Raw genomic sequence first — 144,179 nt, 5'->3', positions numbered from 1 at the left:
TTGTATGTAGTCATGAGCGTTTCTTTATCTTTTCCCCAGGTACTGCCAGCGAGGGATTTTGTTACGGCTCTGAATTCTCGGAACAATTGCGGCTGCGTGCTCACCAAAATGTAGATCCTGATCAAACGTCACACCCAAGATTTTGGGGTGTAGGACAGTAGGTAGCGTAGTGCCATCGACGTGGATGTTCAAAATGGTCGACATTTGGGACGTCCATGTTGTAAATAAGGTCGCGGAAGATTTAGTCGGTGATAATGCCTAGGAGGTAGCCGTTTATTTTATTGCATAGCGCATCGATCTTTGGGCCTGGGCCTGTGGCCATTATTGTGCAGTCATCGGCGTAGGAAGCGATTGTAACTCCTTCCGGTGGTGAAGGTAGCTTAGATATGTAGAAATTAAACAAAAGTGGGGATAGGACACCACCCTGTGGCACCCCTTGTTTAATTCTCCTTGGTTTTGATGTTTCGTTTCTAAATTGCACCGATGCCTGCCGACCACCCAGATAATTTGCAGTCCACCTTTTAAGACATGGGGGTAGGGTAGACCCTTCCAGGTCTTGCAGTAACGAGCCATGGTGACCGTATCAAAAGCTTTTGATAGGTCTAGCGCTACGAGTACTGTTCTATGGTGGGGTTATTGATTTAAACCGCAATTTATCTGGGTGCTAATGGCATTTAGCGCGGTGGTAGTGCTATGGAGTTTTCTGAAGCCATGCTGATGAGGGGCTAGCTGCAAATTTGCTTGGATATAAGGAAGCAAAATGGCTTCAAGCGTCTTTGCCACTGGCGATAGGAGAGATATCGGACGATCCGACTCACCTATGTTAGCTGGTTTCCCAGGCTTTAGTAGCGGGACCACCTTGGCCATTTTCCATTTCTCGGGTATGACAAAGGTGGAAAGAGACAGGTTTAAGACATGCGCTAAATATTTGAAACCCTCTTTCCCTAGGCTTTTAAGCATCGGCATGGCTATGCCGTCTGGGCCCACTGCTTTGGATGGTTTAGCACGACCAATGGCGTCCTCAACATCTTTAGCGGTGATGGTGATTGGTGACGCGCTGAATTTGTGTTTATGTGCGTGTCTATTGGCTCTCTGTCTATCTTTGTCGACCGTAGGATGCATTATGTATTGTCGGCAGAAAGCGCTCGCGCATTTTTTCGCGTCCGACAGCACTTTGTCGCCAAAGGCGATGGAAACTTTGTCTTTGTGCTTAGTCTGATTCGATAGGGACTTTACGGTGGACCAAAGTTTACCCTCACCGGTAGAGAGGTTACAACTTCTTAGGTGCTCCTCCCATTTCGCCCGCTTGTGTTCATCCACAAGCAATCTGATGCGTTGGTTTATATCCCTTATTTGGGGGTCGCCTGGATCAAGCTGTCTTATAAGGTCACGTTCTCTCTCTAAGTTTGCGGCCTCCGCCGGGAAGTGGGGCCGGATTTCGGGAATTCTCCCGGCGGGAATGAAATGTGCCAAGGCGGATTCAATGACCTTACGGAAGGCACGCTCCCCTTGGCGGGCATCAGTCGGGATAGGGAGGGCAGCAAAGCGGTTGTCTGTAAAGGATTTATATTCTTCCCACTTTCTTTTTTGAAGTTTATGAAAGTGCGTTTTTCAGTGACGATAAAGTCGGCGGTACGCTCGAGCGAAATAAGTATGGGCAGGTGGTCGGATGCCAATGTTACCATCGGCTGCCAGTTGACGCAGTTTACGAGTTCTGCGCTCACGATTGAGATATCTGGCGAGCTGTGACAGCTTCCTACCATACGTGTGGGGGCGTCTCCGTTTATTGTGCAGAACGTCGTTTCTTCTATTTGATCCGCCAACATCTCACCCCTACTGTCCGCCCGCAAGTTTGAACGCCATAGATCATGATGGGCATTGAAATCGCCTAAGATAATGCGATTGTTGCCAGTGAGTAAAGCCCTGATATTAGGGCGGTACCCACTGTGGCAACAGGTGGCAGGAGGGATGTAGATGTTGATGATTTCTAGGTTTGCATCGCCTGACCGGACAGATAGGCCTTGACGTTCTAAGACATTGTCCCTGCGGTCGATGCCAGGATCAAATTTATAATATTGCACAGAGTGGTGTATGATAAACGCGAGACCGCCTCCATTTCCGCTCTCGCGGTCTTTCCTGTGGACATTATACCCAGAGCAGGTCTGCAATGCAGATCTTGCTGTGAGGTTAGTCTCTTGAATCGCAGCAATGCGGATGTTGTGCCGCTTCATGAAATCGACTATCTCCGTAATCTTCCCAGTTAGTCCATTACAGTTTAACTGCGGAATTCGGGGGCAGGGGCTGATGCTCAGCATTGCTACCAACTCTACTACGAAGGTAGTAGTTATGAGTGGTATCAGCTGTTTGAGTTGTTGGCGCCATGGGGCGCGAGCAGCAGTGGGTACTTGTTGTGGCTTGCTGAGCAGCGGGGCTGCTGGAAGGTATTGTGGGGGGCGCTTAGGCGTAGACTACGGGATGCCCTTGGGCGTGAACAGCAAGGAGCCACAAAAGATTTATAAAAGTTACGTGGACGTCGGGTTTTGGGATCAAGCCCAGAACAACCTGTCCGATGCAACCATCCCTTGCACGAGACACACTGAACAGAGTATGACCGTCCTAAAAAGATTCTTTTCCGGCAGATGCAGCAAAACCATTTCTCAGGACCGGGGTCAGGAGACGGACCCGGATTGGATTAGATGCCTTCCCGGAGTAAGAGAATATGGAGCAGTCCTGCTGCAAGGAGCTGCTGGGAGGATGACGATTTGTGGGAGGGACGAAACAAATTAAATGGGGTCACACTGAAATGACAGTCCTTGGTCGGGAAAAATCCCGAGTCGCTCCGGTACATAGAACCGGCTGCCTTGGGAAGCGCTTCTATATCACTACTACTTATATGTGCAGCCTGTCAAACATTACAGTACAGATATACAATGAGAGAAGGAGACAAAATCTCAAGGCTGTCGTTAAATTTTTGTAAAAGAGATACTTAAATATATGTATATTTCAACAAGCCGTCTTCCTTCTATCAATATTGTACATTAAGCTATTTCGTTCTCCAAATGAAAAAGTAAGCTTTTGTTTTCCATTAGTATTATAAAATTTTTATTGTTTTAAGAACTCGGCAGAATAGCATTACCGATTTGTGCTGAGTGCGCGGATCCGAGTATACGTATGTCAATGAGCCCTTAAAACCAAAAAGCGACAAAAAAGCAAATAATGCCAACTGGCAACTACGAATTTCTCATGCACAGTTACAAAATATGCGTACACGCCACGAATGGCATAAATTGAAAAAAAAATATATATATTGTAATATGTATGTATATTTGAATTTTTTTCACTTCAAAAATATGAATTCTTCGCCTTGTTTTTGTTTTTTTACTATTTATGTAAATAATGTACTTTGTATGGCTGCACCCCATGTTTAAATAATAAATGCATCAAGCCTTGTATTGTATTTGTTGTCCTTTTCATTGTTTAATCGACTAAACTGAGATTTTATAACAACTAGTATGCAGAAGTCGGGTAAAGGGGATAGTGACCCGTTGTTTCCCCTTTAATACTTTTTTTGCACACGCTACTACAATTTACTAACACTGACCACGGTTCAATTATATGGTTGGCTCATCTCATCAGCTGATTTTATTCATTTCATTGCATGGCCGAAGGGATTGTCAAAAGGAGATGGCAAACTCAAAATGAAACAAACCCATTGGCAACATTTTCTTACACATACAAAAACTGCTAAGTTTTATGTTTCCATTCCATACCATTCGCACCAACACCAATACACAGATTTTCACAATTTGAACATATTTTGTTGCTTTACAGATGAGCCAACCATATAATTGAACCATGCACTGACAAAGCCCGCGCATGCGCAGAACACACATTTGCACAGTTTCAGCAAATAATTATTGACAGAAAATTTGCACATAGGAAGGTATTGATATAGAAAATATTGTTACAAAACTAAGGAGTGCTGCCAGCTCTAAGCCGATGCTAAGCAGTCACGTGAATGCACATCAATAATTCAATCATCATGTATCTACATAAACGAAACAATAACTGTGTCTACATATATGTACCATGTACGTATACGAGCAGCGGAGAGTCAATGCACAAATACATGCATATATCTGAGATACTCCTATAAGTATGCAATGAGAAAAACTATAAAATTGTGCAATTGTAGTTATAGCTGAGAAGTTTGAGAGCTCATGGACAATGCTAGTAGATTCTAGAAGATGCGAACGAGGAAACCAGAGAGTATAAAAGGCCACAGATGTAGAGGCGCTAGAATTCAGTTTGATTTGAGATTTCGATTAAGACGCTATCTAGCGAGCAAGAGCAGTATTATTTTGAAGAGTAGATTTTCATTTGAGCTATCAATCAGTTTGGTTATTAAGCAAGCTATTCGTTGCACAGTTTGAGCGTTATTGTGAAGTACTTTAATAAAGGCCATTTTGCATTATTACATATTGGAGTTATTTATTCAACAGTTTAGTGATTCGAACTTAGCAGAGAATTTCAAATAAGAGGATTTGCAAGTAAATTCGTTACAATTGGTGTCAGAAGAGGGAATTGTTGAATACATTCCAGAGGACAACAAGGACATGGCAAAGTTCAGTGAATTGAAGATCCAGCAACTGAAAAAGGAGTTGGAGAATTGTGGATTATATACAACCGGCAATAAGATCGAACTTCAAGCATGGCTACCAGAGGTAATGGAGTCGCAAGGAATTGATGTGGATGAGTTTGTCTTTTATCCTGATGGGGACGAGACAACAACAAAAATTGAAGAGAAAAACGAAACATCGCAGACAGTTACGAGCACAGACTTGAACATGATTTTGGCTGCAATATCTACACAAACATCGACAGTAACATCAATGTCGTTGCAAATGTCAAAAATATCGACACAGATTACATCCAAGATGGAAACACAGCTCGAAGAACAGAAGACATATATGGCATCCCAACTGGAATCACAGGAGGCACGCATTTCAGAAATGTCGTCACAAATGTCATCTCAACTGGAATCGCAAGAAACACGCATAACATCTAAGATTGAAGCACAGGAGACGCGTATTTCCGAAATGTCGGCACAAATTTCAGCACAGATACTATCTCAGATCTCCACACAACTAGAAGAGCAGGAAGTCCGTATATCATCGAAACTTGAAGCGCATATGGAAGAAAAACTAACCCAGTTTCATGATGGCTTCAGGGGTCGACAGGATAAAATAGAGGCAGAGATGGATGCTTTGAAAGATAGGATCCAGGAATTACAATTAAATCGCCCAGCTGTTTCAGCGTGTAATCCAAAGATAAAAGCACCATCCTTTGACGGTTCTGTTCCTTTCCAGGTCTTTAAGCTACAGTTTGAGAAGACCGCGGCAGTGAACAACTGGAATGCGGAAGATAAAGTTGCTGCACTCTTCGTAGCATTGAAAGGACCAGCTGCTGAAATCTTACAGACTATTCCAGAGTACGAACGGAACAGTTATGACGCATTGATGGCTGCTGTAGAACGACGTTATGGAAGCGAGCATAGAAAACAGATATTCCAAATTGAGTTACAAAACCGCTACCAAAAAGCAAATGAGACATTGCAGGAGTTTGCTTCAGATATTGAAAGATTGGCTCATCTTGCAAATGCGGACGCACCCGTGGAATACACTGAAAGGGTAAAAATTCCGAGCTTTATAAATGGCATACGAGATGTGGAAACGAAGCGGGCTACATATTCGAATCCAAAACTAACATTTGCTGAAACGGTATCGCATGCTCTGATTCAGGAAACAGCGTCGCTTCTGTGTAAGCCAGTTTTCAAAGCACGCCGTGTGGAAGTAGAAAGGCCAGAGTGGGTAGACACAATTTTGGAAGCACTGAAGGGATCTCAACAGAAGAATGCCGGAGTTATTAAATGTTTCAAGTGCGGCAACCCAGGTCACATTGCACGTCATTGCGGTCTTGGTCCTAATAGTTCCAACAATGTGGGTGGCCGTAAACGCAAAGCTGGCGGAAATGAGCAAGAGCGTGTCGGATGTAAAGAACGAAAACTTGCCCCGGCTATTGAATGTCCTGTGATATCTGTGTCGCAGATTGGAAGGAAATCAAACAGTCCTACCATCAGAGGGAATGTGGATGGTAAAGAGCGTGTACTGACTGTAGATACGGGGCATCTCATTCCTTGATTCGATTTGATTTGGTCTACAGGAGAGTAAAGTCATTACCTGGAGCAAGGTTGCGTATGGTCACAGGCGAGTATAATCAAGTCCAAGGCGAAGTGGTATGTGAGGTATTAATTGGAAAAGTCATGGTTCTACACAAATTCGTTGTGGCCGAGATCGTTGATGAAGTCATATTGGGAGTGGACTTCTTGGTTGACCATGACATCAGGATCGATATGCGGAGAAAAATTATGCGCTATAAGAACCAGGACATACCACTTAGCTTTAGTTTGGATAAAGGGTTCAGCAGTAATCGGTACTGGTGGAAAAGACTCCACAAAGACCACGAAAGTCAAAGGCAAAGGTTGATAGATCGAATGGGCCAAATAAATCAAAATCAAAAGTACCTGCGAGAGAAACACTGGCATTGACAAAACCTAAAAGACGCAGGAAAACGAAGCAACGAATTTCCGAGAAAGAATGCGAGGGTAGTTTCAAGCCAGAGCGCACTACTGTGGGGAAACGTGGGAACGATACTGATTATGCAAAGTGTCACATTTTTCGAAGATTCATTTGGAAAGTTGGAGGAACGAAAAGATGCAGAAGAATCAGATACATTTTGTGTCGGTATACCAATCGAACTAGAAAATAAAGAGGAAAAGGTTGAAGTAGTGGATGTTTCTGGTGAAATGGAAAAACGCGAAAATAAGGCATCAAACGGTGTGTGTAGTGATTGCAAGTTGGATCCAGAGCTTAAAATGGAAGTAGCTGAAATGGAAGCTGGCACGAATAGTCGGCAAACACGAGACAGCAAAAGTTGAGTTTATCATCAGAATTTCCACAATCGGTAGAGGAGGCATTACAATCTGATGCGGCTGACTCTTGGAAAAGAGCAATGAATGCTGAATATAATTCTTTAATTAAAAACCAAACATGGTCGTTGGTTGACAAGCCTGAGGGTGTTAATGTTATTGGCTCTAAGTGGGTATTTACCGTCAAAAAGAAATCTGATGGATCAATCGAAAAATAAAAGGCGAGGCTAGTGGCTCAAGCATGTTCACAAGTTTATAGCGTGGATTACAAAGAAACATTTTCACCCGTAGTGCGTCATTCGACGATCCGGTTGCTGCTGGCATTGGCATCAAAATATAATTTGTTGGTAAATCATGTTGACATAGTGGCAGCGTATTTGAATGGTGATTTGGAAGAGGACGTGTACATGTGTCAGCCACCAGAATTTGAAGATGGTAATAATCGCAACAAAGTGTGTAAGCTTCAGAAAGCCTTATATGGGCTAAAGCAAGCTGGTCGTGAATGGAACAAAAAGGTGACGGAAATTTTGATATCTATGCATTTTAAAAGATGTGAATCAGATAGCTGTGTATACTTTAAACGAAAAAATGGTACGTTGAGTTTTATCGCAATATATGTGGACGATATGATGGTGGCAGCATCAACCGAAGCAGAAATGCAGCTTTTAATCGGGTATTTGAACCGGCATGTTGAAGCTGATATTCGTGGGCCAATATCGTTTTATCTTGGTATGGAAATTGAAAGAAAGGATTGTCGGGGCGATATCAGCATACACCAAGCTAAATATACAATAGAATTACTCAAACGATGGAATATGAGTGATTGCAAAGCGGCGACAACGCCATGGGCAAACGGCGTGGTTTTACAAAAATGCGAAAAGAATGTCAGAAGCTTGTGATCACAGAGTACCAAAGCCTTATTGGTGGTCTTATGTAATTGTCCGTAATATCGCGTCCGGACATTACACACGTAGTTTCGAAGCTTTCACAGTTCAATTCGCATCCGCACCAAGAGCATTTTCAGGCAGCTAAACATGTGCTCAGATATTTGAAAAGAACTTCAAAAGGTATAATCTCTTATTGTCATAATCAGGACGAGTTTCTATGTTTTACAGATTCTGATTGGGGTACGGATTCCACCGATCGAAGATCATACACTGGTTACGTTATTTTTATGGCTGGTGGTTTAGTGGCATGGGAATCCAAAAAATAATCAATGGTCGCATTGAGTTCAATGGAGGCCGAGTATGTGGCGGCAAATCAAGGTGTCAAAGAAATTGTGTTCATCCGTAGTCTACTCAAAGAAATGGGTTTCAATGAATATTTGAATAAACCGACCAAGATTTATTGTGACAACCAAAGCGCCATTTTTATGATCAAAAATAATCGTGTACAAAGTCGAAGCAAACACATTGACATCAGATACCGCTACATTCGAGAAAAACTCAATGATGGGTCTATTGAAGCAGACTACATAGCATCTGAAGATAATGCAGCCAATGTGTTCACTAAAATCCTCCAAGGGAAAAACACGAAAAATCATGTAATTTATTAAATTTAAAATTTATATAAATTTTTGGTGTTTTTTTTTTTATATATATATTGTAAATGCATTTGGATTGAGCTGGAGTATGTTAAATAAATTGGATACGGTAACTCTACAATCCAACTGCATCTTAAATTCCGTTTCTCACTTATTTTCTTTTGACTTCTAATTCTTAACTTCAGTTTTGACATAGCATTTATACATTGTATAGTTGTAAGACATTCGAATAAATTCTGTCAGTGAAATCGGTCGCTCTTTTTATTTAATAACGCACTGGTTATTTACTCGCGCAGGTAAAGTCCACACACATTTTTCTTAACACAAAGCAAATCCGTCCAGCGTAAGCTCTACGAAGTAGTTCATCGGCCAAACAACAGAGTGTGAAGGAACGAACCAGGGTATTGAGTAGTACGATGAAAGACAGGTACCATGAGAACAATAATTCGAAAGGTTTCTTGGCGGGAGATTTGGTACTGTTATACAACCCTCACCGGCGGAAAGGTGTTCCATCCAAATTTCGGTGCAGTTGGGAAGGCCCGTACAAGATTGTGAAGAAGATCAGTGATACCATCTACCGCATACAAAGCATTGAGAAACCACGGAGCAGAAGAGTAGTACATTTGGCGATGCCAGCAGCATTTAGATCGAGAGATTTGTCTGATCGGGACGATCAGACTTAGGTGGAGGGCAGTGTTACAAAACTAAGGAGTGCTGCCTAAGCCGATGCTAAGCAGTGACGTGAATGCACATCAATAATTCAATCATCATGTATCTACATAAACGAAACAATAACTTTGTCTACATATATACGAGCAGCGGAGAATCAATGCACAAATACATGCATATATCTGAGATACTCCTATAAGTATGCAATGAGAAAAACTATAAAATTGTGCAATTGTAGTTATAGCTGAGAAGTTTGAGAGCTCATGGACAATGCTAGTAGATTCTAGAAGATGCGAACGAGGAAACCAGAGAGTATAAAAGGCCACAGATGTAGAGGCGCTGGAATTCAGTTTCATTTGAGATTTCGATTAAGACGCTATCTAGCGAGCAAGAGCAGTATTATTTTGAAGAGTAGATTTTCATTTAAGCTATCAATCAGTGTGGTTATTAAGCAAGATATTCGTTGCACAGTTTGAGCGTTATTGTGAAGTACTTTAATAAAGGCCGTTTTGCATTATTACATATTGGAGTTATTTATTCAACAGTTTCGAACTTAGCAGAGAATTTGGAATAAGAGGATTTGCAAGTAAAATCGTTACAATATTATATATATGGTCTTAGCCAATGTTGTTTCAGTGAGGTACTTTCAGATGTGCTGAACATTGGAACCGTTGCTTTGTCCACAACGGATATCTTGGCCTTTAAAGGAGCAACGTCAAACCGCACACGATTTTTATGCAAAGTTCAGAATACTAGGGGTAAGTTCGAATCACTAAACTGTTGAATAAATAACTCCAATATGTAATAATGCAAAATGGCCTTTATTAAAGTACTTCACAATACTGTGCAACGAATAGCTTGCTTAATAACCAAACTGATTGATAGCTCAAATGAAACTCTACTATTCAAAATAATACTGCTCTTGCTCGCTAGATAGCGTCTTAATCGAAATCTCAAATCAAACTGAATTCCAGCGCCTCTACATCTGTCGCCTTTTACACTCTTTGATTTTAACATTCGCATCTTCTAGGCGCTTCCAGAATCTACTTGTCCATTAGCTCTCAAACATCTCAGCTGTAACTACAATTGCACAATTTTATAGTTTTTCTCATTGCATACTTATAGGAGTATCTCAGATATATACATGTATTTGTGCATTGACTCTCCGCTGCTCGTATACGTACATGGTACATATATGTAGACGCAGTTATTGTTTCATTTATGTAGATACATGATGATTGAATTATTGATGTGCATTCACGTCACTGCTTAGCATCGGCTTAGAGCTGGCAGCACTCCTTAGTTTTGCTAATATTCGTACCACTGCCCTCCACCTAAGTCTGATCGTCCCGATCAGACAAATCTCTCGATCTAAACGCTGCTAGCATCGCCAAATGTACCACTCTTCTACTCCGTGGTTTCTCAATGCTTTGTATGCGGTAGATGGTATCACTGATCTTCTTCACAACCTTGTACGGGCCTTCCCAACTGCACCGAAATTTGGATGGAACACCTTTCCGCCGGTGAGGGTTGTATAACAGTACCAAATCTCCCGCCAAGAAACCTTTCGAATTATTGTTCTCATGGTACGTGTGTTTCATCGTACCACTCAATACCCTGGTTCGTTCCTTCACACTCTGTTGTTTGGCCGATGAACTACTTCGTAGAGCTTGCGCTGGACGGATTTGCTTTGCATAATCAGTATCGTTCCCACGTTTCCCCACAGTAGTGCGCTCTGGCTTGAAACTACCCTCGCATTCTTTCTCGGAAATTCGTTGCTTCGTTTTCCTGCGTCTTTTAGGTTTTGTCAATGCCAGTGTTTCTCTCGCAGGTACTTTTGATTTGATTTTTTTGGCCCATTCGATCTATCAACCTTTGCCTTTGACTTTCGTGGTCTTTGTCGAGTCTTTTCCACCAGTACCCGATTACTCCTGAACCCTTTTTCCAAACTAAAGTTAAGTGGTATGTCCTGGTTCTTATAGCGCATAATTTTTCTCCGCATATCGATCCTGATATCATGGTCAAAAAAGAAGTCGACTCCCAATATGACTTCATCAACGATCTCCGCCACAACGAATTTGTGTAGAACCATGACTTTTCCAATTAATACCTCACATACCACTTCGCCTTGGACTTGATTATACTCGCCTGTGGCCGTACGCAACCTTGCTCCAGGTAATTACTTTACTCTCCTGTAGACCAAATCAGATCGAATCAAGGAATGAGATACCCCCGTATCTACAGTCAGTACACGCTCTTTACCATCCGCATTCCCTCTGATGGCAAGACTGCTTGATTTCGTTCCAATCTGCGACACAGATATCACAGGACATTCAATAGTCGGGGCAAGTTTTCGTTCTTTACATCCGACACGCTCTTGCTCATTTCCGCCAGCTTTGCGTTTACGGCCACCCACATTGTTGGAACTATTAGGACCAAGATCGCAATGACGTGCAATGTGACCTGGGTTGCCGCACTTGAAACATTTAATAACTCCGGCATTCTTCTGTTGAGATCCGTTCAGCGCTTCCAAAATTGTGTCTACCCACTCTGGCCTTTCAATTTCCACACGGCGTGCTTTGAAAACTGGCTTACACAGAAGCGACGCTGTTTCCTGAATCAGAGCATAGGATACCGTTTCCGCGAATGTGGGTTTTGGGTTTGCATATGTCGCTCGCTTCGTTTCTACGTCCCGTATGCTATTTATAAAACTCTGGATTTTTACCCTCTCGGTGTACTCCACGGGTGCGTCCGCATTTGCCAAATGTGCCAACCTTTCAACATCCGAGGCAAACTCCTGCAAAGTCTCATTCGCTCTTTGGTGGCGGTTTTGCAACATTATGTAATAATGCAAAATGGCCTTTATTAAAGTACTTCACAATAACGCTCAAACTGTGCAACGAATAGCTTGCTTAATAACCAAACTGATTGATAGCTCAAATGAAAATCTTTCTTCAAAATAATACTGCTCTTGCTCGCGCGTCTTAATCGAAATCTGAAATCAAACTGAATTCCAGCGCCTCTACATCTTTCGCCTTTTATACTCTTTGATTTTAACATTCGCATCTTCTAGGCGCTTCCAGAATCTACTAGTCCATTAGCTCTCAAACATCTCAGCTGTAACTACAATTGCACAATTTTATAGTTTTACTCATTGCATACTTATAGGAGTATCTCAGATATATGCATGTATTTGTGCATTGACTCTCCGCTGCTCGTATACGTACATGGTACATATATGTAGACGCAGTTATTGTTTCGTTTATGTAGATACATGATGATTGAATTATTGATGTGCATTCGCGTCACTGCTTAGCATCGGCTTAGAGCTGGCAGCACTCCTTAGTTTTGCTAATATTCGTAACAGTATGTATAGAGAAATATTAGTTTCTTTATTCACGCAAATGCTAAATAACATAAGAATATTCGTAGTATAAAATATAAAAGTTGTATTGCCCTTCTTCATTTACTTTCATTTTAAATTAAATTAACTTCGATAATTCTTTCCAACACAATTCCTCTTTAGTACTTTGGCATATGATCATCTGTGGGTGCTCCATGGAGTACTACAGTGAAAGTACTTTGGAAAGTACTCTCACGTATGTACTCTATGGAATACTCACAAACAAAGCGAGAGTGGGATCCCCTACTCCTCTCCTAGGACATCGCAATGTTAATTGGAGCACATTTTTTGTATGAATACAGATTAGATTTGGAGCAGTCCTATACTCCCAAAGAAGTATTCCTTACATTATTTATGGAGTACTCGCGTTTTTTGAAGGGGAGTAGATTGCACGCATTTTTATGGAGAACGGCAGAATGAACGACACTGGCGCCATCTGATATTGAAAAGTAGCCATCTCCCAAATTTTGTTACAAGCAAAGCATAAGAAGAAGAATGTGACATTTGTTTTGGTTAAGGGTGTTGACACACTTTGCAAGTGAAATTATTTTTCCCACTGGTTGGTAAATTTTCTAACATTTTTCGCAGGTAAAAACTGTAATATAACAAATGAATACGACACAAAATATGTTAGCAAGTATCTTTGTTGTAAGGGGATAATGTTTATACCAGTGCTTCGCGAAATTTTGTATGTGAATGGGCAAGATGTAATAAACTTCAATTGCCACGTCTGAAGTTCCTTCATATTTACAAACGCAACATCTTGGTTGATTGTGGCGATGTTATTGGAATGCATAAGCTTGTGTTAAACACATCTATATGAAAAATGTCATTGTGGCACCGCTTTGAGTGGGAGGGAGATTTCCTTGCCATTTCTTAGGAGTTTTTTCACTTGTTAAATTAAAGGGAATGCATCAAAATAATTAAAGTAAATTGGTTCTTTTAAAAAACAACACTTATATGTGCAAATTTGTGATAAAATATGTATGTACATTCTACCACAATATTCTTTATTTTAAGTCGAAAAGTATATCATAAGCAACGGAAGAGCTGTTGGTATGCAGCCATCCAGAAATTGCGCAAGGATTTTTTAAGAAGACTTAAATAGATTTTGGCATATGACGAAAGACGAATTCAACTCGACTTGGCCGCCAGAAGTTTGCTTTGCTGAATGGAAGCAGACAACTCCGGCGGATGTGTTATCCCGCCGTCTTCTTCTTCTTATGCTCCTCTGTTGATGTTGTTGTGGCACCAATTCATTACGCATTTCAGTGAATACCACATGAGATGCAATACTGTGCATTATTTATATTTTATTTATTACTTTCAAATTTGCAACAATAATTAAACTTTTAAATTTTTTAAACAAAATAAGAAATGCGCAACGAAATTTCAATTGACAAAACAGCTGACTTCGAAAATTCGAAATTCCTATTCCCCAATTATTGTTCTCCCTAGGAGAAAGTAATTGGAGGAATTTTTCCGCGGGAATAAAAAAATCCGCGAGAACAAAATTCCGAGGGAATATTTAGAATTGGGCTGATTATGTTTGGTTTCACACGAATTAAGATTTCCTTACTTACTTGTGTGATTTCATTTTTGAGTATTAATACAGATAAGTTGTAATTTTTGGTATAAGTAGTAAGGTAATTCAAATTCAGTTTCGAAGTAATTGACAAGCAGTTTCATTTAAATCAAATTTTAAATACTGTAACAGTCTTCAAGAATATTTCCGAGCATTCGGTGGTTTAAGCAGTAACACATCGCACACTTCAAAGTCGAAAGTCGGCCAAAAATATACTCATGTAAGAAGGCCGTTAGCAATATGATGTGAATGCAGACAAAAACGGGGATTTGAATTGCATCGGGAGTAACAGTCCTTCGCGGGATGTCGATCTGACAAACCTTTTGTCATTCTGTGGGCAACTTCGTCCCACCAAATGCAATTAACCCCTTCCCATTGTGAGACTTTAAATGAGATTACACTGAAATGACAGCCCTAAGAGGAAAACCCCGGCTTACTGTAGCATGTAGAACCTGCTACCATGGGATGTTCTGGAAACGTATGTGAAGGCCTTCGAATTCATATACACGCAGTCGGTAAATTCCTGGTTAAAATTTGAGTAGCCCTTCATAAGCAATGTAAGACACCAACTATTTTTTAAAATGTGGCACGCATAAATCTAATATCCCATGTTGAATTGGCAGGTTTCCTTTGACTACCGTTAAAGGATTTAAATTCGGTTTTTGGTTTCTTCGTTTCGCTATGTGGCTCCCGATTAGAAACCCTAGGGGAGTTCAAATCGGTTTGCACTTGTGAGTTGCAGTTTCCAGGGACATTTAATGGTAACAGTGAATGTTCGCTGACTGTTTGGGCCGAAATCATTCATGGCCGACAAAATGCGAATTCTTGGACCCTTTGTTTGATTACAACAGGTTCTTTGTTTTGGTTTTATGCGCCATATACTTCCGTTTTTCTTTCCGAACATGACACTAGTTTTCATCGAATGAGTGTCATAATGCCGAATGAATCGATCGATCAGCTCTTGCGACCACAGTCGAAAATCGAATTTGTCTCATCATAGGGCCATAGATACGTTTAACACAAGCTTATACATTCCAGTAACATCGCAAAATCAACCAATATGTTGCGTCTATAAACATGAAGGAACTTCAGACTTGGCAATTGCAGTTTATATCGCCTTGTCCATTCACATACAAAATTTCGCGAAGCACTGTTATAAACATTCTCCCTATACAACAAAAATACTTTCTAAAATATTTTGTGTCGTATTCATTTGTCATATTGCAGTTTTTAATTGCGAAAAATATGAGAAAAGTTACCAACGAGTGCAAAGTGTGCAAGTGTTCTCCTTCTTATGTTTTGCTAGCAACAAAAGTTGCAAGTTGGCTACTTTTTCAAGTCAGATGGCGCCAGTGTTACTCAATTTACCGTTCTCCATAAAAATACGTGCAATCTACTCATAATGCATAAGATTGAGTTAAATGCATCTACACTTATGGTAAAAAAAAGCCGACGGAAATTGTTTCACTCTTACAGTATTTCTACGGTCACTACAGTTCCGCATTGAACGTTTTTAGTTCTTGTGGTTAATGTTGGTAATACCTCAGCTCATTTGGTGATATTTTAAGACAAAAAAGTGAGTAATCCCCTAGCAGTTTTCGTAAAAGTAACGATGTTTAACAAAAGTAATAGTGTTATCCCTAAAATAGAAAAGAAGAAACATAAATGTCTACAAACCGCAAATTAACCGAAATATGAATAGCGTAGGCGATGTACATTGCAATGAATGGATCATCCTTTAGAAGATTCTGGATGAAATATATAGAATCGCAGACTTTATCCCGTCATTTTAAAAGCGGATGACCACGAAAGGCCACTGAACGCGATGAAAGGGATATCATCAGGATGGCTCTTCCAAACACATTTAAAACTGCTGCAGAAGTTGCCATTGAACATAAACATGAAATTTTGAATCACAACGGTACAGAGTCTCTTGAGGAAAAATAATTTGATGGCCCATGGCTAAAAAAACCCGCTTTTCACCACAAAAGCCATCACGAACGCTACCTGGTATTACGATAACATAAATTGGACAGGGAACGATTGGCTGTGATTCTTATTCTCTTATGAGTTCAAAATAAATTTTATTGGGTTAAGGTTTGCGATGCGTAGTAAGTCCAAATATCAGGAAGATTGAGTCAAAACTGTGTTAAGACAACAGTGAAGGTTTCTCCGTATATAATATTGTGGTACGCATTAAAAACCTTGAGAGTTGTTTAGATTTTGTTAATGGGGAGTTAGGCTACTTCCGCCGCCTACATGGACTACATGGACAGCATTCAAGACGGTATTTCAACAAGAATTGTGGCCTAATCGAGCACGGTAATCTGAACGCAGCTATTAATCCATATTTTTGTATTTTTCGGGCTAACCATGCATTACAAAACTTAATTGAGTATATTTATTTTGCGCTAATCAGAGAATATGTCTCGTCCCCAATCGCTCTGAGGCCAGTTTCTTTTTTCGCAGAACCAGCTTAGTGGGGAGAAGGGTTTTTATGGCAAAAAGCTGATTTTATTCTAGCCAGGGACCATCTAATTATTTTACCTCAAGTGACGGCGAGTCAACAATGTTGTAGTTTTCATGTTTATACTATCCTTCAATTCCGCGGAAGTTTCTGAAACAGTTTTAAATGTATTCAGAAGAGCTATCGTGATGATTCCTATTAGCGCGTTCAGTGACCTTTCGTGGTCGTCCACTTCGATGATGAGTGGATAAAGTCACCTATTCATATGCATATCGTCCAGAATCTCCTTAGGGATAATTCATTATAATGTTCTCCGCCGACGCTTCCCATATTTTGCGTGATTTGATCTTTTTAGAAAATTAAGTTAATTTTTTCTTCAAGGATAAAACTACTACTTGTATCAAATATAGTTGACTTTACGAATACTGTTAGGGACCAAAGATGACTTAATACGAAACTCTCATTTTTTGCGCTCTCACGAGGGATTGTTCTCAAATTTGTGCTGGCAGCAATCACAGATAAATCCCTCGCGCCACCTGAAACGGGTGCCAGAACAAAAAATGTGCCAGCTAAAACGAAAAACGGGCCAAAAATTTCGGTAAACTTAAGTTTGACCTTCAAAAATTATGGGAAAAAGGATAAAAATACTTGATTTAGTGTAAATATTATTAGTTCGAGGGCGGAGGGTAAATATTATTTCCCATTCAAAAGTTATCACTAAAAACAGGTTTAGTAAATATGAAGTCCCGATGCAACATTTTGATCACAGAACCTGGAGCGTCAGACATGTAGGATAAGCCGTATCCATTAAATGATGTTACCCTACAAGAATACTGACTATCATATGACTATCATCTGATTGTCAGCAATGTCAACCTAACGATCAGCGCCTCATACAAACTTTCTATCACAAACTTAATGGGACTTGCGCAAATGTGATGTAAACAACTGTGTACGTGTGAGTTTTTGTCTCCTTCTTATACACCAACATCGCCTACTGATTAAGTATATAGCCGTACTGCTCACTCTCATTCCTTTTCCTGGATCAGTGCTGACACTCTAACTATCAAAAAGTGTCATAAATGATAGTTTACTGTAGATATCAGGTTTGACTGTTATACTATCATAAATGACAATTGTTATATTCCGCCAAAAATGAAACAATGCTTTTTGCTTTTTATTTACTTTATTTCATTACGTTTTTAATTTTGTACGTGATAAAAGCATACGCGTTTCTTATTTGTTTAAAATAAATAGTTTTATAAGAATTCGACTTCAGAATGTTCAATTTAAATTCAGAAAATAACAAAACAACAGAAGAGCGCTTTCCTCATGCGGAAACACATTTAAAAATGAATCACCACTAACCACTATTATTTTCGCGTATCAATTTTTTGAGTGCGCCCCATACATTCCGACAGCTTTTGGTATTTTTTAATATTATTTTCGATGGAGCTTTGAAAAAGAGAGCATTTTCATTTTTTAAGCTTATTTTTTATATGGTTTTCGTCGGTTGAAAATGGCGGATTTAAAAAATAACAAAACAACCGTGATAATCATTTGATTGTCATATGACAGTCAGTATTGACAACATGATTAAATCGGATAAACTGTTCTCGCATACATAAAATTTCTTTGAGAATTATGTATCTGTCTCACATGCATAATGGTATCTGCTGTATGTTCTTTTGTTCTGTACCAGGTGTCCGAAGCTTTCCCAGTTTGAGTCCTTTTTCATGATTATAGGCTGTCGTTGGGAACATGCGGACATGTGTGAGCGATCAAAGGAACATACATAAATTTGAGTATCAATGTTTACGTCATCGCAGGATCAGCATTGTCAATTACAAGTGTCAGTGTATTAGTAAAACTATCAGCGTTTCTTGTAGGGTTAACTATTATATCATAGGTCAGATTTACTGAAATTTCAAAAGAATATATGGTTGCCACTGCGAGTTAAATGCGTTACAATATTTGACTAATTAATTTAATCAAAATGTAAATTTTACTTAGATTTGTTTATATTTAACTCTAAATAGTCGTGTTATTGTAAAATAAGTTTAATACCTATATGACACTACTTTATTTTCGTGTATTTTTTCTTGTATTTTATCTTCAATTTTTTGTTACACTCCCTCCTAATTCGGCTTCAATACTGGTGTAAGTGTGTAAACTATATTTCAAAAAACTAACGAAATACAAGGAAAATACAATCTAGTTCATTAAAAACAAACGAGCCAGTTTGTATTTCGATAGGTTTTTTTGACACTCGGCCGTTTTTTTTTTATATTTTTCTGACACATGAAAATTTTGTTTTTAGTTTGAAAATTTGGTGCATAAAAACACAATTAAAATCAACTTTCTCGTGAAAGAAGTGAACCATTAGAGACCGAAATATTTTTCGAGTGTTATTTGCATTGTTTTTATTGTTAAAAGTGTTAATGTAAAAATAAAATGTAAAACATAAACAAAAACATGTGCATTATAGAGTCACCCCTGGTCCACCTTTATGGCGATATCTCGAAAAGGCGTCCACCTATAGAACTAAACCCCACGCCCTTTTAAAATACTCATTAACACCTTTCGTTTGATACCCATATTGTACAAACGCATTCTAGAGTCACCCCTGGTCAACCTTTATGGCGATATCTCGAAAAGGCGACCACCTATACAACTACCACCACTCCCTTTTAAAACCTTCATTAATACCTCTAATTTGATACCCATATCGTACAAACACATTCGAGAGTCACCCCTGGTCCACCTTTATGGCGATATCTCGAAAAGGCGTCCACCTGTAGAACTAAACCCCACGCCCTTTTGAAATACTCATTAACACCTTTCGTTTGATACCCATACTGTACAAACGCATTCTAGAGTCACCCCTGGTCCACCTTTATGGCGATATCTCGAAAAGGCGTCCACCTATAGAACTAAGGCCACTCCCTTTTAAAATGTCCATTAATCCCTTTCATTTGATACCCATATCGTACAAACTAATTCTAGGGTCACCCTTGGTCCACCTTTATGGCGATATCTCGAAACGGCGCCCACCTATGGAAATAAGGATCACTCCCTTTTAAATTACTCATTAACATCTTTCATTTGATACCCATATCGTACAAACAAATTCTAGAGTCAACCCTGATCCACCTTTATGGCGATATCCCTAAATGGCGTCCACCTATAGAACTATGGCCCACTCCCTCTTAAAATACTCTTTAATACCTTTCATTTGATACACATGTCATACAAACACATTCCAGGGTAATCATTTTCCTACATGGTTATTTTCCCTTATGTTGCCACCATAGCTCTCAACTGAGTATGTAATGTTCGGTTACACCCGAACTTAACCTTCCTAAAGGCTTCATTACTGATACTTAGCATAGACTTGACTTGACTTGAGAACTGTCACTTACAGTACTGTTAAATGAACATTGCATGTTACTGATTACTCAAAACTTAGCAACACTTAACTTGACTTAGAAGTCTGTTGAATTTTGATTTTCTATGTAAGTTCTAAGTGACGTTTATATTTTGAGATGCCATTTGTTCGTTTCCATTTCATTTTGACATATTGTCATACAAATTTACATTTATTGATTATGATGCCAGATTGTATGCGCTAAGTGGGGTATAATCGTGGCTAAGTTGCCAAGTTTACGCCAAGTCAAGTCAAGTCTATGCTAAGTATCAGTAATGGAGCCTTAACTTGTTAGGTTATGGATATGGCGAGAAACCAAAAACCAATTGGTTGGCTACTATACGGTTACGACCTTAGCGTTACGACAAAGAGGATAAAAACAATAAGAGCCGTCACTCGTTATTTTTTTTGCATTTACTCGATGTAAACTGTGAGATAGTCGCAACTTTTTTTTGGCGAGATGTTTATAAATGTCTTCTATACATTTTCATGGGGTATTTGTGTTTATTTTTCCGACTGTATTTTGTTTGCATAAAGTGACAACACCGCATGGATAAATCGAAGCCAATTCAAAAATGTCCCTCATAAAACAAAAGTAGCGACTACCTCACAGTTTACATCGAGTAAATGTCTAAAAAATAACGAGTGACGGCTCTTATTATATTTATCCTCTTTGGTTACGATATGGTACCAATAATCGATTACATTGATTCCCATAAGGTCCGTCGAATCAGCTGTTATAAGGTTACCGATACGGTTACCTATAACGCACCAATGTCACTTCAGTGGAAAGCAGCGGAGCTTCACAAAATTCTAGTAGGTCACTTTCACCACACCAAAATCTTTAACATAATTTAAGCACACAAAATACACTGGTTGGAGTTTTAGAGAGTAAAAATTTAAATTGTGAACAGATTAGCTGAATAAAAAGTGTATAAATAATTATTAAATAACAAATACAGACAGCGCTAGTTTAACACATTCTGCTTGATGAGTAGTGAATGTGACCTACCGGGGCGGCCACCGTGGTGTGATGGTAGAGTGCTCCGCCTACCACACCGTATGCCCTGGGTTCACACCCCGGACAAAGCAACATCAAAATTTTAAAAATAAGGTTTTTCAATTAGAAGAAAACTTTTCTAAGCGGGGTCGCCCCTCGGCAGTGTTTGGCAAGCTTACTTACTTACTTAATTGGCGCTTAACCGTCTAAACGGTTATGGCCGTCCAACAAGGCGCGCCAGTCGCTCCTTCGCTCCGCCAACCGGCGCCAATTGGTCACACCAAGGGAGTTTAAATCGTTTTCCACCTGGTCCTTCCAACGGAGTGGGGGCCGCCCTTTACCTCTGCTTCCATAGGCGGGTTCCGATAGAAACACTTTCTTGGCCGGAGCATCATCTTTCATTCGCATAACATGGCCTAGCCAGCGCAGCCGCTGCGTTTTAATTCGCTGGACTATGTTGATGTCTGCGTATAGCTCGTACAGCTCATCATTGAATCTTCTTCGGTACTCGCCATCGCCAACGCGTAGAGGTCCATAAATCTTTCGAAGAACTTTTCTCTCGAACACTCCCAAACCCGCTTCATCTGCTGTTGTCATGGTCCATGCTTCTGCCCCATATAGCAGGACGGGTACGATAAGTGACTTGTAGAGTATGATTTTCGTTCGCCGAGAGAGGACTTTACTTTTCAATTGCCTACCTAGTCCAAAGTAGCATTTAGTGGCAAGATTGATTCTTCGCTGGATTTCAGTGCTGATGTTGTTGCTAGTGTTGATGCTGGTTCCCAAATAAAAGAAGTCTTTTACTATTTCGAAATTATGGCTGCCAACAGTAGCGTGGTTGCCAAGGCGCATATGCGCTGACTCTTTGCTCGATGACAGCAGGTACTTCGTTTTGTCCTCATTCACCATCAAACCCATCTTTACCGCTTCTTTTTCCAGTTTGGAGTAAGCAGAACTAACAGCGCGGGTGTTTAGGCCGATGATATCAATGTCATCAGCATATGCCAGTAATTGCACGCTTTTATAGTATATTGTTCCAGTGCGGTTAAGTTCTGCAGCTAGTATAATTTTCTCCAGCATCAAATTAAAGAAATCGGACGATAGGGGGTCACCCTGTCTGAAACCTCGTTTAGTTTCGAACGGCTCGGAGAGGTCCTTCCCAATTCTGACTGAGCTGATGGTGTTGCTCAACGTCATTTTGCACAGCCGTATAAGTTTTGCGGGGAAACCAAATTCAGACATAGTGGCATATAGGCAGCTCCTTTTCGTACTGTCGAAGGCGGCTTTAAGTCGACGAAGAGGTGATGTGTGTCGATTCTCTTTTCACGGGTTTTTTCCAAGATTTGGTGTATTGTGAAAATCTGGTCGATGGTAGATTTACCAGGTCTGAAGCCGCACTGATAAGGTCCAATCAGTCGGTTCACGGTGGGCTTCAATCTTTCGCACAATACACTTGAAAGGGCCTTATATGCGATATTAAGAAGGCTGATTCCACGATAGTTGGTGCATTTTGCAGTATCCCCCTTCTTGTGGACTGGGCAAAGAACACTTAGATTCCAACCGTCGGGCATGCTTTCGTCCGCCCATATTTTGCTAAGAAGCTGCTGCATGCGCCTTACCAACTCCTCGCCGCCGAACTTGAATAGCTCCGCAGGCAATCCATCAGCGCCCACGGCCTTGTTGTTTTTCAATCTGGTTATTGCTATTCTAACTTCGTCATAATCGGGCGGGGGGACATATATTCCATCATCATCGATTGCGGGATCGGGTTCTTCATCTCTGGGCTGTGAATTGCTGCCTCCATTTAGGAGAACAGAGAAGTATTCCCTCCATAATCTAAGCACTCTCTGGACATCAGTTACAAGGTCGCCGTTTTCATTCCTACAGGAGTTTGCCCCGGTCTTAAAACCTTCCGTCTGTCGCCGTATTTTTTGGTAAAATTTTCGGGCGTTATTCCTGGTGGCTAGCAGCTCAAGCTCCTCGCACTCACGCCTTTCTGCTTCTGCTTTTTTCTTCCTGAAAAGGCGTCTCGCTTCCCTTTTCAACTCACGATAGCGTTCACATCTCTTGTCGCGCTCGCTTTTAACGTAGCCCTGTAGGCAGCGTCTTTTCTTTCAGTTGCACCGCGGCATTCTTCATCATACCAGTTGTTTTTTCGTGGCCGCCGGTAACCAATTTTTTCCTCGGCGGCAGTACGAAGAACTTTGGAGATATGCTCCCACTGCTCCTGTATTCCTTCAGGATGAGTTGTGCTCTCAGAGAGCAGGTGTGAGAGTCGAGTTGCGAAATCATTGGCAGTCTGTTGTGATTGAAGCTTTTCGACGTCTATCTTTCCTTGTGGTTTTTGTTCCTTGGTTTTAGCCGCGTTGAGGCGGGTGCGTATTTTGGCTGCAACGAGATAATGGTCCGAGTCGATGTTAGGTCCTCGGATCGTGCGCACATCTAAAACACTGGAGGCATGCCGTCCGTCTATCACAACGTGATCGATCTGATTGCGAGTATTTCGATCAGGAGACAGCCATGTAGCTTGATGTATCTTTTTATGCATGAACCTCGTGCTGGATATGACCATGTTTCGAGCACCGGCAAAGACAATCAGCCTCAGTCCGTTAGGAGAAGTTTCATTGTGTAGGCTGAACTTTCCGACTGTAGGGCCAAAAACACCTTCTTTGCCCACCCTAGCGTTAAAGTCGCCAAGCACGACTTTGATATCATGACGGGGCAGCGCTCGTATGTGCGTTCTAATTGTTCATAAAAAGTGTCTTTCACCTCATCGTCTTTCTCCTCTGTCGGCGCATGGGCGCAGATGAATGATATATTAAAAAATTTTGCTTTTATTCGGATAGCGGCGAGACGCTCGTCCACAGGCGTGAACGCCAGCACTTGGCGACAAAGTCTCTCTCCCACCACGAATCCGACGCCGAAAATGCGCTTATTCGCATGGCCACTCCAATATATGTCACAATTTTTTATCTTCTTTCTTCCTTGCTTCGTCCAACGTACTTCTTGGATGGCGGTGATGTCAGATTTTGCTTTGACGAGGACATCAACCAGCCGGGCATCTGCACCAATCCCATTCAGGGAGCGGACGTTCCAGGCGCCAATTTATTGTCCTTCAAACGTTTGCCATGGTCGTCATCAATAGAGAGTGTATTTATCCGAGGCTTGTTGTTATATTTCATTGGAGTACGTTTTTACGTGGCGGATCCCAAGCCCAGCGCACAACCCGCTCAGCGGGGGTGAAAATATTACTTGGCACGTTTATATAGCGAGCCGCTTGCTCCAAGACAGACGCACGCTTGCAGCCGCACCTAGAGGTGTACAGACGCTGCCGATGAGATCTCCCCCGGCTAGCCCTTAAACCGATTATGTCAGATTGGCCTAGCCAGGTTGTCGCCTTCTCACATTAGCTTACCGCTAAACAGGTGTTTAGCGGCTACACAGAGGATACTTGGCCGCAAGCGACCGGCAGTAGTGAGCTGCTTGAACCGCATGCAAAAGAATCGCTCTGGCCATTCCCAGGTGAATGAAGCTTTCCCCACTTTCGTGGACTTCTACAAACGGCCCACCCTCCGAGCGTTCCGGGTGTATTTCTGCCATGAAAAGCTCCCAGTGAATACTCATCTGCCTTGCAGATGCCGTTCGGAGTCGGCATAAAACATGTAGGTCCCGTCCGGCCAATTTGTTGGGAAAATCAAGGGGAGCACGGCGCAAATTGGAAGAGAAGCTCGGCCTTAGATCTCTTCGGAGGTTATCGCGCCTTACATTTATTTATTTATTTTTTATCTAGTTGCGCTTCTTGGTAAAGGCCAAATTAAACTTCCTTAACCCTAACGCCATAGTCGTAACCAGGCCCGAAGATAGGGGGGAGGGAATGGGGGGATTCCCCCGGGCCCGCGGTTTCTCAGGGGGCCCGGGATTTAGAAGTACTAAGATATTTTTTGTATTTTGTACCCGTCCTGCTATATGGGGCAGAAGCATGGACCATGACAACAGCAGATGAAGCGGCTTTGGGAGTGTTCGAGAGAAAAGTTCTTCGAAAGATTTATGGACCTCTACGCGTTGGCGATGGCGAGTACCGAAGAAGATTTAATGATGAGCTGTACGAGCTATACGCAGACATCAACATATTCCAGCGAATTAAAACGCAACGGCTGCGCTGGCTAGGCCATGTTATGGGAATGAAAGATGATGCTCCGGCCAAGAAAGTGTTTCTATCGGAACCCGCCTATGGAAGCAGAGGTAGAGGGCGGCCCCCACTCCGTTGGAAGGACCAGATGGAAAACGATTTAAACTCCCTTGGTGTGACCAATTGGCGCCGGTTGGCGGAGCGAAGGAGCGACTGGCGCGCCTTGTTGGACGGCCATAACCGTTTAGACGGTTAAGGGCCAATTAAGTAAGTAAGATATTTTTTGTTCCAAGTGCAAATTCTAAGCCGAATTTCAAAAGCAACGAATATTGATAATGATTTTTTGCCTGGGCCTGAGGAGACAATAAAAACATCAAACAAAAATGTGTTTCTCAGGGGGCTCGGGCTTTAGAGGTACTAAGACATTTTTTTTAATTCTAAGGGGTCTTTAGTTGTTCCATGTGCAAATTTTTAGCCGAATTTCAAGAGCAACGAATATTGATAATGATTTTTTGCCTGGGCCTGAGGAGACAATAAAAACATGAAACAAAAATGTATGTTTACATGAATCCGAAATCGTAAAGTTTTCATGGTGACACTGATGAAGGTTCATCTTCAAAAAGTCTTCCAACAATACCACAAACTCTGTATCAAAGTCCAGATTATTTAAACGACTTCGATATCGGTACCGTGAATAGTGAGTTTTTACGATCTGAAGCAGTCAACGAAATAATTGATCGATGTCATCAAAAATGCCCTGTTTTTTCCACGTGATTGTCAGGACGAGGCATTTCCTTCCTCGTTTTTAAACAGAATCTTGCCAAATGGAGAGAAAGTGGAGCGTGACTGGTTAGTGTGGAGTGCCAACAGCAATGCTTTTTATTGCCCACCATGTCATCTATTAAGCACCAATACTTTAAATCGACCTAAAATTTGTTGTGCTGATATTCGAAATTCCAGGTATGGATAAACTGCCAGCACACGAAAATACTTAATTTCTTACTTCTTAAATGTTCTTCTTAAATATTATAAATGTGTTAAAAGTAGCAGGACTAAAATAATATTGACAAATCTGATATGTCAAACTAATTTTATATAATAAAAATGATTTCATAAATTGCATGCATTTTATACATATGCATTATATTTTAAATTTTCTCTAACTATTCGTTTTGTGCTGACTTAATTTTGATTATGCATAACTTTCTTTGGCTATATAAGCTAACAATTCCAGGGGCCATTTTCACCATCTTCGCTAACAAACACTTTATTTGAAAGAAATCGTTCAGTGATTCGTCAAATAAGGGTTACTTTAAAATAACGGACGTTAAAACTTCCCCTGTCACATAAGGAAAAATGAAATACAACTATTTTTATTACATGAAGATAGATAGAAAATTTATTGGGGATTGCACTGCGACCGTTTATCTATTGTGCCCTCATCAGATTGCGTAGCGTTCCAGGAGGATATGTTCTACCATCTCTCCTCATCGATCACGAAATCGACATGAATACAAAATTATGTTTTTTATTTAGTTGAACGGCGATAGAAAATCGGTTTTTTTTCTTCTAAAATGCAAGAAAATTCAAAGAGAACGTAAGTTTTTAATTATTTGTGTGTTGCTTTGACGTTGGCGTTGCGTTGCTTATGGGTTGAAGCAATTAAGAGCCTCCTGCGATTTACAACCAGATTGACTGAATTTTGTGTGTGTTAGTGCAGTCGGGTGGCTTCGTGACACACGTATTTGTTGTCGGCTACACGTTGATGAAAATCAAAAATTTTTGATTTTTTCATTTGACGCTAGCTTATTTTATAGTCGCGGGGTGTGATTGACAAAACAGCAGTGTTGTATTTAGTTTGTGTCGACATTCAAAATGAACAAGTGCGCGGAAGAACAGCAATTCATATTCAGCCCAATTCTAAACAAAAATTCCGTGCGAGTTTTTTCCCTTCTTCCATTCCTCGTATTCTAAATAAAAATTCCTTGTGAGTTTTTTCACTTATCCCTTTCCTCCTATTTTAAACAATGTTCGAAAAAGCGGAAACCGGTTATGGAAGAAAAGTAGGTATTATGAATGTGAGGGAGAGGGAGATTTTTCTGCCATTTCATAGGAGTTTTTTCACTTGTTAAATTAAAGGGAATGCATCGAAATAGTTAAAGGAAATTGGTTCTTTTAAGAAAGAACACTTATTTGTACAAATTTGTGCTAAAATATTTATTTACATTCTACCACAATATTCTCACTGTGAATACAAACACCAAGAACAACCACAATATTTTTTATTTTAAGTCGAAAAGTATATCATAAGCAACGGAAGAGCTGTTCGTATATTTGATGCAGCCATCCAGAAATTGCGCAAGTATTTTTTAAGAAGGCTTAAATAGATTTTGGCATATTAATTTGCTTTGCAGAATGAATGCAGGCAACTCCGGCGGATTTGTGTTATCCCGCCGGTCTTCTTCTTATGCTCCTCTGTTGATGTTGCTGTGGCACCAATTCATTACTCATTTCAGTGAATACCACATAAAATGCAATAATGTGCATTGTTTATACCTTATTTCTTAATTTCAAACAAATTCGCAACAATAATGGAACTTCAATTTTTTAAACAAAATAGACGTGCGCAACGAAATTTCAATTGACAAAACAGCTGACTTCGAAAATTCGAAATTCCTATTCCCCAATTATTCTTCTCCCTAGGAGAAAAGAATTGGAGTAATTTTTCCGCGGGAATAAAAAACTCCGCGAGAACAAAATTCCACGAGAATATCTAGAATTGGTATGATTAAAATTTATTGAAAATTATCAATGTTTACCAGCTTTGTAGAATGTAAAGCTTTTATTATTATTTAATAAAATTTTTATTATTTTTTTTATTATTTAAAAAATCTGCAGCAGTTGCTAGTAAAAAAAGTCATCATCCGATGACATATTCACGACCCAACGCTACGGTTTCTCAATGCAAATGTTGATTGATGGCTTTTTATTTGATAGTCGCGTGGCAACCGTCAAATACCCGACACGCACACATACAAAAATTCAGTCAATCTGGTCGTAAATCGCAGGAGGCTCTAAAGCACGTGTGTTCAAAGTCAGATGTAGACACAACGCAAGTGCCAAAACGACGCAAAAGTGTCCTTAAGCGTATTTGCTTTAGGTGTTATTTATCAATATTAATTAAAAATGTTAGATCTCCTAAAAAGTTGAACTTAGGCAAGATACACAAGAGGCGTAGCATCGTAGACGCCTGCAAAATATGGCATGCAGCTAAGATCTCTCTACACCTCAATATTGCTTATGCTGTGCCTAATACGCCTCGTGTCCATCTTCTCTTAGGTTATATTTCAAAAACATTTTTTTTAGCTTTAAACTTTGTTCATAATATTCATGTAGATGTCTACTACTATGGCAGTCGCTTGCATACTACTATTTCATTATTTAAAGAAAAAATTAAGTTCGGAAAAATGCAACCTTATCACGTGCATTCTCAAACACGGTTGCCACACCTTGTTGTCATTTGGGAACAAAATTTATCGAAAAAAGGACTAGACCTCAAAAAAGAAGAACCAAATTTTAGTTTTATTTTATTGGTATACAAACAATTCGGCAAGTTAATAGAGCATCGTATTTGTTGTAAAAAGCGAAAATTGTAGGATGTTTCAGGGGTGTCCTATATAAAATTTTAATAAAGGAGACACTTGGTTTTAGTTCAAACTGCACAAACAAAAATAAAGTGTACCTTTAGGTATCACATTTTCAAATTTTTAGGATAAGACTATGTCTTTCACCAATATAACGTTGTGAACATAGTTTTGCTTGATTGCAATGAAATAAAATGTATAGCGCAGTTAGGTTTTAGTAAGGAACAGTTAAAAAATTTGCGTTGTGGCAAACTCAATAAGTCGTAAATGAAACTAAGTAATTGTGTTAATGCTATTTTTATAGATGCTTTCATTTTCACTCACAGTTTAAACTTCATACCAGAGCCTAGATTCAATAAGTGTGAGTTTTGAACTCAGACTAAAAATGAAGCGTCTTAAAAGTTTCAACTGTATAATAATTGAATACCGATCGAAATATCTAAACACTAAAACAAGTCTTTTTCTGATAAGTGCGTTGTTTCATCAAAAATTAATGACAATGTGTTTGTCCGAATATTCAACACTTCATTTTTAATGCCTCGCCTAAATTATCTCCCAAGTGAAATGTCATTGTTCTGCTGCATTTTATTGATAGAGCAATTTTCGTGGTAAGAATTCCATTCGAGTAAATTGAAAATTATATGTGGGTAATAGATTTGCTGCAATTTTTTTAGCAGTGTTTTCAATTTTTGTTTCAGTGAAAAAGAAATAAAAGTACCAAAACCGTGCCGAAAAAGACCCAAAATTGAGAAAAAGGGCCCACGGACCATATAGGGGGGAAGGGAATGGACTGAAGTGGCAACCGTGTTCTCAAATGCAAGCTTCCACATCAAATACATATACATATAAGTACTTCGACATTACGAAATACATTGTCGCGTTGTGAGGCTAAATATTTTTGTATAATAGCTTTTTGACCACCACAATACCACAATTAAGTATAAAACTTTAATATTGTTACGAATATTAGCAAAACTAAGGAGTGCTGCCAGCTCTAAGCCGATCTAAGCAGTGACGTGAATGCACATCAATAATTCAATCATTATGTATCTACATAAACGAATAAATAATTGCGTCTACACATATGTACACATTCCGACGAGCAACATTTACATACAAGGCAGCAAGAGATGAGATGTCACACACCGATGAATTTACTTATACGCTTATGTGTGTGCGGGAGACTGTAAACTACAAACACATGCATATACCTTATCTGAGTTGTCACAAGAGAGAGCAATAATTTGTGCACGTAGTTGTGGCTGGCGATTTTGTAGCCAAAACAACTAGTAACTTCTGGAAATCGAAGAGCCTAGAAGTATGCAGCGTAAACTATAAAAGCGGCGCCAGCGAGTAAGAAGTAATTCAGTTTGATTTGAATTGTCAAGCAGTTACGAGTAAGACGATATCTAGCGAGCAATAGCACTATTATTTTGAAAGTCAGTTTCCTTTAAGATATCAGTTTGGTTATTAAGCTATTGGTTGCACAGTTTGAGTGTTATTGGAAGTATTTTAATAAAGGCCATTTTTCCATTATTCAATATTGGAGTTATTTATTCAACAGTTTAGTGATTCGAACTTAGCAGAGGATTGCAAATAAGAGGATTTGCAAGAAAATTCGTTACAATTGGTGTCAGAAGAGGAATTGTTGAATAAATTCCAGAGGACAACAACGACATGGCAAAGTTCAGTGAATTGAAGATCCAGCAACTAAAGAAGGAGTTGGAGAGCCGTGGATTGAATACAAGCGGCGTTAAACTTGAACTTCAGGCACGACTACGAGAGGCAATGGAAGCGGAAGGAATTGATGTGGAAAAGTATGACTTTCATCTTGATGGCGAGGAAGTAACAAAAGTTGAAGAGAAAAACGAAACATCGCAGACAGTTACGAGCACAGACTTGAACATGATTTTGGCTGCAATATCTGCTCAAACATCGACAATGTCATCACAACTAGAATCGCAGGAGACACGCATAACATCCAAGATTGAAGCACAAGAAACGCGTATGTCAGAAATGTCGACACAGATTACATCGAAGATTGAAGCACAAGAAACGCGTATGGCAGAAATGTCGACACAGATTACATCAAAGATGGAGACACAATTGGAAGAACAGAAGACATATTTGGCATCTCAACTGGAAGCACAAGAGGCACGTATATCTGAAATGTCGGCACAAATTTCGGAACAGGTATCAGCGCAGCTCTTTGTGAAACTGGAAGAGCAGGATGCAAAAATTTTACAACTCGAGGACAAAATTGATGCCGAAATAGAAGCGTTAAAAGGTCGTATGGAGCAGTTACAACTAAACCGCCCAGCTGTTTCAGCGAGTAATCCAAAGGTAAAGACACCATCCTTTGACGGTTCTGTTCCTTTTCAGGTCTTTAAGCTACAGTTTGAGAAGACCGCAGCAGTGAACCAATGGAATGCTGAAGATAAAGTTGCAGCTCTGTTCGTGGCACTGAAAGGGCCTGCCGCGGAAATCTTACAGACCATCCCAGAGTACGAGCGGAACCACTACGAAACATTGATGAGCGCTTTAGAGAGACGTTACGGAAGCGAGCATAGGAAACAGATATTCCAAATTGAGTTGCAAAACCGCTACCAAAAAGCAAATGAAACATTGCAGGAGTTTGCTTCAGATATTGAAAGATTGGCTCATCTTGCAAATGCGGACGCACCCGTGGAATACACTGAAAGGGTAAAAATCCAGAGTTTCATAAATGGCATACGGGACGTGGAAACGAAGCGAGCTACATACGCAAACCCAAAGCTGACATTTTCTGAAACGGTATCACATGCATTGACTCAGGAAACGGCGTCATTATTGAGTAAACCAGCATACAAAGCTCATCGTGTGGAAGTAGAAAGGCCGGAGTGGGTAGACACAATTTTGGAAGCACTAAGGGGATCTCAACAGAAGAATGCCGGAGTTATTAAATGTTTCAAGTGCGGCAACCCAGGTCACATTGCACGTCATTGCGATCTTGGTCCTAATAGTTCCAACAATGTGGGTGGCCGTAAACGCAAAGCTGGCGGAAATGAGCAAGAGCGTGTCGAAAGTAAAGAACGAAAACTTGCCCCGGCTGTTGAATGTCCTGTGATATCTGTGTCGCAGATTGGAAGGAAATCAAGCAGTCTTACCATCAGAGGGAATGTGGATGGTAAAGAGCGTGTACTGACTGTAGATACGGGGGCATCTCATTCCTTGATTCGATCTGATTTGGTCTACAGGGGAATAAAGTCATTACCTGGAGCGAGGTTGCGTACGGTCACAGGCGAATATAACCAAGTTCAGGGAGAAGTAATATGTGAAGTCCTAATTGGGAAGGTCATGGTTCTACACAAATTCGTTGTGGCGGAGATCGTTGATGAAGTTATATTGGGAGTGGATTTCTTGGTTGACCATGACATCAAGATCGATATGCAGAGAAGGGTGATGCATTATGAGAACCAAGATGTGCCACTTAACTTCAGTTTGGAAAAAGGGTTCAGCAGTAAGCGAGTGCTGGTCGAGGAGATTCGACAGAGACCACGAAAGTCAAGGAAAGTAGATCGAGCAAAGGTTGATGGATCGAATGTGCCAAATAAAGCGAAATTAAAAGTACCTGCGAGGAAAAGACCGGCATCAACAAACCCTAATGGACGCACTAAATTCACTGAAAGAATTTTTCAGAAAGAATGCAAGGATGATTTCAAGCCAGCGCGCACTTTTGTTGGGAAACGTCGGAACGATACTGAGTATGTGAAGCCAATCCGTCAAGAACAAGCTCTACAAAGTAGTTCTTCATTGGCCAAGCAACAGAGTGCGAGAGAACGATCCAGAATAATGAGTAGTAAGATGGAACACAGGTACGACAGGGAAAATAATTCGGAAGGTTTCCGGAATGGAGATTTGGTACTGTTAAACAACCCTCACCGGCGGAAAGGTGTCCCAGTCCAATTTCGGTGCAGTTGGGAAGGCCCGTACAAGATTGTGAAGAAGCTCAGTGATACCATCTACCGCATACAAAGCATTGAGAAACCACGGAGTAGAAGAGTGGTACATTTGGCGATGCTAGCAGCGTTTAGATCGAGAGATTTGTCTGATCGGGACGATCAGACTTAGGTGGAGGGCAGTGTTACGAATATTAGCAAAACTAAGGAGTGCTGCCAGCTCTAAGGCGATCTAAGCAGTGACGTGAATGCACATCAATAATTCAATCATTATGTATCTACATAAACGAATAAATAATTGCGTCTACACATATGTACACATTCCGACGAGCAACATTTACATACAAGGCAGCAAGAGATGAGATGTCACACACCGATGAATTTACTTATACGCTTATGTGTGTGCGGGAGACTGTAAACTACAAACACATGCATATATCTTATCTGAGTTGTCACAAGAGAGAGCAATAATTTGTGCACGTAGTTGTGGCTGGCGATTTTGTAGCCAAAACAACTAGTAACTTCTGGAAATCGAAGAGCCTAGAAGTATGCAGCGTAAACTATAAAAGCGGCGCCAGCGAGTAAGAAGTAATTCAGTTTGATTTGAATTGTCAAGCAGTTACGAGTAAGACGATATCTAGCGAGCAATAGCACTATTATTTTGAAAGTCAGTTTCCTTTAAGATATCAGTTTGGTTATTAAGCTATTCGTTGCACAGTTTGAGTGTTATTGGAAGTATTTTAATAAAGGCCATTTTTCCATTATTCAATATTGGAGTTATTTATTCAACAGTTTAGTGATTCGAACTTAGCAGAGGATTGCAAATAAGAGGATTTGCAAGAAAATTCGTTACAATATAATTAAAAAGATTCTTTTAATAACAACAAAAACGCCTTATATATTCTATAAATATATCAATTGGTAAGGATTATCTCACTTTAAAATTTAAGCTAAATAATCTAAAGTTTTTTTTTAAACTGAGTCGAGAACTGTGCGTGTGAATGTGCGAATTTCACCGATTAGCTGTTAGTTGCGCTACTTGGTAAAATTTACTATGATTTAAATGCTTGAACGGTGAACACGTGTCACACGCACTCTTTGGTACTCTGTTTTAAGCGCGCGTGCGACACTTCCTCACTGTACGACCATCGAAATCAAACTAAAAGAGCTGTCGTTGATTTTGACGAAGTAGCCATTGTGCTCTCGCTTATCGTATACATATATGGTCGCTTAAGCCCCCATTACGGATACTTAGCATAGACTTGACTTGACTTGGCGTAAACTTGGCAACTTAGCCACGATTATACTCCACTTGGCGCATAAAATCTGGCATCATAATCAGCGTTGAAATTTATTTTTAAATAAATGTCAATTTCTATGACAAAATGTCAAAATGAAATGGAAACAAACAAATGGCATCTCAAAATGTAAACGTCACTTAGAACTTACATACATTGTGAATGATGACAAAGTGTGATCTCTTCTGCATAAACGTCAAAATTTCAAAGTGATTGGATCACCTGATTCGTATTTGACTATCACTGTCTCATTCTGTATCTCTTTCTATCACCCGCTGAAGATAGGCGCCGCCATATTGAACAGCCTCTCAAAACGCTGTTGACAGATAAGAGATCACACTTTGTCACCATTCACAATGCTTACATAGAAAATCAAAATTCAACAGACTTCTAAAGGCTCCATTACTGATACTTAGCATAGACTTGACTTGGCTTGCGAACTGTCACTTACAGTTCTGTTAAATGAACATTGCATGTTACTGATTACTCAAAACTTAACTTGACTTAGAAGTCTGTTGAATTTTGATTTTCTATGTAAGTTCTAAGTGACGTTTACATTTTGAGATGCCATTTGTTTGTTTCCATTTCATTTTGAAATTTTGTCATACAAATTGACATTTATTTAAAAATAAATTTCAACGCTGATTATGATGCCAGATTTTATGCGCCAAGTGGAGTATAATCGTGGATAAGTTGCCAAGTTTACGCCAAGTCAAGTCAAGTCTATGCTAAGTATCAGTAATGGGGGCTTAAGTCAAGTTAAGTTTTGAGCAATCAGTAACATGCAATGTTAATTTAACAGAACTGTAAGTGACAATTCGCAAGCCAAGTCAAGTCTATGCTAAGTATCACTAATGGAGCCTTTAGCAGGTGCTAAGCTCACGCCCACACCGGATCATGAATAATTTTAGCCATGGGACTGGTGGATTGTTTTTCTTGGATGCTCCTGGGGAACAGGCAAGACCTTTTTGATTTCATTGATATTAGTAACAATTCGATCAGATAATAACGTTGCGTTGGCACTCGCATTGCGGCTACATTACTGGAAGGCGGTCGCACAGCACATTCTGCATTAAAGTTGCCTTTGCAGGTAAATGAAATACCAACATGAAATATTTCGAAAACATCTGGAATGGCAAAAGTTCTTAAAGTATTTAAGCTCCAGAGAACTGCAAAAATCACAATTTTCACATTTAATCATGCGAATAAACTCATATTGAATAAACTCATAATTGAATAAACTCGTAATTGAATAAACTCAGCATCTGTCTTTACAAGATTCTGTTACATAGTGTACCTATACAAGTGTGTCAGCTAAGCATTAAACGTCAAAACTACAAACAGCCTCGCTCACCTGATGCAAACCTCAGGTCTAGAGTTGCACTTTTGGTACGTAAGAGTACTTCAAGCGGAGTTGCATTTCATAGTATAATTGAATAAACTCGTAATTGAATAAACTCAACATCTGTCTTTACAAGACTCTGTTACATAGTGTACCTATACAAGTGTGTCAGCTAAGCATTAAACGTCAAAACTACAAACAGCCTCGCTCACCTGATGCAAACCTCAGGTCTAGAGTTGCATTTTTGGTACGTAAGAGTACTTCAAGCGGAGTTGCATTTCATAGTGTAATAAAACTTTGTAGTATTTACAGATGAAACATACGGAAAGCAAAATTTATTTAAATTAGAGCAAAAATATAAAGCGCCACAGATGTAACATGGAAAATTTTCACTTCTAAGGCTGTTTACACAAATGCATAAGGGCAAAATTATACAAACGCTTTGGTCGCTTCAAAGCAAAGATAACGTACGACCTTTCATTGTTTTTCGCCTGGCGGTGTCAAAGCGTAGGCACGCAACCAAAGCATTTATGTAAATATTTGATACTTCTCCCGACAGATGAATTAATGAATGCAACACAACCAGAGCGTCTGTGTAAATCCGCCTTAGTTTTTGTAGCTGTGAAAGTCTCCTGCAAATAAAATGGTGCTGTAAGTGCAAACAAATCAAACTCCTATATGACACTACTTTATTTTCTATGTATTTCTCTTGTATTTTCTCCTATATTGTTTGTCGAGGGAGCCAATAAGGTTTCAGTACTGGTGTAAGTGTGTGAACTATATTTAAAAAAACTAACGAAATGCAAGAAAAATACAACGTAGTTCATTAAAAACAAACAAGCCAGTTTCTATTTCGATAGGGTTTTTGACATTAGGCCGTTTTTTCTTTATTTTTTCTGACAAATGAAAATTTTGTTTTTAGTTTCAAAATTTTGTCCATAAAAACACAACTAAATTCAAATTGTAAATTGCGTGTGCAAATGAGTTTTCAATAAGTGTACATTTTTCAGTTTTTCATAGTTAAGGAATTGACCTCCAGTTTTTCACAATTATTTGTAAAACTCTACGTTTTCTCTGCTTTTTACATTTAAAGGAGTAACCCTCCTTAATAAATTAAACTTTGAATGAAAATCAATAACTCTGAAATGAGCACGTTTCGCCATGATATAAAATTAAAATGCTGTGGAACAGGAGCAACACTTTTGTGACTACATAAACCCTGTTTCAATCTTTTACGTCTCTGCACAGAACCCTAATTGACCGTTTTCAACCGAAACAACAATGGTAACCCAGATTTTCCCGTTATGCTCACTTAAACAAGTGCCTGTAAGAAAGAAGTCAACACACTTGTACTTGTACACTATGCTCTGTTAGCATGATTGTGATCGAACGACCGAACAGGTTTTGCGTACGATTGTACTGATCAAACGAAGGCAAGCGAAGAATAAAATCAAAGCACGAGAATTAGTATCGTTTAGTTCGGCAAACAAACAGATTCGTAAGCAATGTTTATATATATGTTTATATGTATATTTATATGTAGCTTGTCGCCGTGACGTAAGGGCAGAAGAATCATGCAAATATTCAGACGCATGGAGTTTTCATATTTGCCTTTTCATTCCGATGAATGTAATCGCCGTTGAGGCAAACGAGGAAACGCCTGAATTGATTATATTCACGCATGCAATAAGTTGGTTGATTTTAAATCAATGTCGATTATGTTCGTTTAAGCAAGTTGGATCATTGAACACGATCATGTTGCCGAATGTTGTTGTACTCGATTTTTGCAGTTCATTGGTAAGCTGATCGTATGGGACGAGTGTACTATGGCACACAAGAAATCATTGGACGTACTTTATAGAACTTTGAAAGATCTACGAGGAAGCCAAACAATCTTTGGAGGTGCCATGATTTTATTGACTGGAGATTTCAGGCAAACATTACCTGTGATCCCAAAATCCACGGCTGCAGGTGAAATCAATGCATGTTTAAAATCATCGTATTTATGAAGATATATAAACACGCTTACACTTACTACAAACATACGTGTTCAACTACAAAACGATCCGCCAGCAGCTGAATTTTCTCAGCAATTACTGAAAATCGGAAATGGCCAAATGTCTGTCCATTCAACAGGAATGATTACATTGCCTAACAATTTCTGCACTTTTGCACAGTCTAAAGAGGCATTGATACAGAAGGGGGACTCATGAAAGCATATAAACTTATAAGGTGTAAAATTATATCCATTTACACACGCACCTAGTAATACTCTTGATAAACTTGATTGTTTATCAGCTGTATTATTGCCAAACAAAATGTTTTTGATTGTTATATATATTAAAAATGCAAAGATTAAGTGAAAAATCTAAACTAAAACGCCTTTACTTGTTGAGGTTGGAGATTTCTGATGAAAATGCCTGCTGTAATGTCTGCAAGGTTGCATTCCTTTGAGTTTACCGCGTTTACACAATAGGGGGACTCATGATAGCATATAAACTTATAAGGTGTAAAATTATATCCATTTACACACGCGGTTATATGAACGCACCTAGTAATACTCTTGATAAACTTGATTGTTTTACAGCTGTATTATTTCGAAAAAAATTTGTTTGATTGTTATACAAATTAAAAAATACAAAGATTAAGTGAAAAATCAAAACTAAAACGCCTTTACTTGCTGATGTTGGAGATTTTTGATGAAAATGCCGTCCGTAATGTCTGCAAGGTTGCATTCCTTTGAGTTTACCGCGTTTACACAATGAAATGTGCGCGTAAATTTATACAAATTGTGTAAATGATTTTTCATACAAAATTTGACAGCTCGTGCGTAAACTAGATAAATTTATACGTTTACACACTTTATAAGGCATTTATACGGTTACATGAGTCCCCCTAATGAAATGTGCGCGTAAATTTATACAAATTGTGTAAATGATTTTTCATACAAAATTTGACAGCTCGTTTACGCACTAGATAAATTTATACGTTTACACACTTTATAAGGCATTTATACGGTTACATGAGTCCCCCTAGAGTGTATTTCCAAACATAGTTCAACATTACAAAAACTATGATTGGCTCAGCGAAAGAGCAATTTTACCTGGGAAAAATAAGTACGTCAATGATATAAATGCAGCTATTCTGGATCAAATACCTGGTGACATAGTTGCATATAAATCAATGGACACTACTACTGATCAAGATGATGTCGTAAATTATCCAACTGAATTCTTAAACTCACTCGATTTGCCAGGCCTACTCTCATAATTTACGATTAAAAATTGGAGCACCGATTATTATGCTGCGCAACATTAATGTACCATGACTTTGCAACGGTACCAAACTCGCTGTGAAGAAGCTAATGGGTAACGTTATCGAAGCAACAATTTTGAAAGGGAAGTACAAAGGAGAAGACGTTTTGATACCCAAAATTGCACTGATTCCGACGGATTTACCATTCGATTTCAAACGTTTGAAGTTCACTATTCGCTTTGCCTTCGTTATGACAATTAATAAGGCGCAAGGACAGTCTCTACAAATGTGCGGCATTAGTTTAGAATTGTCCCATGGAGAATTGTATCAGAGAATTTATACACAATAAATTAATCTAAATTATTTTAATTAAATTCAAATTCATATTGCAACATAAAACATGCAAATATATTGCTACAAATAATAAAAAGGACGTGTGACACTCGGGGACTGCCACGGTAAAGCTATTGCATATTATCAACTTATGCAATTATAATATTTATGCAACATTTTGTTTTCTTTGATATTAATTCAAGTTTTGTCTTTGATATTAATTCAAGTCAAAATTTTTAAGCGTGGTGACCGATAAGAAAACAAATTTTTTACTTTTATTGAATAAATGATAAGTTAATATTGGTTAAAAAATTTTTATTATTAGCTTACAACATATGTACATTGTACATACATAGGTTATTCAGTAATATTTATAATGGAAATTATAGGTTTATGGTAACTGAAATAGGAAACATACGTTTGAGGACTGATATCCTCTAAATATTTTGAAAATACCGCGTCAATGGTGGTCCCATATTTTGTTGTGGATCCTTTTGGATCATTAATTATTTTCAAATTGAATTCTTTAAAAAGAAAACTTGTCAACCGCTCTGATTTTTTATCAGCGAAATTGATGTTGTAATCGCCGGCCAAGATAAGTGGAAATTTATTATCATGTGTACCAAGTATTTTTGCCCCTTCTTCAGAGTACTCCAGTAAAGTGCGATGAATAAAATGCTCTACCTCGTCCAATTTTGGATTCGGAGAAATGTAAATTGCTACCATGACAAAGTGTAGACCATTTCTAAGTTTGCATAAGCACGCACAAATATCTCCAACAAATGAGCACCTAAAATTAACATCGCTAACGTGTGCAATATTTATTTCAATATTCGGAGTCATAATATTAATAATGTTATTGTTATTTTGGTAAATAGCTACATCACCCTTTGGAGCAGTATCTCGTTTGAATTGAACAATACATTTGAAATTAGGTATTTCAATCGGATTATCACGCGTCATGCAAGTTTCGGTAAGAAGTAAGACATTTATTTGTCTCGTAACTGAATCTTGTAAATCGTATTTGTGACTATTTAGACTTTGGCAATTGAAAGTAATTATTGAAATGCCATTTCTATTACTAATGAAATCTAAGACACTTTTAGCTATCGTCTGAACACTATTTAAAGACAGTCTTTTGAATTCTTGCAACAAAGATGCAGTCGATGAAGCTCGCTTTCGATTATGATAAAACTTAAATCGGCATTATCGTTTTTTGTCGTGATATACAATTTTTCAATATTTGTCACCCGAGAGAGCGCAACATAAACGAGTTCCTGAGAATGTGCTTTAATATACTCATATACTATTTCGTCAAAAGTTCCACCTTGCGACTTATATATAGTTAGAGCAAGAGCTGAAGCTAACGGAAAATGTTTGCGTTGGGCTATACATTTTCTAGCCGATGTCAATGAAATATTTGCTGTTCGTAAGTGGGTGCCATCTACAGCGCAGTAGTGAAGATAAATGTATACCAAAGACAACAACCAATATTCGCGTAAATAGATCCAATTTTATGTAATCAGCCTGTTGCTAAGACCGAAACTTGTGCTGTTATTAACAGATGTTATTCCATGATTTTATGTACATATATCAGTTACGGTTTTTTTTTTGATTCAGTCGCCACGCTCAAAGCCCGCGATAAAATGTATGCAATAGGTTAAAATCAAAGGGAGCAACTATGTACGTAATTACTGTACTAAGTTCAACAGCAACAAAGGCAATTATGTACAGCGCGTGTGTGTTTGTTGGTGTGCATCATCTAGCATGCAGGTAATCTGGCATCTGGCGGTTACCAGTGCCATCTACAGCGCAGTAGTGAAGATAAATGTACACCAAAGACAACAACCAATATTCGCATAAATAGATCCAATTTTATGTAATCAGCCTGGTGCTAACACCGAAACTTTTTCGAACTTTTCGAACCTTTTTTGACAAATATCCGTTACGGGTTTTATTGTTTTATTCGCCAAGCCCGCGATAAAATCTATGCAATAGCTTAAAATCTAATTCTAATATATATTATAAATGGGAAAGTTTGGATGTTAAGATGTTTGGATGTTTGGATGTTTAGATGTTTGGATGTTTGGATGTTTAGATGTTTGTCCAGACGTTTGTCTTTGTGACTCAATAACGCAAGAACGGCTGGACCGATTTGGATGAAATTTTGCACACATATAGCCAATAGTCTAGAAGGATCTACTAGCTATATATTTTTCAAAAGGGGCGTGGTCCCCGCCCCCTAGGAACAGTTATAATTTAATTATTATATTTTTTCGTCTTTGCGACTGAATCACGCCAGAATGGCTACACGGATTTTGATGAAATTTGGGACACAGACAGGAGTCTACTAGCGAAATTTTTTTCGAACATGGAAAGTGGGGTGGGGGTCCCACGACCCTTCGAGAAATTATTTTTCATAATTTTTACACATTATAACTTTACGTATACTGGCCTTCACCAATATCACAGACTCAAGGGGTCAAATAAGTCGAGGGCTTACATAGTAAGCAGTGACACCCTCCGCCCGCCCCCCTTTATCTCCCCCTCTGGTGTAAAATCCATAAATTGTTATAACTCAATCTAAATTTTCTCCTAAATCAATAGTTTTTGGTATCTGGTACATACAGAACGAGATCTAGACAATTTTGGAGGAACGATCAGTGTTCCTCTCCTCTACTCCCGCCATCCGCCCTCCATCAATTGTTTTTATTAGCACGCTTTTATTAGCTTTACCTGTATGTTTCTATCTAACTTTTTATTCGCTCCAATGCGCCTGCTGCCTTATTAACATGGTTTTATAATTAGCTTCACCTTATTTGTAATCCCGTAAGGGTCATATCGAGACCCTTCCGGGATCATTTCTGGATGGTTTTCGGGATCGGTCCGGGATTACGCCGGGGTAATTTCGGGACTTTTTCGGGACTATTTCGGGATCATTTTGGGACCCTTCCGGGATCATTTCTGTATAGTTTACGGGATCCGTCCGGGATCCCGTCGGGGTTATTTTGGAACATTTTCGGGACTATTCCGGAATCATTTCGGGACTATTTCGCGATCATTTGGGGACCCTTCCGGCATCATTTCTGGATGGTTTTCGGGATCCGTGCGGGATCTCGTCGGGGTCATATGGGGACTTTTTCGGGATCATTTGAGGGCTCTTCCGGCATCATTTCTGGATGGTTTTCGGGATCCGTCCGGGATATCGTCGGGGTAATTTGGGGACTTTTTCGGGATCATTTGGGGGCTCTTCCGGAATCATTTCTGGATGGTTTTCGGGATCCGTCCGGGATCACGTCGGGGTCATTTGGGGACTTTTTCGGGATCATTTTGGGGCTCATCCGGCATCATTTCTGGATGGTTTTCGGGATCCGTCCGGGATCCCGTCGGGGTCATTTCGGGACTTTTTCGCGACTAATACGGGATCATTTGGGAACCCTTTCGGCATCATTTCTGGATGGTTTTCGGGATCCGTCCGGGGTCATTTCGGGACTTTTTCGCGACTAATACGGGATCATTTGGGAACCCTTTCGGCATCATTTCTGGATGGTTTTCGGGATCCGTCCGGGATCCCATTAGGGTAATTTCGGGACTATTAGGGGATCATTTGGGAACCTTTCCGGCATCATTTCTGGATAATTTTCGGGATCCGTCCGGGATGCCGACGAGGTCATTTCGGGACTATGTCGGGATCATTTGGGATACCTACCGGCATCATTTCTGGATGGTTTTTGGGATTCGTCCGGGATCCCGTCGTGGTCCTTTCGGGACTTTTTTTCGACTAATAAGGGATCATTTGCGGACCCTTTCGGCATCATTTCTGGATAGTTGTCGGGATCCCGTCACGGCCATTTTGGGACTATTAGGGGATCATTTGAGGACCTTTCCGGCATCATTTCTGTATTGTTTTCGGAATCCTTTCGGGATCCCGTCAGGGTCATTTTGGGACTTTTTTGGGGCTAATACGGGATCATTTGGGGATCCTCTAGGGGTCGTTTCGTGACTTTTTCTGTTTTATTTCGGGATCTTTTGGGGACCCTTCAGGCATAATTTCTTGATGGTTTGCCGGATCCATCAGGGTCATTTCGGGACCATTTTGGGATCATTTGGGGACCCTTCCGAGATCATTTCTGGATCCGTCCGGGATGCCGTAGGAGCCATTTCGGGATTTTTTGTTACTTTTCCGGGATAGTTTTTGGACCCTTCCGGGATCATTTCTGGATCTGTGCGGGATCCCATCTGGGTCATTTCCGGACTATTTCGGGATCATTTTGGGATCCTTCCGGAATCATTTCTGTATGGTTTTCGCGATCCGTCGTTGATTCCCTCGGAGCCATTTCGGAACCTTTTCTGGAGTATGTCGGGGTCATTTGGGGACTTTTTCGGGATCATTTGGGGCTCTTCCGGCATCATTTCTGGATGGTTTTCGGGATCCGTGCGGGATCTCGTCGGGGTCATTTGGGGACTTTTTCGGGATCATTTGGGGGCTCTTCCGGCATCATTTCTGGATGGTTTTCGGGATCCGTCCGGGATATCGTCGGGGTCATTTGGGGACTTTTTCGGGATAATTTGGGGGCTCTTCCGGCATCATTTCTGGATGGTTTTCGGGATCCGTCCGGGATCCCATCAAGGTAATTTCGGGACTATTAGGGGATCATGTGGACCTTTCCGGCATCATTTCTGGATAATTTTCGGTATCCGTCCGGGATGCCGACGAGGTCATTTCGGGATTATTTCGGGATCATTTGGGATACCTACCGGCATCATTTCTGGATGGTTTTTGGGATTCGTCCGGGATCCCGTCGGGGTCATTTCGGGACTTTTTCTCGACTAATACGGGATCATTTGCGGACCCTTTCGGCATAATTTCTGGATAGTTGTCGGGATCCGTTCGGGATCCCGTCACGGTCATTTCGGAACTATTAGGGGATCATTTGAGGACCTTTCCGGCATCATTTCTGGATAGTTTTTGGAATCCTTTCGGGATCCCGTCAGGGTCATTTCGGGGCTTTTTCGGGATCATTTAAGGATGGCTTTCAGGATTCGGCCGGGAACCCGTCAGGGTAATTTCTGGACTTTTCCGAGACTATTTCGGGATCATTTTGGGACCTTCCCAAGATCATTTCTGGATGGATTTCGGGATTTGTCCGGGATGCCCTCAGGGTCATTTTGGGACTATTAGGTAGCATTTGAGGACCGTTCCGGCATCACTTCTGGATGGTTTTCGGTACCCGTTCAGATTCCCGTCGGAATAATTGCGGGACTTTTTCGGGATCATTGGGGTCCCTTCCAAAATCATTTCTGGATGGTTTTTGGGATTCGTCCGGCATCCCGTCGGGGTCATTTCGGGACTTTTTCTCGACTAATACGGGATCATTTGCGGGCCCTTTCGGTATCATTTCTGGATAGTTGTCGGGATCCGTTCGGGATCCCGTCAGGGTCTTTTCGGAACTATTGGGAGATCATTTGAGGACCTTTCCGGCATCATTTCTGGTTAGTTTTCGGGATCCTTTCCGGGTCCCATCAGGGTCATTTCGGGACTTTTTCGGCATCATTTAAGATTGGTTTTCAGGATTCGTCCGGTATCCGTCAGGGTAATTTCTGGACTTTTCCCAGACTATTTCGGGATAATTTTGGGACCCTCCCAAGATCATTTCTGGATGGATTTCGGGATCTGTCCGGGATGCCGTCAGGGTCATTTTGGGACTATTAGGTGATAATTTGAGGACCGTTTCGGCATCACTTCTGGATGGTTTTCGGTATCCGCTCAGGATCCCGTCGGAATTATTGCGGGACTTTTTCGGGATCATTTGGTGTCCCTTCCGGCATCATTTCTGGCTGGTTTTTGGGATTCGTCCGGCATCCCGTCGGGTTCATTTCGGGACTTTTTCTCGACTAATACGGGATCATTTGCGGGCCCTTTCGGCATCATTTCTAGATAGTTGTCGGGATCCGTTCGGAATCCCGTCAGGGTCTTTTCGGAACTATTAGGTCTTCATTTGAGGACATTTCCGGCATCATTTCTGGATAGTTTTCGGGATCCTTTCGGGGTCCAGTCGGGGTCATTTCGGGACTTTTTCGGGATCATTTAGAGATGGCTTTCAGGATTCGTCCGGGAACCCGTCAGGGTAATTTCTGAACTTTTCCGAGACTATTTCGGGATAATTTTGGGACCTTCCCAAGATCATTTCTGGATGGATGTTGGGATCAGTCCGGGATGCCGTCAGGGTCATTTTGGTATTAGGTGATCATTTGAGGACCTTTCTGGCATCACTTCTGGATGGTTATCGGTATCCGATCAGGATCCCCTCGGAATCATTGCGGGACTTTTTCGGGATCATTTGGGGTCCCTCCCAAGATCATTTCTGGATGGATTTCGGGATCTGTCCGGGATCCCGTCAGGGTCATTTAGGGGTGCGTTCGAGATCCCGTCAGGGTCATTTCGGGACTTCTTCGGGAATATATCGGAATCATTTCTAGATGGTTTATGGGATCCGTCCATGACCCCTTAAGGGTCATTTCGGGACTATTAGGTGATCATTTGAGGACCTTTCCGGCATCACTTCTGGATGATTTTCGGTATCCGTTCGGGATCCCGTCGGAATCAATGCGGGACTTTTACGGAATCATTAGGGATTCCTTCCGGCATCATTTCTGGATGGTTTTCGGGATTTGTCCGGGATCCCGTCGGGGTTATTTCGGGACCTTTTCGGGGCTAATACGGGATCATTTGGGGATCCTCTAGGGGTCGCTTCGTGACTTTTTCTGTATTATTTCGGGATCATTTTGGGACCCTTTCGGCATAATTTCTTGATGGTTTGCCGGATCCATCAGGGTCATTTCGGGACCATTTTGGGATCATTTGGGGACCCTTCCGAGATCATTTCTGGATCCGTCCGGGATGCCGTAGGAGCCATTTCGGGATTTTATGTTACTTTTCCGGGATAGTTTTTGCACCCTTCCGGGATCATTTCTGGATCTGTGCGGGATCCCATCTGGGTCAATTCCGGACTATTTCGGGATCATTTTGGAATCCTTCCGAAATCATTTCTGTATGGTTTTCGCGATCCATCGTGGATCCCCTCGGAGCCATTTCGGAACTTTTTCTGGAGTTAGTCGGGATAATTTAAGGACCCTTCCTGGATATTTTCTGGATGGTTTCTGAGATCCGTCCGGGAGCCCGTCAGGGTAATTTCGGAACTTTTTCGGGACTATTTCGGGATCAATTTGGTACCCTTCAGGCATCATTTCTGTGTGGTTATCTGGATAAGTCTAGAATCGTGTCGTTGTCATTTCGGGTTTTTTTGGGACTACTTCGGGAACTTTTGGAAACACTTCCGGGGCGTTTCTGGATGGTTTTCGGGATCCGTCCGCGATAGCGTCGGGGTCATTTCGTGGCTTTTTCTGGATAATTTCGTTATCATTTTGGGATCCTATCGGGTTATCAGCTCATAAAGTTCTTTTTTTTACTCAATTACAAAAATAAAATGCATTAGACAGAAAAAAAATTTTAAACAGATAACTTTATAAGCAGGCTAACGTGAATAGCCCACATATTTCATTTTCTCCTTGCGGACGGGGCCGCGGGTAAAGGCTAGTTTAAATATAATTAATCCTACTAAATACCTATATTCCCACAAAGAAATCATCTTAAGAGAAAATCAAATGATATTAATACCAGCTGAAACTGTTGACAGAGAATTTTCTGCTGTTAGCAGGTTAACATTGAAATTTGATTGTGTGTGGTGAAGTGCAAGACGTGTTCACATGCAAAAAAGTTGGAATCTAGCAAAAACTCCTTCTCATTGTGTATAAATTCTCTGATTGTATGTAGCTTGCTCACGAGTAGGCAAACCATCGTTATTATTCATTTACGCGAAAGATGGAAAAAGTAAAAACGTTGTCTACCAAAAAGTGTTACAATAAAGTTCGAATGAAATTGGATCAAAAGATTTGCTTTGTTTCGTATTAATTTTATTCTGTTTCAGCAATCATTGAATTTATCGCCTAGCGAAGTGGGCGAGGGTACGCTAGTCTATATATATAAAAATGAAATGATTTTCGTTCCTGTCCATGTTTTGAGGCCGATACGGGACCAATTTTATTCGTCCTTATTTCATATTATAGGGATCAAATAGGGGAAGGTTTTTAGCAAAAAAAATTTTTTTAAATTCTAGGGTCTTGAGATATAGGTCAAAACGTGGACCCGGATAACCCTACGATGTGTTTGTATAATATGGGTATCAAATGGAAGCTTCTGGTGAGTACTTTAATATGGGGTACTTTTCGTACTAGGTGGTTAGGATCTCGAGTTATAGGCCAAAGTGTGGACCCGGTACTCCAAAAATGTGTTTATACAATATGGATATCAAATGAAAGCTGTTGATGAGAGCTTTAGTACATGATAATTTTTCGTACCCCTGGGTGACTAGGGTCTCGTGATAAAGGTCAAAACGCGGACCCAGATACCCCTAGAATGTGTTTATACAATATGGATATCAAATTAAAGCTGTTGATGAGTTCTTTAGCAGAGGGTAATAAATATACGTATGTATCGATTTGTGTCGTGCTGCTAAGTTGCACATTTTTTCGAAGGAGTTTAAACATAAACACCGAGGTTTGTACACTGTTTATGAGAGATGCTTCAGCACACATACGCAAACGTATGTCACATTTCGTTGCTGGCTGAACATTTCTATTGCTTTGTATTTGTTATACAAAGGACGCTTATGTTCCGTTAATTTGTATGCAGTTCAACTGTGAGCAGTGTTCGGACTTCTATCACTAAAGTGGTAGATCTACCTTTTTTCCTGAAATATAAGTTCTACCACGCAAGCTTAAAAATTTTTCCACAATTAATTGGGAAGAAAATCAATGCAGTTGAACGGTTTTATAAAACTCAAAATAACGTCTAGCTTGGATCCGATCACCATACTACCTCTTCTCCTTTAGGTTTTTAGTACAAAACTGCAACGTACACCTACCTATATATGTGAAAAAGGTGGTTATTATTCACTATATCAAGATATTTAAAATATAACCGAAATCTACGACTTTTTTTTTAAATCTACCACTATTTTTTGGAAAATCTAACACTAATCAAAATGTTCAATTTCGAACACTGATAACGATACCGATTTCGAAAACATCTAGAATAGCAAAAGTTCTTAAAGCATGTAAGCTCATCGTATGGGACGAATGTACTATGGCACACAAGAAATCATTGCAAGCACTTGATAGAACTTTGAAAGATCTACGAGGAAGCCAAACATTCTTTGGAGGTGCCATGATTTTATTGGCTGGAGATTTCAGGTAAATATTACCTGTGATCCCAAAATCCACGGCTTCAGATGAAATCAATGCACGTTTAAAATCATCGTATTTATGGAGACATGTAAACACGCTTACACTTGCTACAAACGTACGTGCTCAACTAGAAAACGAACCGTCAGCAGCTGAATTTTCACAGCCATTACTGAAAATCGGAAATGGCCAAATGTCTGTCGATCCAACCGGAATGAATACATTGCCTAAAAATTTCTGCACTTTTGCACAGTCTAAAGAGGCATTGATACAGAGTGTATTTCCAAACATATTTCAACATTACAAAAACTATGATTGGCTCAGCGAAAGAGCAATTTTAGCTGGGAAAAATAAGGATGTCAATGATATAAATGCAGCTATTCTGGATCAAATACCTGGTGACATAGTTGCATATAAATCAATGGACACTATTACTGATTAAGATGATGTCGTAAATTATCCAACTGAATTCTTAAACTCACTCGATTTGCCAGGCCTACTCTCATAATTTACAATTAAAAACTGGAGCACCGCAACATTAATGTGCTCCGACTTTGCAACGGTACCAGACTCGCTGTGAAGAAGCTAATGGGTAACGTTATCGAAGTAACAATTTTGAAAGGGAAGTACAAAGGAGAAGACGTTTTGATATCCAGAATTCCACTGATTCCGACGGTTTTACCTTTCGATTTCAAACGTTTGCAGTTCGCTATTCGCCTTGCCTTCGCTATTAATAAGGCGCAAGGACAGTCTCTACAAATATGCGGTATTAATTTAGAATACCCAATTTTTTCTCATGGACAATTGTATGTAGCTTGCTCACGAGTAGGCAAACCATCGTGATTATTCATTTACGCGAAAGACGGAAAACCCAAAAACGTTGTCTACCAAAAAGTGTTACAATAAAGTTCGAATGAAACTGTATCAAAGAATTTGCTTTGTTTCGTATTAATTTTATTCTCTTTCAGCAAATCAATGAATTTATCGCCTAGCGAAGCGGGCGAGGGTACGCTAGTAATGGTATAAACCCAGAGCTGTAAAGACTGAATCAATTGAGTGTGCATTCTCTCAGCATTCTTTTAAAAAATTGTAATTTTTTTTGTTGCATATTTTAAATCTCCATTCCTGAATGGCTCAAAATACTTTAACTCAAAGCTAAAGTGTGTGTATTATTGAATGGTAAAATATAATTCAATATAGAGTGGGAATGTAGGAACCATCCCAATCTTTAATGAATGTAGATTTCAAATGAATGCACACTTTTTTTCCATTCAGTACTAAATACTTTTTCCCCAAGATTATTTTTTGGTATACTTTCATTGCCATCAGATATGTTAAATCAATTTAGGAGTTGGGTGCAAAAAAAAACGTAAAATTTATCAATAGAAATAATAGACCCTTCTAATTATTCAAGTAGTTTAATATTTAAGAATTCATGAGCTTAACACCGGCTTATAATAATTGAATATTCAATCATTATTTTTGAAAAGAAAGAAACATTTACTGGCATACTGCGATTTTAACATTTCGAAAACCGCCACATAATCATCATCAGTCAATTTCGAATGTTGTCAAAGGTTTCACCGAGATTCGAACCGCGAAACACACGGTGAAACTGCATTTGCCTTAAACGTGAGTCACCTTCCCAGTTTTCCTTCATATGTGCCACAAAAAAAATTTTTCATTGGGAGAAACTCTTCAGAGGTGATTAATTTCCCTCCCCACAAAGAGATTGACTGGCGCCATCGGATTTCAGTTTTTACAACTGATGTTTTGACAGTGTTTGACGGAATATAAATATAGGACCCGAGTGATTGAGGACCATTGATTTCTCTGCCTAATTGCATGGCATTTGTAAGTTGAATTCTATCTTACTTGAGCAGATTTGTATGCAAAGTTAATTTTCTTTGCTATAAAAAAAGCTACAACTACCTATAGAGCCTACTTTAAATGACTGTAATTACAAACTATTGTGTTTAGAAGAATATTTTTCTAAGAAAATAGAGAAAAATAGTATATTGCTATTGCAATTTGGAAACTCACAAACCAGTATAGATACAGTATTTGACCATAAGCTGCTAGGAATAATATATGAAGGAATTAGCAGCTTTTATAATATATAAATTTCAATTGTTTAATCAACAATTGAGGACGTTGAAATCTTTTTTTTATTATTATTATATTTATATATATATATTACGGTCTTTACGACCTAGTTGATGTTAAATAATCATTTGTTTCATTAAATATTAAGTGTTTTACAATATACAAATAATTTTACTTTAAACTTATTAATATTTTCACGATCTTTTATCTCAGTAGGTAGTTCATTGTACATTATGTAGCCAGTGTATTCTAAAGTCTTCTTTGCGAACTCTGTTCTTACTCTAGGCAGTCTTATATTATTGCAGTATCTAGTTCCATAACTATGGATCTCGTGATTATATAATATTTTATTGCTCAGGTAACTCGGTAGCATTCCTAATCTTACATGATGTATAAATTTCAAAGTGAAGTAACTTATTGACTGTTTTATACTAAGCCAGTTTAACCGATTCAGCATTTATAGTTCTTGGGGGACATTTTAATATAAATCGCATTGCCTTGTTTTGTTGTATTTGTAGTCTTTTAATTTGCATATCACTCGCTATCAGCAGAATTGTAGGACAGTATACAAAGCGCGGCTCAATAATTGAACGATACACCATTATTTTATGATGTTGACTAATATGTTTGCATGTTCTGTACATGATCCTATTTTCTGCGCAATTTTTTTTTTTTTTTTCAAGATAATTTATATGTTCTTCAAAATTCAAGTTTTCATCAATTAAAACTCCTAGTTACTTCATTTCATTTACTCTTTGAATTAAATTGTTTTTTATCTTCAGGGTTATATTGTTTATATCGCTATTACGTATGTTGTTCTGGTTTTTGCAAAATACCATGAACTTAGCCCCTATTATGAGACAAATTCTATCTTCGACTGTGATCGAAAGAGTTGATCGAACGAATTTTCATTCGGTATTATGACACTCATTCGATCAAGACTAGTGTCATTGTTCGATAATTCGGTAAATTCATCCGTTCGGAAAAGCACATCATCTGTCAAATAAAATAAAAGCAAAATTATTTATTATGAAGAAAAAAGCTTAAGTACTGCAACTAGCCAGAAGTATAATACGCTGAAATGAATTTCAACGCGTAATTGTAGCTTTCTAAACATTGTAACTTTCTAAACATATTGTTACATGTGTAAAAAACTTACAGCCTCATTCTGTTTGGCGAACGATACGCTCAACGAACGATACCTGCTTGGACGATATCGTGTGCTTATGGTATTCTGAATCTTACGTTGCCGTTTATCGTGTAGCTTTACGTCGTTCGTCAACTACACGATAATCAAGTGTCAAACTTGCAACTCTGTGCACATATGCTTTGTTTTTGCGCACATCCATAAGCTTAACAAAATAAGTGAAATAAAAATAAAGTTGCTAGTGAAATAAATACAGTGATATAATGTTACGGTCTGCTGTTAGGGCCTACGGTTACAGTCCACTTGGGAGCGTTTTCACACCTAGTGACTGGTGATGGGGCGAAGGTTGCGATACAAAAGTATCGAAAAACAAGAAAGAAAGACCGGCGATCACTAGCGAAAAAATTTTAGAAAAGAAAAGCGAAAAATTGCCACGAGTTTCCGGCCAAAAAAAAAAAAACAAGAAGACGTGAAAAATTTTAGAAACTAAGAAAAGATATAACCATGAGTTTCCGGTCGTTCGAAAAACTGCAATTTTTCATCTATAAAACTTTATCGTAACAATAAAAACTAGAAAAAAAAACGAAACACCCAAAAAAAAAATTTGCACTAAAAAAATTTACAAAAAAAAATAATCAAAAACTTGCAAAACAACTTTGCAATATAAAAGGCTACATGGTTATGTACATAAAATATACATAAATGTGACAACTACAAATCCTGGGAGTCGAACAATTTCATAGCAGAGGATATGAACTGCTATTCAACCACACAAAAACGTTTTACATACTAAATACATTTAACTTCGAAAACAAGACTTTTCGCCATAAGTAGTGAAATTAAGTCGACTAAGCTTGTCCAGACTGTTTTAATAAATCATCACAGACCAGAACAAAGAAGATTTTACTTTGCATCCAAAGAAACAAATATATATATACACATCTATGTGCGCAAATATATATATTAACTTGTATTTACGTTAATAAATAAACCGAGAAGACGCAGCAACGGCAAAGGAAGCGGTCTTTCAAAGATTCTCCTATGTTCCTTCAAACGGGAGGGGGTGGGAAGGGAATACGCCCAAATCGACAACAACAACAGCCACCACCAGTACGGCTAGACAGAGCGCAACAACCACCAACAGTACCAACGCAGCGCGCCCAGGACCGCGCGCCACGACCACCAACCGCGACACCTTCACCAGCAACAACAACATCACCAGTAACCACGCCGGCAGAGACCCATGGTACGTACTCTGGCGACTATGTAAGTACCAGCAAAGTATAAACTTAGATGTAATTAGTTAAAAGAAACTTCTAAGCAGTACCTAGAGAGTTTTATACAGCCCGGTTAAACCATTTAACAAGGGTCGATTTTTTTTTTCGTCAAATTTTATTATTGAATACTTGAAATTGTTAGCTTTACAACAAAGGGCATACATTTTTTATATCATTTTAATAATATATTTTGTTGCTTTAAAATGATTGAAGTTAGCTCTATAAATTTTATTCATAATAAGCCGTCTTCATCACGTGAAACGTTTTAGCGATCCATTTTTGGAGCTCAACCATAAATTGTTAGAAAAAAAATTTGCGACCGCAGCCATTGGTCGATTATGCACGAATTGGCTAAAAGATTAAAACTTTTTTTTCTTATATCATACAAATACAATATATATATATATATATATATATATATGTATATACATATGAATCAATATAGCTAGCAATATCGTTCGAACAACCAGAAGAAAATAATATACGTGCATATAATACATAGTACTATCACAATTTCATCTTTATTGCTTTTATAACAAATTTTCTTAGTACATATTACATATTATTATCATTATACTATGCGCATTATACCAATTTGATATTTTGTTACACACAAAAATAAGTTCTACTACAACAACATAATACTTTTGTAACTGCAAAAAAAAAAAAACAAATAATAAGTGACTATTGTAACGATGTACTTTAAGGGCAAAATGAATAAGGGGCTAAACTTTATAACACTATAATTGTATGTGTATAGAACAAGTATGTATGTAATTATATACACTCGCAACCAACAACACCAACACAACCACCAACCCCATACGATAATCACCAAAACTAGCCAGAACTTTATATATATTTTTTGTTAACAAAATATAAGCAAATTAATTAGAATACCTTTGTTGTTAGAGAGTATAGTTTATATTAGAAATTTAGCTAATAATCCAATAATTTTTCAAAGAAATGTTTTAAAATATTAATAATGAGTATTGAATAAAATTTGTATTCAAAATGGGAATGCTGGTGTTCTGGCTCATTTAGAAGGCACGTAGGGTTACAATAATGTGCTAATCTTATTTCGATAAAAAGACTTACTCATTTTTGGCAATTTTTTTTCTAACGGACCTTCGAATTTTTTTCCATACAAATTTTAGAAGGGATTTTTTTTTTATACTAAACTTTTAAGCTCCAACTTATATTCGTCTAATTATATATTGACCTATATTTTTATAAAAAAAATTGCAAAAATATTTTAACTGAAGCGAAACTTGCTGAAATTTGATAAAAATTGACACTGGTATTTTTGTGTTCGCAACTGTATAGTAAATATGTACTATAAAAGATGGATCTCACAACATATTTATTTTATATAAAGCATAGATATAAAGATTTAGATATAAGTAATACTACAAACATGGATTTAATAGCTTATGCAAATGAAACAATAAAACAATGAAATTTGTAGAAATTCATTATCAATCATAACTATTCAGTCACATACTCAGACCATATTTCCACCTAGGCTTTATTCGAGATTTAGGCCTCTGAAAAGATTTAACGTTAAATCTTGCAAGTTTTATCATCAACGTCGATATAAATTCTCTTGTTTTTATGAAATGAATTTTATGAATTGATACAAGCTATCAACATTATATTTGAGTTCTGCCACCACATTGTCTTTGACGTCCCAATCTTTAAACTTTTTATGAATGTAATCATTATATATGGATTTAAGAAAAAAACAAAACTAACCTAACGCGCTCAAGTATTTCTTCTTCATAGCTCAAGCGATTTAAATCCATAATCTGAAGATTGGATGGTTTCTAAGCACTTTCGTATTAGACATTTTATAGAAACGGCAAACAAAATCGTTAAGCTGTTGCAACCATTTTGGGCGTGTTGCAGGTACTTTTGCTGAGCGATAAGTAATTAGTTTGAGTACGGATGAATCAGAACGACTCTCTGCAACACGTTCAATTAAGCTTATACCAGTTTAAACAAAACACATATCTATACCACTGTTCTGTTGTACAATATTGAACCTGTACCGATGCTGTACCCAAAAGCGCTGGATCTATAACGCCCGCATCACCAGTTAATGTAAATGAATACGCATGGGATCTTACTTGTGAGCACCTAACTGACAACATTCCAGCGCCCATACACACACAAATAACATATTGTTCATTGGCAATTTGTCGCGTACCTGTACCACCAATTGAATTTTGTAACGAATTGACTGCTGAATAATAGTCAAAACTCGATAATGTGCCACTTGTATCCATGTAGTATTGCAGCATCCAGTGGGAGCTTGTGTAGCTTGGTACATTCACTGAATGTGGTATATCCTTCATCACAAATTCCTGTAATAGTTATAGTTTTTTATTATTTCTGTTGTCGAATTTCTGCCGACTTGGCAGGTCTTAACTTAGAAATCATCATAACCATAGGCACGCGCCATCAATGAATTGGTCAAGTCCGCCAATTTTTGTAGAATAGTTTAAGTTTTCTTGGCATAATCTTCCAAACTGTTTGACTGCTGCTTTAAACACACGAAAACACGCGGAATCTCTTTTAAATGAGGTTTTCAGCTATTTGCATTTTTACATTCAAAGCTGCATTCGACGCTTCCTCATCGGGTAGGAGATCGTGATGTACTTCCGATAGATTGCCGCTGTTCAAACTCAGAGGCAGTTCATGCTTAAACGAAATGCAAATATTGTAGATTGCGCAGCAAACATTCATTATTTTTATTGCTTTTTCAACCGAATAATGAAGTCTCCTCGACCCTATGATAGAGCGAAATCGGATTTTCACCACTCCAAAGCAGCGTTCGGTAAGGTTTTGAGCTTTAAAATGTACCTCATTGTATCGAGTTTGAACCGCTTCTGAAGGGCTCCTAAATGGCGTCATTAAATAAGGTTGCAGAGGATATCCGGAATCGCCTGTCACAAAATTTTTGTTTGTTTTTGTTGAATCATAGAGAAATTAACACTATAATTACCTAGTAGCCAAAAATTCCTTTTTCCATTTTGATATTGTGTTCTCATGTGCCGTTCTGCTTCACTATGCTTCCATATAAATGAGTCGTGGTTTGCCCATAGATGCCTTGAATCCACAAACGTTATGACCATATTGTGGTCACATATCTATAGAAGGAAACAAAAAAAAGCTATCACCATAGTGAACGTAGCCTATCAGTATACATACTTACAACCAGCACATTTAAGCTATAAAAGCCTTTCCGGTTGTAATATAGGTGCTTCATATCTGCAGGAGGTGACTTGATCCGCACGTGAGTGCCATCCACGCAGCCAACAACACCCGGTATGCCGAATTTGGTAAAGAAGTGCTCTTTTACTGCACGTTCTTCTTCCTCACTCCTCTCAAAATTTACCCACTTTTGGCTGAAATGATTCTCAAAAATGGATAAGCATTCAACAATGACTTTCGCTACCGTAGGCTGGGCCATAGATGAAATGCTTTCATTTCCAACTGATTTCTGATAACTGCTTGTTGCCAAAAAACGCAGGAACGTGGATAATTTTAGTTGGAGTGGTAAATGCGTGCTATGAAATGTATCATTGAAATATATTTGTATTTCGTCAAAGATATGTTGAAATATTTCTTTGTTAACGTGAAAATTTTGAACAATTCCACAAATAAAATTATTTTGTAAACAATGTCAACACAGGCGCAATTTGTTATTTTACTCAGCGTCCGGTAAGTGAAGAACGTTCGAGCGGTCTCTCCATATCCGCCTTTGGATTTTTAATTCTTCTTCTTGGGACACTAATAGAGCAATAGCTTGATACATTTTTATTATATTTATTGTTATGGAATCGCATCTACGATGGAAGCAGTAAGGAAGGCGGTCGGCATGATGTGGTGGTGCACAGTGGCTAGTCATTATCGGCTGGGGCGGGTCCTTGTCAACCTTACTGTTCCTGCGCCATAATCAGAAAAAAGTCATATCATGCCTATCAAACTAGCGGCTGTCAAATTCAAAAAAACCGACAGAAGCGCAGAGACCGACTCAAAACGCTTATAAATTCAAACTAAAACAACATCCGGCCCAACCGGATGTCGTGGACAAACCGTTAAACATACAAAATTTAAATTCAAAAAAATAACCGCAAAAAAACAAAATTACCGAATCGGACATGGTCGGTTACTAACGATGAAATGCAAAAAAACGCTGAAAATTAAAATAAGAAAAACAAAAAGGGCCGAATATAACTTGGGGCGCCACGGGTGTTGTTGCGATGCCCGGTGCATATACCCACCCTCAAAAACCATGGCCACCGACGCACCTATATTTCGGTGGCCCCTTACCTGATAACCCTACGTGCCTTCTAAATGAGCCAGAACACCAGCATTCCCATTTTGAATAAAAATTTTATTCAATACTCATTATTAATATTTTAAACCTTTTCTTTGAAAAATTATTGGATTATTAGCTAAATTTCTAATATAAACTATACTCTCTAACAACAAAGGTATTCTAATTAATTTGCTTATATTTTGTTAACAAGAAATATATATAAAGTTCTGGCTAGTTTTGGTGATTATCGTAGGGGGTTGGTGGTTGTGTTGGGTGTTGGTGTTGTTGGTTGCGAGTGTATATAATTACATACATACATACTTGTTCTATACACATACTATTATAGTGTTATAAAGTTTAGCCCCTTATTCATTTTGCCCTTAAAGTACATCGTTACAATAGTCACTTATTATTTGCTTTGTTTTTTTTTTTTTGCACTTACAAAATTATTATGTTTTTGTAGTAGAACTTATTTTTGTGCGTAACAAAATATCAAATTGGTATAATGCGCATAGTATAATGATAATAATATGTAATATGTACTAAGAAAATTTGTTATAAAAGCAATAAAGATGAAATTGTGATAGTACTATGTATTATATGCACGTATATTATTTTCTTCTGGTTGTTCGAACGATATTGCTAGCAATATTGATTCATATGTATATATATATATATATATATATTGTATTTGTATGATATAAGAAAAAAGTTTAATTTTAGCCAATTCGTGCATAATCGACCAATGGCTGCGGTCGCAAATTTTTTTTTCTAACAATTTATGGTTGAGCTCCAAAAATGAATCGCTAAAACGTTTCACGTGATGAAGACGGCTTATTATGAATAAAATTTATAGAGCTAACTTCAATCATTTTAAAGCAACAAAATATATTATTAAAATGATATAAAAAATGTGTGCCCTTTGCTGCAAAGGTAACAATTTCAAGTATTCAATAATAAATTTGACGAACAAAAAATCGACCCTTGTTAAATGGTTTAACCGGGCTGTATAAAACTCTCTAGGTACTGCTTAGAAGTTTCTTTTAACTAATTACATCTAAGTTTATACTTTGCTGGTACATACATAGCCGCCAGAGTACGTACCGTGGGTCTCTGCCGGCGTGGTTACTGGTGATGTTGTTGGTGCTGGTGAAGGTGTCGCGGTTGGTGGTCGTGGCGCGCTGCGTTGGTACTGTTGGTGGTTGTTGCGCCCTATCTAGCCGTACTAGTGGTGGCTGTTGTTGATGCTGTGGATTTGGGCGTATTCCCTTCCCACCCCCTCCCGTTTGAAGGAACATAGGAGGATCTTTGAAAGACCGCTTCCTTTGCTGTTGCTGCGTCTTCTCGGTTTATTTATTAACGTAAATACAAGTTAATATATACATTTGCGCACATAGATGTGTATCTGGCTAGCTTTGGATGCAAAGTAAAATCTTCTTTGTTCTGGTCTGTGATGATTTATTAAAACAGTCTGGACAAGCTTAGTCGACTTAATTTCACTACTTATGGCGAAAAGTCTTGTTTTCGAAGTTAAATGTATTTAGTATGTAAAACGTTTTTGTGTGGTTGAATAGCAGTTCATATCCTCTGCTATGAAATTGTTCGACTCCCAGGATTTGTAGTTGTGTCACATTTATGTATATTTTATGTACATAACCATGTGGCCTTCTATATTGCAAAGTTGTTTTGCAAGTTTTTGATTATTTTTTTTTTTTTTGTAAATTTTTTTAGTGAAAATTTTTTTTTTTGTGTTTCGTTTTTTTTCTAGTTTTTATTGTTACGATAAAGTTTTATAGATGAAAAATTGCAGTTTTTCGAACGACCGGAAACTCATGGTTATATCTTTTCTTAGTTTCTAAAATTTTTCACGTCTTCTTGTTCTTTTTTTTTGGCCGGAAACTCGTGGCAATTTTTCGCTTTTCTTTTCTAAAATTTTTTCGCTAGTGATCGCCGGTCTTTCTTTCCTGTTTTTCGTTACTTTTGTATCGCAACTTTCGCCCCATCACCAGTCACTAGGTGTGAAAACGCTCCCAAGTGGACCGTAACCGTAGACCATAACAGCAGACCGTAACATTATATCACTGTATTTATTTCACTAGCAACTATATTTTTATTTCACTTATTTTGTTAAGCTTATGGATGTGCGCAAAAACAAAGCATATGTGCACAGAGTTGCAAGTTTGACACTTGATTATCGTGTAGTTGACGAACGACGTAAAACTACACGATACACGGCAACGTAAGGTTCAGAATACCATAAGCACACGATATCGTCCAAGCAGGTCTCGTTCGTTGAGCGTATCGTTCGCCAAACAGAATGAGGATGTAAGTTTTTAACACATGTAACAATATGTTTAGAAAGTTACAATGTTTAGAAAGCTACAATTACGCGTTGAAATTCATTTCTGCGTTTTATACTTCTGGCTAGTTGCAGTACTTAAGCTTTTTTCTTCATAATAAATAATTTTGCTTTTATTTTATTTGACAGATGATGGGAATGTGCTTTTCCGAACGGATGAATTTACCGAATTATCGAACAATGACACTAGTCTTGATCGAATGAGTGTCATAATACCGAATGAAAATTCGTTCGATCAACTCTTTCGATCACAGTCGAAGATCGAATTTGTCTCATAATAGGGGCCATTGATTTAATAATGCTTGCTCTTCATTCATTCTTTCCTTAGCTGTGTTTTTTTTCACGTCTATATACGTTTACGCTTAAACTTTATATGGACTGCTAAGCGACAAACTTTAAATACACCTCTGAAATTGCGTCGCATAAAATTAGTACTACTAAATTTCAATACGCATTATACTCAGATGTAACTGAAATATGTGTCCAGGTTTCACCCTCTGCACTAATTCCATGTATTCTATGCGCGTCCACTATCTATCGCAACTGATTCAGCTATATGTTATACACAGAAATACAACAGAGGGTTGTGTCTAGCTAGTTGTTTAACCACTGCCGCTAGATGGGTCTGCTAAGCGTTATCTAAGCGAGTATAGGCGTTTTTTTTTACGCTCAAACGAAACGTATACGCGTGTAAAAAAAAAACACGGCTCTTGTTAAGGAATGTGGCTTAAAAGTTAACCCATTCTTCATTCAGTAGTGGAAAAAAAGAATGCACTCCTGAACTCATTCGAAGTAAGAATGAAGTAATTGAATGAAACACAAAAATTTTTCAACACAGAATAAGCATTCAAATGAATGCAGCCTTTGCTGAGTGTTCACACACTTTTCTAGTACCAGTCAGTTATGTAAACCCGCTCAAATATCACATGGTTGCATTTAATTAAAGCCTCCTCAAAATATCTACACAAAAATTTAATTATTGTCCGTAATGACCAGTTTTTTTCGATATTTAAATGGTAATAAAGCACAAAGAAGCTAACTGGAAAAGTATTCTTATTGAAATATTCCTAAAAATTTAATAATAAAAAAAGCAAATCACAAAGATGAATAATCAATTGGTGGCATACCTAGAAAAGCACAAAGTTATTATACCAGAACAGTCTGGATTCAGGAAGAGCCATTCTTCTGAAACAGCACTCAACATGGTTAGTGCAGAATGTGCAAAGTTGTGGTGTCTGTCTTCTTAGACTTGAAACGGGCCTTTGAAACAGTTGATAGACGGGAATTGTTGAATGTTTTGTTCAAAACTGGTGTCAGAGGAAAGACTTTGGAATGGTTCCGAAGTTATCTCAGTGACAGAAAGCAAAGGACGGTAATTGGAAACGCAGTCTCATCGGTTGTGGATGTAGATATCGGATTGCCATAAAGTTCAGTACTTGCCCGATACTATTTACATTGTACATAAATGATATAAAAAAAGGCTTAAAATATTGCAATATACATCTATTTGCGGATGATGCACTGCTCATCATCAGTGAGAAATATGCCGGCTGTGCAATGCAGAAAGCACAAGAAGATCTTGACTCTCTATACAACTGGTTGTGCCTTAAAAAATTTAAGTTAAATATAGATAAGACTAAGGCCCCTATTATGAACATTTTTCGATCTTCGATCTTGGCTGGCTATCGAACATCGAAAATCGAATTTGAAATTGGTATTATGACATCTAATCTCTGTCGAAATTTTCGTTGTGTATCGAATTTTCAAGCGAATAGAAATTTGTTGTCGACGCTGTATCGAATAAGAAGAAAATTGTTTAAAACTTAAGTTTTTTTGTTTATCTTCTACTTTTATGCTACCTAATAGTAAATTATTGTATTAATCGTATATATTGTAGGATGCTTTATTTTTATTAAAATTAATATCCACACAAAAATTATTTAAAAGAAAATGTTAATTTTCATGATGCAAAATTTAATAATAATGAAAATTTTTGAAAATAGAAAAATCAATATTGAAAATTTTAATATTTTAAAACATATTAAAATTACAAAGTTCAAAGTAACATAATAACAAAGTTAAATAAAAATAATTGAGTCAATATAATTTAAGAACGCTACATATAGGTCCGAGGTCGTGAAAACAAAATAACTGCTTGGAAGATTGTTTTCAAAAATTCGAAAAAATTCCGAGTGCATTCTCGTACCCGTTGCTCAATTGAGACAATCCCTTGCGCGAAATCTGAGAATTGTTGCCAATTTCAAAAAGGTTGGAATAGATTTGGCTCTTGTGCATTTTTGCAGCCATTCATCTTTACTAGATAGCAAGTCCATGAACGCTTCTATGGTCATTATGAAGTTTAGTTTTTAACAAATGTAACATGTTTAGAAAGTCACAGTGTTTTGAAATCTACAATTACGCGTTGAAATTCATTTCAGCGTTTATACTTCTGGCTATGGTCATTATGAAGTTTAGTTTTTAACACATGTAACACATTTAGAAAGTTACAATGTTTTGAAAGCTACAATTACGCGTTGAAATTCATTTCAGCGTTTTATACTTCTGGCTAGTTGCAGTACTTAAGCTTTTTTCTTCATAATAAATAATTTTGCTTTTATTTTATTTGACACATGGTTCAACTATATACAGGTTGGCTCATCTGTAAGCAACAAAATGTCTGTTCAAATTGTCAAAATCTGTGTATTAATGTTGGTGCGAATGGTATGGAATGGAAACATAAAACTTAGCTGTTTTTGTATGTGTAAGAAAATGTTGCTAATGTGTTGGTTTCATTTTGAGTGTGCCATCTCCTTTTGGCAATCCCTTCGACCATGCAATGACATAAATAAAATCAGCTGATGAGATGAGCCAACCTGTACATAATTGAACCATGATTTGACAGATGACGGGAATGTGCTTTTCTGAACGGTTGAATTTATCGAATTATCGAACGATGACACTAGTCTTGATCGAATGAGTGTCATAATACCGAATGAAAGTTCGTTCGATAAACTCTTTCGACCACAGTCGAAGATCGAACTTGTCTCATAATAGGGGCTATAAATGAATTCGATAAGTGTGGCAGCCCTCGCCAAAAAAATCAGCTGTTTAATTGCTTCATAATCAAAAAAAAATAAACAGGGACATAGATACACGCGAATTCTAAAAAAATTCGTTTCCTCTCTGAAAATTAATATATTTTTATTTGAAAGGAAATAAAAAGAGCTAAAGCACTTAAACTTTAAAACACAGCTTAGAAATGGTGGAGGCGGGGCATAATGCATCTATAGAAAATTTGGATAAGGATCAAATGAAAACTGTAAATATATGGGATATTGTACACTTTAAGTATTAACAATAGCAATTTGTTTATAGTTCTCTGATTTCCTAATGTCATACAATAAATTATCAGAGATGTGCTTCATGGATTGTGTACGAGATTTTACCTCCCGAATAACCAAAGACAATGAGGTGAGTTGCCGTTCGTGACTGATTGCAATTGATTATTATGCAGTTTTATTATTTCCCTTTAGGAACGCTGTGCGTTAAATTGTATGGAAAAGTACCTGAAAATGAATCAACGCATTTCCCAACGTTTCCAAGAGTTTCAGATGATTGCCAATGAGAATGCTTTGGCGATGGCCCAGAAGACTGGCAAACTTTAACATGCAAAACCTTCCATCATACATGAATGCATTTGCATTAGTGGCGATAGAACAGCGAACTTGTAGATGAAAGTTCGCTGTATCAAAAGCATTTCATCAGCCTAATTACAATTACATAAGGAACCTCATAGATAACTTGTTGAAAAGTTTATTTCGGAGCCAAGACCCGAATTTTATGACCTGTTAAATAAAAAAACATTTACAATATGGTAGAATATATACACAATTCGAGTGTCCTCTGAGGACTCCACAGTCATTGGATAGCTCTGGATTGAACGAAGGGAAGCTTTGAAATATTACGTCCAAGCGGGTGTACTAGTAAATTCTTGTCTTTGTTCAAATAAATTTTATTGTTTTAGCAGTGCTTTCAAATATATTACACGAAGGAAACAAGAATATTGATAGCGGGGTGAAACGCGTCATATTAGAAAATAAGGCTGCTGCGGGTGATTTTGATCTGGAAAAACTTGCCAGACTAGTGTTATGTTTTATTTATTTTTTAATTTTGCAAATAGATGTTTACAATAAACACTGTTATTTTCTATACGCGAAAGAATGTCAGGATATTGATACCGATAAGTGGAAGTTTCACCTTTACGTTTCGTTTCAATACTTCTGGTGGTAACCACGCATTTGCGCTTTCTTTTCGTTATGTAAGATTGTGCTGAAATTCCTTGCAGCTCAACCATATGAATTCATTTCGGACTTGTCACATGTGGGCAAGTAAAAATCCAGGCAGCAGGGAATTTCAGTCTTCTCGGCAAAAAACGCGTTCGTTGTTTTAATAAAGTTAAAGAAAATAATTAAAACGAATTCAACCAATAAAGATACTCAGCTTACGGGAAGTGTTCAATTAATATAAAACCTTAGTTTTATACTCATATTCCTTTTCAAAAATATATACATAAGTGCTACCGGGAAAAAGTAATGAGGTCACAAGCAGATTTTATTTATCAACTGAAACATTCCCCAACCTTCGTAAAAAAAAAACTTCAATTCAAAAAAGAATTACTTTATGACAATGCGCGGCAAGTTCAATCCCCTGATAAGCAGGCACATGATTTCAAATTGCATATTTGGCATATATTTTTATAGCACAGACCATTTCAATGCTCTATTTGATACCTTTACCTCAGTAATTTCTAGACGGGAAGATTTTTCCTCGAAATCTCGCCATAATTGGGCAAAGTAAGTTTTCTTCCAACGAAAAATACTGTTGGTCCATTTCTTCAGCTCAGAGCCGAGCATTTTTAAAGCGGAAGCATTCGCCATAAGCCAGTGCGCTGACCTGAACCTCCAGCGCGGATACTCCAATGAAACAACCGCCATACTCAGTGACAGTCAGACCGCACTCTAGGCAATCGAAATAAAGTCAGCACTGGTCCTCGAGTGCGTAGAAAAGCTGAGCCAACTAGGAGCACGCAACGTAGTACTCTTGGACTGTGTCCCTGGCCACAGGGGAGTTGAGGGTAATGAGCAGGCGGACAGCCTGGTCAGAGAGGCAGCAATCGAGCGGGTCAGGGAAACAGACTCTTAGTCCCTACCTCCGTTTGCACCGTCTACCAGCACAGAATATATAGGTTTGCGACATCCGCCCAATGCAGCTCCTGCCTTGGGTGGTGCCACTTTCCTAGATGTTCTGGTCTCCGCGACGGCAACCCCCCGACGGGTTTCATCGCGCCATGTTGCCAGGTCGCAAACCCAAATCATCCAGGTACCCCAATGCTTGCCCAAGGACGCCCAGTCCCAGGGCCACAACAGCAATTTCGTCCTGGCCTTCCACAACCCAGGCGTAGTCACCCGTCACTTACCCCCAGAGTGGCGACGTCTCCTCTTATTCACTTCCGATTCCTGCAGTTAAACTGTAATGGACTAACTGGGAAGATTACGGAGATAGTCGATTTCATGAAGCGGCACAACATCCGCATTGCTGCGATTCAAGAGACTAAACTCACAGCAGGATCTGCATTGCAGACCTGCTCTGGGTATAACTTCCACAGGAAAGACCGCGAGAGCGGAAATGGAGGCGGTCTCGCGTTTATCATACACCACTCTGTGCAATATTATATATTTGATCCTGGCATCGACCGCAGGGACAATGTCTTAGAACGTCAAGGCCTATCTGTCCGGTCAGGCGATGCAAACCTAGAAATCATCAACATCTACATCCCTTCTGCCACTTGTCGCCCCAGTGCATACCGCCCTAATATCAGGGCCTTACTCACTGGCAACAATCGCATTATCTTAGGTGATTTCAATGCCCATCATGATCTATGGCATTCAAACTTGCGGGCGGACAGTAGGGGTGAGATGTTGGCGGATCAAATAGAAGAAACGACGTTCTGCACAATAAACGGAGACGCCCCCACACGTATGGTAGGAAGCTGTCACAGCTCGCCAGATATCTCAATCGTGAGCGCAGAACTCGTAAACTGCGTCAACTGGCAGCCGATGGTAACATTGGCATCGGACCACCTGCCCATACTTATTTCGCTTGAGCGTACCGCCGACTTCATCGTCACTGAAAAACGCACTTTCATAAACTTCAAAAAAGGAAAGTGGGAAGAATATAAATCATTTACAGACAGCCGCTTTGCTGCCCTCCCTATCCCGACTGATGTCCGCCAAGGGGAGCGTGCCTTCCGTAAGGTCATTAAATCCACCTCGGCACATTTCATTCCCGCCGTGAGAGTTCTCGAAATCCTGTCCCACTTCCCGGCGGAGGCCGCAAACTTAGCGAGAGAACGTGACCTTATAAGACAGCTTGATCCAGGCGACCTCCAAATAAGGGATATAAACCAACGCATCAGATTGCTTGTGGATGAACACAAGCGGGCGAAATGGGAGGAGTTGTAACCTCTCTACCGGTGTGGGTAAACTTTGGTCCACCGTAAAGTCCCTATCGAATCCGACTAAGCACAAAGACAAAGTTTCCATCGCCTTTGGCGACAAAGTGCTGTCGGACGCGAAAAAATGCGCGAGCGCTTTCTGCCGACAATATATAATGCATCCTACGGTCGACAAAGATAGACGGAGAGCCAATAGACACGCACATAAACACTAATTCAGCGCGTCACCAATCACCATCACCGCTAAAGAGGTTGAGGACGCCATTGGTCGTGCTAAACCATCCAAAGCAGTGGGCCCAGACGGCATAGCCATGCCGATGCTTAAAAGCCTAGGGAAAGAGGGTTTCAAATATTTAGCGCATGTCTTCAATCTGTCTCTTTCCACCTTTGTCATACCTGAGAAATGGAAAATGGCCAAGGTGGTCCCGCTACTAAAGCCTGGGAAACCAGCTAACATAGGTGAGTCGTATCGTCCGATATCTCTCCTATCGCCAGTGGCAAAGACGCTTGAAGCCATTTTGCTCCCTTATTTCCAAGCAAATTTGCAGCTAGCCCCTCATCAGCATGGCTTCAGAAAACTCCATAGCACTACCACCGCGCTAAATGCCATTAGCACCCAGATAAATTGCGGTTTAAATCAATACCCCCACCATAGAACAGTACTCGTAGCGCTAGACCTATCAAAAGCTTTCGATACGGTCAACCATGGCTCGTTACTGCAGGACCTGGAAGGGTCTACCCTTCCCCCATGTCTTAAAAGGTGGACCGCAAATTATCTGGGTGGTCGGCAGGCATCGGTGCAATTTAGAAACGAAACATCAAAACCAAGGAGAATTAAACAAGGGTTGCCACAGGGTGGTGTCCTATCCCCACTTTTGTTTAATTTCTACATATCTAAGCTACCTTCACCACCGGAAGGAGTCATAATCGTTTCCTACGCCGATGACTGCACAATAATGGCCACAGGCCCAGGCCCAAAGATCGATGCGCTATGCAATAAAATAAACGGCTACCTCCCTGATCTCTCCAGTTTTTTCGCCTCGCGAAACCTGGCATTATCACCGACTAAATCTTCCGCGACCTTATTTACAACATGGACGCCCCAAATGTCGACCATTTTGAACATCCACGTCGATGGCACTACGCTACCGACTGTCCTACACCCCAAAATCTTGGGTGTGACGTTTGATCAGGATCTACATTTTGGTGAGCACGCAGCCGCAATTGTTCCGAGAATTCAGAGCCGTAACAAAATCCTCAAATCCGTCGCTGGCAGTACTTGGGGAAAAGATAAAGAAACGCTCATGACTACATACAAAGCAATAAGCCAGCCGATTACGTGCTACGCGTCACCCATATGGTCGCCAAGCCTAAAAATCACCCACTGGAAGAAACTACAGGCCTGCCAAAATACTGCTCTCAGAATCGCCACGGGCTGTCTTCTTATGTCCCCAGAACACCATCTGCATAATGAGGCGAGAATACTCCCCATCAGGGAGAGAAATGAGATGCTGACCAAACAGTTCCTGTTGAATACCCAGAAACCTGGGCATCCCAACAGACATCTGATTGATGAACCAGCACCGCCTAGGGGCTTAAGGAGTCATCCCCGTAGTCATTTTGAGGAAATACCGCACCTGAGAACCCAGCCGTATGAAGTGAAAAAACACAAGCAGGTCCTTGGTGAACTCCATAAACAGGTATCGGACCTTTATGCCGGGAATTGCCCGGTGAATCCAGTGCTTAACGAAAATTATCCAAAACTTGCGGAAGAGGGACGCATACTCCCCAGGGAAACGCGTGTCACTCTTGCTCAACTTCGTTCTGGATACTGTAACAGGTTAAACTCTTACCTATCCAGAATCAACCCCGACATACAAAATGTATGCCCCGCTTGCAACGTGTCCCCACATGACACCAACCATCTCTTCAATTGTAATGTGGAACCAACGCCTCTAAAACCCCTTTCCTTATGGTTCACCCCTGTTGAAACGGCAAGTTTCCTTGGACTCCCGTTAGAGGATAATGATGACAATTTGTGATCGGTCGCGGCTATTAGGTGGGGCGAGCATTGCTACAACAACAACAGAGGCCCGACCCATCGGTCCCGAGCCGTTCCTGTCAGTAGGCCCTTAGGAAATTAGGGGCATTTATTAGTAGAAGAGAAGGAAAAGAAAGAAGAACACTGGCGCAATATACCAGGCTTGAGAAAATCTTAAGTTACTGTTAGGAGGCTATAGCACAACTCGCTCTAGGGCAATAATAGGCCTCCCGTAAGATAACATAAGAATCGTAACAGTTATTCTTACAGGATATTGTATATTGGACAGCTACATGCAGAAACTAGGTATATTATCGAATAACACATGCCGATTTTGTGGATAGACGGAAACGGCGGACCATATCCTTCTCGAATGTGACGCAATCTCAAGACGTAGGGCTAAGTTTATGAGCTCACCATGGCTAGAGCATTCCCACATTAAATCTCTTAAGCGAAATGAACAGCTAGGGTTCATCAAGGAAGTCGGCTTGGATGAGGTGCTGTGAAGGAGGTGAGGGCACAATAGACCAATGGTCGCAGGGCAATCCTCAATTAAATTATCTATTTATCTATCTGGTATCTGTTTGCATATTTCTCTGACCTTGACGCCGAACATTCCAAATAATACCGTGAGACGGATCAAAAATAGATCTTGGTTATCGACTTGTTGTATGTCGCAAGTGGAATAAATATTCCACGACTGACCATCAACGTTATCTCGTCAATTGCTCTACTTATGCAGGTTCTTCTTAACCTTCGTTTAAAAAATGCTCACATTAAAAAAATGACGACGCGCGCCAAGTTCAATGTCCTGATAAGCAGGCACATGATTTTAAATTGCATATTTGGCATTTATTTTTATAGTACTTTCAAACATAGACTATAGTTATATGAGTGATTTAAAATGCGATTCGTAAGCTTAAATGGTGATTGATTGAAGAGATCTTAAAAATTATGAAAATTTTGTTATCAGTACACAAAAATAAAGCAGACAACTTATCTTGTATTAATGAACAGTTCATTGTCGCACTTTAGAATACCAACTTATTCAGTGTTATTACTAGATACAATGGACATTTTTCGAATTTTTTGTTCAGTTCTAACATTCTATGTATAATGACCAAATTGCCGATTACAATTCTAATTTAATGCAAATGCAAAGTTCGTTAACTCTCGAATACTAAAAAGATTAATAACTAGAATATGATTAATTCTAATTGCTTTGGGATGAAGACGATATAGATAAATAAAAAAATTTAATTAATAATTTTGTTTTCAATGAGCTGTACCGCTTTCGCCTTGGAAACCTTCGGTTTCATTTATTAGTGCGTACTCTAAGATAACACGCCCTTCCTTGTACCTAAGGAAGATAGGAAAGCGTATAATTATACTTGTTGTCAACAAACCGTTTTATATTTACTTTTGTGCATCCTCGGTGGCATATTCATACATCCAACCCAATTTAGCTTCACAGCTTTTGCACATTACATCGCGAACCATGTGCCGGCCAGTGAGCATAACACGTTCTTGTACGCTGCTGAAGGTTAGGTTTACTACACGTTTGAATAGATAAGCTCGACCTGGTAAGAAGGAAACAAACAAAATACAATAAAAACGAACATATATATAAAGGATATGAGCATATTAAATCTCAGTGAATTCGAAAAACATAATTGCAATTATTTTTTATATTCATCTAATAAACTTTTTCGGTAACACCTTACAAGACGGTGCTTACCAAAAAATTATCAAAGGTGGTATCAAACGACGCGTTTCGACCTCCGTTTTTAGAATCCGAAAGCGAAAATTTCTGTCAAAAGATATATGCAAAAAATCGGTTAAAATTTTGTGCTTGCTATTAACAATTTTTGTTGTACACACACTAATGCAGAAAGGTGTTCTACGCGCATTTAATTTTGATCCGGATAACCGGTGTTGGACCCACCCAGGGTTATTTTTTTAAATCGCGGCCGAAGGCCGCCAACAGAAAGACGGTCTGTACAAAAAAAACTATGAATCGGGCCCAGATTTCGAACCCTCTCGGGGTCTGTTTATGGTTTTTTGTAAATATCTTTAGACAAAATTAATTTCCGCTTTCGGATTCTAAAAACGGAGGTCGAAACACGCCTTTGATAGAAATTAGATGAGACACCGTCTTGTAAAACGTTGCCACTTTTTCTTACCCGTAGCACCTGTAAATCGTGTACTAATCAATTGACTACGATTGGTTAAATTAGTTTGACACTGTGCACAGTTGAACAGTTTTGAGCCGCCACAATGCTCCAGGAAAATGCGGCCCATATTTAGCAAAAATAATTATATATGAGACAAGTACTTGTTTTTCGTTAAGTAGTTTCTTGATTCGTTATGGTAGTTGCGCTAAATTCTGTAATTGGAAAAGTATAAATTTCTTCGAGTTACAAACGGTGCAATGCTCCTTTCAGCTTATTGCTTTTAAAAGCTATAGAAATATACTGCCATAAAAGGAAAAATACATATATACATTAACCATAATTTGCATGTCTTTTGTTTTCAATTCACCCACCTTAATTTACTCGATATTTTACCCAACATACTTTGTTGAATGTGTGCTTTGTTCTATGTCAATGGGAATTAATTGCGTTCTAATTATGTCAAAGAGTATATATTTGTCAAGAGGCGTCACTCGATACTTTTGTTGTTGCCAAAGCAAATTACTCGATGTTTTCTCAAGGTAGTCGTTGGTTTTTTTTATCAGATGTATTTATAAAAACGCCTTCTCTTTCCAAAAATCGTAATTATGCAAAGTCACTTTACCGCATAACTATATAGGATTCAATTAAAAAAACTAAACAAAACTTCCTTGAGAATCACATTCGACATGACAGGGTTGCTTTGGCAACAACAAAGTATCGAGTGACGCCTCTTAACAAATATATACTCTTTGATTATGTTTCAACTTTTGCAATCTTTTGCCGTTCTTTTTCTCCCAATTTTCAAGTGCAATTATATATGTTTTGACTTTTCTTTCTTGTTCAACTGCATAGTGTACAAGTACAAGTGTGTTGACTTATCTGTCAAGCATTCTGACAGGCACTCGCTGGATTCGGAATGACAGCGAATTCAAAATGGATACCATTACCGAATGCGCCGAATGATTGAAAAATTGAAAAAGTCGATACGATTGGTAGTCAAAAATGTTGTCGTTGAGACCAAAAATGCGACTCTAGACCTGAGATTTCCATCAGGTGAGCGAGGCTGTTTGTAGTTTTGACGTTTATCGCTTAGTGAACACACTTGTATAGGTACACTATGTTCAACTGTAGATATAAGCTAAGTTGGCTGTGATTAATTTTCTACTATCGAATGTGACGGTCGCCAACATTGTAAATTTTACCAAGTAGCGCAACTAACAGCTGATCGGTGAAAATTCGCACATTCACACGCACAGTTCTCGACTCACTTTCAAAAACAAACTTTAGATTATTTAACTCAAATTTTAACGTGAGACAATCCTTACGAATTTATGTATATAGAATATATAAGGCGTTTTTGTTGTTATTAAAACGATAGTTTTATTTTTATTAAAGCTTTTTATGATTTTTTTTTTAACTTTGAAAAGACTCCGAATACCATTCTTTCATTATATGACATTCGACTGCCTAGTCCACTGCCTTCCACTCTATTCGCAACAAAACGTCTATTTAAGTTGCCAAACTATATAGTAAACAATGGTCGCCAATAAAATAATTTAGTTTTTAGTTTTCATACATTTAAAAAAGCAATATGGGAAATCCCCGATTATTAAAATCATACAAACAGACAAAATTGGTTAATTCGTTGTAGTTCTATAAATAGAACAAAAACAGCAACAAAACCAAAGTTTCTTTGAAAACCGCCGTACCAAGCATAGCTTTAACACATAATTGCATACGAAGTATGCAATGTGTAAAAGATTAAAATATGCAAAAAGAAGGCAATTGGGAAAAACTTTACAACAACTAAGGCATGACGTAGCTGAATGCGTTTATAACCATTTCAACTATCGTAGGAGTGCGAGTTCGACTCCCACTCCCGGAAGAAAAGGCTTTGAAGAGATTTACAAGGTATAATCGAAACAGCTGTCGCCTTGTCCGTCCTGATGTCACGTTGTTTAAATTTTTCCCAAATTATTAAATAAATTATAAAAAAAAATAATTTAAGGTACACTTACATTAAGCTCGAACCGTATTAGCAAAAAGGATAAATATATAAAATACGTCAGTCTGCTAATCGGTGAAAATAGCTGCTCTCTTAATCGCCTAAAGCCAAATTTGGTAAAAGTCTAGTTGAGGGGTCGACTGCTAATACGCTACCAAAAATGTCGAGAGAGCTGTCAGACGACGCGTCTTGATATCAGTATTAATAATCCGAAGGCGGAAAATAAAAATTTTAACTCGTTCAAAAGAAAAATTTTGCACATGAAAATCGATGGTAATAGTCTAGTCAAGGGGTCGACTGCTAATACGCTACCAAAAATATCGACTCGTTCAAAAGATATTAACGAAAAACCGAAAAAAGACCAGAGGGTACCTCCGAAACCGGGGGTCGGATCCATAGTATTTTTGTGCAGAATACCTTTCTGAGTTGGCGGCCTTCGGCCGCGCTTATAAAAAATAACCCTGGGCTACGCCATGCCAAGTCCGGGTGTGTGGTATAACCGTGGCTACCGCCACGGTGATGCACAATTTTTTTTGTGGGTACAAACACAACAACAACCACATAAAAATCGCCAACTTCAACTGCAAATATCTCCGGACATAGATAAAATGTTTCTTTTCCGCCATCGGATTATTGTTCTCGAGATTAATACGCGTCTTTTGACACCTCTCTCGATATTTTTGGTAGCGTATTAGCAGTCGACCCCTCAACTAGACTATTACCAAATCGATAAATTCAACTGCAAATATATCCGAACAGAGATAAAAGTTTTCTTTTCCGCCTTCGGATTATTGTTCTCGAGGTTAATACGCAACTTTTGATACCTCTCTCGATATCTTTGGACGCGTATTAGCAGTCGATCCATCAACTAGACTTTTACAATTTAGCGCCGCCCAACGCCGCCAATGCAGAAAGGTGTTATGCGCAAAAATACTATGGATCCCACCCCCGGTTTAGGTGGGATCCGCAGGTCATTTTTCGGTTTTTTGGAAATATCTTTTCACAGAAATAAAATTCTTAATTTCCGCTCGGATTCGTTATCCTGGGTCCATAGCGCGTCTTTTGACACCTCTCCCGATATTTTTGGACGAGTTTTAGCAGTTGTACCCTAAAGAAAACAACTACCGCGCGGCCGGTGTGGGTAAACTTTGGTCCTCTCCCGATATTTTTGGACGAGTTTTAGCAGTTGTACCATAAAGAAAACAACTACCGCGCGGCCGGTGTGGGTAACCTTTGGTCACAATGACAAAGTTTCCATCGCCTTTGGCGATAAAGTGCTGTCGTATTCGAAAAAATGCGCGAGCACTTTCTGCCGTCAATATGGAATGCATTCTACGTTCGACAAAGATAGACGGAGGGCCAACAGACACGCACATTAACATAGATTCAGCGCGTCACCAATTACCATCACCGCCAGAGAGGTTGAAGATGCCATTGGTCACACTAAACCATCCAAAGCAGGGAGCCCAGACGGCATAGCCATGCCGATGCTTAAAAGCCTAGGGAAAGAGGGTTTCAAATACTTAGCATATGTCTTCAACCTGTCTCTTTCCACCTTTGTCATACCCGAAAAATGGAAAATGGCCAAGGTGGTCCCGCTACTAAAGCCTGGGAAACCAGTTAAAATAGGAGAGTCGTATCGTCCGATATCTCTCCTATCGCCCAGTAGCACAGACGCTTGAAGCCATTTTGCTCTCCTACTTTCAAGCAAATTTGCAGCTAGCCTCCATCAGCATGGCTTCAGAAAACTCCATAGCACCACCACCGCGATAAATGCCATCAGCACCCAAATAAATTGCGGTTTAAATCAAAACCCCCACCATAGAACAGTATTCGTAACGCTAGACCTATCAAAAGCTTTTAATACGGTCAACCATGGCACGTTACTGCAAGACTTGGAAGGGTCTACCCTTCCCCCATGTCTTAAAAGGTGGACCGCAAATTATCTGGGTGGTCGGCAGGCATCGGTGCAATTTAGAAACGAAACATCAAAACCAAGAAGAATTAAACAAGGGGTGCCACAGGGTGGTGTCCTATCCCCTCTTTTGTTTAATTTCTACATATCTAAGCTACCTTCACCACCAGAAGGAGCCACTATCGTTTCATACGCCGATGACTGCACAATAATGGCCACAGGCCCAGGCCCACAGATCGATGAGCTCTCAAACAGAATAAACGGCTACCTCCCTGATCTCTCCAGTTGTTTCGCCTCGCGAAACCTGGCATTATCACCGACTAAATCTTCCGCGGCTTTATTTACAACATGGACGTCCCAAATGTCGACCATTTTGAACATCCACGTCGATGGCTTTACGCTACCGACTGTCCTACACCCCAAAATCTTGGGTGTGACGTTTGATCAGGATCTACATTTTTGTGAGCACGAAGCCAAAATTGTCCCGAAAATCCAGAGCCGTAATAAAATCCTCAAATCCCTTGCTGAAAGTACCTGGGGAAAAGATAAAGAAACGCTCATTATTACATACAAAGCAATTGGTCAGCCGTTTACGTGCTACGCGTCACCCATATGGTCGCCAAGCCTAAAAATTACCCACTGGAAGAAGCTACAGACCTGCCAAAATACTGCTCCCAGAATCGGCACGGGCTACCTTCTTATATCCCCAGAACACCATATACATAATGAGGCGAGAATACTCCCCATCAGGGAGAGAAATGAGATGCTAACCAAACAGTTCCTGTTGATTAGCCAGAAACCTGGGCATCCAAACAGACATCTGATTGATGAGCCAACACCGCCTAGGGGCTCAAGGAGTCATCTCCGTGAGCATTTTGAGGAAATACGGCACCTGAGAACCCAGCCGTATGAAGCAAAAAAAAAAAACACAAGCAGGTCCTTGGTGAACTCCACAAACAGGCGCCGGACCTTTATGTCAGGAATTGCCCGGTGAATCCAGTACTCAAAGAAAAGTATCCAAAACTTATGGAAGAGGCACGCATACTCCCAAGGGAAACGCGTGTCACTCTTGCTCAACTTCGTTCTGGATACTGTAACAGGTTAAACTCTTACTTATCCAGAATCAACCCCGACATACAAAATGTATGCCCCGCTTGCAATGTGTCTCCACATGACACCAACCATCTCCTTAATTGTAATGTGGAACCAACGCCTCTAAAACCCCTTTCATTATGGTCAACCCCTATAGAAAGAGCAAGTTTCCTTGGACTCCCGTCAGAGGATATTGATGACAATTTGTGATCGGTCGCGGCTGTTAGGTGGGGCGAAGTACTGCTACAACAACAACAACAACCGCGCGGCCGAAGGCCGCCAATTCAGAAAGGTGTTCTACGCAAAAATACTATGGATCCCACCCTCGGTTTCGGAAGGACCCACGGGTTATTTTTCGGTTTTTCGTTAATATCTTCTGAACGAGTTAAAATTTTTATTTTCCGCCTTCGAAATATTAATACTGATGTCAAGACGCGTCTTTTGGCACCTCTCTCGATATTATTGGACGCGTATTAGCAGTCGAGCCCTCAACTAGACTTTTACCCCAAATTTTTTAGATTGGGTAGACGATATTGAAATAAGATGAGTGACAATTGAGTCCATTGTAAATTTTACCAAGTAGCGCAACTAACAGCTGATCGGTGAAAATTCGCACATTCACACACACAGTTCTCGACTCAGTTTCAAAACAAAATTTTAGATTATTTAATTCAAATTTTAAAGTGAGATAATCCTTACAAATTTATGTATACAGAATATATATGGCGTTTTTGTTGTTATTAAAACAATAGTTTTATTTATATTAAAGCTTTTATCATTTTTTTTTTAACTTTGAAAAATCTCCGAACACCATTCCTTCATTATATGACATTCGACTGCCTAGTCCACTGCCTTCCACTCTATTCGCAACATAACCTCTACTTAAGCTGCCAAACTATATAGTAAACAATGATTGAGTCACTCAAATTCTGCAACGAATTCAGCAAGGCGAATTCATTACAGGTGGTGTTATCCAATCAGCTGATTGCTTCTTCTTGATAATTTTCCATACAGCGCCTTGTACTACAACATGTCAGTTAATCGAAATCAATGAAAATTTTCTTATGACTTGACATTCTTCCGCACAGCGAATTGGTTGAATTCGCTTTGCCACCACCTAGTATAGATTCGCCTTGGAATTCAGCTCGACCAATTGGCGCGGGGCGAATTCCCATAAAAACTAGCGGCAAAATATAAAAATTTGGGAGAAAAGAAGTCAGCGATGCCCCGGCGAAAAACCGTCGTCTCTTATATATTTATCCTCTTTGATTTGGTATTAGAATTTCCGATTGTGGGTAAAATAAATTTATTTTTTTATTTATTCAATAGATAAAATTGCAATATAAAAAATAATGAATAATAATAATAATAATACGGAATAATACCCTCTAAAGCCCGCCCGACCGGCGCGAGGGGCGCATCCGCATGACGCACGGATTTGTTTTTGCCGAGTTGTTGATAGGCGGAGGTTTTTGTTAAGCGTCGAGATCTAAAAATGCTCAGCTACAGAATAAAAATCATCAGCTGAGTACTATATATAACAGTTAGAAATTATATAGCTATACAGCCATAGCAGCAAAGGCCTTAGGCTAACCGGGGAAAATAAATATATGCATCTATCAAAAGATATTCACAAAAACCAAAAGAATGACCCTTAAATATTCGGAAACCCGTGGGTGGGCAGGATGTTAATGAGAATTTTAAGCACAGTAATAGGTAATTCATAGCTGGAGGTCAAAAAATCGAAGTATCTGAAAGAAAACGCTGTGGAAGAAACCGCTATTGCTGGTCAGACATTTTCGGCAATAATCAGTATTCTTAAAGGGCGAATTAATGGTGACTTATAACCATATAACCATAACCAGATAAAACAGCTGATCTAACCTACCTTATGGAAATCAATGTAATCGATTAATGGTGCCATACCATAACGCTAACGCCATAACCATACCATAAGTGTGAATTAAACTTCCTTAAGGGCGAATTAATGGTGATTTATAACCATAAAGCCATAACCAGATAAATCAGCTGATCGAACCTACCTTATGAAAAGGAATGTAATCGATTAAAGCCGGAGTCATTGGTGCCGTATGTCGTATCGCTGTATCCGTATCCCTAACGTAATCAGCTGTTTATCGTTACGACGGAAACCAAACCCCAATTGGTTGGCTACGATACGGTTACGACTTTAGCGGCACCAATAATCGATTGCATTGATTCTCATAAGGTTGGCCGAATCAGCTGTTATAAGGTTACCGATACGGTTACCGATAAAGCACCAATGTCTCCAGCTTAATAGTGCCATACCATAACGCTAACGCCATAGCCAATCAATTGTTCTTGGTTTCTCGCCATATCCATAACCTAAAAATATTTGAGTTGGTGAATTTAATAAATTTTTTTAGATTTTCTTCATTGTTTTGGATACGTTATGGCTAAAATACTTATTTTTTGTGGAATATGTTTGTAATTTTTTGCGTTTTCATCATTTTTATGAAATTTTCACGATTTTTAGGTTAAGGCACCATTAATCGATCACATTGAGATGGTTATGGATATGGGTATGGTTACGACTATGGCGTTAGGGTTAAGGAAGTTTAATTTGGCTTTTATTAACTCTAACGCCATAGTCGTAACCATACCGATATCCATAACCATCTCCAATGTGATCGATTAATGGTGCCTTAACCTAAAAGTCGTGAAAATTTCTTAAAAATTACGAAAACGCAAAAAATTAAAAACATATTCCACAAAAAATAAGTCTCTTAGTCATAACGTATCCAAAACAATAAATAAAATCTACAAAAAGTTATTAAATTCACCAACTCAAATATTTTTAGGTTATGGATATGGCGAGAAACCAAAAACCAATTGGTTGGCTATGGTATGGTTATGGCGTTCGCGTTATGGTATGGCACCATAAATCGATTACATTCATTTCCCTAAGGTAGGTTCGATCAGCTGTTTTATCTGTTAATGGCTTTATGGTTATAAGTCACCATTAATTTTCCCTATAGCCAACCAATTGGTTTCTTGCCATATACATAACCTAAAAATATTTGAGTTGGTGCATTAAATAACTTTTTATAGATTTTATTCATTGTTTTGGATACGTTATGAATAAGAGACTAATTTTTTGTGGAATATGTTTGTAATTTTTTGCGTTTTCTTCTTTTTATGAAATTTTCACGATTTTTAGGTTAATGCACCATTGGAGATTGTTATGGGTATGAATATGGTTACGACTATGGCGTTAGTGTTAAAGGGCCAATTAAGTTTCCTTAACCCTAACGCCATAGTCGTAACCATACCCATATCCATAACCATCTGCAATGTGATCGATTAATGGTGCCTTAACCTAAAAGTCATAAAAATGTCATAAAATTGAAGAAAACGCAAAAAATTTCAAACATATACCACAAAAAATAAGTATCTTAGTCAAAACGTATCCAAAACAATAAATAAATAAACAAAAATTAATAAATTCACCAACACAAATATTTTTAGGTTATAGATATGGCGAAAAACCAAAAACCAATTGGTTGGCTATGGTATGGTTATGGCGTTCGCGTTATGGTATGGCACCATAAATCGATTACATTCATTTCCCTAAGGTAGGTTCGATCAGCTGTTTTATCTGTTAATGGCTTTATGGTTATAAGTCACCATTAATTTTCCCTATAGCCAACCAATTGGTTTCTTGCCATATACATAACCTAAAAATATTTGAGTTGGTGCATTTAATAACTTTTTATAGATTTTATTCATTGTTTTGGATACGTTATGACTAAGAGACTTATTTTTTGTGGAATATGTTTGTAATTTTTTGCGTTTTCTTCTTTTTATAAAATTTTCACGATTTTTAGGTTAATGCACCATTGGAGATCGTTATGGGTATGAATATGGTTACGACTATGGCGTTAGTGTTAAAGGGCCAATTAAGTTTCCTTAACCCTAACGCCATAGTCGTAACCATACCCATATCCATAACCATCTGCAATGTGATCGATTAATGGTGCCTTAACCTAAAAGTCATAAAAATGTCATAAAATTGAAGAAAACGCAAAAAATTACAAACATATACCACAAAAAATAAGTATCTTAGTCAAAACGTATCCAAAACAATAAATAAATAAACAAAAATTAATAAATTCACCAACACAAATATTTTTAGGTTATAGATATGGCGAAAAACCAAAAACCAATTGGTTGGCTATGATATGGTTATGGCTTTAACGTTATGGTATGGCACCATTAATCGATTACATTTATTTGCATAAGGTAGGTTCGATCAGCTGTTTTATCTGGGTATGACTTTATGGTTATAAGTCACTATTAATTCGCCCTTTATGGTATTGCCCCATTAATCAATTACATTGATTTCCATAAGGTAGGTTCGATCAGCTGTTCCTGGTTTTATGGTTATAAGACACCATTAATTGGCCCTTTAGCTTAAAGACGCAGTTTTTGCAGCTCTACACATCTGAACCACACTAAACTTCGCTCCACTTTTTCTTTCCGGTGTAGTATTTGTCAAGTGTGCTTGTTCTCGATTTTGAGCTAAAGCCAAATTTTTAATAAATATCATTTTTTGGCGACTTGCACTAATTTTAATTATTTAAATACTTAACCATGTCTACAAAAGCTGAACTCGCTTGCGTGTATGCTGCTCTCATCCTGGTTGATGATGATGTTTCCATTACTGTAAGTGACAGCCGGCTATAGTGATCAGAAATTTTGTGAAAAATAAATCTGTAAATATTTCCACAATCAAGCAGATTTGTTTTCCCAATTACTTGCTGTACACTTTGGTATTTAAGTTTTATTTTATTTCTTATACTTATGTTTGTGTTTTATTGCAGGGCGAAAAACTTTCCACCATTCTGAAGGCCGCGAATGTTGAAGTCGAACCTTACTGGCCGGGTTTGTTCGCCAAAGCATTGGAAGGTATCAATGTTAAGGATTTGATAACTAATATTGGATCCGGTGTAGGTGCTGCTGCCCCAGCTGGTGGTGCTGCCCCTGCCGGCGGAGACGCTGCTCCCGCTGAGGCTAAGAAGGAAGAAAAGAAGAAAGAAGAGGAACCAGAGGAGTCTGATGATGACATGGGCTTCGGTCTGTTCGATTAAGTCTTAAAGGTTTTTTTTTAGTATTTATTAAAACTTTTGATGTGTCCTTTTGATGAAGTTGAAGTAAAAGTACTTGTATACTACGTATACAAAACAAAACTGCTTTTTCAATGTTTGTTTATTATTATATTCTACATATTTCTTTCCTTGCAAAAGTAATTGTTTGTGTGATAACATCCGTTGGAATTGCCGTTAATCTCATTAAAAAGTCAGAGGTGTCAAAAGACGCGTATTGACTTCGACAACAATCCGAAGGCGGAAAGGAAACATTGTATCTGTCCAGAGGCAGTTGAAGTTGACAATTTGCATATGGTTGTAGTGTTGTGCCACTGAAAAAAATATTGTTAAAAGGATTTTGCACGGATTTAATTTTGATTGATTCACCCCATTGGACCAGTAATTTTTATAAGCGTGGCCGAAGGCCACCAACCCGAAGAGTTCTGCGCAAAAATACTATGAATCCCACCTTCAGTTTCGGAGGAACCACGGGTAATTTTTCGCTTTTTCGTTAATATCTTTCGAACTAGCAAACATTTTTATTTATTAATATTGATGTCAAGACGCGTCGTTTGGCACCTCTCCCAATATATTTGGACGCGTATTAGCATTTGACTCTTGTTCTAGATTGCAGCATTTTCCAGTATGTGTTTTTAGGATCAGGCGACCAAACTGGTGATGCGTATCTCATGAGCGGCCGGCCATTTGCTTTGTACGCGTTTATCAACGTTTCTTAAAATTTTTCCTACGTGATGTCTGCTTGAGATTTTGTTGCGGCTTTGTACTGTAACGAAATTTGAGGGATTCTGATTATTATACACTTGCTAGTGTTCGGATCGCTGAACTGTCGAATAAATAACTGCAATGTTCAGTATTGCAAAATGGTCTTTATTTAGACAACTTTGGGAGTAGTAGTTCACAATTATACTCGCAGCTATTAGTGTGTTTAAATAAAACCGATTAGTTAGTCCTCAGCTTGCGCTGCTTTTATACTCTGTTGCCTCGTTCGCATATTTCTGCTAAGGTCTAGACGTTTCACCTTCTAGAACAGTTGTATCTCATACCTGGGGGTCAATTCACGTTCTATGAAGGGATGATGTGAAAAAAAATCATGCTCGCTGAGAGATACATTTTTTCATTTTATGACATCATTTTTTCATATTAGGCGATTCGTGTTCTTTTCAATACTCGTTGTGAAAATATAATCAGACCAATTCTAAATATTCTCGCGGATTTTTTTATTCCCACGGAAAAATTCTTCAACATTGTAAATTTTACCAAGTAGCGCAACTAACAGCTGATCGGTGAAAATTCGCACATTCACACGCACAGTTCTCGACTCAGTTTCAAAACAAAACTTTAGATTATTTAATTCTAATTTTCAAGTAAGATAATACTTACAAATTTATGTATACAGAATATATATGGCATTTTTGTTGTTATTAAAACAATATTTTTATTTATATTAAAGCTTTTATCATTTTTTTTTTTAACTTTGAAAAATCTCCGAACACCATTCCTTCATTATATGACATTCGACTGCCTAGTCCACTGCCTTCCACTCTATTCGCAACATAACCTCTACTTAAGCTGCCAAACTATATAGTAAACAATGATTGAGTCACTCAAATTCTGCAACGAATTCAGCAAGGCGAATTCATTACAGGTGGTGTTATCCAATCAGCTGATTGCTTCTTCTTGATAATTTTCCATACAGCGCCTTGTACTACAACATGTCAGTTAATCGAAATCAATGAAAATTTTCTTATGACTTGACATTCTTCCGCACAGCGAATTGGTTGAATTCGCTTTGCCACCACCTAGTATAGATTCGCCTTGGAATTCAGCTCGACCAATTGGCGCGGGGCGAATTCCCATAAAAACTAGCGGCAAAATATAAAAATTTGGGAGAAAAGAAGTCAGCGATGCCCCGGCGAAAAACCGTCGTCTCTTATATATTTATCCTCTTTGATTTGGTATTAGAATTTCCGATTGTGGGTAAAATAAATTTATTTTTTTATTTATTCAATAGATAAAATTGCAATATAAAAAATAATGAATAATAATAATAATAATACGGAATAATACCCTCTAAAGCCCGCCCGACCGGCGCGAGGGGCGCATCCGCATGACGCACGGATTTGTTTTTGCCGAGTTGTTGATAGGCGGAGGTTTTTGTTAAGCGTCGAGATCTAAAAATGCTCAGCTACAGAATAAAAATCATCAGCTGAGTACTATATATAACAGTTAGAAATTATATAGCTATACAGCCATAGCAGCAAAGGCCTTAGGCTAACCGGGGAAAATAAATATATGCATCTATCAAAAGATATTCACAAAAACCAAAAGAATGACCCTTAAATATTCGGAAACCCGTGGGTGGGCAGGATGTTAATGAGAATTTTAAGCACAGTAATAGGTAATTCATAGCTGGAGGTCAAAAAATCGAAGTATCTGAAAGAAAACGCTGTGGAAGAAACCGCTATTGCTGGTCAGACATTTTCGGCAATAATCAGTATTCTTAAAGGGCGAATTAATGGTGACTTATAACCATATAACCATAACCAGATAAAACAGCTGATCTAACCTACCTTATGGAAATCAATGTAATCGATTAATGGTGCCATACCATAACGCTAACGCCATAACCATACCATAAGTGTGAATTAAACTTCCTTAAGGGCGAATTAATGGTGATTTATAACCATAAAGCCATAACCAGATAAATCAGCTGATCGAACCTACCTTATGAAAAGGAATGTAATCGATTAAAGCCGGAGTCATTGGTGCCGTATGTCGTATCGCTGTATCCGTATCCCTAACGTAATCAGCTGTTTATCGTTACGACGGAAACCAAACCCCAATTGGTTGGCTACGATACGGTTACGACTTTAGCGGCACCAATAATCGATTGCATTGATTCTCATAAGGTTGGCCGAATCAGCTGTTATAAGGTTACCGATACGGTTACCGATAAAGCACCAATGTCTCCAGCTTAATAGTGCCATACCATAACGCTAACGCCATAGCCAATCAATTGTTCTTGGTTTCTCGCCATATCCATAACCTAAAAATATTTGAGTTGGTGAATTTAATAAATTTTTTTAGATTTTCTTCATTGTTTTGGATACGTTATGGCTAAAATACTTATTTTTTGTGGAATATGTTTGTAATTTTTTGCGTTTTCATCATTTTTATGAAATTTTCACGATTTTTAGGTTAAGGCACCATTAATCGATCACATTGAGATGGTTATGGATATGGGTATGGTTACGACTATGGCGTTAGGGTTAAGGAAGTTTAATTTGGCTTTTATTAACTCTAACGCCATAGTCGTAACCATACCGATATCCATAACCATCTCCAATGTGATCGATTAATGGTGCCTTAACCTAAAAGTCGTGAAAATTTCTTAAAAATTACGAAAACGCAAAAAATTAAAAACATATTCCACAAAAAATAAGTCTCTTAGTCATAACGTATCCAAAACAATAAATAAAATCTACAAAAAGTTATTAAATTCACCAACTCAAATATTTTTAGGTTATGGATATGGCGAGAAACCAAAAACCAATTGGTTGGCTATGGTATGGTTATGGCGTTCGCGTTATGGTATGGCACCATAAATCGATTACATTCATTTCCCTAAGGTAGGTTCGATCAGCTGTTTTATCTGTTAATGGCTTTATGGTTATAAGTCACCATTAATTTTCCCTATAGCCAACCAATTGGTTTCTTGCCATATACATAACCTAAAAATATTTGAGTTGGTGCATTAAATAACTTTTTATAGATTTTATTCATTGTTTTGGATACGTTATGAATAAGAGACTAATTTTTTGTGGAATATGTTTGTAATTTTTTGCGTTTTCTTCTTTTTATGAAATTTTCACGATTTTTAGGTTAATGCACCATTGGAGATTGTTATGGGTATGAATATGGTTACGACTATGGCGTTAGTGTTAAAGGGCCAATTAAGTTTCCTTAACCCTAACGCCATAGTCGTAACCATACCCATATCCATAACCATCTGCAATGTGATCGATTAATGGTGCCTTAACCTAAAAGTCATAAAAATGTCATAAAATTGAAGAAAACGCAAAAAATTTCAAACATATACCACAAAAAATAAGTATCTTAGTCAAAACGTATCCAAAACAATAAATAAATAAACAAAAATTAATAAATTCACCAACACAAATATTTTTAGGTTATAGATATGGCGAAAAACCAAAAACCAATTGGTTGGCTATGGTATGGTTATGGCGTTCGCGTTATGGTATGGCACCATAAATCGATTACATTCATTTCCCTAAGGTAGGTTCGATCAGCTGTTTTATCTGTTAATGGCTTTATGGTTATAAGTCACCATTAATTTTCCCTATAGCCAACCAATTGGTTTCTTGCCATATACATAACCTAAAAATATTTGAGTTGGTGCATTTAATAACTTTTTATAGATTTTATTCATTGTTTTGGATACGTTATGACTAAGAGACTTATTTTTTGTGGAATATGTTTGTAATTTTTTGCGTTTTCTTCTTTTTATAAAATTTTCACGATTTTTAGGTTAATGCACCATTGGAGATCGTTATGGGTATGAATATGGTTACGACTATGGCGTTAGTGTTAAAGGGCCAATTAAGTTTCCTTAACCCTAACGCCATAGTCGTAACCATACCCATATCCATAACCATCTGCAATGTGATCGATTAATGGTGCCTTAACCTAAAAGTCATAAAAATGTCATAAAATTGAAGAAAACGCAAAAAATTACAAACATATACCACAAAAAATAAGTATCTTAGTCAAAACGTATCCAAAACAATAAATAAATAAACAAAAATTAATAAATTCACCAACACAAATATTTTTAGGTTATAGATATGGCGAAAAACCAAAAACCAATTGGTTGGCTATGATATGGTTATGGCTTTAACGTTATGGTATGGCACCATTAATCGATTACATTTATTTGCATAAGGTAGGTTCGATCAGCTGTTTTATCTGGGTATGACTTTATGGTTATAAGTCACTATTAATTCGCCCTTTATGGTATTGCCCCATTAATCAATTACATTGATTTCCATAAGGTAGGTTCGATCAGCTGTTCCTGGTTTTATGGTTATAAGACACCATTAATTGGCCCTTTAGCTTAAAGACGCAGTTTTTGCAGCTCTACACATCTGAACCACACTAAACTTCGCTCCACTTTTTCTTTCCGGTGTAGTATTTGTCAAGTGTGCTTGTTCTCGATTTTGAGCTAAAGCCAAATTTTTAATAAATATCATTTTTTGGCGACTTGCACTAATTTTAATTATTTAAATACTTAACCATGTCTACAAAAGCTGAACTCGCTTGCGTGTATGCTGCTCTCATCCTGGTTGATGATGATGTTTCCATTACTGTAAGTGACAGCCGGCTATAGTGATCAGAAATTTTGTGAAAAATAAATCTGTAAATATTTCCACAATCAAGCAGATTTGTTTTCCCAATTACTTGCTGTACACTTTGGTATTTAAGTTTTATTTTATTTCTTATACTTATGTTTGTGTTTTATTGCAGGGCGAAAAACTTTCCACCATTCTGAAGGCCGCGAATGTTGAAGTCGAACCTTACTGGCCGGGTTTGTTCGCCAAAGCATTGGAAGGTATCAATGTTAAGGATTTGATAACTAATATTGGATCCGGTGTAGGTGCTGCTGCCCCAGCTGGTGGTGCTGCCCCTGCCGGCGGAGACGCTGCTCCCGCTGAGGCTAAGAAGGAAGAAAAGAAGAAAGAAGAGGAACCAGAGGAGTCTGATGATGACATGGGCTTCGGTCTGTTCGATTAAGTCTTAAAGGTTTTTTTTTAGTATTTATTAAAACTTTTGATGTGTCCTTTTGATGAAGTTGAAGTAAAAGTACTTGTATACTACGTATACAAAACAAAACTGCTTTTTCAATGTTTGTTTATTATTATATTCTACATATTTCTTTCCTTGCAAAAGTAATTGTTTGTGTGATAACATCCGTTGGAATTGCCGTTAATCTCATTAAAAAGTCAGAGGTGTCAAAAGACGCGTATTGACTTCGACAACAATCCGAAGGCGGAAAGGAAACATTGTATCTGTCCAGAGGCAGTTGAAGTTGACAATTTGCATATGGTTGTAGTGTTGTGCCACTGAAAAAAATATTGTTAAAAGGATTTTGCACGGATTTAATTTTGATTGATTCACCCCATTGGACCAGTAATTTTTATAAGCGTGGCCGAAGGCCACCAACCCGAAGAGTTCTGCGCAAAAATACTATGAATCCCACCTTCAGTTTCGGAGGAACCACGGGTAATTTTTCGCTTTTTCGTTAATATCTTTCGAACTAGCAAACATTTTTATTTATTAATATTGATGTCAAGACGCGTCGTTTGGCACCTCTCCCAATATATTTGGACGCGTATTAGCATTTGACTCTTGTTCTAGATTGCAGCATTTTCCAGTATGTGTTTTTAGGATCAGGCGACCAAACTGGTGATGCGTATCTCATGAGCGGCCGGCCATTTGCTTTGTACGCGTTTATCAACGTTTCTTAAAATTTTTCCTACGTGATGTCTGCTTGAGATTTTGTTGCGGCTTTGTACTGTAACGAAATTTGAGGGATTCTGATTATTATACACTTGCTAGTGTTCGGATCGCTGAACTGTCGAATAAATAACTGCAATGTTCAGTATTGCAAAATGGTCTTTATTTAGACAACTTTGGGAGTAGTAGTTCACAATTATACTCGCAGCTATTAGTGTGTTTAAATAAAACCGATTAGTTAGTCCTCAGCTTGCGCTGCTTTTATACTCTGTTGCCTCGTTCGCATATTTCTGCTAAGGTCTAGACGTTTCACCTTCTAGAACAGTTGTATCTCATACCTGGGGGTCAATTCACGTTCTATGAAGGGATGATGTGAAAAAAAATCATGCTCGCTGAGAGATACATTTTTTCATTTTATGACATCATTTTTTCATATTAGGCGATTCGTGTTCTTTTCAATACTCGTTGTGAAAATATAATCAGACCAATTCTAAATATTCTCGCGGATTTTTTTATTCCCACGGAAAAATTCTTCAACATTGTAAATTTTACCAAGTAGCGCAACTAACAGCTGATCGGTGAAAATTCGCACATTCACACGCACAGTTCTCGACTCAGTTTCAAAACAAAACTTTAGATTATTTAATTCTAATTTTCAAGTAAGATAATACTTACAAATTTATGTATACAGAATATATATGGCATTTTTGTTGTTATTAAAACAATATTTTTATTTATATTAAAGCTTTTATCATTTTTTTTTTTAACTTTGAAAAATCTCCGAACACCATTCCTTCATTATATGACATTCGACTGCCTAGTCCACTGCCTTCCACTCTATTCGCAACATAACCTCTACTTAAGCTGCCAAACTATATAGTAAACAATGATTGAGTCACTCAAATTCTGCAACGAATTCAGCAAGGCGAATTCATTACAGGTGGTGTTATCCAATCAGCTGATTGCTTCTTCTTGATAATTTTCCATACAGCGCCTTGTACTACAACATGTCAGTTAATCGAAATCAATGAAAATTTTCTTATGACTTGACATTCTTCCGCACAGCGAATTGGTTGAATTCGCTTTGCCACCACCTAGTATAGATTCGCCTTGGAATTCAGCTCGACCAATTGGCGCGGGGCGAATTCCCATAAAAACTAGCGGCAAAATATAAAAATTTGGGAGAAAAGAAGTCAGCGATGCCCCGGCGAAAAACCGTCGTCTCTTATATATTTATCCTCTTTGATTTGGTATTAGAATTTCCGATTGTGGGTAAAATAAATTTATTTTTTTATTTATTCAATAGATAAAATTGCAATATAAAAAATAATGAATAATAATAATAATAATACGGAATAATACCCTCTAAAGCCCGCCCGACCGGCGCGAGGGGCGCATCCGCATGACGCACGGATTTGTTTTTGCCGAGTTGTTGATAGGCGGAGGTTTTTGTTAAGCGTCGAGATCTAAAAATGCTCAGCTACAGAATAAAAATCATCAGCTGAGTACTATATATAACAGTTAGAAATTATATAGCTATACAGCCATAGCAGCAAAGGCCTTAGGCTAACCGGGGAAAATAAATATATGCATCTATCAAAAGATATTCACAAAAACCAAAAGAATGACCCTTAAATATTCGGAAACCCGTGGGTGGGCAGGATGTTAATGAGAATTTTAAGCACAGTAATAGGTAATTCATAGCTGGAGGTCAAAAAATCGAAGTATCTGAAAGAAAACGCTGTGGAAGAAACCGCTATTGCTGGTCAGACATTTTCGGCAATAATCAGTATTCTTAAAGGGCGAATTAATGGTGACTTATAACCATATAACCATAACCAGATAAAACAGCTGATCTAACCTACCTTATGGAAATCAATGTAATCGATTAATGGTGCCATACCATAACGCTAACGCCATAACCATACCATAAGTGTGAATTAAACTTCCTTAAGGGCGAATTAATGGTGATTTATAACCATAAAGCCATAACCAGATAAATCAGCTGATCGAACCTACCTTATGAAAAGGAATGTAATCGATTAAAGCCGGAGTCATTGGTGCCGTATGTCGTATCGCTGTATCCGTATCCCTAACGTAATCAGCTGTTTATCGTTACGACGGAAACCAAACCCCAATTGGTTGGCTACGATACGGTTACGACTTTAGCGGCACCAATAATCGATTGCATTGATTCTCATAAGGTTGGCCGAATCAGCTGTTATAAGGTTACCGATACGGTTACCGATAAAGCACCAATGTCTCCAGCTTAATAGTGCCATACCATAACGCTAACGCCATAGCCAATCAATTGTTCTTGGTTTCTCGCCATATCCATAACCTAAAAATATTTGAGTTGGTGAATTTAATAAATTTTTTTAGATTTTCTTCATTGTTTTGGATACGTTATGGCTAAAATACTTATTTTTTGTGGAATATGTTTGTAATTTTTTGCGTTTTCATCATTTTTATGAAATTTTCACGATTTTTAGGTTAAGGCACCATTAATCGATCACATTGAGATGGTTATGGATATGGGTATGGTTACGACTATGGCGTTAGGGTTAAGGAAGTTTAATTTGGCTTTTATTAACTCTAACGCCATAGTCGTAACCATACCGATATCCATAACCATCTCCAATGTGATCGATTAATGGTGCCTTAACCTAAAAGTCGTGAAAATTTCTTAAAAATTACGAAAACGCAAAAAATTAAAAACATATTCCACAAAAAATAAGTCTCTTAGTCATAACGTATCCAAAACAATAAATAAAATCTACAAAAAGTTATTAAATTCACCAACTCAAATATTTTTAGGTTATGGATATGGCGAGAAACCAAAAACCAATTGGTTGGCTATGGTATGGTTATGGCGTTCGCGTTATGGTATGGCACCATAAATCGATTACATTCATTTCCCTAAGGTAGGTTCGATCAGCTGTTTTATCTGTTAATGGCTTTATGGTTATAAGTCACCATTAATTTTCCCTATAGCCAACCAATTGGTTTCTTGCCATATACATAACCTAAAAATATTTGAGTTGGTGCATTAAATAACTTTTTATAGATTTTATTCATTGTTTTGGATACGTTATGAATAAGAGACTAATTTTTTGTGGAATATGTTTGTAATTTTTTGCGTTTTCTTCTTTTTATGAAATTTTCACGATTTTTAGGTTAATGCACCATTGGAGATTGTTATGGGTATGAATATGGTTACGACTATGGCGTTAGTGTTAAAGGGCCAATTAAGTTTCCTTAACCCTAACGCCATAGTCGTAACCATACCCATATCCATAACCATCTGCAATGTGATCGATTAATGGTGCCTTAACCTAAAAGTCATAAAAATGTCATAAAATTGAAGAAAACGCAAAAAATTTCAAACATATACCACAAAAAATAAGTATCTTAGTCAAAACGTATCCAAAACAATAAATAAATAAACAAAAATTAATAAATTCACCAACACAAATATTTTTAGGTTATAGATATGGCGAAAAACCAAAAACCAATTGGTTGGCTATGGTATGGTTATGGCGTTCGCGTTATGGTATGGCACCATAAATCGATTACATTCATTTCCCTAAGGTAGGTTCGATCAGCTGTTTTATCTGTTAATGGCTTTATGGTTATAAGTCACCATTAATTTTCCCTATAGCCAACCAATTGGTTTCTTGCCATATACATAACCTAAAAATATTTGAGTTGGTGCATTTAATAACTTTTTATAGATTTTATTCATTGTTTTGGATACGTTATGACTAAGAGACTTATTTTTTGTGGAATATGTTTGTAATTTTTTGCGTTTTCTTCTTTTTATAAAATTTTCACGATTTTTAGGTTAATGCACCATTGGAGATCGTTATGGGTATGAATATGGTTACGACTATGGCGTTAGTGTTAAAGGGCCAATTAAGTTTCCTTAACCCTAACGCCATAGTCGTAACCATACCCATATCCATAACCATCTGCAATGTGATCGATTAATGGTGCCTTAACCTAAAAGTCATAAAAATGTCATAAAATTGAAGAAAACGCAAAAAATTACAAACATATACCACAAAAAATAAGTATCTTAGTCAAAACGTATCCAAAACAATAAATAAATAAACAAAAATTAATAAATTCACCAACACAAATATTTTTAGGTTATAGATATGGCGAAAAACCAAAAACCAATTGGTTGGCTATGATATGGTTATGGCTTTAACGTTATGGTATGGCACCATTAATCGATTACATTTATTTGCATAAGGTAGGTTCGATCAGCTGTTTTATCTGGGTATGACTTTATGGTTATAAGTCACTATTAATTCGCCCTTTATGGTATTGCCCCATTAATCAATTACATTGATTTCCATAAGGTAGGTTCGATCAGCTGTTCCTGGTTTTATGGTTATAAGACACCATTAATTGGCCCTTTAGCTTAAAGACGCAGTTTTTGCAGCTCTACACATCTGAACCACACTAAACTTCGCTCCACTTTTTCTTTCCGGTGTAGTATTTGTCAAGTGTGCTTGTTCTCGATTTTGAGCTAAAGCCAAATTTTTAATAAATATCATTTTTTGGCGACTTGCACTAATTTTAATTATTTAAATACTTAACCATGTCTACAAAAGCTGAACTCGCTTGCGTGTATGCTGCTCTCATCCTGGTTGATGATGATGTTTCCATTACTGTAAGTGACAGCCGGCTATAGTGATCAGAAATTTTGTGAAAAATAAATCTGTAAATATTTCCACAATCAAGCAGATTTGTTTTCCCAATTACTTGCTGTACACTTTGGTATTTAAGTTTTATTTTATTTCTTATACTTATGTTTGTGTTTTATTGCAGGGCGAAAAACTTTCCACCATTCTGAAGGCCGCGAATGTTGAAGTCGAACCTTACTGGCCGGGTTTGTTCGCCAAAGCATTGGAAGGTATCAATGTTAAGGATTTGATAACTAATATTGGATCCGGTGTAGGTGCTGCTGCCCCAGCTGGTGGTGCTGCCCCTGCCGGCGGAGACGCTGCTCCCGCTGAGGCTAAGAAGGAAGAAAAGAAGAAAGAAGAGGAACCAGAGGAGTCTGATGATGACATGGGCTTCGGTCTGTTCGATTAAGTCTTAAAGGTTTTTTTTTAGTATTTATTAAAACTTTTGATGTGTCCTTTTGATGAAGTTGAAGTAAAAGTACTTGTATACTACGTATACAAAACAAAACTGCTTTTTCAATGTTTGTTTATTATTATATTCTACATATTTCTTTCCTTGCAAAAGTAATTGTTTGTGTGATAACATCCGTTGGAATTGCCGTTAATCTCATTAAAAAGTCAGAGGTGTCAAAAGACGCGTATTGACTTCGACAACAATCCGAAGGCGGAAAGGAAACATTGTATCTGTCCAGAGGCAGTTGAAGTTGACAATTTGCATATGGTTGTAGTGTTGTGCCACTGAAAAAAATATTGTTAAAAGGATTTTGCACGGATTTAATTTTGATTGATTCACCCCATTGGACCAGTAATTTTTATAAGCGTGGCCGAAGGCCACCAACCCGAAGAGTTCTGCGCAAAAATACTATGAATCCCACCTTCAGTTTCGGAGGAACCACGGGTAATTTTTCGCTTTTTCGTTAATATCTTTCGAACTAGCAAACATTTTTATTTATTAATATTGATGTCAAGACGCGTCGTTTGGCACCTCTCCCAATATATTTGGACGCGTATTAGCATTTGACTCTTGTTCTAGATTGCAGCATTTTCCAGTATGTGTTTTTAGGATCAGGCGACCAAACTGGTGATGCGTATCTCATGAGCGGCCGGCCATTTGCTTTGTACGCGTTTATCAACGTTTCTTAAAATTTTTCCTACGTGATGTCTGCTTGAGATTTTGTTGCGGCTTTGTACTGTAACGAAATTTGAGGGATTCTGATTATTATACACTTGCTAGTGTTCGGATCGCTGAACTGTCGAATAAATAACTGCAATGTTCAGTATTGCAAAATGGTCTTTATTTAGACAACTTTGGGAGTAGTAGTTCACAATTATACTCGCAGCTATTAGTGTGTTTAAATAAAACCGATTAGTTAGTCCTCAGCTTGCGCTGCTTTTATACTCTGTTGCCTCGTTCGCATATTTCTGCTAAGGTCTAGACGTTTCACCTTCTAGAACAGTTGTATCTCATACCTGGGGGTCAATTCACGTTCTATGAAGGGATGATGTGAAAAAAAATCATGCTCGCTGAGAGATACATTTTTTCATTTTATGACATCATTTTTTCATATTAGGCGATTCGTGTTCTTTTCAATACTCGTTGTGAAAATATAATCAGACCAATTCTAAATATTCTCGCGGATTTTTTTATTCCCACGGAAAAATTCTTCAACATTGTAAATTTTACCAAGTAGCGCAACTAACAGCTGATCGGTGAAAATTCGCACATTCACACGCACAGTTCTCGACTCAGTTTCAAAACAAAACTTTAGATTATTTAATTCTAATTTTCAAGTAAGATAATACTTACAAATTTATGTATACAGAATATATATGGCATTTTTGTTGTTATTAAAACAATATTTTTATTTATATTAAAGCTTTTATCATTTTTTTTTTTAACTTTGAAAAATCTCCGAACACCATTCCTTCATTATATGACATTCGACTGCCTAGTCCACTGCCTTCCACTCTATTCGCAACATAACCTCTACTTAAGCTGCCAAACTATATAGTAAACAATGTTCTTCAAATTCTTTTCTCCTAGGGAGAAGAATAATTGGGGAATAGGAATTACGAATTTTCGAAGTAAGCTGTTTTGTCAATGGAAATTTCGTTGCACATTTCTTATTTCGTTTAAAAAATTTTAAAGAGTAATTATTGTTGCCAATTTGTTTGAAATTAAGAAATAAGGTATAAACAATGTACATTATTGCATTTCGTGTGGTATTCACTGAAATGAGTAATGAATTGGAAGGAGAAAACTTAACTAGTGTCTTTCATCACCTCTGTTCAACTCTAAGATTGCAACCAATTCCTATAATGAGCATTTTTCGGCTACGGAAACTAGACAACAGCGTGACAGATCCGGCCGTAATAATCAAATTTCAGTCGCCGACAGACAGAAACAAATTGCTAAAAAGTATAGGCACCTTTAGGCGCCGAAACAATCCAAACATCAAGGGTCTGCAATTAGTTCATGTGGGCATAAATTTAAATGCTCTGATTTATGTAAATGCTTCGCTGTCCAGGCAAAACTATGCGATCTTCAAGGCAGCGATCCGTCTAAAGAAGAAAAGGAAGGTAGTAGCGGTTTTTTCTAAGAAGGGTCTGGTACATATCAGACGAACAGCAAACGCCAGCCCTGAAGCAATACATAGCTTGGATTTTCTAGAGCGTCTTGAGAATACCGGCGAAGAAAGCGCGAGTTCCTTTCGAGTTGAAGATGCGCCAAGGAATAATGATCAATAAATTAATTTCTATGTATGGTATATTACTTAAGTTCTTGAGTCTCTTCGTTTCCGTCTTTATCTCTCCCTATCATACTTGTAAACAATCATTTATGTTGTCTTTATTGTTACGCATCGCAGAGCATTCTTTACATCCCATAGATAGTGATGGTCCTAGACTATAGGTTGTCTAGTTCCAAAGACTGCTTACATACACTGTTGCGCGTATTCAGAAAACGTACTAAAGGGCTCAAAGTCATCCATCTCAATGCGCAAAGCCTATATAAAAAGCTGGATGAATTGAGATTCATATCTGACGGTTCTGATATAGATGTTATATGTGTTTCCGAAACCTGGTTTTCTTCATGTCACAAAAATGATTTGGTGCAACTAAATGGATATCAACTTTTCAGGGCTGATAGACGTGGTCATGGTGGTGGTGTTGCTATATATGTCAAAAGTAGTTTATCCTGTAAACTTTGCTGCAGTGCTAGTCCAAGTGATTCTGTCGAATATGTGTTCGTAGACGTGTTCTCTGTAAATAATGAAAGGCTTCTTATCGGCTGTGCATACAGACCTAATCGTGGAGTTGACTTCTCTGGCTTTATTGAATTTCTTGAGCCTCTACTTATAAGCTATGATAATATACTCATTGCTGGGGATTTCAACTCCAACCTTCTTGTCGACTCAACTCTAAAGCTAAGTATGGAGTCTCTTGGACTTTTTCCCACCAATTTAACTTCACCTACACACTTTACTGACTCAAATTCTTCTTTGCTGGATTTATTTTTTGTGAATGTGAAATTTTGTGAAATTGCTCCACTACGATCAATTGTCGGCATCTTGCTTTTCAAAACACGATCTGATATTTCTTAGTTACAACTTTCAAACGTCACACATCCAATGTTCCTTTACGTATCGTGATTTTAGAAGCATAGATTACAGTTCCCTTAATGCCGCGCTGGAGTCGGTCGAATGGAGCTTGATTCGTACGCTGACATCGGTCGATGATCAGGCATCATTCCTACAGAACCATATTATTAGGCTTTTCGACAACCATGTGCCAGTGTACTCAAGGCTGCTGCACACAATAATACCCCTTGGTTTAGTGCCAATCTAAAACGCTTAATTCACCAGCGTAACCTTGCTTACTCACGATGGAAAAGATACAAAACCCTGGAGGCTCACAACTGCTTCAAAGCAGCTAGGATCGCTGCAAACAAAGCCATTAGGTCAGCAAAGCAGAAATTTTATAATAACAAGTTTAGTGCGGCTTTGAGTTCGAAGCAATGATGACGTTCGCAGGAAACCTGGAAGTCGATTAAACATATTGGTATCGGAAAATCCAAATGCGATATTTCTGTCCTCCCTGATGTAGACATTAACGAGATAAATATAAATTTTTTAAATCTGCCAATCTCAACTGACAATATATGTGCTGACAATTATTGTATTCGCGCTAATGTTGATTGTGGTCCTCTTGAGTTTGCTAGTGTCGATGATTGTGATGTCGTTCAAGCCATTCTTTCAGTAAAGTCTAATGCTATGGGGTTCGATGGTATATGTCCGAAATTTTTAAAAATAATTCTTCCTAAAATCCTTCCTCACTTAACCTACTTGGTTAACTCTGTGCTGACGTCCCTGTGTATTTCCCAAATGTTGGAAAGTTGCTAAGGTAATCCTAATCCCCAAGCAAAACAAGGAGTATAGACTTATAGCTATTTTGCCTTTCCTTTCCAAGGTCGTCGAACGAATTTTGCACTGCCAGATAAATACTTATGTGCAGGATAATAACCTTCTCACAGATTCCCAGTCTGTTTTCTCTGCTTTTTACAATTAAAGCAGTAACCCTCCGTAATAAATTAAACTTTTAATGAAAATCAATAACTCTGAACTGAACACTTTTCGCCTTGATATAAAATAAAAATGCTGTGGAACAGGAGCAACACTTTTGTGACTACATAAACCCTGTTTCAATCTTTTACGTCTCTGCACAGAACCCTAATTGACCTTTTTCAACCGAAACAACAATGGCAACCATTGTAAATTTTACCAAGTAGCGCAACTAACAGGTGATCGGTGAAAATTCGCACATTCACACGCACAGTTCTCGACTCAGTTTCAAAAAAAAATTTAGATTATTTAATTCAAATTTTAAAGTGAGATAATCCTTACAAATTTATGTATACAGAATATATATGGCGTTTTCGTTGTTATTGAAACAATAGTTTTATTTATATTAAAGCTTTTATCATCTTTTTTTTTAACTTTGAAAAATCTCCGAACACCATTCCTTCATTATATGACATTCGACTGCCTAGTCCACTGCCTTCCACTCTATTCGCAACATAACCTCTACTTAAGCTGCCAAACTATATAGTAAACGATGATGGCAACACAGATTTTTCCGTTATGCCCACTTAAGCGAGTGCCTGTCAGAAAGTCAACACACTTGTACTTGTACCAGGGATGCACCTTAACGTTAAGCTAATCGTTTATCAAAAAATTTCCACCGTTTCTGTTGAAACACTTTGAAATATTATCGATAGAGAAATTATCAAGATAAATTGTATTTCGTTTTTAACCGAAACGAAAAGCTTTCGTTAACGTTAAAAACGTTAACAAAAACGTGATACTTTATGTTTGAATTGTGCTGGCAATGCTATAGCCATGGTGAAGCCGTAAGGTGGTAACAGCGAGCGGACATACACACACAAACTCCATGTAATTTGTTTGTGTAATTCGTTGGTGGTAATGTCAAAAATACTCTGAGAAATGTTCGTACTGTCAAAATTCATTAGAAAAGTTGCAATCAGCTTGGCTAATGCTTTCACCTTTAATGACACCGCCATCAATCAGCTTTGCCAGCATAGTTTGAAATTAATAATCAACATAAACGATTTGATTTCGTTTTGATAGGGCAGAAAACGAAACAAAATCATTTCGTTAATTTGACGATCTTAACGTTAATAAACGAAACGAAATGACTTCGTTTCGTTTATTAACGTTGATTATCGTAACGAAATGATATCGTTTCGTTGGTTAAGCATGCCTGACTTGTACACTATGCATCAAATATGCGAACCATAGATGATATGTATGAGAAGGAGGCAATTCCTTCCTCTTTCTAACACATTGCAGTTTGTCACTTCGGTCAGTGTCAAATTATTGTGGAACTCAGTGGAACCTGCGTGGAACATGCTTTTGACACTGAACGAAGTGTCAAAATTACCGGGGTTTCTGTCGTTGGAAGCGACGCAGGGAAACAAAAAAAGGAGCGGAATATCAGATATGGGTTGCTGTGATGGTAAATTTTTGAACGAATTTAGTATGAAAATGTACTGCACCTATATGGGTCCTACAGAAAATTATAAAAAAGTCTTGAATTGGGGTATCTGAGGACGCGTAGTTATTCCAGTATTAAGAATACAAACACGGGTGCTAAGTTTTTCTACCCATTCAAAAGTTCTCCGCGAAAAACAGCTTGAAACCGAGGTCGACTGCAATAACTCGACCAAAATTGTGGAAAGAGAAATAAAAAGACGCGTTTTGTTCTGTTATCAATAGTCCAAAGGCGAAAAAGTATTCGAATTATTGGAAGCGAGGCACACGGTTTTGGTCGTGTTTTAGCAAGTGTCCCGGCAATAAAGTATCAAAATTTTTAATTAAAATTGTCCAAAACATATGGATTTTAAAGAGAGGTGAAATTAAGCGCTCGTTTGAAAGTAAATAAGGATATTTCTTTGCAATTTTACGATAAAAATTTTACGCAGTTTTCGTTAGCAGCTACTACACTTTTCTTGGACCTAAGAAGTTCAACAGTGCCAAATAGCATTCACAAAAAAAAACGAACAAGAACAAGCATTTTATCAGTTGAGCGTGGCTGTGTATGTGCGTGCTGCGACATATCCTACTTGTAGACCTGTACTATGATGCGAACAGCTCTTCCGTTGCTTATGATATATTTTTCCATTGTGAATGATGACAAAGTGTGATCTCTTCTGCATAAACGTCAAAATTCCAAAGTGATTGGATCACCTGATTCGTATTTGACTATCGCTGTCTCATTCTGTATCTCTTTCTATCACCCGCTGAAGATAGGCGCCGCCATATTGAACAGCCTGTCAGGCAGTTGACAGATAAGAGATCACACTTTGTCATCATTCACAATGTATTTTTCGACTAACGCCCCGATTCTAGTGTGGTAACAACATTCTTCACCACGGTAACGAAATCATGTGGCAACTTTTACACCCTTTTGGTATTGTCACGGATATTAACATCACTAAGTTATACCATCACTAAGGCGATGCCAAGGCAGTATTTACGTCAATAATCAAATCATGTATACACATATATAAGGCAGCCGAAAGATGTCACACACAGATGCATTTACTTATACGCCTATGTATGCGCGAGAGACTGTAAACTACAAACATTCACATAAATAATTCAATCATTATGTATCTACATAAACGAATAAATAACTGCGTCTACACATATGTACGTATACGAGCAGCGGAGCGGCAATGCACAAACACATGCATATATCTTATCTGAGTTGTCACAAGAGAGAGCAATAATTTGTGCACGTAGTTGTGGCTGGCGATTTTGTAGCCGAACTAACTAGTAACTTCTGGAAATCGAAGAGCCTAGAAGTATGCAGCGTAAACTATAAAAGCGGGGCAGGCGAGTAAGAAGTAATTCAGTTTGAGTTGAGCAATCAATCAGTTATTGATTAAGCACGCGATCTGGCGGCCAATAGTAGAGTTCAATTTGAATTATCAATCAGTTTGGTTATTAAGCCTGCGAGTAGCAAAGTATAAGTGTCATTGTGAAGTACTTTAATAAAGGCCATTTTTCCATTATTCAATATTGGAGTTATTTATTCAACAGTTTAGTGATTCGAACTTAGCAGAGGATTGCAAATAAGAGGATTTGCAAGTAAATTCGTTACAATTGGTGTCAGAAGTGGGATTGTTGAATAAATTCCAAAGGACAACAAGGACATGGCAAAGTTCAGTGAATTGAAGATCCAGCAACTAAAGAAGGAGTTGGAGACCCGTGGATTGAATACAAGCGGCGTTAAACTTGAACTTCAGGCACGGCTACGAGAGGCAATGGAAGCAGAAAGAATTGATGTGGAAGAGTATGTCTTTCATCTTGATGGCGAAGAGACAACAAAAATTGAAGAGAAAAACGAAACATCGCAAACGGTTACCAGCACAGACTTGAACGTGATATTGGCTGCAATATCTGCACAAACATCGACAGTAGCATCAATGTCGTCACAAATGTCATCACAACTGGAAGAGCAGAAGACATATATGACATCACAACTGGAAGAACAGAAGACATATATGGCATCCAAGATGGAAACTCAACTGGAAGAATAGAAAACGTATATGTCATCTCAACTGGAAGAACAGAAAACGTATATGTCATCTCAACTGGAATCGCAGGAGAACCGTATAACATCGAAGATTGAAGCACAAGAGGCACGAATATCCGAAATGTCGGCACAAATATCAGCGCAGATCTCTGCTCAACTGGAAGAGCAAGAAGGACGTATTTCCTCGAAGTTGGAGGCGCAAGATACAAAAATTTTACAGTTTGAAGAAAAAATCGAGGCCGAGGTGGATGCTTTGAGAGGACGTATCGAGCAGTTGCAACTAAATCGCCCAGCAGTTTCAACGAGTAATCCAAAAGTAAAAACACCATCCTTTGACGGTTCTGTCCCTTTTCAGGTCTTTAAGCTACAGTTTGAGAAGACCGCAGCAGTGAACCAATGGAATGCTGAAGATAAAGTTGCAGCTCTGTTCGTGGCACTGAAAGGGCCTGCCGCGGAAATCTTACAGACCATCCCAGAGTATGAGCGGAACCACTACGAAACATTGATGAGGGCTTTAGAGAGACGTTACGGAAGCGAGCATAGGAAACAGATATTCCAAATTGAGTTGCAAAACCGCTACCAAAAAGCAAATGAGACATTGCAGGAGTTTGCTTCAGATATTGAAAGATTGGCTCATCTTGCAAATGCAGACGAATCCGTGGAATACACTGAAAGGGTAAAAATCCAGAGCTTCATAAATGGCATACGAGATGTGGAAACGAAGCGGGCTACATATGCGAATCCAAAACTAACGTTTGCTGAAACGGTATCGCATGCACTGACTCAGGAAACAGCCTCACTTTTGAGTAAGCCAGCGTACAAAGCTCATCGCGTGGAAGTGGAAAAGCCAGACTGAGTAGACGCAATTTTGGAAGCATTGAAGGGTACGCAGCAGAAGAATAATGATGCAGTCAAATGCTTTAAGTGTGGAAAGCCAGGGCATATTGCGCGTTATTGCAACACCAACCCTAACAGTTCCAACAATGTGGGTGGTCGTAAACGCAGAGCAGAAGGAGATGAGCAAATATCCAAGACAAATCAATCGTTAAACTAAAGCGAGTCAGCAGCAAGGGGCGACAGCTGACTCCCTCAATTGAATGCCCCATAATCTCTATCTCACAAATTGGAAGAAGGTCGAGCAATCTTACTGTCGGAGGACATGTGGATGGAAAGGAACGTTTACTGACTGTAGATACGGGTGCATCTCATTCCATCATTCGAGCGGATTTAGTGAACAAGGAGATAAAACCATTGCATGGAGCAATATTGCGTACAGCCACTGGAGAAGACACCCAGGTAATTGGAGAAGTAGAATGTGAAGTAGCAATTGGGAACGTCACGGTACTTCACAATTTTATAGTGGCAGGTATTGTTGGTGAAATCATAATTGGAGTGGACTTCTTAATCAACCAAGGCATCAAAATCGATATGCAAAGCAAGACGATGCGATATAAGAACATGGATGTGCCACTTAATTTCGGCTACGAGAGAGGCTACAGTAGTAAACGAGTGCTGGTGGAAGAGAGTCAGCAAATACCACCAAAATCAGAAGCAGTCATCTGGGCAAAGGTTGGTGGAGATTGTGGGACAAACAAATTGTGGGTTGTCGAAGCAGCAAACAAATCAGCACTAAACATACTTAAAGGAAAAACCCTGGCTATGACAAAACAAGATGGACGTATTCCGGTAAGAGTACTCAATGAGTTCAAGTCACCACTCAAACTGACTAAAGGAGCTATTTTGGGAAGATGCCAAGAGGCTGAAGTAGTTATTAACTGTGAACAACTCCAGGAACACGTTTCAGCTAGTAATACTGATCTTTCAAATGACATCACGGCATGGATGCAGGGGCTAGAGGAAGCATATCAGAGTAAGGCAAAACAACTGCTCCTAAAGTACGCGAATATATTTGACCAGGATGATTCTAAGCCAGGCCGCACCAACGTTGTGAAACATCAAATTGACACTGGAGATGCGAGGCCGATCCGTCAAGCTCCACGTAGTGTTCCACTGGCGAAGCGGGAAGTTGTGAGTCAAATCATTCAAGAAATGAGCGACAGCGGCGTCATCGAACCATCAGCTAGTCCATGGAGCTCACCGGTAGTACTTGTAAAAAAGAAGGATGGAAAAATGAGGTTTTGCGTGGACTACCGGAAGTTGAATGACGTAACGAAAAAGGATAGCTATCCATTGCCAAGAATTGACGACACTCTGGACTCGCTATCTGGTACGAAATGGTTTTCCATGCTGGACTTGAAAAGCGGTTACTGGCAAGTGGAGGTGAAGGAGGAAGATAAAGAGAAAACAGCCTTCAGTGTCGGTGATGGTCTTTGGCAATTTACAGTGATGCCTTTTGGACTTTGTAATGCACCAGCTACTTTTGAGAGACTCATGGACCAGGTACTGAAAGGACTACATTGGAAAACATGCTTGGTGTACCTGGACGACATCATCGTATTGGGCAAGAACTTTGATGAACATCTTAAGAACTTGGAGGAAGTTTTCCAGAGAATAGCTGGCGCTGGTCTGAAGTTAAGTCCCAAAAAGTGTGCGCTGTTTAAAAAGGAAGTCAATTATTTGGGTCACAAGGTAACGACAGAGGGCATCTGCACTGCGAACGAAAAAATAGAGGCTGTAAAGGATTGGCCAAGACCACAGAACCTACATGAATTGAGAAGTTTTCTTGGGCTGTGCACATATTACCGCCGATTTGTACCAAATTTTTCCAGCGTAGCCCATAGCCTCCATGAGCTTACAAGAAAAAACAAAGCTTTTGAATGGAAGAAGGAGCAAGAAGTGGCTTTCCAAACATTGAAGGAGCGTTTGTGCACTGCCCCAATGTTAGCATATCCGATTCCAGGTGCAACATTTATTTTAGATACAGATGCGAGTGGATATGCTATAGGAGGCGTTTTATCACAACTGGTCGATGGACAGGAGAAGGTAGTTGCATATTACAGCCGTTCGATTGGAAAACCAGAGAGGAACTATTGTGTTACGCGGAGAGAGCTGTTGGCATTGGTAGAGTGCATTAAACATTTTCACAAATACCTCTACGGCCAGCGATTCCGTGTCAGGACAGATCACGCAGCGTTGAAATGGCTTCTGCAGTTCCGTAATCCGGAAGGACAATTGGCACGGTGGATCGAGCGACTACAAAGCTACGACTTTTCCATTGAGCATCGAAAAGGTAGTACCCATGGAAATGCTGATGCAATGTCACGAAGACCATGTAGTCTGGAATGCAAGCACTGCTCAAAGGCCGAGGCTAAAGAAGACATTATAGATGTCCGGCTAATGACTATAACGTGTACGGATGAATGGGACAAGGAACAACTAAGAAAGTGTCAGCTAGAAGATACAGATCTGTCACATGTTATGCAAGGGCTCGAACGAAACGAAAGACCAAGTAGAGAGGAGATGTCAGCAGAGAGTCCCATTGCGAAGTCATATTGGGCACAGTGGAACAGTTTAGAGTTGATATCCGGTTGCTTGCATCGAGTATGGGAGAGTGAGGATGGTCAATGCAAAAAGAAACTGATAGTTGTTCCCAGGAAGAGGATTCCTAACGTGCTCAGTGAGCTGCACAATGGACCAAGTGGAGGTCATCTTGGAATCACGAAGACACTCGAAAAAATTAAGCAGATTCTATTGGGTTGGTTGCCGTCAGTCGGTCACCGAGTGGATTGCCAACTGCGAGGTATGCAACAGAGCGAAAGGGCCCAAAACCCGAAGTCATGGCCAGATGAAGCAGTATATTTCAGGTGCACCATTTGAAAGGATCGCCATGGATGTCGCGGGTCCATTTCCTACTAGCAACCGCGGAAACAAATACGTACTGGTGGTTATGGATTATTTCAGTAAATGGCCAGAGGTATACCCAATCCCAAACCAAGAAGCAGAAACAGTAGCAGAAGTGGTAAAAAACGAATGGGTTGCAAGGTATGGTGTACCAATGGAGTTACATTCTGACCAAGGCAGGAATTTTGAATCAGCTGTGTTCCAAGAAATGTGCAAGAAGTTGGGCATTCGAAAAACACGGACAACTGCATTGCATCCTCAGTCCGATGGTATGGTGGAACGCTTCAATAGAACATTGGAGGAGCATTTAAGGAAAGTTGCAGACAAGTACCATAAGGACTGGGATACACACATATCATTATTCTTGATGGCCTACCGATCGGCAGTACATGACACAACGGGCCAAACTCCCGCAAAGGTAATTTTTGGCAATGACCTTCGACTGCCAGCTGATTTGAAGTATGGGATAGATGCCGATGCGGAGAGGAATGTCAAGAAATTCACTGGTGTCTTGGAAGAAGAGCTGAGAGAGATACACGATCTGGTAAGGCAACGAGCAAAGATTATGAGTGACAAGATGAAAGCGACGTACGATAAAGCAATTAATTCGGAAGGGTTTCAGGAAGGAGATTTGGTGCTGCTATACAACCCACAACGAAAAAAAGGTTTGTCCCCGAAATTGCAGTGTAACTGGGAAGGCCCATACAAAGTTGTAAAACGGATCAACGATGTAGTGTACCGCATACAAACCACTACCAAACCACGAACCAAAATGAAAGTGGTTCATTTGGAGAGATTAGCAGCGTTTAGATCGAGAGATTTGTCTGACCGGGACGATCAGACTTAGGTGGAGGGCAGTGTCACGGATATTAACATCACTAAGTTATACCATCACTAAGGCGATGCCAAGGCCACGATAAGCAGTATTTACGTCAATAATCAAATCATGTATACACATATATAAGGCAGCCGAAAGATGTCACACACAGATGCATTTACTTATACGCCTATGTATGCGCGAGAGACTGTAAACTACAAACATTCACATAAATAATTCAATCATTATGTATCTACATAAACGAATAAATAACTGCGTCTACACATATGTACGTATACGAGCAGCGGAGCGGCAATGCACAAACACATGCATATATCTTATCTGAGTTGTCACAAGAGAGAGCAATAATTTGTGCACGTAGTTGTGGCTGGCGATTTTGTAGCCGAACTAACTAGTAACTTCTGGAAATCGAAGAGCCTAGAAGTATGCAGCGTAAACTATAAAAGCGGGGCAGGCGAGTAAGAAGTAATTCAGTTTGAGTTGAGCAATCAATCAGTTATTGATTAAGCACGCGATCTGGCGGCCAATAGTAGAGTTCAATTTGAATTATCAATCAGTTTGGTTATTAAGCCTGCGAGTAGCAAAGTATAAGTGTCATTGTGAAGTACTTTAATAAAGGCCATTTTTCCATTATTCAATATTGGAGTTATTTATTCAACAGTTTAGTGATTCGAACTTAGCAGAGGATTGCAAACAGTATTCTACCTGCGAAAGTAGCTGGATAATTTTTTACCCACAAAAGTAGGTGGTTACATCGAAATAACCACACAACAGCTGTTGTTCAGAAAAGGGCAAAACTGAAAAATAAAGAATTGTAAGCGCAAGTAAGTAAAGATAATAAGTAAAGATAATAATAAAAAAGTATTGCCTCATATTTGTTTACATTATGTACTTTCACAGAATAAATTACAATATACCTATGTAGAAACCTAACATACATAATATGCATATACACATCGTCCCGTTTATTCGTTAACCTCGTATCTACAAGTGAAACATTTTCGGTAAAGCGAACACGGTTGCCACACCATGTTTTCATTTGGGACCAAAATTCATCGAAAAAAAGAACCAATTTTTTGTTTTATTTTATTAGTATAAAATACAAAATTTTGGGATATTTCTATATAAAATTTGACTAAACATAGTGAAGACTTTCGTTTAATTCAAGCTGAACAAACAAATATATGGGCATGCAACCAAAAATGGTACTATATTTTGACATAGGATAAGTCTATGGATTTCACCAACCAAACGTTGTGAACCTAGTTTTGGTCAAAAAAAGTGTTGCCGAACTATGTATGTGGAAAACTCAGTAAATCATAAATGAAACTAGGCAATTTTGTTAGTGCTATTTTTATAGATGCTTACCTTTTCTCTTAGCGTTTAAACTTAATATCAGATCCTAGATTCAGTAAGTGTGAGTTTTGATCCCAGGACTCAGGGATTATGCTAACACCTACGGGAATAATTTTATACAAAACATTTCGGAAGGAAATCAATCAAATCTCTTTTGCATTTGCTTCCTTCTGTCTTCGAGTTAAAGTATTTCTTGTGTGAAGATACTTAGTTTTCAATTACCTTGTGTGGCTTAACACCACACTAGTCCTGGAATTCCTTGAACTCATTGAGCTGGGTGAAAAAGATTTAAATATCAAATTTCCAAACGAGAAGTAATGCATCGAATTTCTTTGTATAAGTTTTGAAAGTATACTAGGCGAGAAGAAATTTTTATTTTCATATATTTTACATAGTGTTGTATAACCGATCGAAATATCTAGCCGTTATTAATATTATTATAAAACAAGAGTTTTTTTTTTTGATTAGTCGGTTATTTCATCAACAAGTAACGACAATGTGTTTGCCAACACTTTTCTTTTTAATGCCTGGCTTAATTATATCCTAGGTGAAATGTTATTGTACATTTTACTGACTGAGCAATTTTTATGGTGAGAGTTCCATTGAAGTAAATTCAAAATTATATGGGGGCTAACGAAAGTGTGGCGAATTTTAGGGCAATACTGTGAATTTTTACCTGAGTGAAAAAGAAAGAAAAGTACCAATCGTGGCTACTGCCTAAAAAGGACCAAAATTGAAGAAAAGGGACCAGCGGACCAAATGGGGTTGGAAGGGACCATTTTTGGTCCAAATGGACCTAAGTGGCAACCGTGAAAGCGAAAAAAACTACCATTCAAATTTCTCCACAGACACTGGTGAGTTTCTTGGTGATGACAGCGTTACCACTTGGGCCAGAATCGCGAATAAAAGAACTGGTAACGATATTCGGTTACATAATGCTCTGGGACCTATTTTACCGGTAACGCTCAGAATCGAGGCGTAAATGAAAAACATTTGACAATAATAACAGCCTGATTCTAATGTGGTAACAACTTTCTTCACCACGGCAACTTTCTTCATGTGGTAACTTTTGTACCCTTTTGGTATTCTGCCCACGAAAGTAGTCGGATAATTGTTTACCCACTAAAATAGGTGGTAACATTGATGAAACCACACAAAAGCTGTTGTTTAGAAAAAGGCAATACTGAAAAATAAAGAATTGTGAGCGCAAATAAGTAAACATAATGTTATGGTTACGCATCTTTGGTGGAAGCAGTAAGGAAGGCGGTCGGCATGATGTGTTGGTGCACAGTGGCTAGTCATTGTCCGCTGGGGCGGGTCCTTGCCAACCTTACTGCCATAAACAGAAAAAAGTTCCTATCATGCCTATCAAAACTGAAAGCTGTCAAAATCAAAAAACCTTGACAGAAGCGCAGAGACCGACTCAAAACGCTTATAAATTCAAACTAAAACAACATCCGGTCGAAACGGATGTCACGGACAGACCGTCAAACATTCAAAAATTCAAATTCAAAAAAAACTAAACGCAAAAAAAAATTACCGAACCGGACACGGCCGGTTACTAACGCTGAAAATCAAAATCAAAAAAAACTGCTGAAAAATTAAAATAAAGAAGAAGGGCCGAATATATAGAGAGGCGCCGCGGGTGGTGTTTCGACGCCCGGTGCTATGCCCACCCTCAAAATCCATGGCCACCGACGCACCTAAATTCCGGTGGCCCCTTACCTGTTTTACCTAAGTGCCTTCTAAAAGAATGTAGACGCCAGCATTCCCATTCTAATTACAAGTTTAATTAACGAAATCATTTACATGTTCAAGTAAAACGTGAACTTTTAAATTCATAGAAAAATTAACGAAATCATTTACCTGTTCAGGTAGAACGTGAACTTTTAAATTTATGGTAAAATTAACGAAATCGTTTTACATGTTCAGGTAAAACATGAACTTTTAAATTTATAGTAAAACTAACGACATCGTTTTACCTGTTCAGGCAAAAAGTGAACTTTTAAATTTATAGTGAAATTAATGAAATCGTTTTACTTGTTCAGGTGAAACGTAAACTGTTTTGCATGTACCAGTCAGTGCTGGTATTGTTTTGTGTTTAGTTCAACTCAGTCAAAAAAAATAAAATTAAAATAATAAAATGAAAGAACAAAGAAAAAAATTCAGATTTGAAAGGCTTCATGTATGTATATAATAATATTACTTTAATATGTATAAATTTATTTTTGACATATATTCATGTAGAATGAAGCAATTTAAGTTCCACTGCAAATTTTATGATTTGTAAGTTAAACTCGACAATGCATTCACTTCTTGAGTTGAGGTTGATAATGAAAAAAACAATAAAGTAGATGCCATATTAATTATTCACAATTTACACGGGCATGCTGCAGTAAGTAAGATGGCAGTAAGCAATAAAAATTTGCATGAACTGTAACTTACATTATCACTAAATTTAACAGTTTACTGATAAAGATTACAGAAATAGTATATATATTTTTTTTGTTGATAATGTAAGTTATTTTGCATTACTCGTTAATTGCATCTCTTAATATAAATTTAATGCGTTTTAACTGATAATGCAATTGAACTTGAATTACCAATAAAACTTTATTCCTTACAGAAACAATATCAATACCTTTTGCTCATTCCAAAAACATATCCGCAATAATTGTATTAATTAAAAAGTAATAGTAAAATTTTACTGTAACGCAAAGCAACTTTTAATACCTGAAACTTTTTTTTTTTTGTTTCACGGGCAGTACAAATTGCCTACCTATGACCATTAAGATATGTTTTGTTTTTTTCCTTTTTTTTTTTGCTTCTAAGTTAATTAAATTAAATATTGTAAAGCAAATAGAGGGGTCCCTAGAACACAAAGAGTATGCTCTGGGTGCCTTTTTAGACATCGAGGGAGCTTTTAACAATGTCTTACCGGGGGCAATCGAAAGAGCTCTGGTGGGTTTAGGAGTCGAGGCGGCTCTGGTTGAATTTATTAGCAAACTTCTATGCGGCAGAATTGTCGCAGCGGAGTGGGGTGGGGCCATAATTAAGAGGAAGGTGTGCAGGGGCACGCCACAGGGGGGTGTCCTATCTCCTCTCCTCTGGGTTGTGGTAGTCAACGAGCTTCTTGTGGAGCTGGAAGCCAATGGTTGTCGGGTGGTTGCCTATGCAGATGACCTCGCTATCCTAGTCAGAGGCAAATTTCTGGGCACCCTGCGCGATGTTCTGCAGGGCTACCTGGATACTGTGGCTAGGTGGGCTGAGTCATGTGGGTTGGCGGTCAACCCGGGAAAAACGGAATTGGTCCTTTTCACAAGGAGATATAAGATGCCCGATTTCAGAACGCCCTCGATTGGAGGGGTACCGTTGGTACTTTCTGATAGGGTTAAATATTTGGGGATTGTTTTGGACAAGAAACTGTCCTGGAGACCCAATGTGGAAGATCGGGCCAGGAAGGCCGCCATTGCCTTGTACTGCTGCAGAGGAGCTATCGGAAAGAGATGGGGACTCTCGCCAAGAATAGTACACTGGCTTTATGAGATGGTGGTCAAACCGATTCTGCTATATGGGGTGCTGGTCTGGTGGAAAGCACTGGACACGGCGAGCATCTCCAAAATGTTAGTGTCAGTGCTACGGACGGCGCTGATCGGTATCAGTGGCGCTCTCAGAACAACACCTACCTTGGCACTGAACGTCATGCTGAACATATACTCAGTAGATATTGCGGGAAAGGCGGCCGCGGCAAGGTCGTTGGTCAGGCTTCGTGATATGGGATATAGACTTTCTGACCGCGGACACTCTAGCCTTCTTACCAGTTTCGACTTCATCCCGGACAGAACGGACTACTGTATGCCGATAACTGCTCCCTATACAACCTTCACCCCAGTTATTCCAGAGAGAGAGGATTGGGGAAGTGGAATTATCTGGGGCATGGGACCGGTTAACTTGTTCACGGATGGGTCAAAGCTGGATGGAAAGGTTGGTGGGGGGGTCTTTTGTCAAGAGCTAAATTTAAGCCGCAAGTTTAAGTTGGCTGATCACTGCAGTGTATTCCAAGCGGAAATTGCTGCGATTAAGGATGCGGTGGATGGAATGCTATCCAGTGCTACCACGGTTAGGGAATTTAACATCTACTCTGATAGCCAAGCGGCTATCAAGGCCTTGAGCTCAGCTACAGTGCGATCGAGGGTGGTCTGGGAGTGCCTGACCTCGCTTGCGATTACATCGAATTATTTTACAATTAAGATTATCTGGGTCCCGGGCCATAGTGATATCCCGGGTAACTGTCAAGCGGATCTCTTAGCTTGGTACAACTGAACCGGATGAAGATGGCTGTAGGGATTTCGGGATCCCGCTGGCCACCTGTGGATTGCTCCTCCATAGCTGGGGCCTCGAATCAGCTCAGCAAACGTTGGGCGGATACCACGTCTTGCAGGGTAGCAAGATCTTTCTGGCCAAAAGTGGATGGCAGGAGGTCTGCTGAAATAATTGGGTTCACTAAGGCTCACCTATCAATGGTCATTGGGGTTTGACGGGGCACTGTCCCATGGGTATCCATGCGGTACGTCTCAATATACTGGAAACTCCATCATTCTGCAGCTGTATGGAGGATGATGAGGTGGAATCACCAAATCACTTTATGCTTGATTGGCCAGCTTTTGCCAGAACTAGGCGAAAGTACTTCGGTCGCGACTCACTTGGATCTCCCGAGGATATATCCAAAGTTGAGATCGGTATCATTCGGAGCTTTATCGTTGCTACCCAACGATTCTCTAAGTAGCTAGATCTAAGTCACCGTTATTTTTGGTGTATGTGGTATCACAACGGACCTTCGTGTTGTCCAAGTGAGCTATCCTTATCAGGGCAGCTACCACCTAACCTATCCTATCCTATCCTAAGTTAATTAAACCTCCTTACTTCACTTTACGTTACATCTACTTTTTTTTTGCATGGCATAATAAGTTAACTCTACTACAAGTGGATGCAGCTTGCTAAAGAACAAGGTTGAGGCTACACATACGTATACTTAGTTCAGTATTGCAACGAACTCACCGATTTAACCGCTGATATTCGTTGTCGCAATTGGCCTGGCCGCAGGCCTATGTTCGCTGCCCTGTGGTTGTCATTGTAGCTGGTATATTGTAGCCCGTATGGTCGTAGTTGATAAAGATGCGGCTAGTATTGTTGTAGCCGTTATAGTCGTAGCGGATAGGGTTGCGCTAGTATTGTTATAGCCGGTATGGACGTAGCTGATAAAGATGCGGCTAGTATTGTTGTAGCCGTTATGGTCGTAGCGGATAGGGTTGCGCTAGTATTGTTATAGCCGGTATGGACGTAGCTGATAAAGATGCGGCTAGTATTGTTGTAGCCGTTATGGACGTAGCTGATAAAGATGCGGCTAGTATTGTTGTCGGTGGTACCGCCTGTTGTAGGTGTTAACATTAGTGGCCGCAGGCCTATGTTCGCGGCCCCGCTGTGTGCTTTGCAGTGGTGGTGACGGTACGTCTGGTGGTTGTTGCGCTCGTGGTTGGCGCTAATGGAAGGGTTGGGGGAGGTACTACTGATGGTGATGCCCGTGATAATAGTAGGCGCCTTTGGTGGTGGTGGGCGCTTTGGGTCGAGGTAACCGAGTGAACCGGGTGGCGATAAAGCTTCGCGCTACCCTGTACGAGCCGGATGACTTGGCTCTTTGACGTTGATTGTATTACGCGGCAGCGTACTGCTGGCCCTGGAGGCGGAGGTGGTGTCAGGCGCTTTTCCGCAGGTGCTAGTGTTCTTGGTAAACGTAGAGGAAGAGGTTTATCTCACTAAGTGTGACTGCGAACGCCGACCTACTTCAACTGGACCTTGTGTCCACACAACACAACCGGTGCAGAGTTTATTACCACCCAAAATAGACGCGTAGAAACAAGATTTGCCGGAAAGAACGGTTTCGGTGCTTTGCGCTATCGACTTTTTCCTAGTTTCTGGACAATTACCTGCGTATGTGCACAGCCGGCGAGGATGTTTTGTGATCGCCAAATTTTTCCACCCTTCCACTTCCCGTCTGTCTTTTTCCTTGTTTTTCGATACTTTTTATCGCAACTTTCGCCACATCACTAGGTGTGTTCGCGCGAATACGCTCCCAAGTGGATCGTAGCCGTAGACCGTAGCAGCAGACCGTAACAATAATAGTAAAAAAGTGTTGCCTCTTGCTATACATATTTGTTTCCATGTACTTTCACAGTATATATTACAATATAGCTATGTAAAAACGTATGCATGTATGCACATATGTATATATACACATCTTCCCGTTTACGCCCCGATTCTAGTGTGGTAACAACATTCTTCACCACGGTAACGAAATCATGTGGCAACTTTTACACCCTTTTGGTATTCTACCTTCGAAAGTAGCCGGATAATTTTTTACCCTCAAAAGTAGGTGGTTACATCAAAATAACCACACAACAGCTGTTGTTCAGAAAAGGGCAAAACTGAAAAATAAAGAATTGTAAGCGCAAATAAGTAAAGATAATAGTAAAAAGTGTTGCCTCTTGCTATATATATTTGTTTACATTATGTACTTTCACAGAATAAATTACAATATACCTATGTAGAAACTTATCATGCATAATATGCATATACACATCGTCCCATTTATTCGTTAACCTCGTATCTACAAGTGAGACATTTTCGGTAAAGCGAACACGGTTGCACACCATGTTTTCATTTGGGACCAAAAAAAAACCAAATTTTTGTTTTATTTTATTAGTATAAAATACAAAATTTTAGGATGTTTCTATATAAAATTTGACTAAACATAGTGAAAACTTTCCTTTAATTCAAGCTGAACAAACAAATATATGTGCATGCAACCAAAAATGATACTATATTTTGACATAGGATAAGTCTATGTCTTCCACCAATCAAACGTTGTAAACCTAGTTTTGGTCACAAAGCTCTTGGTTCCAGCATTATGTTGTTGATTGCAATGAAATAAAATGTATGGTGCAGTTAGGTTTTAATAAGCAACGGTTCAAAATTTGCTTTCTGGTGTTGCCGAACAATGTATGTGGAAAACTCAGTAAATCATAAATGAAACTAGGCAATTTTGTTAGTGCTATTTTTATAGATACTTACATTTTCTCTTAGCGTTTAAACTTAATATCAGAGCCTAGATTCAGTAAGTGTGAGTTTTGATCCCAGGACTCAGGGATTCTGCTAGCACCTACGGGAATAATTTTATACAAAACATTTCTTCCGAAATCAAATCTTTTTTGCATTTGCTTCCTTCTGTTTTCGAGGTAAAATATTTCTTGTGTGAAGATACTTAGTTTTCAATTACCTTGCGTGGCTTAAAACCACAATAGTCCTGGAATTCCTTGAACTCATTGAGCTGGGTGAGAAAGATTTAAATATCAAATTTCCAACCGAGAAGTAATGAATCGAATTTCTTTGTATAAGTTTTGAAAGTGTTAGGCTCACGACAGAGTGCTCGCTATAAGCTATGCTAGGCGAGAAGAAATTTTTATTTTCATATATTTTATATAGTGTTGTATAACCGATCGAAATACCTATCCGTTATTAATATTATTATAAAACAAGAGTTTTTTTTTTTTTTTTTTGATTAGTCGGTTATTTCATCAACAATTAACGACAATGTGTTTGCAAACACTTTTCTTTTTAATGCCTGGCTTAATTATATCCTAGATGAAATGTTATTGTTCTTGGTACATTGTACTGACTAAGCAATTTTTTATGGTGAGAGTTCCATTGAAATAAATTCAAAATTATATAGGGGCTAATGAAAATGTGGCGAATTTTTGGGCAATATTGTGAATGTTTACCTGAGTGAAAAAGAAAGAAAAGTACCAACCGTGACTACTGCCTAAAAAGGACCAAAATTGAAGAAAAGGGACCAGCGGACCAAATGGCAACCGTGAAAGCGAAGAAAACTACCATTCAAATTTCTCCACAGACACTGGTGAGTTTCTTGGTGATGACAGCGTTACCACTTGGGCCAGAATCGGCAATAAAAGAACTGGTAACGATATTCGGTTACATAATGTTCTGGGAACTATTTTACCGGTAACGCTCAGAATCGAGGCGTTATTCGTTAACATCGTATCTACGAGTGACACATCGTCGGTAAAGCCATGGCGGAACTATACACGGTGGCAGCATGGTGACATACCTACATGGTTCAACTATATACAGGTTGGCTCATCTGTAAAGCAACAAAATATGTCTGTTCAAATTGTCAAAATCTGTGTATTGGTGTTGGTGCGAATGGTATGGAATGGAAACATAAAACTTAGCAGTTTTTGTATGTGTAAGTAAAATGTTGCCAATGTGTTGGTTTCATTTTGAGTTTGCCATCTCCTTTTGACAATCCCTTCGATCATGCAATGACATAAATAAAATCAGCTGATGAGATGACCCAACCTGTACATAATTGAACCATGCATACCTACAAACATAAATAAAAATTCCATGTACTTCGTTTTTGTAAATTCGATGGGCAAATGTCAAAATCGTACTGCGCCGAAAGTTGGTGTATCAAGTTAAATAAAAAAAGTTTTTATTCAGCTGTCCCACGCTGCCACCTTGTATCGTTCCGCCATGGGTAAAACGAAGAAAACCAACTTTTAAATTTCACCACAGACACTGGTGAGTTTTTCGGTGATGACAGCGTTACTACTTTGGCCAGAATCGCGAATAAAACAACTGGTAACGATTTTCGGTTACATAATGTTCTGGGTACTATTTTACCGGTAACGCTAAGAATCGGGCCGTAAATATCACTTTTTTTCTCAAACTGAATCGCATATCAGATGAAGTGGTGAAAAATGCTTTCACTTCACAACTTCATAGAACGTGAATTGACCCCCCTGGTTACTTAGATGTATATGTACGTGTGAGTACCCTGCTAACCATGAGTGGATAAAAATTCGGGTAATCGTATACTGACGATATCCAAAAAATTGGATAAAAAGTTGGATAATTTTGTTCGGCGAGGCGCCGATATTATCCATGGTGAAATGGGATATTTCGTGTACGTGCGATCTTCCATCTCTGTCGCACTCATTCAGAACCACCATATCAAAAGTGAATAGCTGAACTGCTCTCACAATGTAATTTTAAAAAGGTTGCATACTTTTAGGCACTCCAGAGTTACCAGCCCAATGATAAATTAATCCATAATGCGAATTGAAAATACCTAAAAAATTGCAAAAACCCCACAAAATAACCAAAAACCGCCCAAAAAATGTCCAAAATTTTTCATTCTGTGTTTTTATTAAGAAATTACGTTTTTCAACTTAAAAATACAGCAAATTCATTTTAAGTAAGTATGAATAATTTAGATAAATGCATATTTTGCATATCTACATTAAAAATATTTACAAAAATTCGTTTCAGTTCATTCATTATGTTAAAATACATTTATATATTAATACATTTCATATTTCTATTGACTAGTGTTACGTTTTGCTTTTGAATTAAAATTCAAATAAATATTTTTCTTATTTAAAATTTAGTTCAACTTAAAAATACAACAAATTCATTTTAGTATGAATAATTTAGATATATGCATATTTTAGATATTTAAATTAAAAAATATTTACAAAAATTCGTTTTAGTTCATTCATTATGTTAAAATACATTTATATATTAATACATTTCATTTTTCTATTGACTAGTGTTACGTTTTGCTTTTGATTTAAAATTCAAATAAATATGTTTCTTATTTAAAATATAGATTAGTTATCATTCTTTCAATTAAATTTAATAATATAAAATTTAATAAAATAAAAAAAAATAAAAAATAAATACTTTTACTTTCAAAATTTAGTTTTAATAATTTAAGAACAGTTGCAAGTTTTTAAAAAATAAATATATAAAACTATAAACATAGTTAAGTTCGAAAAAAACTTATGAAATTTGTTCAAATATATTATCCACTGACTTTGTACTGGGTATTTATAAGTAAGAAAAGTGTTTAACATAGGAAAGAAGCATGATTCAATCAGAAGAGGTTTGCTCGACAGACAAATTTTTGGACAATTGCAGCCATTTTGCTCCCAAATCGAATTGACATCCGTTAACTGTGTTGTTTCTTTGCGATTTTTCGAAAATTATTAGTAGTAGAAATAGAAAGCAATCAGTTTACAAATACCCGAAAGGTACTGAACTGCATAATTCCTTAGAACATTTATTTTAATTTTATGATTAATTTATTGACTATGCCATGATCTATTAGTGTGGCTGAACATAGGTTTTATGAAAAGTACGGACACCAAGGAGTCGTGCACTTTCATAAACCTATGAACATACGAAACCTAAACCACTTCAAAATGCATCGTTCTACGTCAAAAACTGGACTAGTAAATCGATTCGAGTAAAAATGTTAGTAAATAATGGAGATGCCATAACGAAATATTGGTACATTGAGCATGTTAACTTATTAATTCCGTGTGTTCGGAACATTCGTCTCCATTTAAGAATTTGGAGAATCGGTTCGTGCGGTAGTATCAAACGAACGTGTTCCGAATATTCTAAATTAACGTTTTATCCGGAACACTTCCATAAATAGTAACGTAAAGCTTTCCGAAATGTCAGAATTAAATACTCCCTGTGTAGCAGGACCGCATAAAAGCTGAACTCTTCTGTCAAAGTCAAGACCGGAATATAAAGTTCTAAGACAATAAGCCATTTTCTTTTATTTTTTTTGTCAGACTATGTCGGCTGCGTTTTCAATATCGTCCTATCTCAAAATATTTTTCAAAAACTTCCCATTATTAGAATTAGATTGAAGAACGCCTCACAATGCTTTTCATTAACTCCCTCTTATATCAAAATGCATTGAACTTATGCTCATATAGGGAGTTTTTGAAACAAATTTTGATATAGTGTATTTTTGAATAAAATTCTAAAGCAACATAGCTCTTTATCAATTCACGAAATATTTAGTAGAAAATGAATTATTTCCTCCAAAACCTGTTGGCATTTACAAATTTATTATCAGTACTAATATACTACATATAAGTACTTTTCTACTACAATTTTCGCTAAAAGGGATTTAATTATTACCCGTTGTCAAAGCTGTGCCGTCATCGAAGAACAAACCTCTAGTAATTGAATCATGGGAAAGAAGTTCTGATGAGAATTCAAATAGAACGCTTTGTCGCATGCTTCGCTTGGACTTGGCATAAGTTGATCATAATTCAATATTCAACGAACTTTGTACAGCAAAATTTATATCGAAGAAAGCGAGGGATGCTACAAAACGTTCTATGTAAATCGGTATTGGGAATTGGAGGTTATTAACAAAAGAACTGTTTAGGCCCAATGCCCAACTTTTATCTGACTGACGGCGCCCCTCCCTAACGTTTTAATAATATTTCCAGCCACCCACACTCACGCCGCATTTGTGTGCATGCATGCACATGCATGCGTTTCATACGCATGCACGTGTGTGTGCGGGTTGTCAGCACCATGCACGTATATGTGGGGGTTGTTGTGTGTGTGGCTTTTTTTCCCCTCCTTAATACCAGAGGACTTTTTCGCGGCTTAGCGGTTGTCCTCAACGGGATAACCGGCATCTTTCTCGATTAACCACCAAGCAGTTCACATCGCCCAGGATCATCACCGCCAGCATTTTGTACGTTAAGGTAACATTATACCTATTGTATATTTTTCTTTTCACTTTGGAATTAAACATTATTTTATAACGAGGAATTCCTCTTTTGCGTTCTTCTTTATTTATTCCGAGTGACCCATCCATTCCGAGATCGACCCGTGTGCGGCTACCCACTGCCGGTTTCAGACGCACCCAGGCCGAACATTGGTCCTCCTCACCAGGAACTAAAAGCGCCTTTTGTTATACAGTCCACAACACAGCACATTTGCGTACTATCAAATTTGCCAATTTTGCCTACAAAAAAAATTTATTTGCCGAAGCATATCCCAGCAGAACATAACAAAGAAGTTTGGAAGTTACATATTATACAACACGATATTAGCAGCCGAAAATTGACAAGGAAAAAGTTGGAGTTTATTGTACATAGGTGACCAGAGCCACAGCATATTCGCCAACCACAGCACAGCACAATCAAATTTTCCGGCACAAAAACCAATAAGAAGTAAGTGTTATATTTCTTGCCACTTTTTTTTGAGTGTTATTTTTTTTGCAAAATAAATAAAAAAAAAAAAGACCCGTGTAGTGCGCGAAAAAATTAAAATCAAAAAAGAAGTGAAAAAGTGAAGTTATTTAGTGAGCACCAATTTTTTCTTTCCAATTTAAAAAATTAAATCACTTGGTTTATTAATTTTATTTCGATCCTTGTGATTATCTGGTCTATCCCCCCACCAGTGGTAAGGTTTTCCAGACACAACACAAGGAAGAGGTTAACCTAACCTCACTTTCCGCACAATACCGAATAAGTTTGTTGTTGTTTTTTTTTGGCACATCACAAACACATTAATTCCAATTAAATTAATTCAGGCGCTCACTTCTTGTAAAAAATTTATTTCTTTCTTCACTTTTTTCTGGTTATTTTTCGATTTTCATTAGCAATATCGCACGCACTTTGTCATTTGTTCACAATACACTCATTTATCTGTGGACGTGGCGAGTGGTCCCCCCTTTTGTTGTTGCCGCTGAGACAAAGAGTTTGTACATAATATAGTTTGCTATTTTTCACTGCTGTGACAAAAAGTCCAAAAAATAAACCTTTTTCCGTTGTCGCTACACTGACAAAGTCTGAAATAAAAGTAATAAATATAAAACGTCGAAATTCAAAGTTTTTTAATTCACTGCTAGGCCAGGTATCTTAATTCAGGAGACTCACATTATTTCTAATCGGCAATTTTCTCTTTAATAAACGTAACCAAGACCATGGAAACCTACATCAGACTGGTAGAATTAATCGCAGAGTTTGATACAGATTACAGCCTTATTCCGGAAAGCGACCATAGCAAACACACCCTTGCGATACAGCAGGAAGAGTTGCGGTCCTTGTGGAAGAAGGTAAAGTCTGCGTTTGATTCGCTACTAGGATCTGAGGAGGTGTCAGGGGATGACGTTATGGCGGTAAGAAAAAAGCAAAAAGCAGCATACGCAATCTACATGCGATGCCTAGCGTCTATATCTGCTGAGGCAGAAAAATACAAGAAAGCGGACAAGAACGTCTACCCTGAGCAGAACCTCATGCGCATAAAATTCGCCTCCCTGCTTGCGACACGGAAGTTTTTAAAGGGGATTATCTGTCTTGGCCAACTTTTCGCGACCTTTTCACGGCAATTTATATAAACAATTCCAGCTTGAAAGGGGTGGAAAAGTTATTCCATCTCAACAACAAAACGCAGGGCGAAGCAAAAGATATCGTTAAAAAATGCCCTCTCACAAATGAAGGTTTCGAGATGGCCTGGAAAAACTTGTGTGAAAGATACGAAAACAAACGTATCTTAGTTAATACACAACTACAAATTTTATTTAACTTAAAAAAGGTAGAGAGTGAGTGTGGCAGTTCAATAAAAAAGCTGCAAAATGATATAAATAATTGTATTTCGTCCCTCAAATGCCACAAAATTGACACTTCCAATTGGGATGCAATCCTGACCTATCTATGCTCAACCAAGTTACCAGAGAGCACGCTGGCTCTTTGGGAGCAAAGTATATACCATAAAATGGACATATCCAAGTGGGAGGATATGGATAAATTCCTGTCTAATCGGTTTCAGACACTTGAAACAGTGTCTGGTTTTACAGGGCATGCCACTTCGAAAGTGCAAAAACAAAACGCGTCGCGACAATCGTCAGAAACCCCTACGAAAAGACTTGGTGCTTTTCAAACGAAAGTATCCAAACAAACAATAAAATCAATTTGTAAAATGTGTAAATCCCCTGAACACAGATTACGCAACTGTTCACGCTTTTGCGAGTTAACCCCTCCAGAAAGGATTAAATTCATAAAATCTACAAGTGGTTGTCTGAATTGTCTATCCCCAGGACACACAGTGACCAGATGCACCAGTTCCTACAACTGCAATACGTGCCACTCTCGTCACCATACGCTCCTGCATGCGGATACCCTACAGAAAAACACCACCTACAACCCGCCCCAACACTCCTACGATAATAGGCCCTCTACTTCTAGACAGGCATTAGCGATACAGGAATCAGAAAAACCAGGTTCAAACGGGAACAAAAATGTGACATCCTGTCATACGAATTCCAGCACAGGTGTGCTATTAGGAACTGCTCGCGTACACATTCGCCATAATGGTACCGACTTCTCCGCACGGGCATTAATTGATTCAGGGTCTGAATGTTCCTTTATAACTGAAAGACTGAAACGCAGAATCAATTTGCCAGCGAGAAAAATGCATGCCCAAGTTTCAGGCATCACAAATGCGGTGTCAGCTCAGGTGAAATAGGCATCCAAAATTGAATTACGTTCACCAGTGGATGCCTGCTTCAGCCTGACTACACCCGTTCTAGTCCTAGCCAAACTCACTGGGAATCTTCCATCCTGCCATATCAACGCCATGACTATGCAGGCATTCCCAGGCTTGGTTTTGGCAGATAAAAGGTTCTACATCAACGAAGACGTAGACCTCATACTTGGAGGAGACATATATCCCCAAATTATACTGAGCGGTCTGAAAAAGAATGTACTAAATACACTTTTGGCCCAAGAGACAGTGTTCGGTTGGATACTAACCGGTCGCATCGAAGCACCGAGTCCAACGAAGAGCATCATGTCATTCTACAACGAGGTTGCGTTAGACAATCAATTAAAAGCTTTCTGGGAGGTAGAAAATGTGCCCAAAAATAAAATGCTTAATGAAGAAGAAAGGTATTGTGAACAATTATTTAAGGACACAACAAAACGTGATGAAAGTGGAAGATATACCGTTTCGCTACCATTCAGGCAGGATTACCCTGAGAATATTAAATTAGGACCGTCCCTAAAGCGCGCATGTTCACAATTCTTCAGAAATGAGGGGCGATTACTGAAAAACCAAGAGTTAGGGAAAGAATATGTTCGGGTGTTATCCGAATACGAAACGCTTGGACATATGAGAAAAATCAAAAACAACATTCCATCCGACGATTCCGATAGTTATTTCCTGCCCCACCACGCCGTGGTAAAAGCGGAAAGTACCACTACCAAAGTGCGCGTAGTCTTCAACGCGTCAAGTCCGACAGCAAATGGCATTAGTCTAAACGACATACTCCACCCAGGTCCAGTACTCCAAGCAGACTTGCCTATTTTAATTCTACGTTGGAGACTGTACCGCTTTGTCTTTAATAGTGACATAGAAAAGATGTATAGGCAAATTTGGGTGACCGATAATCACGCCAAGTTTCAAAGAATTGTCCATCGAACATCCCCCAACGAACCCATCAGTCTTTACGAACTAAAGACTGTCACCTTTGGTGTAAACTGCGCCCCCTACCTCGCGAAACGGTCACTTCTACAATTGGCTGATGATGTAGAAAATACCCACCCAATAGCATCGGGTATATTACGCGAAAGTATGTATGTCGACGACGTTTTATCTGGAGGGCATACAATAGCGTCAACCATCAGAGCAAGAAACGAGATTCGCGAAGCATTACACTCAGCTGGCTTTCCATTGCGCAAGTGGACATCAAATTGTGAGGAAATCCTTCAGGACATCCCCAAAAGGGATTTGCTCAGCGAGGACTTCCTAGCGTTTGAAGAGGCTAGCTCGGTGAAGGCACTCGGAATAAGATGGAACGCGCACTCAGACATGTATTACTTTACAGCAGCTTTAGGGAATGGCGAGAATACCACCAAACGCGCAATCCTATCCGCTATAGCCAAACTTTTCGACCCTTTAGGCTGGCTTGCACCAATGGTAATAGTAGCAAAAATACTAATGCAGAACATCTGGTTAGAGGGCACCGGGTGGGATGAACCTGTCTCCCCAACTACCTTAGAACGGTGGGAAAATTTCACCCAACACTATAGCGAAATAGATAACATTAGGATACCGCGGTGGGTAAATTTTTCACCGGAAGATGACATAGAAATCCACGGCTTCTGTGACGCTTCCGAGAAAGCATATGCGGCAGCGATATACATGCGCGTGAAAAGAAACGATCAGGTTTTCATACACTTACTTTTAGCGAAAACCAGAGTAGCTCCAGTGAAAACCATCTCGCTACCACGTTTAGAACTATGCGGCTCCGTGCTGCTTGCAGAGATCATGGAATCAATATTCAGAAACATTCATCTGGGACCAGCAAAAGTTCACCTCTGGACGGATTCAACCATCATACTCGCATGGATAAGAAAGGCGCCCTGTTCCTGGTCAACCTTCGTCGCACACAGAATCACTAAGATCATCGATATGGTCGGTAGCAAGGACTGGCTTCACGTGGACTCGGAATCTAATCCAGCGGATCTAGGAAGCAGAGGACTACTTGCATCAGAGTTGGTCAACAATTCGTTGTGGTGGCAGGGACCTTCTTGGCTGCAAGAAAACAATTCCCACTGGCCAGCACAAGAGACCGAATACAAAACGTCCGTTGAGGAGAAGAGGGCACAAACATATGCCACGACAAGGGTAGATCAGGTAGATATTCTCGACCGTTTTTCAAATTTACCCAGGGCTTTAAAGGTTCTTTCCTATGTTAGGAGATTTTATAAACGAACTCACCCAAAAACTAAAGCAATGTTCCACGAAATGTCGTGTATAATCTCAGCCGATGAGATTAAGGCAACGACTCAAGCATTAATACGAGTCTGCCAGAAACAATTTTTCGGGACAGAATATTTAAAATTGAAAAATAGGGAACCTATCGATCGAAAGAGTGAAATACTGTCACTCAACCCATATATCGACAAAGATGATATTATTAGAACAGGGGGGCGTCTAGGGGCTTCAAAAGACATGTCATATAATGAGCGCCATCCGATCATCTTGCCTTACAATTGTAGACTGTCTCGCCTTACAGTTATGATGGCTCATCATGACTCCCTTCATGGCGAGAACCAGCTCATGCTCCGTCTTATCCGAACCCAATACTGGATACCGAATGTCAAGACCATGATCAGAGCCATCATCCACAATTGCAAAACCTGCATTATTCACCGAAAGCAGGCACAGTCCCAACTTATGGGGACCCTTCCATGCGAACGGACTACTTTTACCCGCGCGTTCACCAATACCGGGGTAGACTTTGCGGGGCCTTTCGACATCAAAAGCTACCGCGGGAGGGGATGTCGACTGTCAAAAGGCTACGTATGCCTTTTCGTCTGTTTTTCCACTAAGGCCATCCACTTAGAAGCCACTAGTGACCTTAGTACCCCAGGCTTCCTCGCGGCTTTTTCGCGTTTTATCGCGAGAAGAGGATGTCCGAAGAACATCTACTCCGACAATGGTACGAACTTTGTCGGAGCTTCCAGATCTCTACAATCGGAATTCAAAGCCTTCCTGGCAGAAAGCCGAGACAAAACAGTCTCCAAGTATAGCCATCAAGCATTAACTTGGCATTTTATTCCCGCTGGCGCTCCACATATGGGCGGCTTGTGGGAGGCGGGAGTGAAGAGCTTCAAAAGCCACTTCAAAAAGATCGCATCTCCCCATAAGTACACCATGCAGGAGTTCCAAACCATTTTGTGCAGGATTGAGGCGTGCCTCAACTCGCGCCCACTCAGTCCAGGGTCGAATGACCCAACGGATCTGGAACCACTAACCCCAGGACATTTCCTAACGGGCAGCCACCTACTGGCTCCGCCAGAACCAAATGCTAGTGAGAGCTCTGCCTCGATGATAAATCGGTGGCAGAAACTCAAAGCCCTCCATCATACTTTCTGCAAGCGATGGAAGGTGGAATATCTATCCGAACTTCAAAAACGAGTGAAGTGGAAGCATCCCAAAGAAAACATACAAGTGGGAGATCTCGCCGTCCTCAAAGAGGACAACTTATCTCCCAACGAATGGAGGTTAGGTAGAGTCGTCAACGTACACCCCGGCGAAGATAACCGAGTACGTGTAGTCGACCTCATAACCGAGAAGGGTCAAGTCAGACGACCTTTGGTCAAACTGATCCTTCTCCCTACGGAGATCGAGTGTGGGAGGACCACGAGTTCCTCCTAACAATCCGTCCGTTCCTCCACATACCTCCTGTCAGAAAATTCAACCCCAGCTCTCGTTCACCCGGAACGAGGCCAACCAACAACCCTAATGCAGATCCGCATCTGCCACAAAATACTTATTTTCAATTTCCAAAATCAAACCCCAATTCACTCACTCCCCAGAGCGAGGACACCAGAATCCTAACGCAGATCCATGATCTGCCACATAATGCATATACACTCGTTCAAAGGCACTCGGCCAACAGAATTTATGAAAATCCATACCATCACCCAAAACCTTTTGTTAAAAAAAAAAACAAAAAAAAAAACAGAATTTCTTCTCATAAATTTTGAGTTTTCCAATGAAAAAAATCGAAAAATTTGCAAAAACAAAAACTTTTGTGAAAGGACTGGCAACAAATTGTAAAACAAGTTAAAATGCAAACCTAGATGCTTATACATATCATCTACATTAGTAGCAAGTCAAGTTCTAAACTCACCCTCTTTTTGTTCGTTGATTGATAGTTGCGTGCTGTGACTGGATGTGTAACTCGTTCCACCACCAGATAAGTTCGGTACTTCCTGATCCATAATTTCATCAGGTTTCACTGGTTTCATAACGTCAGCAATGAATTGTGGATGCATATAAGCGTCACGTCTTTTATTGTGAAGCACACGACAGCTAAATTTATGGAAAAGGAAATATGAGATTTTCCATCACACATATTCATTGATATAAATACGGTTCATATCGTCTATGAAAGCTCAAACCACATATAAAAGTTTTCTACCATAGATGGGCCTTAATAACAAAAAAGTGGAAATAATCCCATAGCCCGGTAGTAAGCCGACAGTCTTGGAGGCGATTTGATATAATCACTTCAAAAACTCAAAGAATACAACAACAAGAACAGTTGGTCGGAACTTTCACCGACGATATATATTTTAGATTACAAATTCTACTAACCGTAAGCTATTGTACTCTCGGTCAGGTCTACACTCAAGTTCTCTGTACGCTCAAGTTCAAAATCTTGTAATATTAAATAAACTAATAGGCAATAATTTATGTTGTGCTAGGTTTACTATTATTTAAGCGGCCGTTTCTATTAAAGGAATATCCAATACAACTTAATATAAGGCTATGAAAAAAAAAAAAAAATCATTTCTTTGCCGTCAAAGGAAATGTATAGAAAACTTTACCAATCGATTATTTTATCTTGTAAAATGGAATACAAAAGCCTTTGCCAAATAAATCTCATCGCAGGCGTCGGTATTGAGGACATAAATAATATGAATATTGCATTCCCAAATTGGTCATAGTGTGCATAACACTTATGATATTCCAAACGTTTATGTTTGCCACAATCATAGCCAGAACACATTGGTCAATTTCAAAATGCTCTGGTAAATTCCGAGCCATGCACCGTTCCACATTCTGTAGTTGAGTTGCAATTAAATAAAATTAAAGAAAAAAAAACTTTTTTAAAAATAAGCTTTTATTATTGGTTAATAAAATTAACTAAAAAGTAAACAATAAATTGACTCTAAAGAAATATAACACTTTATAAGTTCATTGTAAGCTTTAACGATAATTAGGCTTTTTCGTCTGCGACAAAAGAATTCTATATTGTACATAATTATATATCTTTAACATTAAAACTTTACACCTAAATTATTAAACCGTACAGTTTATATCACAGTTCTAATTGTTCTAATAAAAAACGTGTTGAATTTTGATGGTATAATTAAGAACATTTAGGATCTCCTTTTCTTGCTATCGCAATGTAACACGCTTTTATTAGAACAATTAGGACTGCGATATAAACTGTAAGTTTTAATAATTTAGGTGTAAAGTTTTAATGTTAAAAATATATATGTAATTATGTACAATATAGAATTCTTTTGTCGCAGACGAAAAAGCCTAATTATCGTTAAAGCTTACAATGAACTTATAAAGAGTTATATTTCTTTAGAGTCAATTTATTGTTTACTTTTTAGTTAATTTTATTAACCAATAATAAAAGCTTATTTTTAAAAAAGTTTTTTTTCTTTAATTTTATTTTTTACTTTTTAGTTCGTTTTATTAACAAGTAATAGAAGCTTGTTCTTAGAAAAGCCTTTTTCTTAAATTTAATTTAAATATGCATTTTTTTTAATTTTCAGTAGGGTAAAATTTTGTTTAAATTAGTTATGTAACCTTTACTTAGTTATTTGTAACGTTTCTCATCCTATCCATTTGTTTTAATGCATCAACTTACTTTTTAGTTAATTTTATTAACCAATAATAAAAGCTTATTTTTAAAAAATTTTTTTTTCTTTAATTTTATTTCTTTCTTTAATTTTATTATATCATAATCCGAATATATTGGGGCATATTCATAATCGAAATAAAATGTGACTAAGTTAGTTGAAGCATTTTTGACAGAGAGCACATATAAAATTGTGTCAAACAGTGTTAAATAACTTAACTTTGCCTATGCCGCGTTCTGTTTACAACTACTTATTGCAGATCTCTCATCTGTGGGTTAAATCTGTTTTAAAATAAAATTCCTACTTTCGCTTAGCTAAAATTCCATCGCCAAAAATCTGTAAAACAAAATCAAGTGCGCAGAAAAGTATGCAACACTTACCGATAACAGCCTAACGGCGTTAGCGTTCGTTGTATCACAGAATTTTTACACTTTGAAAATGACGGCTGTTGTTTGCAAGGTTGCATTCCTTTGAGTCTTCGTTTTCACCATCTGGATTAACAAAGTCATGAGCCTGGACATTCGTGCAATTTTAGTGATGTAAATTGCATGGCGCCAGCGCCAATGCGGTGCCAGCTCAATGGTAGCTCATTGGCGAAATGACTCCAATCGAATTTTTGACGCTACTTAGTAGTGAGTGCGTAGTACATTTCACTTCCACTATTGAGTGAAACGAATTTTGTTTGTCAGGCACGAGTTTGGTGTTATTGGCTCTACTGACAATGATGACACTGAGCTGATGGCGGTAGCGCTGGTAGTTCAGCTTTTGAATCAGAGAAAGAATTGATGACCCGTGCAAATTATTATGGCTTTGGCCGTGTAAATTATTATGTTGTATTTGCACCAAATAAATGCTGCGGACATAACAACCGGAGTCATTTTTGAGTTGTATATTTTAAATTTAATGCAAATTAATATGGGTGTGTTTGAGCGGCCAAATAATAACAGTAGTATTGCTAAAGTGCTGCTAAGTTGATGGAATGTCGCTAATTTCCTAGCGATGATCAATAGATTTTCAATATTTCGTTCAACGGACACGCGAAATTGCCACATCTGCTCAAATTTTCCAAGTTTTTCCATTCTTGATTTAACTTAAGCTGTTATGCCAATATTTTTCAGCCAGCTTTTTTCAAATAGGTAATTTTTCCAAAAGCAAAATAAATTACAGAAAAGATTACAGAGTTAAACAGCCTTAAAATTTAAGCTATGTTGGTTATACACAGAAATACAACAGAGGGTTGTGTCTCCGCTTTTCACAAGCGTTGAGATTCACCACGCGTGATTCACCACGTCCAAATACCACAATCCACGGATAGGTACCGGCGGGTTTGTATGGGACTTAGGCTGTTATGCCAAAGTAAATACAAATCTTTACCGATAACTGTGTTATCGATTAATTTATCGAATTCTAACAAAGTAATATTGCATTGTCATCGGAGTTATACATGTGTGCAAAATTTCAGCTCAATCGGACACCGGGAAGTGTATCAAATTTAACTTCCAAGATTCCATTACAGACAACAAAAGTGAAACTAAATAAAAGCTTATAAAAATACGCTATGTGCCATAGCACGCAACTCATGAAGACTTGGAACTGCTCCACATGTTACAAATATCACATTTGTTGGAGCCAATGGAATTGGTACAAATCTATATGCTAGCATTGCATCTCGTTTCGGCAAATAAACTGGAACATCATTTTGTAATGTAAGTGACGAATTCAATGGTAACAGAAGTAATTCCCGGTCTATGGGATCCAAATCCCACCAACCTTCGGTACCAACCGCAACACTATTACCAACAACGAAACGAACAAAAAGCAAAAGGTGGAAACTACGTGTCTTCGGGAAAAAAAATTCTATTAAAACTTAACATTTTCCATCAAAATTAATATATTTTTGGAGTCAATCAGCCTGTTGGCTGTGCGTGCTACCAACAACGGCGAAATGCAACTGTTACTTTCATCAATATGTCTGGCGTTGACGAGCGTCGTGATTGGAATAGCTCAACTTATTTCAAATAACTTCTAGTTTTCTTCTTATATAAAAGATTTAACAATCCTAGGACGGAAGGGAATTTTGGTACTTGAGTTAACTGACACTGTACAATTTAACATTTGCTTAAAATAATTGTGCGTCCTTTACGTGAGCTACATTTAGTTTATGATCGTAAAACGACCATGTCGCGACGTAGAAATCTTGATTTTCATTGCATTTTATATTGCGGCACCAATCTGCACCATAGCAAATACCTTTATGTGCAAAATATTCGCCAACAATGGTGGGAACAATCAATTCCTCGTTGGAAAGTTGCACGATACTAAAATTATGATACATGCAAGCTGCTAAAATGCGATCACCCTGGAAAGGATCGGCCTTCAAACGCCAAATACCACCGCCAAGATTCAATTGTTCTAGTGGTGCTTTCATTGAGCGCGTATCGAATATGCGTAGATGTTCATCATAAGATCCAGTTAGTAATAAATGTTCTCGCATTGAATGACTAAGCAATGAAGTAACGCCGGCATTATGCGATTTGTTTGTGAAAATTCGGGAGGATGATCGTAGATCGTATGCTTGCAGGAGGATATCATCGCCACCGCTGTAAATGCGGTTAATATCCCATTTATAAAAGGCACATGTCCATGCTTCGAAGCCATGTGCTGAGAATGTGTCAACTTTTTTGAGACCCAGCTCTGGTTTGTAATCGATTAGGTTTAAGCCACCTTTCGAATCTGAGATTAGTATTTGAAATTGCTGACTTGTTGAACATCCCAAACGTCGCCAATCCAATGATAATGCTAATATATCATCATAAATAGGATTTAATTCCAAGTTACTTATCATTCTTAATATATCATCTTTCATTTCATATAATTCGACTTGACCAAATGAATTGACAGCTGCCAATAAAGGATTATCCTCAGATTGAGTATGTAACCACTTCATATCGAAAATATGCTTACTTAGCTATCAAAGTGTGTCTACATGTATACATACAAATATGTATATTCAATATCTACCTACCTACTACAAATTTAAATTTGATTTTTTTTTTTGAATTCTCAACGCTTTTAAATAGCCAAGCGTGTATGTGATTTGTTTATATTGGAGGCTGGAACTTCCGTCGGTCGCGCATATCAAATCAACAAATTAAATAAAAAGCCTATAACAAAATAGCGACTTTGAAAGAATTTACCAAAACACTACAAAATAAAAAAAAAATTCTTTGAATTAAGATATAAGCAGCTGGATATAGCAACAGGAATTTTGAATCAACAACAATCCGTGCGCACAACAGCACCACATTTTGGATCGCTTACATTTTTTGCAACAACATTTTCATATACAACAACAACAACATTTGCTTCTAGAACAACAATACCTCAATCAGTTACATCAGTTGCAACATTTACGCCAACAACACTACGATTATTATCAACAACAACGCTATCGCTTGTCCGCGCCGTCAGCAACGTTGCTGCCAGTGTTGCCGCGTCTACAGTTGCAAGTGCCACACGAACCACAAAAACAACAGCTAGTACAACCTGTGCAGGCGTTACAGCAGCAACAACAACAAACAGCAACAACATCTATAACGCTGGTGCCGTCACAGCAGCAACAACATCGTCAACATCAACACCAACATCAGCAGCCTCTGACGGCATCAACGACAACCCCAACGCCGCCGCTGCCGCCATCAACCACAACATCCTTAACATTGTTGTGCCAGGAAAACGACAACAACATTGCTGCTGCTTCCAACAACAGCCTCACAAGCCAAATATGATTGGTACCACAAGCCAAATATGATTGGAAATGTGGATGTGGGCACCATTCCACCGAATCGGCAGAATATTCCGTATCGACTGACTTCAAAGTGATGAAGTTAAGCTTTTGCATTGCGTATCCTTTATTTTAATTTACGGTGGGAAATATATATTTTGTTTATTCGAAAGAAGGCTACACATTAATAGAATATACCGGTACTGAACACTTCACTTAAGTTCTCTAGAAATTAACACGCTTTTTCTACCCACCGAACAAGAAAATTGTATTCGTGGAACTTGTGGCAAACGGTATAGTTGCCAGCATATTTCCTCTATACTTACGCGTTTAACTCAATCTTATGTTATGATATTTTCATCGATTTTGTAATTATTTTCAATAGCGACAATATTTGTCCAGCGAGTCGCTACCAGCCGAATCGTCATTATTGGCGTCCATTCTAACCGGCGCCGTTGCGTTTTACCCAAATACACTTGTTGTTTGGGACAAATACAAATATTACACTGTACAGCTATGTGGTGGATTGTGAAACGATTCCTGTTACCAATCTGCAGGATACCCTGCTTTGTCGAGTCTACGGCCGTGTGAATGGTCGGTCGCCGCACGTAGTACCTCAATATTTGCTAATGTTCTTTCGCCAATGCGCGGCTCTTTGAACTCTACAAACAAGCACACTAGTAGCGATATTTCGTTGAACTTTCATGTAGTTTTACACGTAGTTAGCGTTTTTGGCCGAATTTTTTTTCTTTTATTCATGCAAAAGGTGAAATTTTATTTAAAAATGGTTTTTGACGTCTAAGAGCAAATTCGCAAATGATTGTACTACGGCCACGCGCCGTAGTAAAAAAAATGAAACAACGGAAAAAATCTTTCGATTAGTCCCGTTTGTTTCAATTCTGAGAAATTTGCATTCTATAGACGGGCGTGTATGAATGTTCGCAATTCTTTTTTGTCTTTGCTGCCGGTAAATATCTACCAGTACGCGGACTTTTTAAGACGAAAATGTTGGAAGACAAAAAAATGAAAATAGCAGTAGTTGGTAGATTTTGTTACCAAGAAAACAACAGCTATAGTTCTTATTTGTCCCAAACACTTAATAATTTATTGTAAAACAAATAACGCGCATTTCAGAAAATGACACTTTAAAACTCGTAAACAAGACAAAATTACATGTACATTTGTATATACCTATGTACATTGCTTATGCCTATACGACACTCACTTTTTTCCTGTATCGTGAGTGTGAAATACCGACAAACATGCACCAAAACGTCTAATCACAACAACAATATTCCAAAGTACCAAAGGTACTGCCACAAAATAACCGATCTCGGCAGGTAATCGTTTCCGTGGAACCTTTTATTTTCGTTCAAATCATTCAAAATTTCCCTACTCAAAAATTTATTTCCTGTTTAAGTTCTTCAGAAATTTTTCAAAATTGACTAATTTGGTCAGTATCGCCTCCTAATGTTAGTTGGGTGGGCTCGGCAATTCAATACTTTAAAATTATCGCAGCATCCGTTTACAGTGCGATGGTACTGAAATATTGGTAGATTTTGGGCCTCGGTGGTAGTAGTAGTAAAAAATGAAAATGGGCCAGAAAAGTTAGTAAACCTACCAATGCGGTAAAGTCCGTGCACTGACTGTCCATATACTTCTCCAACGTATGTACACATATATGCCGAGTTTTAAATGCACATTATATTAGGGATGCATAAAAAGATGCAAACGGGTACCCAAAAACCCGTTTCCGGAAAAAATCGGTACCGGAGCCAAAGACCCTTCGGGAACCGTGGCGTTTGCTAAAGGCCATCAATAAAACAGGACTACAAGCGTACTTGGGGAAAAGTTGAAGAAATAAGTGAAGGGCAATACAAACAAATAAAAAATTATACAGTTTATAAATCTCTCCCCTCTTCCAAAACGAACATTTCCTTTTATTTTTTTTTCTTTATATAGCATACGATTTTGCTGTCCAAACATTTTTTTTGGCGGCGGGAAGGAAATTTGTTGGTTTTTAGCACCAACAACACAAATAACAGCGACTCAAAAGAACCCACGCTATACACTTTCTACCCGGTTCGGTACCAGAATGTGCGAACCGAAAATCGTAAATGCTAGTTTTCTGCAGCACTAGTGTGCCCGTGGCCAACTAAAACGCTACCGGGTGACACGAAATAAACAAAATAAGGTACTAACGACCCAGGCACATAACGTGCGGGGAAAGAGGCCATGTTCATAATGCGCGCCACATATGCATTTTTTTTTTGTTTTTTATGCAGCGACAGATGTTTCCCCTTATGCGCGCGCTAATAAAATTTCCCAAATCCCCAACAATACAATTAGGGACCACTCGCCCCCGCACTTTCGAGAATGACTCGACCCAGTCAAACATAGTGCATTTCTTTCAGAAAAATGGGTCGCTTTGCCGCTATGCAACGAAACGCTGCCAAGAACGTCATGCGTTATACGTCGGAATGCCGCGCTTGTTTTAAGCAACATCCCATACGCCTGTGCCCAATCTTTCGGGCCAAAAAACCCGAGGAGCGTCTTTACTTAGCGATCCGCGGGAGCTGCTGTGGAAATTGCTTGGCTCTAGACCACCGCTCTAACGCATGCCCAAGCCAAGGCCGATGTAAAAAATGCGGCGAAAAACATCACACGATGCTTCACATCTCCTCGATTGATGAAGAGGAACAGCTACTCCACGAAGCCCGCTCCAAGCCATGGAGTGTACAAGTTGAGGAGGAGGTGGAATCACCCCGTGAGCGGATTGACGACTCCATATCGTTATATGCGTCAGATGCTGGAACGGAGACTGGGCCTCTTCGTCCAGCTCGAATCCACCGAACCGGAGCGGAGACTCGGTCTCTTCGCCCGAACACAACACCAGCAGCCAAATCGTTTAGACCGCTTTTGCAGCATGAAAGGAAGCGGCTCCAGAACAACACATCTACAGCCCAGCGCCATGTTCGTGACGGCCGAGCGGAGACTCGGTCTCTTCGCCGGCAAACTAAGGACCCTCAACGAAGACAACCACCGCGCGATCGCAGAGCGGAGACAAGGCCTCTTCGCCTGCAACAAAGATATCACACCCATCATCAACCACGAGATCGCAGTCATGGATCCAACTCGCTGCAGCTCACTACCGTGTCCGCCTTCCGGGCAGGGCTCCTAGCCCGCATTCAGCTGCCACCGCCACCATGATACCGACGGTAGCGATAACCCCCACCGCGGTCGTGAAAATAGAAGCAGGGGGGGGGCTACACCTCGTTGGCGCCTTAATCGACGGATGCTCCCCCACCACAGTGATTGCGGATGAGCTCGCCCAGGAGCTCCAACTTCCTACCAGCCACATTGGCGGGCAAGCAGGATGTCTGCTGCGTATCCGAGGAAGACACGGACAGAACAGAAGGATTGCGACCCATGCTGCGGTCGTAGCCAATTTTCGGCGCACGACACCCACAACCAGCATCGACAGTGCCATCGCAGCCCCGTACGCACATCTTCGTCTGGCGGATCCGCAGTTCTACTCATCCGCCCCGATCCGCCTTGTCCTAGGCGTTTGGCCCTTTGTTAGCTCAGAGTACCATCTTCGGTTGGGTACTCTCGGGCACAGCGAAGGCCTAACAGCAAAATGTTCGGTAACGACCGAAATACATGAATTTTACACTTTTTATCCTTTTTATTTTATTGAATTTCTGTTGTACACAGTCGCAAGAGGTGTGCATTGTGAGTTCGTACAAGTGAAAAATCTTTCTATCCCTCCATTGCCATGCCTACGTGTCAAGTCATAGCTGACAGGGAGAACGGCTGTCGCGAAGGGCCAGAGAATGGAAGAAAGGTTTCTTTTTCTTGTGCTCGCTAAATTGAAGTGCCATGAATTGCACATTTGCTTCAAATCAGCTTTTCTTTTAAATTTGTATACAGAAAATCAGACTACATATTAATACTCACTCGCTGTTCACTATTGTGAACGTTTTATCGAAAATTCGCCACTTGTATGAATTCACAATGGTGGTGTGCGTTTTAAAAGCTTGTATCATTACAATAAGTTATTTTTTATTGAATTTTCTTCATACAAAATTCACAAGCATAGAATTTCCAATGAATTTGTAATAAACGGCAAGAAATATGAACACGTATATCTTCTTACTTCTTTTCGCAATCCCTAGCTCTAGGCAAACCTGGCTCACGCCTTACACCATAACGGGAAAATTGGTGAATGACCGAGGCAGCAGCAACCAAGCTCCCACACTGCGCAAACCATTTTGCGTGCCGCCAAGCCGGCGGACTGGCCGGCATTATGTTAAGTTAGATATAATTAATTATAAGTTTTTTATTTTTTTCTCTTCTTCACGGTCGGTGATCCTTGGCGGACTGTGATGTTGCGTACCGCAAGGGGGGCGGCATGTTTAGGCCCAATGCCTTACTTTTATCTGATTGACGGCGCCCCTCCCTAACGTTTTAATAATATTTCCAGCCACCCACACTCACGCCGCATTTGTGTGCATGCATGCACATGCATGCGTTTCATACGCATGCACGTGTGTGTGCGGGTTGTCAGCACCATGCACGTATATGTGGGGGTTGTTGTGTGTGTGGCTTTTTTTCCCCTCCTTAATACCAGAGGACTTTTTCGCGGCTTAGCGGTTGTCCTCAACGGGATAACCGGCCTCTTTCTCGATTAACCGCCAAGCAGTTCACATCGCCTAGGATCATCACCGCCAGCATTTTGTACGTTAAGGTAACATTATACCTATTGTATATTTTTCTTTTCACTTTGGAATTAAACATTATTTTATAACGAGGAATTCCTCTTTTGCGTTCTTCTTTATTTATTCCGAGTGACCCATCCATTCCGAGATCGACCCGTGTGCGGCTACCCACTGCCGGTTTCAGACGCACCCAGGCCGAACAAGAACAACATAATCATAAATGGTGGACTTGACTATTTATTATATTATAAATAATTTAACGTAATGTTCGGAATCGGAAGTTTGAAAAAAACAAAACAAAGTATAAAAAGAAAAAGTGGATTTCACAACTTATTGTTAGTTAACTATACTAATCTTAAAGTAAATAATATAAAGTAAAGAAATATTAGGAAGTTATTTACACAGTTAAAGAATAAAAAAAGTTTAACTATTACTATTGTAACTATACTAATCCTAAAGTAAGTAATATAAAGTAATATTAGGACGAAGTTATGTACAGTTAAAGGATAAAAAATATTTTTGTCTAATAACAGTAACTATCGCCACTTTTATTCATTTGTCGTCAGTTCAGCAGGTGATTTCATTTAATACTTTGTATATTTTACTCTCATTTACGCCATAGTGAATGCGATAGTCGCTGTTATTACACAAAAAATTGCTATGCATTCAAAATTAAATAGTAGTCAGCAATTTAACCCCAGCTTTTTTTTTTCGTATGACATGCTTAAATCTATTGTGACTTAAAAGTACATAATGCCTAATAGCTAAAATTTTATCACTATGTATACTTGCGAATGCCCTTATTATTATTAAAAAAGCAAATATTAATAGTTAGCGACAAAAAATTACTAATTTCAAATATGTTGATACCTACCCAGAACCATATCTACGACCTTTAGCCATGTAAAGGATTTCTTCCTTAATCCGCCGTAGCAGTTATACTCCCACGCCAACTCGTCAGTAAAGAGTGACTGCATGACACTCTCGATTAAGCCTTTTGTGCCTTTTAGCCGAAAAATGATGGCCGACAATAAAATTATAAGATTATATATATATATTCAATTGTAGAGTGCCTTATTTATATATTAGATCTAGTAAAAATAGGGGCATACCATAGCATCAGCGTGAGCCTTATTGGTAAGGCACTCTTCCACCTTCAGCAAAGTTTCTTCCGATGACATAGGGAGCAAAATTTGTAAAAAGGTTTGTTCCTCGCTGCACACGTCTCCGGAGATACGGCCGATGCTTCTTTGCGTTTTGGCGGAAAGCACCTTAATCTCACGCAGAACTTGGCCTTGAGTCTACACCTCTGCACGTTCGGGCATCTAAAATTTAAGTTGAGTTTCATTAAGGTAAAATTTGACATATGGACAAATCAGGATAGCGGTAGACCAAAGCATTAAATCAAAGACCGAAGATTTATCAATTGGTTGTGAATTAATGCCAGCACTACCACTCTATGGACTGAATTTATTAAAAAAAACCCACCTTGTCGGCAAACACTTTTTCTAAGGCGGCTAATCGTTTCAACATTTCTTCTTGCCGGGCCTCTATCCTTGAAACTGCAGCCAAAAGGCGTTCCATTTGAGTGACCTCTTCAAAGTCACTCTTTTCAGCCAGTGGTTGGGTGGCAGCACGTTGGTAAAATGTTTGCGAAATTTTAAAGCGTCGTGATACTAAAAAACAAGAAGCATACAATTATAAAGAACTTAATGAGAATAATCATTGTGATAGGCAGAACTAAGAATAAAAAAATTGCATAACCATTTGCCTGACTGGTTCCCGGCTCCTCTTCCTCGACAGAATTTGAACCATATTTGACCTATGAAAAATTATAAAATAGATTATGTAATAATGGAACTAAAATTAATTTATTACCTACTGGGATTGCAAAATACTTAAAGTCTAGGTCTTCTTTACTTATGCTATAAATGCTCTCATCTATAATCTGACCTACTAAAATACCTAATCCAGATGAGGAAACAATGGGCTCTCTAAAAACGTCTGCAACTTGTGTCAAAATTACAACATTAAAAGTGTTTCCTTCGCTCTTTTGGTTGACTATTTTTAGGGAACCCATTTTACTGCTATAAAAAAACTATCCCTGTCTTTGGTAGAACTTATAACAAATTTATCCATACTTGAAATTTTGCTGAAATCCGTAAAATTGAGCCTTTCTTCAATTCTTAAAAATAATTGCTGCAGTATATTATTTGGACTATTAACCATTTTCTTAATATGTTGCATATAATTTTCGAATTTATATGCTGAAAAGTTATCTAGTGGACCGAACTGTTTAACGCAATCAGCTAAATGTAAAAGCCCGTGAACATTAAAACTAACAAAATCCGCGCCGTATAATTCAGCAAACACTCTAACAAATTCTTCTAACATTTCATTCGCGACATTGGATTCTACTCTACAAGACTTCTCACAAGAGAGAAGTCTAATACCGCAATGTAAAAGCAAAAAGTGAGAATACAGGTTGTCTGGAATGCAGTCTTTTAAAACGAACAAGCCTGAATACAATAAAAATTAGCGGTATTCTGTTGACTTCCAGTTTTTTACTTGATCTAAATCTCGGTTGCGTCTAGGGAAATCAGAGGGAACGTAACTGTTGAGAAACTTCAATTTTGCATTCATTCTTGTTACGTTCCCTCTTGTTACAAGTTTTTCAAGTAGTTTCTTCATTACTCCTAAGTCCACTAAATGCATAGGTTCTAAAGGGAACTGAGAAACCATGTCAATATTTACGGATTCTAACTCATTTTCATTATCCCTAAATTGATCTAAATGATGTTGCATATCTACTCTATTCTTAAAAGAAATATCTGTTCTGGGTTCTGCTACAACTTGAGAAAAGCTCATCCTAGCTGACCTACTTGTTCACATTTAGGGCAGCTTCTTTCCCCCGTGTGCGACTTGACACCAGTTACAAAAGATCGTGCTGGTGAATCGCAAGTGAAAAGCCTTATATCAAATTCTTTTAAAACTTCAGCGGATCCTACCTTTACTCCGTTCTGACGTAAATTATTTACTTCTGCGCAAAATTGCAATAAAAAACTATTTACGTCTGGCGGCTTACTCATTCCTGAGTAGCAAGCCATGAAAAAGGGCTTTGATTTGGGAAACTCTACTACGTGACCTAAAATTGGCCATAATGCCCTATTAGAACTTTTGAAAATTTTCAGTCCGTCTATGCCTACATCTATGGAAATCCGTTCCAAGTCTTGTAAAAAATTAAATTCTTCAAATGCGAAATTGTACTGTATTCCCAAGTACAATAGCTCCCCCTCGGGAAAGGGTCTAATATAAACTGCTTCCCTACTTGTTCCCATAACTGTTCGAGCATCTAACGGTAGTCCTTTGAGTCCGGCGCCCTCCAAGGAACGTAAAAGGTCGGTAAGGCTGATTTGAGTTGTTTTTTGCCGGATCGCCCAACCTTTCAACGCTGATCGTATTCTGTCTGTGAGGCTTAATGTCTCCTCCAAACTTTCTACCAACTCATCGTCGTCAAATAAAAACCTCTCACTGTCGCTATCGCTATCGATATATTCTTCGTCAATATTTAAGTCAAAAGTAGTGGGCTCCGCATTGGGAAGTGGCTCATCATCGCTGCTACTCTGAGAATAAAAGTATCCCTGCTAGTAGTTGGTATATCATCACTGCCTACTTTGGAAGATTCGTTAAGACCTATATGTGCTTCCCTGCTAGTTGATGGTATATCATCACTAACTACTCTAGAAGAGTCGTTGAGCCTACGAAACTTGTTTACAGTTTCATCATAAACTGCCTTCTCCTTCCTCAAAAGTTTGTTAAATGTTTTCCTATTCATGTTTGTTTTAATGATAAATAGCTAATAGTTATATAAAAAAGATAAAAATAACTATGATTATAATAATGAAAATAAAACTAGCAATATTATTAATAATAATGATAAGAATAATAATAACAAATATAATAATGGCTAATCTAATATATATTATAAATGGGAAAGTTTGGATGTTAAGATGTTTGGATGTTTAGATGTTTGGATGTTTGGATGTTTGGATGTTTGGATGTTTGGATGTTTGGATGTTTGTCCAGACTTTTGTCTTTGTGACTCAATAACGCAAGAACGGCTGGACCGATTTGGATGAAATTTTGCACACATATAGCCAATAGTCTAGAAGGATCTACTAGCTATATATTTTTCAAAAGGGGCGTGGTCCCCGCCCCCTAGGAACAGTTATAATTTAATTATTATATTTTTTCGTCTTTGCGACTGAATCACGCCAGAATGGCTACACGGATTTTGATGAAATTTGGGACACAGACAGTAGTCTACTAGCGAAATTTTTTTCGAACATGGAAAGAGGGGTGGGGGTCCAACGACCCTTCGAGAAATTATTTTTCATAATTTTTACACATTATAACTTTACGTATACTGGCCTTCACCAATATCACAGACTCAAGGGGTCAAATAAGTCGAGGGCTTACAAAGTAAGCAGTGACACCCTCCGCCCGCCCCCCTTTATCTCCCCCTCTGGTGTAAAATCCATAAATTGTTATAACTCAATCTAAATTTTCTCCTAAATCAATAGTTTTTGGTATCTGGTACATACAGAACGAGATCTAGACAATTTTGGAGGAACGATCAGGGGTCCTCTCCTCTACTCCCGCCATCCGCCCTCCATCAATTGTTTTTATTAGCACGCTTTTATTAGCTTTACCTGTATGTTTCTATCTAACTTTTTATTCGCTCCAATGCGCCTGCTGCCTTATTAACATGGTTTTATAATTAGCTTCACCTTATTTGTAATCCCGTAAGGGTCATATCGAGACCCTTCCGGGATCATTTCTGGATGGTTTTCGGGATCGGTCCGGGATTACGCCGGGGTAATTTCGGGACTTTTTCGGGACTATTTCGGGATCATTTTGGGACCCTTCCGGGATCATTTCTGTATAGTTTACGGGATCCGTCCGGGATCCCGTCGGGGTTATTTTGGAACATTTTCGGGACTATTCCGGAATCATTTCGGGACTATTTCGCGATCATTTGGGGACCCTTCCGGCATCATTTCTGGATGGTTTTCGGGATCCGTGCGGGATCTCGTCGGGGTCATATGGGGACTTTTTCGGGATCATTTGAGGGCTCTTCCGGCATCATTTCTGGATGTTTTTCGGGATCCGTCCGGGATATCGTCGGGGTCATTTGGGGACTTTTTCGGGATCATTTGGGGGCTCTTCCGGCATCATTTCTGGATGGTTTTCGGGATCCGTCCGGGATCTCGTCGGAGTCATTTGGGGACTTTTTCGGGATCATTTTGGGGCTCATCCGGCATCATTTCTGGATGGTTTTCGGGATCCGTCCGGGATCCCGTCGGGGTCATTTCGGGACTTTTTCGCGACTAATACGGGATCATTTGGGAACCCTTTCGGCATCATTTCTGGATGGTTTTCGGGATCCGTCCGGGATCCCGTCGGGGTCATTTCGGGACTTTTTCGCGACTAATACGGGATCATTTGGGAACCCTTTCGGCATCATTTCTGGATGGTTTTCGGGATCCGTCCGGGATCCCATTAGGGTAATTTCGGGACTATTAGGGGATCATTTGGGAATCTTTCCGGCATCATTTCTGGATAATTTTCGGGATCCGTCCGGGATGCCGACGAGGTCATTTCGGGACTATTTCGGGATCATTTGGGATACCTACCGGCATCATTTCTGGATGGTTTTTGGGATTCGTCCGGGATCCCGTCGTGGTCCTTTCGGGACTTTTTTTCGACTAATACGGGATCATTTGCGGACCCTTTCGGCATCATTTCTGGATAGTTGTCGGGATCCCGTCACGGTCATTTCGGGACTATTAGGGGATCATTTGAGGACCTTTCCGGCATCATTTCTGTATTGTTTTCGGAATCCTTTCGGGATCCCGTCAGGGTCATTTTGGGACTTTTTTGGGGCTAATGCGGGATCATTTGGGGATCCTCTAGGGGTCGTTTCGTGACTTTTTCTGTTTTATTTCGGGATCATTTGGGGACCCTTCCGGCATAATTTCTTGATGGTTTGCCGGATCCATCAGGGTCATTTCGGGACCATTTTGGGATCATTTGGGGACCCTTCCGAGATCATTTCTGGATCCGTCCGGGATGCCGTAGGAGCTATTTCGGGATTTTTTGTTACTTTTCCGGGATAGGGAAGGGTCCAAACTTCCGGGATCATTTCTGGATCTGTGCGGGATCCCATCTGGGTCATTTCCGGACTATTTCGGGATCATTTTGGGATCCTTCCGGAATCATTTCTGTATGGTTTTCGCGATCCGTCGTTGATTCCCTCGGAGCCATTTCGGAACCTTTTCTGGAGTATGTCGGGGTCATTTGAGGACTTTTTCGGGATCATTTGGGGCTCTTCCGGCATCATTTCTGGATGGTTTTCGGGATCCGTGCGGGATCTCGTCGGGGTCATTTGGGGACTTTTTCGGGATTATTCGGGGGCTCTTCCGGCATCATTTCTGGATGGTTTTCGGGATCCGTCCGGGATATCGTCGGGGTCATTTGGGGACTTTTTCGGGATCATTTGGGGGCTCTTCCGGCATCCTTTCTGGATGGTTTTCGGGATCCGTCCGGGATCCCATCAGGGTAATTTCGGGACTATTAGGGGATCATTTGTGGACCTTTCCGGCATCATTTCTGGATAATTTTCGGTATCCGTCCGGGATATCGACGAGGTCATTTCGGGATTATTTCGGGATCATTTGGGATACCTACCGGCATCATTTCTGAATGGTTTTTGGGATTCGTCCGGGATCCCGTCGGGGTCATTTCGGGACTTTTTCTCGGCTAATACGGGATCATTTGCGGACCCTTTCGGCATAATTTCTGGATAGTTGTCGGGATCCGTTCGGGATCCCGTCACGGTCATTTCGGAACTATTAGTGGATCATTTGAGGATCTTTCCGGCATCATTTCTGGATAGTTTTTGGAATCCTTTCGGGATCCCGTCAGGGTCATTTCGGGGCTTTTTCGGGATCATTTAAGGATGGCTTTCAGGATTCGCCCGGGAACCCGTCAGGGTAATTTCTGGACTTTTCCGAGACTATTTCGGGATCATTTTGGGACCTTCCCAAGATCATTTCTGGATGGATTTCGGGATTTGTCCGGGATGCCCTCAGGGTCATTTTGGGACTATTAGGTGAGCATTTGAGGACCGTTCCGGCATCACTTCTGGATGGTTTTCGGTATCCGTTCAGATTCCCGTCGGAATAATTGCGGGACTTTTTCGGGATCATTGGGGTCCCTTCCAAAATCATTTCTGGATGGTTTTTGGGATTCGTCCGGCATCCCGTCGGGGTCATTTCGGGACTTTTTCTCGACTAATACGGGATCATTTGCGGGCCCTTTCGGTATTATTTCTGGATAGTTGTCGGGATCCATTCGGGATCCCGTCAGGGTCTTTTCGGAACTATTGGGAGATCATTTGAGGACCTTTCCGGCATCATTTCTGGTTAGTTTTCGGGATCCTTTCCGGGTCCCATCAGGGTTATTTCGGGACTTTTTCGGCATCATTTAAGATTGGTTTTCAGGATTCGTCCGGTATCCGTCAGGGTAATTTCTGGACTTTTCCCAGACTATTTCGGGATAATTTTGGGACCCTCCCAAGATCATTTCTGGATGGATTTCGGGATCTGTCCGGGATGCCGTCAGGGTCATTTTGGGACTTTTAGGTGATCATTTGAGGACCTTTTCGGCATCACTTCTGGATGGTTTTCGGTATCCGCTCAGGATCCCGTCGGAATTATTGCGGGACTTTTTCGGGATCATTTGGTGTCCCTTCCGGCATCATTTCTGGCTGGTTTTTGGGATTCGTCCGGCATCCCGTCGGGTTCATTTCGGGACCTTTTCTCGACTAATACGGGATCATTTGCGGGCCCTTTCGGCATCATTTCTAGATAGTTGTCGGGATCCGTTCGGGATCCCGTCAGGGTCTTTTCGGAACTATTAGGTGATCATTTGAGGACATTTCCGGCATCATTTCTGGATAGTTTTCGGGATCCTTTCGGGGTCCAGTCAGGGTTATTTCGGGACTTTTTCGAGATCATTTAGAGATGGCTTTCAGGATTCGTCCGGGAACCCGTCAGGGTAATTTCTGAACTTTTCCGAGACTATTTCGGGATAATTTTGGGACCTTCCCAAGATCATTTCTGGATGGATTTTGGGATCAGTCCGGGATGCCGTCAGGGTCATTTTGGTATTAGGTGATCATTTGAGGACCTTTCCGGCATCACTTCTGGATGGTTATCGGTATCCGATCAGGATCCCCTCGGAATCATTGCGGGACTTTTTCGGGATCATTTGGGGTCCCTCCCAAGATCATTTCTGGATGGAATTCGGGATCTGTCCGGGATCCCGTCAGGGTCATTTAGGGGTGCGTTCGAGATCCCGTCAGGGTCATTTCGGGACTTCTTCGGGAGTATATCGGGATCATTTCTGGATGGTTTATGGGATCCGTCCATGACCCCTTAAGGGTCATTTCGGGACTATTAGGTCATCATTTGAGGACCTTTCCGGCGTCACTTCTGGATGATTTTCGGTATCCGTTCGGGATCCCGTCGGAATCAATGCTGGACTTTTACGGAATCATTTGGGATTCCTTCCGGCATCATTTCTGGATGGTTTTCGGGATTTGTCCGGGATCCCGTCGGGGTTATTTCGGGACCTTTTCGGGGCTAATACGGGATCATTTGGGGATCCTCTAGGGGTCGTTTCGTGACTTTTTCTGTATTATTTCTGGATCATTTTGGGACCCTTTCGGCATAATTTCTTGATGGTTTGCCGGATCCATCAGGGTCATTTCGGGACCATTTTGGGATCATTTGGGGACCCTTCCGAGATCATTTCTGGATCCGTCCGGGATGCCGTAGGAGCCATTTCGGGATTTTTTGTTACTTTTCCGGGATAGTTTTTGCACCCTTCCGGGATCATTTCTGGATCTGTGCGGGATCCCATCTGGGTGAATTCCGGACTATTTCGGGATCATTTTGGAATCCTTCCGGAATCATTTCTGTATGGTTTTCGCGATCCATCGTGGATCCCCTCGGAGCCATTTCGGAACTTTTTCTGGAGTTAGTCGGGATAATTTAGGGACCCTTCCTGGATATTTTCTGGATGGTTTCTGAGATCCGTCCGGGAGCCCGTCAGGGTAATTTCGGAACTTTTTCGGGACTATTTCGGGATCAATTTGGTACCCTTCAGGCATCATTTCTGTGTGGTTATCTGGATAAGTCTAGAATCGTGTCGTTGTCATTTCGGGTTTTTTTGGGACTACTTCGGGAACTTTTGGAAACACTTCCGGGGCGTTTCTGGATGGTTTTCGGGATCCGTCCGCGATAGCGTCGGGGTCATTTCGTGGCTTTTTCTGGATAATTTCGTTATCATTTTGGGATCCTATTAGGTTATCAGCTCATAAAGTTCTTTTTTTTACTCAATTACAAAAATAAAATGCATTAGACAGAAAAAAAATTTTAAACAGATAACTTTATAAGCAGGCTAACGTGAATAGCCCACAT

At 39.1% G+C, this 144,179-nt stretch overlaps 6 protein-coding genes and 3 long non-coding RNA genes across 13 annotated transcripts; 4 read left to right on the top strand and 5 right to left on the bottom strand.

Moving 5' to 3' along the window:
• Positions 1-62,599: 62,599 nt before the first annotated feature.
• Tim9a (translocase of inner membrane 9) lies at positions 62,600-63,601 on the top strand. Its single transcript, XM_067779046.1, has 3 exons — positions 62,600-62,859; positions 62,916-63,011; positions 63,074-63,601. Exons 1-3 carry the CDS (start codon positions 62,800-62,802, stop codon positions 63,203-63,205), a joined length of 288 nt encoding a protein of 95 aa, XP_067635147.1. The 5' UTR covers positions 62,600-62,799; the 3' UTR covers positions 63,206-63,601.
• A 5,324-nt stretch (positions 63,602-68,925) lies between these two features.
• On the bottom strand, positions 68,926-70,734 carry Ype (yippee zinc finger protein). 3 transcript variants are annotated; one of them, XM_067779043.1, is made up of 4 exons: positions 70,641-70,734; positions 70,279-70,569; positions 69,516-69,675; positions 68,926-69,455 (listed from the first exon to the last, which is right to left on the bottom strand). In XM_067779043.1, the coding sequence occupies exons 2-4, from the start codon at positions 70,394-70,396 to the stop codon at positions 69,371-69,373; spliced, it is 363 nt and encodes a 120-aa protein (XP_067635144.1). In that variant the 5' UTR covers positions 70,397-70,569; positions 70,641-70,734; the 3' UTR covers positions 68,926-69,370. The 3 variants fall into 3 exon arrangements, with proteins under 3 accessions (XP_067635144.1, XP_067635145.1, XP_067635146.1); XM_067779044.1 differs by having other exon boundaries at positions 70,279-70,481; XM_067779045.1 differs by having other exon boundaries at positions 70,279-70,481; positions 70,672-70,729.
• A 9,054-nt stretch (positions 70,735-79,788) lies between these two features.
• On the top strand, positions 79,789-80,509 carry LOC137250303 (large ribosomal subunit protein P1). Its single transcript, XM_067782864.1, has 2 exons — positions 79,789-79,985; positions 80,144-80,509. The coding sequence occupies exons 1-2, from the start codon at positions 79,914-79,916 to the stop codon at positions 80,408-80,410; spliced, it is 339 nt and encodes a 112-aa protein (XP_067638965.1). The 5' UTR covers positions 79,789-79,913; the 3' UTR covers positions 80,411-80,509.
• A 1-nt stretch (position 80,510) lies between these two features.
• LOC137250304 (uncharacterized) lies at positions 80,511-82,113 on the bottom strand. 2 transcript variants are annotated; one of them, XR_010952898.1, is made up of 3 exons: positions 81,472-81,695; positions 80,795-81,191; positions 80,511-80,739 (listed from the first exon to the last, which is right to left on the bottom strand). It is a non-coding gene; the product is annotated as an uncharacterized lncRNA (long non-coding RNA). The 2 variants fall into 2 exon arrangements; XR_010952897.1 differs by having other exon boundaries at positions 80,795-82,113.
• A 3,504-nt stretch (positions 82,114-85,617) lies between these two features.
• On the top strand, positions 85,618-86,338 carry LOC137250301 (large ribosomal subunit protein P1). The gene is made up of 2 exons (XM_067782863.1): positions 85,618-85,814; positions 85,973-86,338. Exons 1-2 carry the CDS (start codon positions 85,743-85,745, stop codon positions 86,237-86,239), a joined length of 339 nt encoding a protein of 112 aa, XP_067638964.1. The 5' UTR covers positions 85,618-85,742; the 3' UTR covers positions 86,240-86,338.
• Position 86,339: 1 nt separating this feature from the next.
• LOC137250302 (uncharacterized) lies at positions 86,340-87,942 on the bottom strand. 2 transcript variants are annotated; one of them, XR_010952896.1, is made up of 3 exons: positions 87,301-87,524; positions 86,624-87,020; positions 86,340-86,568 (listed from the first exon to the last, which is right to left on the bottom strand). It is a non-coding gene; the product is annotated as an uncharacterized lncRNA (long non-coding RNA). The 2 variants fall into 2 exon arrangements; XR_010952895.1 differs by having other exon boundaries at positions 86,624-87,942.
• Positions 87,943-91,446: 3,504 nt separating this feature from the next.
• On the top strand, positions 91,447-92,167 carry LOC137250299 (large ribosomal subunit protein P1). Its single transcript, XM_067782861.1, has 2 exons — positions 91,447-91,643; positions 91,802-92,167. The coding sequence occupies exons 1-2, from the start codon at positions 91,572-91,574 to the stop codon at positions 92,066-92,068; spliced, it is 339 nt and encodes a 112-aa protein (XP_067638962.1). The 5' UTR covers positions 91,447-91,571; the 3' UTR covers positions 92,069-92,167.
• A 1-nt stretch (position 92,168) lies between these two features.
• LOC137250300 (uncharacterized) lies at positions 92,169-96,360 on the bottom strand. Its single transcript, XR_010952894.1, has 3 exons — positions 96,181-96,360; positions 92,453-92,849; positions 92,169-92,397 (listed from the first exon to the last, which is right to left on the bottom strand). It is a non-coding gene; the product is annotated as an uncharacterized lncRNA (long non-coding RNA).
• A 31,885-nt stretch (positions 96,361-128,245) lies between these two features.
• Positions 128,246-129,073, bottom strand: LOC137248672 (diphthine methyltransferase-like). The gene has a single exon (XM_067779574.1). It carries the CDS (start codon positions 129,071-129,073, stop codon positions 128,246-128,248), a length of 828 nt encoding a protein of 275 aa, XP_067635675.1.
• Positions 129,074-144,179: the final 15,106 nt, after the last annotated feature.

The sequence above is a fragment of the Eurosta solidaginis genome, chromosome 4 (assembly GCF_040869045.1).
Source record: "Eurosta solidaginis isolate ZX-2024a chromosome 4, ASM4086904v1, whole genome shotgun sequence".
NCBI classification, from domain to species: Eukaryota; Metazoa; Arthropoda; class Insecta; order Diptera; family Tephritidae; genus Eurosta; species Eurosta solidaginis.
Note: the sequence above shows the minus strand (reverse complement) of the source record. Positions and strands in the feature narration are given on the sequence as shown.

Coding starts and splice junctions, on each gene's coding strand:
- Tim9a (XM_067779046.1), top strand. CDS start 62,800: ATGGTGGAGGCGGGGCATAATGCATCTATAGAAAATTTGGATAAGGAT. Junction 62,860..62,915: donor ATAAGGATCAAATGAAAACT/GTAAATATATGG, acceptor ATTTGTTTATAG/TTCTCTGATTTCCTAATGTC. Junction 63,012..63,073: donor GAATAACCAAAGACAATGAG/GTGAGTTGCCGT, acceptor ATTTCCCTTTAG/GAACGCTGTGCGTTAAATTG.
- LOC137250303 (XM_067782864.1), top strand. CDS start 79,914: ATGTCTACAAAAGCTGAACTCGCTTGCGTGTATGCTGCTCTCATCCTG. Junction 79,986..80,143: donor ATGATGATGTTTCCATTACT/GTAAGTGACAGC, acceptor GTTTTATTGCAG/GGCGAAAAACTTTCCACCAT.
- LOC137250301 (XM_067782863.1), top strand. CDS start 85,743: ATGTCTACAAAAGCTGAACTCGCTTGCGTGTATGCTGCTCTCATCCTG. Junction 85,815..85,972: donor ATGATGATGTTTCCATTACT/GTAAGTGACAGC, acceptor GTTTTATTGCAG/GGCGAAAAACTTTCCACCAT.
- Ype (XM_067779043.1), bottom strand. CDS start 70,396: ATGGGCCGCATTTTCCTGGAGCATTGTGGCGGCTCAAAACTGTTCAAC. Junction 69,676..70,278: donor ACGATTTACAGGTGCTACGG/GTAAGAAAAAGT, acceptor CCTTCTTACCAG/GTCGAGCTTATCTATTCAAA. Junction 69,456..69,515: donor GCCACCGAGGATGCACAAAA/GTAAATATAAAA, acceptor TATCTTCCTTAG/GTACAAGGAAGGGCGTGTTA.
- LOC137248672 (XM_067779574.1), bottom strand. CDS start 129,073: ATGAAGTGGTTACATACTCAATCTGAGGATAATCCTTTATTGGCAGCT.
- LOC137250299 (XM_067782861.1), top strand. CDS start 91,572: ATGTCTACAAAAGCTGAACTCGCTTGCGTGTATGCTGCTCTCATCCTG. Junction 91,644..91,801: donor ATGATGATGTTTCCATTACT/GTAAGTGACAGC, acceptor GTTTTATTGCAG/GGCGAAAAACTTTCCACCAT.